General features: G+C 50.2%; 8 protein-coding genes across 17 annotated transcripts; 5 read left to right on the forward strand and 3 right to left on the reverse strand.

Moving 5' to 3' along the window:
• Positions 1-382: 382 nt before the first annotated feature.
• On the reverse strand, positions 383-12,339 carry Armc6 (armadillo repeat containing 6). Of its 2 annotated transcripts, none has more exons than XM_051178066.1 (8): positions 12,071-12,339; positions 9,556-9,685; positions 7,393-7,475; positions 4,481-5,054; positions 3,409-3,554; positions 2,400-2,531; positions 2,037-2,174; positions 383-1,098 (listed from the first exon to the last, which is right to left on the reverse strand). In XM_051178066.1, exons 2-8 carry the CDS (start codon positions 9,674-9,676, stop codon positions 886-888), a joined length of 1,407 nt encoding a protein of 468 aa, XP_051034023.1. In that variant the 5' UTR covers positions 9,677-9,685; positions 12,071-12,339; the 3' UTR covers positions 383-885. The 2 variants fall into 2 exon arrangements, with proteins under 2 accessions (XP_051034023.1, XP_051034024.1); XM_051178067.1 differs by lacking the exon at positions 12,071-12,339 and adding an exon at positions 11,715-11,735.
• Positions 12,340-12,443: 104 nt separating this feature from the next.
• Sugp2 (SURP and G-patch domain containing 2) lies at positions 12,444-42,781 on the forward strand. 6 transcript variants are annotated; one of them, XR_007834078.1, is made up of 12 exons: positions 12,444-12,586; positions 14,481-14,603; positions 18,393-19,958; positions 26,332-26,452; positions 31,115-31,596; positions 33,882-33,993; positions 36,662-37,143; positions 38,517-38,578; positions 39,197-39,333; positions 40,170-40,290; positions 40,968-41,054; positions 42,546-42,781. XR_007834078.1 is itself a non-coding variant. In XM_051178063.1 (11 exons), the coding sequence occupies exons 2-10, from the start codon at positions 14,492-14,494 to the stop codon at positions 40,288-40,290; spliced, it is 3,195 nt and encodes a 1,064-aa protein (XP_051034020.1). In that variant the 5' UTR covers positions 12,444-12,586; positions 14,481-14,491; the 3' UTR covers positions 42,546-42,781. The 6 variants fall into 6 exon arrangements, 3 of the variants coding, with proteins under 3 accessions (XP_051034020.1, XP_051034019.1, XP_051034021.1); XR_007834079.1 differs by having other exon boundaries at positions 33,885-33,993; XM_051178063.1 differs by lacking the exon at positions 40,968-41,054.
• A 29,985-nt stretch (positions 42,782-72,766) lies between these two features.
• Homer3 (homer scaffold protein 3) lies at positions 72,767-81,589 on the forward strand. The gene is made up of 11 exons (XM_051178069.1): positions 72,767-72,815; positions 73,043-73,200; positions 74,235-74,316; positions 74,396-74,552; positions 74,929-75,060; positions 77,977-78,084; positions 78,631-78,752; positions 79,430-79,586; positions 79,719-79,826; positions 79,925-80,011; positions 81,385-81,589. Exons 3-11 carry the CDS (start codon positions 74,303-74,305, stop codon positions 81,574-81,576), a joined length of 1,077 nt encoding a protein of 358 aa, XP_051034026.1. The 5' UTR covers positions 72,767-72,815; positions 73,043-73,200; positions 74,235-74,302; the 3' UTR covers positions 81,577-81,589.
• A 191-nt stretch (positions 81,590-81,780) lies between these two features.
• On the reverse strand, positions 81,781-89,240 carry Ddx49 (DEAD-box helicase 49). The gene is made up of 13 exons (XM_051178068.1): positions 89,118-89,240; positions 88,006-88,129; positions 86,205-86,290; positions 86,001-86,122; positions 85,151-85,338; positions 84,913-85,053; positions 84,365-84,440; positions 83,905-83,981; positions 83,663-83,760; positions 83,105-83,179; positions 82,393-82,481; positions 82,234-82,305; positions 81,781-82,112 (listed from the first exon to the last, which is right to left on the reverse strand). Exons 1-13 carry the CDS (start codon positions 89,230-89,232, stop codon positions 81,948-81,950), a joined length of 1,428 nt encoding a protein of 475 aa, XP_051034025.1. The 5' UTR covers positions 89,233-89,240; the 3' UTR covers positions 81,781-81,947.
• Positions 89,241-89,485: 245 nt separating this feature from the next.
• On the forward strand, positions 89,486-99,113 carry Cope (COPI coat complex subunit epsilon). The gene is made up of 10 exons (XM_051178070.1): positions 89,486-89,646; positions 91,729-91,791; positions 92,800-92,900; positions 93,640-93,792; positions 94,996-95,049; positions 95,519-95,600; positions 97,137-97,292; positions 98,055-98,123; positions 98,824-98,898; positions 98,983-99,113. Exons 1-10 carry the CDS (start codon positions 89,521-89,523, stop codon positions 99,028-99,030), a joined length of 927 nt encoding a protein of 308 aa, XP_051034027.1. The 5' UTR covers positions 89,486-89,520; the 3' UTR covers positions 99,031-99,113.
• Positions 99,114-101,068: 1,955 nt separating this feature from the next.
• Positions 101,069-113,939, forward strand: Cers1 (ceramide synthase 1). Its single transcript, XM_051178071.1, has 7 exons — positions 101,069-101,320; positions 103,231-103,390; positions 106,203-106,383; positions 107,576-107,737; positions 108,198-108,345; positions 108,454-108,563; positions 113,853-113,939. Exons 1-7 carry the CDS (start codon positions 101,072-101,074, stop codon positions 113,893-113,895), a joined length of 1,053 nt encoding a protein of 350 aa, XP_051034028.1. The 5' UTR covers positions 101,069-101,071; the 3' UTR covers positions 113,896-113,939.
• Positions 113,940-114,290: 351 nt separating this feature from the next.
• Positions 114,291-116,010, forward strand: Gdf1 (growth differentiation factor 1). Its single transcript, XM_051178077.1, has 2 exons — positions 114,291-114,608; positions 115,027-116,010. Exons 1-2 carry the CDS (start codon positions 114,314-114,316, stop codon positions 115,797-115,799), a joined length of 1,068 nt encoding a protein of 355 aa, XP_051034034.1. The 5' UTR covers positions 114,291-114,313; the 3' UTR covers positions 115,800-116,010.
• Upf1 (UPF1 RNA helicase and ATPase) lies at positions 115,846-137,047 on the reverse strand. 4 transcript variants are annotated; one of them, XM_051178075.1, is made up of 24 exons: positions 136,579-137,047; positions 129,510-129,649; positions 128,568-128,657; positions 127,160-127,327; positions 126,621-126,801; positions 125,751-125,912; positions 125,235-125,319; positions 124,963-125,061; positions 124,503-124,629; positions 124,247-124,406; positions 124,051-124,169; positions 123,555-123,719; positions 123,367-123,481; positions 122,634-122,777; positions 122,205-122,418; positions 120,138-120,255; positions 119,803-119,959; positions 118,888-119,030; positions 118,287-118,461; positions 118,102-118,183; positions 117,493-117,654; positions 117,192-117,409; positions 116,880-117,002; positions 115,846-116,767 (listed from the first exon to the last, which is right to left on the reverse strand). In XM_051178075.1, exons 1-23 carry the CDS (start codon positions 136,792-136,794, stop codon positions 116,883-116,885), a joined length of 3,360 nt encoding a protein of 1,119 aa, XP_051034032.1. In that variant the 5' UTR covers positions 136,795-137,047; the 3' UTR covers positions 115,846-116,767; positions 116,880-116,882. The 4 variants fall into 4 exon arrangements, with proteins under 4 accessions (XP_051034032.1, XP_051034031.1, XP_051034029.1 ...); XM_051178074.1 differs by having other exon boundaries at positions 124,503-124,611; positions 125,202-125,319; XM_051178072.1 differs by having other exon boundaries at positions 125,202-125,319.
• Positions 137,048-138,576: the final 1,529 nt, after the last annotated feature.

A 138,576-nucleotide genomic window follows, 5' to 3' on the forward strand; every position in this document is an offset into this window, starting at 1 on the left:
CAACACACCCCAAAGTGTAAAAACACAGCAAGCCTCTGACAAGTCAGACTATCTGCTCACAGCCACAAAGCTCATCAGGGACTGTGCTGTCTCTGATCCCCCTGTGCAGACAGTTACCCTGACCCCAGCCTCAATGGCCTATGTAGTCCAGGCTATGCCCCAAGCACCTCTAGTGCCTATAGCAACTTGAGGGGTCCACTGCTCTGTTCTCTCTTAAGCCATAGTCATGGCCCCACAGAGCTATGAGTAGCCCCCCTAAGGCTGCATCTGCTGGATGCAGTATCGGGGACCTGGGCAGAGTATGATAGGTGAGTCCAAAATCCCTCACTCTGCCAGGAGTTCTGGGCCCATTTTACAGTTAAGAAAAATGAGGAGTAGAGTAGTTAAAATCACATTTACTATGTGCACATGTGAGCATCACAGCATACATTCGGAGTTCAGACAACAGTTTGCAGGAGTCTGTTCCCTGCCCCCATATGGACCCATGTAGATCTTGGGGAAGCAACTCAGGGGAAGCACCTCTGCCATAGTGCCTGCTGAAGGAGCAGGGTTACCAACAGCTTAGAGCATTGCCTGGACTTCAGCCCAGTGCTGACCCTGTCGGGACATTGGCTTGCAGGGGCCCCAAACTCCAACATAGTGCTGCAGTTCATATGCCCTTTGCCCTGGAACAGCCGAGAAAAACTGTGGGCGGGATAGGGGCACTAGAAGGGATGGGTCACTAGGTCATCACTGCTGCCTGTGGGGATACAGGCCCCAAGGGCTGCTCCTGCCCTTTCCCCACCACTGATCTGCTGAACACTTTTTCTCTGGGTGGCATGGATGCAGACAGAGTGGCAGGGCACAGAGCTCCCATGTTCTGGAGTCAGAGCTCACTACCCAGGGTCATGGTGCCAGGTCACCCCTCTTTCCTGTCCACAGTTCTCGAAGCTCCACGCGGCAGCCCAGGTCTCGCAATGCAGCCTTGGCCACATCCTCACAGTCTGGGTGGGCAGCTCGGGCTTGTGAAATGAGCTCCTCTGCCCCCAGGTCAAGGATGGGCTTGGAGAAGGCCTGGCTTCGGGACACCAAGTTTCGGATCAGCATGCAGGCCTGTTTCTGGAAAAGAGATGTGTTGTGAATGGGGAAGTATGGGGTTTGCCTGGGGTCCACTCTGCCCTCAGTGTACTCTTTAGAACGTGAGACAGACTTTCAATAGATAGTTATGCTGGGCCAGGCTAGCCCCATGTTCTCAGCCTTCTCACCTTCTCAGCCTCACCTACTGCATCTCCTAGATGAGCACTCAGGAAAGTACCTGGGACAGAGACTGATTTCAGCTACTCATAGTCTCCTGAAGCAGGCCCTGGACACGCTACAGTGAGGCCATGGGTAAAGGAGTGCCAAAGTTCGCTTCTCAATGAGCCACTCATTAGGGTTGGTTTCAGGAACCTTCATGGATCTTAAAATCCTGAATGCACAGGTACCATCTGCCACAGCTGGGTCTGCAGAGAACTGGTTTACATGGGGATGTCATGTGCATGGTGACAATGCTTATCAGCGACTGTCAGACATGATGGCATAGACTGATGATCCAGCACTGAGGACATAGGACATAGGACCACGATGGCCAGGCCTAATGCATCTATAGAGCTATATACCCTGTTTCAAAGGAAAAGCAGGGTGGGGATCAGTTGGTAGAATGTTTGCCTAGCATGTGGTCTGTCCTCATCATGAGTATGGTGGCACAGGCATGTCACTGTAGCACTCAGCAGGGGAAGGCAGGAAGATCAGGAGTTGAAGGTCACTCTTATAGCCAAAAAAAATGTTGGAGGCTAATCTGGGCTACATTAGACCATGTTTCAAAAAAGACAGAAAAGAGATAAATATAAACCTCAGGCACTGGAATTCATTCTGTAAGGCAGGCAAGTCTTGAATTTGTGGCAAGCTTGCCTCTTGAGGACTGGGATCATAGCTACCACACCTGGCTCAACACACTTAGACAACGAGGAGAGGGAGCCTTCAGTCTCAGGCTATGGTGAGCACAACCCTTCACTCACCTGGACACCAGCCTCCTGCGGATGTGCTTTCATGGCCTGCAATGCAGCCAGCGCTCCACCGCTCTCCACAATGACCCGGCTGTTCTCAGGCTTGCGTAAGGCGAGAACACAGAGTGCCGCACAGCTTTGCTCACAAACCTGATTGTGGAAGGACAACTGAGACAGATGAACAGATTCCCACCTCCCTGTGTCAGCATGACTGGCCACCCCACCCTGGATATTCTGCAACTCTCCTCAGAGGGCCTCTGCTGGCTGGATGCTTAGGGGTGGTGAGGGCACTGACCCCATGAGAACCTGATGGGGTGCAGCCTACCAGGAACACTGCAGGCCTTCACCTAGTTTTGTTGATAGTGAGGTGGGTACCTGGGGGCTGGCCAAGTGTCGGGTCATGGCAGCCACAATGGATTCGGAACCACCTGCCTGGACAATGGCATCCTTCACATCGTCGTTGCCTGCAATAGCTCTCAGGGCACTGAGCACTTGTTTCACAAGGTCCTGTATAGAGGGCAAGGTTAGATCACCCTGGCTTGTGTGCCAGCTGCAAGCCTCCTGCTTGCTGGATGGAGGGAAGGGGTCTTGAAAAAATCTCTATGGCTGTTTCTGATTGAATACATGTGGCCATCCCAGGCCTGTGACAACAGGATAGTGACCCACCATGCAGAGAAAGGAAGATTGGAGGACAACAGGCTGGGTCTTGTGGGTGATCTGCCTGACATACCTGACATGGGTAGGGATGGAATGTGGCCCAGGGAGAGGACTGAGAGCCTGAACTGAGGATGTCATTTCCATTGCCTCACTCCTGCCCACTGTAGAAAATGTGCAAGAGGGACCTGGGCAGTGGCTCAGCTGGCTGTGTGTTTGCCCCCATGCACAAGGCCCTGAGTTCTAGCACCCATATCAAGGCACATTGAGCCCGGGCAAGATACCACACACAGATCAAATTCAAGGCCACATGAGACCCTGTGTCTCTGCCTCACTTTGTCTTTCTCTCTCTCACACACACATGCAAACACGTGCTCATGCATGCACACGCACAGCCTGTTTTTGGAAGTAAGTAGGATTACAATATCAAACCAGCTTGGGCTCCGCAGAACAAGACCAGTCTCAAAGATAGTAAAAAGCGCTACAGTGTGATTTGGTGGCAGAGGGCTAGCATGCAGGGGGCTTTAAAGTCTCACCACTGTAGGGAAACAAGAAAAAAAAAAAAAAAAAAAAAAAAAAAAAGGCAGAATTGAACCAGAACCTCAGAGTATGTATGGATGGGCGTTCTGAACCCAAAATAATATGTCACCCTTGCCCTCTCCTCAGTGGGATCTGGCCAGCTATGGCCTTAGGGGCAAGAGCCCTGGGGAAAGAAGATGTTGGGCTCCACCTGGTGGTCACTGCAGTCAGCCAGCAGAGTCACAAGGATGCCAAGGCCTCCAAGGTCGATGACCTCCTGGCAGAACTCATTCCGCACAGCCAGGCGAGACAGGGTGCTGCAGAGTTCGCTCAGGACTCCCGGGTTGTCAGGGAACGCTGTGCAGAGGCATAAGTGAGAGTTGGAGTTGGAAGGGACTAGGGACAAACAAATGTTAGTCTTGGGCAAACTCCCCACTTCACAAGCTGGCTGGGGCCATCCAACAGGCACAGGGAGAATTATCCCCTGGCTGGTCCTGCCATGCCCCCTGGCAGCAGCTATAGAAACTGCTCCATCACAGTGAGGTAACTAACTACAGAGCTGCTTCTGGCAACCCCTAAGCAAAGAAGTCTAGCCTGCACATGGCACACACATGAATCCTGGCACTCAAGGGAGAAGCAGAGGGATCGCTGTGAGTTCCAGGATAGCCTGGTCACATAGCAAGTACCAAGACTACATAGTGAAAGTCTTGAAGGAAGGAAGGACATCAAACTACCAGAATAAGTTTTTCAACATGACCTTGAAGTTCCTAGCTGGGAATGACACTTGCTCTGTAGACCAGACTGGCCTTGACTCACAGGGATCCATCTGCCTCTGCCTTCAGAGTGCTGGGACTAAAGGTGTGTGTCACCACAACACCACAACAGCCAGCTCTTTCAGACATTTCAAATAAATGGACAGATTGGAAGATAGAAGATTTAAGATATGAAGTTCAACATGACTGCCCACAGCTGACTCATAGCAGCCACCTGAAGCAGGACACATGTACTTGCCAAAATACTTATACATGACAAAAGTGTAGGGCTGCTTTGTTAGATTTATAGTCCTGGGAAGAACAGGCAGGTCTCTGAACCACACCCTCAGCCCCTCACTGGGAGGATTCTAGCAGGGGCTCCACTCTGAGCTTTGCTCCCAGCCCCTCACTGGGGGATTTTAGGCAGGGGCACCACCAGGAGTCACACTCCAAGTCCCTCACTAGGTAGGGGCATATGGTTGGGTCACCCTGTTGGCCTACCCACTGCATTCTTACCAATGCTGCTCCTACCTCTGGCAGCCTCAATGAGCACCTTCAGGCCTCTGTTCTCCTGAACAATCATCTTGGCATGCTCATGGGCATGGCCAAAGGGCACTCGGATGTCATCATCAAAGGTCATGATACGCAGGGCCCAGCAAGCCTCCCTGACCACATCAGCATGTTGGCCATGCTGTGTGATAGCAGCAGTTAGCAGGGGCAATACTCCGGCTTTCACCAGGTTCTGCCGATTCTGTTCATGTTTCAGGCAGGCATGGCGCACACAGCGGATCCCACAGCAGGTGAGTTTAGTGTTGGTGGCATTCTGTGCCAGCGTGGCCACGAGCAGCTGCAGGCCCTGGGCATCCAGGAGGTCAGGCTGGCCATCAGTCAGCACTGCCAAGGCATTGAGAGCCTGGAGCAAAAGGCCCTGGTCGCTTGTGGCAGCAAGTTGCCAGGCGGCCAAGAGGATTGGGTAGGCTCCCTTCTGGGCTGCCAGGTACCGGCTGGCCTTTTGCTGCTTGCACTGGTCACAGAAGCGGGCAAGGTGGGTAGACATTTCCTGGGGCCGAAACTCAGTCACAGCCTCCTGCAGATCATTAAGAGCCTACAGAGAATGTCAAGATGTTAGCTGGGGCTGCTAGGCTCTGAACCGTGCATGAGAAAGCCTCACCCCAGAATCTGGGCACAAGATGGCTAGATCCATCTGGAATTTTCTATGCCTATATTGCTATTTTTTGTTTTTGTTTTTTGAGACAGGGTTTCTCTGTGGTTTTGGAGCCTGTCCTGGAATTAGCTTTTGTAGACCAGGCTGGCCTCGAACTCACAGAGATCCACCTGCCTCTGCCTCCAGAGTGCTGGGATTAAAGGCATGCGCCACCACTGCCTGGCTGCCTATACTGCTATTTTAAGACAGGATCTTTCTTTCTTTCTTTCTTTCTTTCTTTCTTTCTTTCTTTCTTTCTTTCTTTCTTTCTTTCTTTCAAATGTGCATGTGCTCAATATTCTCAGAGACCAGAACAGGAAGTAGGATCCCTTGGAGCTGGAGTTATAGGCTGTTGTGGGTGCTGGGAATTAAACCTGTGTCCTCTGTAAGAGCACCAAGTACTCTTAACTGCTGAGCCATCTCTTCAGTGCCAAGACAGTGCCTTGATACATAGCTCAGGCTGGCCTTGAATTCATAGGAAACCTCCTGCAACAGCTCCCTGCAACAGTTGGGATCCCAAGTATGAGCCGCCATATAATCACTTTACTAAAAAGAACAACTTTTATTATATTTTATTATGGGTGTCACATCCCTTGAACTGGAGTTACAGATGGTTGTAAACTGCCATGTAGGTGCTGGAAACTGAGTCCTGTGTAAGAGCAGCCAGTCTCTTAACCACAGAACCAGCTCTTCAGCCCTTCTCTGCTGGGGATTAAGAACTGGGGATTGAACCTAGGGCTTCATGCAGTGGAAAGTGCTCTACCACTGAGTTACAAACATCCTCAGCCCTCAACTATTTTTTATTTTAAAAAAATTACCTATATATCATACATAGCCATACATATCCCACAACATACATGCAGAGAGCTGAGGACAACTTATGGGAATAAGATTCCTGGGGATCAAACTCAGGTCATCAGACTTGATGACAAACGCCTTTTCCTGTTGAGCCCTATTGACAGCAATAGAACTGAGGATAGAACCCAGGACCTGCATGTTAGACGTTGCTCTATTACTGCTCCACACTAGTGGTTTTAGAATCCTGTGTACCAAGGTCACACAGAGAAGTGCCAGCCACCTCAGTAATTCTGCTAAGCAGTTGCACATGTGAGTAGAAACACACTGGTCTGACGCTAAAGTCACCAAGCAGCGCCCAACAAGAGCAGTAGATAAAAGTCATTAGAATCTCTCAAATGATTGCTGCAAGGACTTGATGTAGAGTAACTGACCACAGAGTGCTTCTGAAAAGAGAACCTGCCCATCTGGACAGCTCCTTCTCATCCAGTCTCCAGATATTTACCCAGCCCAGTGAAGCTGCATCACACACATCGGCAGCTCTAAGCTATCTGGAGAATTACAAGAAAAATAAACACACTCTGGGTGGCAACTGGCATGACCTCAGGATGTGCCACAATGTACACCAAGGCTAAGCTGAGGTTGCTGGCAACACACCCATGAAAGGGAGGCTCAGCTGAAACTAGCAGACTAGGCGATTTGGCTTGAACTTAGCTAACAAGTCAGGTAGAGATGTCTGTTTGCAGCCCTGCCCAAGCCAAACTTAGGAACCTTGGCAGAGCATGTTACAAGGAATAGAAGATTAAAACAGTAAGTCAAGGAGGTAAAGGTGCTTCCTATGAAAGGATGCACAAAGGGGAAGGACACAACAAATTGTTGAAAGTTGTTCTCTGACCTTTATATGTACATCTCAGTATATGTGCCCTGTGCCCTTGCCCCCAACCAGGTGTGGTAGTGCACGCCTTTAATCCCAGTACTCAGGAGGCAGAGGCAGGTGGTGGATCTCTGAGTTTGAGGCCAGCCTGGTCTACAGCAAGTTTTCCAGTACAACAGAGAAACTGGTTTTAAAAAACAAAACAAACAAACAAAAAAGATTTTGCTGCTGTTATTGCTGTGTAAGCACAAAAATATGAGTTCAGATCCCCAGAACCCACGCAAAGCTGGCCAGAGACCCTTGCTATATTGTGTGCCCTTGACCCCAGAACTTGGGCAGTGAGATCACACCTGTACTGTGTGTCTCCAACATGTCCTCCAAGAGGTTCAGCTGTCCTCAGAGGCTGGGTGCTTGCTCTCACACTGGACTTGGGACACATGACTGTGGACCTCTACTGGCCACAAGATGTACTGACAATCAGATCCTGATTTCAGCCACATGGGGCATATGGAGAAGAGACCCTCCAGACCATTCTTTCCAGTGATGAGGGAGACAGACAGCTGCTCCTACCTGCAGGACATCATGTGTGGACTCCTGGAGACTGTCCCAGGACGCTTTCGGTATTGTCTTCACAATGTTACTGAGATCAACTCCTGCAGAGGGAAGGTGGGGCTGGTGGAGACAGGGAGACAGGTGACACCTGCCCCTCAAATACCTCAGGTTAGGAGATTCCCAACAAAGGCCCACTTTCAGGGTTCTTCCCAATGGTCCCTCCAGGTGCACAGGCCAGCCACAGGCTGCATAGCATGAGTGTGCCACCACTGCCAAGTAAGGCCATGCCACACATGCTGTCTCAGGGTAGTGAGGTGGCTGATTCTGCCTGACAGACAGATGAGGAGGGGACCCTCAGAGCCTCTCCCTTTGAACTTGAAGCCTTTCTGGTCCCATCTACTTCTCAGCCTTCTGAAGCCCCAAAGGCATCCCTGCTGTGGCGCATGCATATGTGCGTGCATGTATGTGTGGTTAGGAGGTTTTTTATTTGCTTGTTTTTGAGATAGTCTCACTATGTAGACCAGGGTGGCCTTGAACCACTATGCAAACTAGGAAGGATAGCCTCAAACCCATAGATGTCTATGTTTTTTTTTTGTTTTTTTTTTTTTTTTTTTAGTTTTTTTGAGGCAGGGTTTCTCTGTGTAGCTTTAGGTGTCCTGGAACTCACTCTGTAGACCAGGCTGGCCTCGATCTCACAGAGTAAAGTTGTGTGCCACCATTGCCTGGCAGAGATCTACACTCTTCTATCTCTCAAATACTGGGGTTAAGAGTTTTTGAGATAGTATCTTGTTATGTAGCCTAGGCTGACCTCAAATTCAAAGTAATCTTCCTGCCTCAGCTTCCCGAGGAGTGAGAGCAGCTGCACGGTTGTTATCCCAGAATTGGGGAATGGAGGCAGGAGGACCAGGGTTCAAGTAGCCTTAGCTACATAATGAGTTAGGAAGCTAGCCTAGACTATATGAATCAGTCTTAAAAAAACAAAGCAAAAAAAAAAAAAAAAGTAATAATAAGAAAGGAAGAGTGGGAATCACAGGCATGTACCACCATGCTGTGTTTTGTTGGATACTGTATTCATGACTATGTTTGTGTATGTGCATGTGTTGGTGTATGCAGGTGTTCATGAGTGTATGGATGGTAATGTGGGCAGGTGTTCATGTGTGTGGAGAGGATCAGGTGGAGGGTATTCATGTGTGTGCAGATGGTCATGTGGGGGGTTTTGTGTGTGTGGATAGTCATGTGGCAGGGGGGTATTCCTGAGCAAGGGTCATAGAGGCCTAAGGTCAAACTCAGGTATCATTTCTCAGGAGCTGTAATCCTTTTTGAGACTGGGAGGATCTCACTGGAACTTGGAGCTCACCAATTAGGCTAAACTGGCTGGCCAGCAAGCCCCAGCAATCCACCTGTCTCTACCTCTCAGTGCTGGGATTACAAACACATGCCACTGTGAGTGTGGGGGTATGGACTTAAATCCCAGCACTCAAGAGGTAGATCTTTGTGCATTTGAGGCCAGCCTAGTCTATAGAATGAGTTCCAGGATAGCTAGAGCTACACAGAGAAGTCCTGTCTCAAACACTCCCTCCAAAGCCACCCCCAAACCCCAAACCAAAAACAAAAAATAAACCCAAACAAATAAACAAACAACCCTCCAAGAAAACAAAAACAAACACACCCTATCACGGCTAGCTTTTATTGTAGGTTCTGGGGACCAACTCAAGGCAAACTCGGCAAGTATTTTATCGTTGAGTTACCTCTCCAGTCACGCTCCCCATTTCTGTGTCCTGGAGGCAGACCTTCTCTTTTACCTTCTAGCTGACTTCACTGGTCTAATATAGAGCTAGACTAAGACCAATAACAAGAGGGAATGAGTGAGGTCATGCCTATCTAGCACCTGGCCTCCACCAACAGCCTGGAACACACTCGGCTACACTCATCTTGAGCTTCTGCTCCTTGCCATGTGGCACAAGATCTCCAAACCCTACCAGCGCCACCACTGTCACCCAGTAGCCGTACCACCTACTCTCCTCCATGAATCACACTGATTCCAGGACGTGTCGTATTAAAGGTGAGGTGGAGTGCTGGTGATGCATGGAGACAGGCAGGAATGGAGTCAGTAGCATCCCACTTTTATGTCAGACTGAGGGCTGTGGCCTCTAAGAGCCAGTATTTAGTCCACCACCCTACCTTGTGATTCAAACTGCTCCACAGCCTCTCGAACGGCCTCCTCAGCACCCATCTCAAACTCCTCAATATTCTCCTTCACTGCAGCATCAAAGGTTTCCTGTGTGATGCGCTTGGAAGCCATCTCTGCATGCTAAATGGAAAGGAACACTTGGTCAGGGGACAGCAGGCAACTGATGGTCTGGCTACCCTAGTGGTGAAAATGCCATTTATGTACACCTGTGATCACAGCACTAGGGAGGCAGAGACGCAAGGGTCCTGGCCATGGGAGGCCAACCTGGACTACAAAGCAAAATGGAGAAAGAAAAGGGCTGCTGGTGAGATGGCTCAGTGGGTAAAGGTCCTTGCTACCAAGTCTGAAGACCTAAGCTCAGTCCTAAGAACCAATACAGTAAAGAGAATGGACTCCCAAAAGCTGTCTTCTGACTTTTTTTTCAGGTCATGGTATTGCATGCCCACACATAGAAAACAAAATGAATAAAACTAAAGGAGAAGCCAGGCATTGGTGGCACAAGCCTTTAATCTCAGCACTCGGGAGGCAGAGGCAGGTGGATCTCTGTTAGTTCGAGGCCAGCCTGGTCTACAAGAGCTAATTCCAGGACAGGCTCCAAAACAATACAGAAAAACCCTGTCTCAAAAAACCAAAACAATAACAAACAAACAAACAAAACAAAACAACAACAACAAAAATCAAAAGGAGAAAGAAGATAAGGCCACTTCTACTTATGTGGTCTACCAGGCCACGATAATGACAACCATGAGAACACTCTTCTCACCTAGATCACCCTGGCCTCTCCTCAGAGCTTCCAAGAGTGCAGAAGGGTCCAGGGTGCTGCCCCAGCACTTAGGTTTGGCAGTTAAGTACTTTAACACAATAGCCATCTCACTGGCCTGAATACTGTTTTCTAATACACAGTCCATAATCAATGCTATCATGCTCTCCTGATACTGTTCTTTATAACAATTTAAAACCATGAACCAGTCAGTGTAGCAGCACAGAAGAGGTTGAGGCAGGAAGGTCAGCAGCTCAGGCTCAGCCTGGGCTACAAGCTGCCTCAGAAAAAAACAAAAGCTCATCCCTGTACCCCACACAGTGAAAGGAGAGAGCTGATTCCACAAGAGCTCTATGTGTGGGCCATGGTACATATGACACACATAGTAAGTAAATGTGTGAAAATAAAATCTAAAATCCACACACACACTGGTATGTGTGGTTAGCTAGGCCTCATGATACAAGCCTGTGGTCCAAGCATTGAGGTTGAAGCAGGAGGACCACAAGCTCCAGGCCAGTCTGAGCTACAGAGTGAGACTATCTAGAAGAAAGAGTGTGGAAGTTGAGATGCTGCAGAGAAGGCTCAAGGCTAAGAAGGCACGTTGCTCTATCATGAGGACTGGAGTTCAGTTTAGCACTCACATCTGGCAGTTCACAGGCACCTGTAACCCCAGCACAGGATACATGACACCTTCTCATAGCATGCACACACACACACACACACACACACACACACTACAAATAATAACAATATTAAAGACAATTCAAAAGTTTATTATTATTATTATTACTACTATTATTAAAAAGCATGAGTAAACCAGAAGCAGGCTAATCTCTGAGTTCAAGGCCAGCCTGGTCTACAAAGCAAATTCCAGGACAGGGCTACAGAGAAACCCTGTCTTGAAAATCAACAACAAAAAACAAACAAACCTAATCCCAGCACACTGTAGACATAAGTGGTAGACTGCTGTGAATTCCAGACCAGCCTGCTCTACATAGTGAGACCCTGTCTCAAAGAAAAAAAAAAAAAAAAAAGGTGAAACAAAAACAACCTTGTTCAAGCATCCCTACTCTCCCATTCAATTATTTCCTCCGTTTTCGTTTTTTTATAAGATAGGACTTCATGCAGACCTGACTGTCTTCTAACTGGCTTTGCAGCTAAAGCTGTACATGAACTCCTGATTCTCCAGACTCTTCCAACAAACCCCTGGTTATTTGTTGTTTTTGAGGCAGGGTCAGGCTCGGTAGCCCAAACTGGTATGGAACACGCAGCAATCTTCCTGCTTCCGCTTCTCGAACTCAACACAACGCCTGTTCTTGCTGTTTTGTTCGATTATTTTTATTCTGAAACAGGGTCTGGCTAGGTAGCCGAGGCAGGTCTCGAACTCACAGCAGTCCTTCTGCCTCTGCCTCCCGTGAGCAGACATGACAGATGAAGCAATCACCATTATATTCACAGCAGGACCGGCTTCCCCTGAACCCAGAGACACACTGACTGTCGTGTACGTCCTGTCCTCCTTGCCCCACTGCCTAGAATGCAAGGTGCACAGTACACAGCTGCAGCACAAATGAATAAAATGAACGTGCACCCCAGAGAGGCGAGGTGGTTCCCAACAATCTTTGGTACGGTTCTCTCCTTCCACCAAACCAAGTCCCTAAGGGTCACGCAGAGACCACCAGCCCGAGCCCAAGAGACCAGCTCCCAGCTGCGCCCACCACAGGGCCAGGGTGGCCGGCGTTGCTCACCGGGTCTACGCAGTCACGAGGGTGGGGTTCGCAGTCGTCGCCCGAGGCTCCGCCTTTGGCTCCTTTCGGCCACTGTATGCGCGCAAGCGCAGAGACGCCGCTTAGCCTTGACGTCCCTCCCTCAGCCGAGAAGCTCCCTCCCTGGGTAGCAGGGGAGACCGTGAGCACAGGTAAAGCGAAGGGAGACAAGAGTACGCGTGCCTCTGGAGCCCTCGCCGAATTTTCCGAGTGTCTTCTAGTTATCGCTATCCCCTCAAAAGAGAGAGTTTTCACCTCGGTAGACTCCGCCCTGAGAAGCGAGCAGCGCGCTTGCGCGAGAGAACCAAGGTGGCTGCTGTCGACGTCTGCGCGTGAGGATCTAGGCGGTGGCAGCTAGCGCTTACGCACCTACGCGAGGCGGTGGCCTGCGCCTGCGCAACTCGGCGCTGCGGAAACCGTTGGCTCATTTGCATCTCCCCGCCTTGCGAGGCGGTGGGTAAGGAGCCTGAAGCGGCTGCGGGGGCGGCACCGCTCGGGGTGAGGCCTGGGCCCTGGCGACCAGGGAGGGCGGGCCCCGGGATGGGGAGGACTCCGGGTGGGCCCCGAGCGAGCGCGTTTCTTGGCCCGGGCTCGCGTCCATTCATTCCGCTGGAGCTCACAGCTGTCCGGGCAAGCTGGGCGTAATGGTGGACAGGCTTTGCATCAGGCCTCCAGCTGCTGGGAACTGCTGCCCCTGTAGCTGGGTGGGGAAATGGAGGTGCAGACAGATTAGATACCTTGATTAGATCTCAGTATCACCTGACCCGGAGACTCTGCCCTTTACCGACCCAAGGGCTGCCCACTTGTTTTCCCAGGGCCTGGGGAAACTGGGTGATGATTATAGAAATGACCAGAAGGCAGGTTTGTCTCTTGAATTTGGAAGTGTCATGAGGCAGGCTGTCACTGATAGAAATGCTGCCTAGTTTTTTTCCTACTTAGAGAATCTACCCAGTTGGTCGGGTTCAAGACCAAGGTACCTGTCTTTTGTTGGTTCACTTCTTCAAGTCTGCTTTTTCTCCCAATGTCTTTTCCTTTCTTGCCTTAAAAAAAAAAAAAAAAAAAAGGGCAGGGTCTCATACACCTTACACCTGTAATTCCAGTGCTGAGGAGGCAGAGAGAAGAGGAACACTGCACTTTTTCGATGCCAGCCTAGTGTACATGTTAAGTTTCAAGCCATATGTGTTTGGAGTAGAATCCCTTCTACTCTACCCTGAAACAAAAAAAAAAAAAAAAAAAAAAAAAAAAGAAAGAAAGAAAGAAAGAAAGAAAGAAAGAAAGAAAGTAAATAAAATAAAAGGACAGGGTCTCCATAGACCCAGGAATCCTAGTACTCAGAAGGGGGAAGCAGGAGGAGCACAGTTCAGGGCCTGTGCCAGCAAGGACTGCTCTCATATGTAATAACAAAAGAACAAAACATGCACACACAAAACTGGGTTTTGCTGTGTAGTGTAGTCTGGCCTGAACAGGCAGCCCACACAGGCTTTAAGCTGTTGCTCAGCCCCTTAAATAGCAGTGGTTACATGTGCATACCATTAGGTCCTATCTTGGGGGGCAGCAGAAATTGATGTCTGGTTATGGATTGGCTAGTTTGGCTGGCCACCAACTCCAAGGATCCTCCTTTCTCCTTTTCATCAGCACTGAGATTATAGGCACATGTGTCCTTGTGCCCCACTTTTGTCTTCTTAATTTTGTGTATTTCTAGTTACATATTTACCAGAGCACATGGGAAATTAGAAGACAATTTGGCAGATGCCAGATTGCACTCAAGTCATTGGAGCCCCCCACTTTTGAAGATTTTATTTATTGGGCTAGGTAGGGGCAAGTAGGTACAGGTACCAGTGGAAGCCAAAAGAGTTGTAGGTAATTGTTAGCTGCCCAATGTGTGTACTGGGGACTGAACTCAGACTCTTCAAGAGCAGCAAACACTCCTAACCACTGAGCCACTTCTCCAGTCCCTCAGCCCTTTTCCAAATTCTCATATAGTCTTGGCTGAGCTGGAAGTGAAAATCCCATTGCATCAGATTCCTAAGTGCTGGCATCACTGGCCTGCAGCATTCACACCCAGTTCCTCCTCTGCTGCTCAGCTCTGTGCTAAAAAGATGCTGCTCTTTGGTGTGTTATTGAAAGAAGCGATTGATCTCTTCCACTGAGACTAGCTCAGACTGTACAGTTATTAGCTTATTGTCCCCTTGTGAGAATATTCACTCATCCAGAGAGTTCTCAGGGTGAAGTGAGCTCTGGGAAGCCCTTCTCCAAACTGAAGTCAAGGTGGTCACCCCTTCCCCAAATACCTTTTTCTAGGTCATTCTTCCAGTTCTGTTTACCCTTTATTTGGTAATGATTTTTACCCTGAAGCAAGCTGTCTTGATTAGTGTGGCTTCTCTCGCTGTAGGAGACGGAAACATGGCAGCACGGCGGATGGCACAGGAATCTTTGGACACTGTATTACAGGAGAAATCTAAAAGGTACGGGGATTCTGAGGCTGTCAGCGAAGCTCTCCAGCTTAAAGCTCAAGGTAAGTTAAGATTCTCAGGAGGGTGCCAGCCAAGCTACTCTAATCCTTGCTAGATTTGTCAGGAGATCACATTTTCTTGTAGCCTGTCTGCCAACTAAATCAGTGTGCAGAAGGTGCTGTTGTCAATATGTAAAAGAATTTGAGGGTGTTTGGTGTTGGGGATAAAGCACACAGTCAGCCACTGACTACACCCTAGCCTCTACAGAAGGTTCCTTTATGTGTGTATGTGTGTGCACATGCAGTCACACACAGAGGTCAGAGGACAGCTCACAGAAGTTGATTCTCTCCTTCCACTATGTGGGTTCCAGGAATCGAACTCAGTTGTCAGTCAGGCTTGTGGTAAGTGCCTTTACTCACTGAGCCATCTCAACACCTGTCCCTCTTTTAAGACACTGCCTCAGCCTCCAGCAAACTGGCTGGGACTGAAATATAGTGTAAACTTTGTAGACTTTAAGACTGCCTCCCTTTTATAACCCTGCCTGTCAGTGTTTGGGTTACAAAATGCCCGGCTTTTTGTGGATGAAGGAACTTGAACTTGGGGCCTCATTGCTTGCATAGCAAGCATTCTTACCCATTGAACCATGTCCTCAGCCTCCACACATCCATCTTAATTTCCTCCAGAAGACCCACTGGGGCATTGTGTTACATATTGAGGAACCTGAGGCAGAAGGATTCCTGTGAGTTTGAGGCCAGCTTGGGCTTTATAGTGAGAACCTGCCTCAAAAGAAACAGAGAGAAAGAAAAACTGATTGGCAGAGAAACAGTAATCTTAGAGTAAGTGAGCTGGAAGGTACTGGAACAAAGCTGTGTGGTCTCTCACCCTTCCTTTCTTTAGGCTTCTGCTCTATACTGGACATTTTTTTCCACCTTGACTGCACCAAGACTACAACAGTCAGGGCCTGAGGGATTTCTGAGGGAAATCAGTTTGTATCCTGTTGGTGGAACTTCTTATCTATGCTGAGCCTCCCACCCCACAATAGCCCTTAACACCAGGTGCTGCCACTTCACACATGGTGAGAGTGCCTGAGGATGCCACTTCTCACTGTGTTCCTGCCCATTGGATCACCCTTCTTAGACCCACATTCCCCCAGTGTGTGAATATACGTGCATGGCGGTGAGGTAGTAGTGGGTGGGTATGTATGCGGTGTTTTCACTTAGGGTGAAACCCAGGGCTAGAAACTTGCTAAACAAGGGCTCTGCCACTGATCCATCTCCTTCTCTTCAATAACGGCAGTGCCTAGTATATACATAGTAAGTGCTTGCTGAAGAGCGAAATTTGTATTTCCCCAGGAGTGTGGATTTTTGTGTTTTCTTCCATTATTGTGCTTCTTGGTACCTGTCCCTTTTCTTGATTTTTTTTGGGGGGTGTATACATGTGTTCATATTTGTGTTTATGTGGGGGGTGCACAAGCATGTGTGTGTCTGGTGACCAAAAGTTGACATCTGGTGTTTTCCTTCATCACTTTCCACTCTGTTTTGCTTTTTAAATATTTATTTTTAGATCACACATTTGTGTGTCTGTGTGGATAAGTACACCTGAGGTACAACTGAGTGCCGAAGAAGAGTCAGCTTTCCTTCTTTTGGGGGGGGGTAGGGTGGGTTGTTTGAGACAGGTTTCTCTGTGCAGCCCTGGCTATCCTGGAATTCACTCTGTGGACCAAACTTGCAGGCCTCAAACTTGCGGGCATTCACCTCCTCTTTCTCCCGAGTGCTGGGGTTAAAGGTGTGTACTACCCACCACTGCCTGGCAGCATCAGCTTTCTTGAACTGCAGTTGCAGGCAGTTGTGAGCTGTATAATGTGGGTTGGGAACAAAACCCATGTCCTTTGTAAATGTGAGTACTCTTACCATCTCTTTGGTGTCACCTTGCTTTTTGAGACATTTGGAGCTTGCTGATGTGGCTAGATTAGCTGGCCCAGTTGGCCCTGAGATCTTTGCCTCCCCGGCCCTTCTCCTTTTTTATTTTTTTTTTTTTTTGGGGGGGGGTGCTCTTCAAGACAGGGTTTCTCTGTATTGTTTTTGGAGGCTGTCCTGGAACTTGCTCTGTGGACCAGTCTGGCCTCCAACTCATAGAGATCTGCATGCCTCTGCCTCCGGAGTGCTGGGATTAAAGGCATATACCACCAATGCCTGGCTCAATTCTTCTTTTTTGTAAGTGTAAGTAACAAGCACTTACATCTCCCTAGTTCCTCTCCACCAAAGCCTCATTCTATAATCCAGATTGGCCTCCAACTTACTGTGTAGCCCAGCTACCCCTGAACTCTCAGTCCTCCTCTTCCTGTCTCCTAAATGCTGGCCTTTGGGTATTTGCTACCAGACCTGGGTCCCTTTTTGTCAGATTTTTTTTTTTCCCCTTTATTGTAGATTCTGTTTAAAATTTTAACTGTGAGAAAGCTGTCTGAGGCCTGCTACTGCCATAGATGGCTTCTGTAGGCAACTTCTCAGTGTTTCTGTGTGCACAAGTAAGTACAACAATGTCTATGCACTCCCTCCCATCCTGGTTGACACTCCACTGTCCGTCATAGCCCCATTTAGTATGCTCCTTCTATTCTTACCTGCTCTGTCTCTGGTTCAGCCCCAGAGACAGGGTTAATGACCTTTCTACCAAACTGGGGTAAGATGTCAGGTTGTTGCTGTTATGGATGTAACATGGGTCAAGGCTGCTGCCTTCCAATGGCAGTGTGGAACATGAAGTCCCCTAGGAGGCAGTGAGAGTGGCAGCCTCTATAAAACTTATAGGATTGAAATGGAACCCCTCAAGTGGACTGGGTATGGCAAAAGATGCAGGCTGTATAGAATGCAAGCCCCTTCTCTAAAATGGAATGATGATGGAGGTGATGGCTGGTGGTGAGGTTGAGAGCCTCTGTCTGATGCTAATGTGTGCCTGTGGGGTTACCCACTGTGCTGCCTTGGCTGATGTCCACAAGGGCAAGCACAAGCCTGGTGCTTACAGACCTGACTTGGTAAGTATGATCACTCCTCAGTGCCCATAGGACATGGGTTCCCCAGCACATACATAGTGCAAGCTTGGAAGATGCTTCCCCCTTTCAATGTAATAGCATGGTGGTATCTGCATAGCTTGGAAATGTGCATGTCTTCCTTACATTTTGAATCCCCCCCCAAATGCAGCTAAATGCACTGTGGCAATAGTGATCCACATTGTTGTATAAGGAGAATGCTGAAAAGCCACCCAGGGAATGCAGGTGCATGTTTTCCAGGTACTTTTTCTCTTGGTTGAATGTGTGGCTGCAGTTCTCAGTGGGCTAGAGATGGCACCACTCACATTTTCTTTATTGTTCTCTCTCCCTCTCCTCTCTCTCTTTGCTCTCTGTCTCACTCTGTGTGGGGTGTGTGTGTGTGTGTGGTACCTGTGTACCTCTTTGTGCTCAGTGTGTGCAGATGTCTTCCCTAGGCACTCACTCTCCACTTTCATTATTGAAACTGGGTCTCTTGCTCAGAACCCAAAGTCACCAATTTTGGCCTTTTAGCTGACAAGCTTGCCTTGGGTATCCCATATCTCTGCCTCCTGAGCATGGGGGATTACAGGCAACTACACCTGCTTGGTGTTACTGTGGGTTCTGGGGATCTGGTCTCATGTCCTCATACTTGCATGACAAGTACATACTTGCACTTTATTCACTAAGCCATCCAGATGCCTTTACCAATTTTAAACAATGTTTGCACTTCACACTTGGAATATAAAGAACTTGTGTTGGCTAGTGTATGGGCCATTCCCTTGCAGCCCATGCTCTAAAGTGTCTTCTGACTGTCTGTTGCCATCTATTTCAGATCTCTTAAGAACAGGCTCAAGAGCTAGAGCAGATGTCTACGAGGATGTTCATGGTGATAGCAGGTACTCTGCCAGTGGATCTGGCGTATACTCACTAGACTTGGGGAGAGAGGGCCTGAGAGGTGACATGTTCGTGGGACCCTCCTTCAGATCGAGTAGTCAGTCCATCGTTGAGGACAGCTATCTTCACAAAGAATGTGGCCGGGATCTGGAAGCAACCCATACAGACTCCCGGGACCAGAATTTTGGCCACCGGAAACTGGGACATTTTCCTTCTCAGGACTGGAATCTTGCACTTCGTGGATCTTGGGAGCAAGACTTGGGCCACCCAATTTCTCAAGAATCCTCCTGGTCACAGGAGTATAGTTTTGGGTCTTCAGTGTTGGGGGACTTGGCCTCCTCTAGGAGGTTGGAGAAGGAGAGTCGGGATTATGACCTGGGTCATCGTGGGGATGTGGACTCTGTGTCTAGAGGCAGTGGGCAAGTCCTGGCCAGAGGCTGGTCTCTAAATATGGCTGACCAGGAAGGCACTTTCCTAGGAAAGGGGGACACTCAGGGCCTGCTCACAGCAAAGGGTGTTGGGAAGCTCATCACACTGAAAAGCATGACCACAAAGAAAATGCCTGTTGTTGGTCGTATTTCTTCAAAACCTCAGGGCACTAACCAAATCCAGAAAGCCACCCCAAGTCCTGATGTGACCCTTGGAACAAACCCGGGGCTAGATGAAATCCAGTTCGCTGCTCTGAAGATCCCCTTGGGGCTGGACCTGAGGATGTTTGGCTTCCCCAGAAGGAAGCTGGGCTTTGATGCCATGGACAAGGCAGATGTGTTTTCAAGGTTTGGCATAGAGATCATCAAGTGGGCGGGTTTCCACACCATTAAGGATGACCTCAAGTTCTCCCAGCTTTTCCAGACTCTCTTTGAACTGGAAACTGAGACCTGTGCCAAGATGCTGGCCTCCTTCAAATGCTCCTTAAAACCAGAGCACAGAGATTTCTGCTTTTTTACTATCAAGTTTTTAAAGCACTCTGCTCTGAAAACACCCCGAGTTGATAATGAGTTTTTAAATATGCTTTTAGACAAAGGTGCTGTGAAGACCAAAAACTGCTTCTTTGAGATCATCAAGCCCTTTGACAAGTACATCATGCGGCTCCAGGACAGGCTGCTGAAGGGTGTCACTCCCCTCCTCATGGCCTGTAATGCCTACGAGCTAAGCATCAAGATGAAGACCCTCACTAGCCCTCTGGACCTGGCCGTGGCCCTGGAGACCACTAACTCCTTGTGTAGGAAGTCCCTGGCACTCTTAGGCCAGACTTTCTCCTTGGCCTCCTCTTTCAGGCAGGAGAAGATCCTAGAGGCTGTGGGCCTCCAGGACATCGCTCCATCTCCTGCTTCCTTCCCAAACTTTGAGGACTCCACTTTGTTTGGAAGGGAATACATAGACCACCTGAAGGCCTGGCTTATGGCCAGTGGCTATCCCCTCCAGGTGAAGAGGGCTGTGCCTGCAGAGCCCCGAGAACAGAGAACCACATCTCAGCCCTGGACTACAAGCACTCTGAGCCAAGGTAAAGATTTATTTTGTTTAAACAATGTCATTGCTACCAATGTTACAGGATTTTGTCTGATTGGTTGGTTGGTTGGTTTTTCAAGACAGGGTTTCTCTGTATAGCTTTGGAGCCTTTCCTGGAACTCACTCTGTAGACCAAGCTGATCTTGAACTCAGAGATCTGCCTGCCTCTGCCTCCCAAGTACTGGGATTAAAGGCGGGTGCTACCAATGCCTGGCCCAGTGTTGTCATAATTTTATTCATTGTGTGTAGGTGGATGGATGGATGGATGGACGGACAGACGGATGGATACATGAATGCCAGGGCACATGTTTAGAGGTCATCAAAGGACAGTTGTGGGAATCAGTTCTTCTACCACATGGGTACCAGGAATGGAACTTTAGTCACCAGGCCTGGCTTTAAGCACTTTGACCCACTGAACCATCTTGCTGTCATGAGGTTTTTAAAAATAGGTGTGCACATAAGTGTGTGTAGATACGTGTGTATGTATGAAAACTAGAAGACAGAGTCCCTTAGGTGTTGTTCAAAAAGACTGTCCTCCACCTTTGAGACAGGGCCTCTCACTGAACCCGAAGCTCACTAATAGGTTAGACAAGCTGGCCACCTTCCTGGTTCTGGCATATGCGTGCTTCACTGCTCAGGGCATTTACTATCAGACCTGAGATCAAACACGGGTCCTCATTGTTGTAAGGTAACAGAGGTTGCTCTAGACCCTCTTTGAGATGTAAAAAAAAGAAAGAAATGTGTGTGTGTGTGTATGCGTGTGTGTGTGTGTGTGTTTATATATATTTTTAATATTTATATGTACAGGAACTGGTAGAAGGCAGAAGAAGGTGCCAGATTCCTTGGAGCTGGAGTTACAGGCAGTTGTGTGCTGCACAACATGGGTGCTGGGAACAGAACTTGGGTCCTTTGCAAGAGCAGCATGTGTTCTTCACTGCTGAGCCATCGATTGCTTAGCCCCTCTCTTTGAGGTTTTTATACACCTTTTTACCCTTGGTTTTGAGGCAGTCTCATGTAGCCACCTTGCACTTGTGCTCTTTGTGCCTCTACTTCTGAGATGACAGGAGTGTACTGCCTCCTGGGCTTTCTGTGATCCTGGGGATGGAGCCCAGGGCTTTATGCACACTAGATGAGTGCTGCACCCACTGAGCCCCAGTTCCCCAGCCTTAAGGTTCTTTGGTAAGGGACCCATTTGGGAACCAAATGGAAAACTGACTGGCCCTCACTAGGAATAATGCATGACCCCCTTTCACCATAGATCAAGGTTAGGGTGCCATGTCCTGAAGTATCTTGTCACTACATATCACCCAAGGCAGAGAAAATTACACCAAAACCTAGTCAATCCCATGCCCAGGGGTAGGAGGAGTAATAGAATACTGAGGGTATCAAGGACCAGCTCAGTCATTCCAAGAGGTTCTGGTGCCTTTCACCTGATCAGTCAGCAGGAGCTCTGGCACTGGTCAGAGGTAGGGATGGGAAGCTGCTGGGTCTCCCTCTCCCTCCTGTGCTCCCTGAATGTATGCTATCACACCCAGCCTTCCCAGGCACCAGAGAACATGGTACCCATCTTTTCTCTCCTGTGACATTACCTCTAGGCCAGGGGATGTCACTTTTACCCCTGTCCTCTCCTTCATGGAACCGTTATTGCATCAAGCATCAGATGTCCCAACACAGATTGAGTGGCTACAACTATTTCTAAGAAGGGGTTCTTCCAGAAGCAAGCTGAATGCATTTCCCTCCCTAGTCCTTAGTTTTGGAGGGGAGATGAGGATAGCAAGTACCAGGTGCTAGGGGTAGAGGAGGAAGGGCCTAAGGCCTTGGGCTCCCCTCTCCAGGTGAAGGACCCAGGCACTACAGCACTGACCTGAGAGTTCATCTGCCTGCTGTGCTCTCTTTTTAGGTTAGGTTTTTTTTTTTTTTTTTCCAAGATAGGGTTTCTCTGTGTAGTCTTAACTGTCGTAGAATTCTTTTGTACACCACTTTGTACACCAGGCTGGCCTGGAGCTCAGATATGTACCTGCCTCTGCCTCCACTCTGATTAAAGTCATCTTTTTGTTGTTTTGTTTTTAAGAATCCTTTTATATGGACCCATCTGGCTTGGAACTCATTGTGTAACTAGGCTGATCTCAAATTTAGAGAGATTTACCTGCCTCTGTCTTTGTGCTGGGTTCAAAGATATGCACAACCCCACCCATAGTGATTTAATTTTTTGTGTGTCTCCATATGTCTGAGTATATGAGATCAGAAGCCAGAAAAGGGTATCAGATCATTGAACTGAGGTTACAAATGTGCAAGGTGCTTGGGTGCTAGGATCTAAACTCTGGTCCTTCTGCGTACCAGCAAGCTCTATTAATTTCTGTAGCCCCTTGTTCGTCTTTTTCTTTTTCTTTCTTTCTTCCTTCTTTCCTTCCTTTCTTTTTAAAGGGTCTTGATATGGCCTAGGCTAGCTAGCCTCAAGCTTCCAATCCCTTATCTCAACTACCCCATATGCAGGGAGGCATGGTGTCTCAGTTTATCTATGAGTTTCTGTAGCATTCCACTCCATTATGTCACCCACCATGTGTAAATCACTCTGCTTTGCCCTTAAGGCTTTCACTGTCTTGTAGTGGAGGCTTCTGAAGTAGAGCTGGGCATGTCCTTGGCAGCCTCTGTTCTGAGTGCACAGCTGTATGGTCAGCCATAGACCATGACCTACCAGAATTGCTCAGTTGCTTTAGTTACTGTCACCCATCCCTACAACAAATGCTCAGTGCTCATTGACGTAGGCCTTTCACCCTATCATGGGAGGCTAAGAGAGACAGGATTGCTACAAGCTTGAGGCTGGCCTGTGCACTGCATAGCAACAGCTTGACTCAGTAAACAAGGGAATAGACTGAAGAGCTGGCTCAGCAGTTAAGAGCACTGGCTGCTCTTCCAGAAGACCCACATGGTAGCTCACAACTGTAACTCCAGTTCAGGGCGCCCAACATCTGGGTCTCCATGGGTATCATGTACACAAGTAGTTACACACACACACACACACACACACACACACAGCACACATATACATAAAATAAAAAACAAAAACAAAAGAGGAGCTGGCAAGATGGACACTTGCCATCTAGTATGACAGCCTAAATTCAGTCTCGATGACTCACATGGTAGAGGGAGATAATGAACTCTCTCAAGTTGTCTTCGACTGCCACTTGCTCATGATATGCATATGCATTGGGGGTTTTTGTTTTGTTTTTTTGAGACAGGGTTTCTCAATGTAGCCCTGGCTGTCCTGGAACTTGCTTTGTAAATCAGGCTGGCCTCAAACTCACAGAGGTCTTCCCACTGCTGCCTCTCGAGTTAATTATTTAAAAAGAAGAAGGAGGAGGATTGGGGAAATGGCTCAGTGTGATAAGAGTACTTACTTGAGGATCTAGAGAATTAACTTAAGGACCTGAATTCAGATCCCAACAACCACCTAAAACCTGTGACCATACTGATAACACCAGTTCTGTGAGGCCAGAGGGCAGATAGATGGCTGTGGCTTGCTAGCTGCTAGCCCAGGTGACCCTTCTACACCAGTGCAGGGTTCAAAGGGGATCCACAGAATTGGCTTAATAAGACTTTTTTATCTGAGGGGGTAAGGGAAAAGACACACACATTCTCTTGATGGTTTCTTCCTAAATTTTCTTTTTTCTTCTTCTATTTCAGTTCATTATTTCTTTTCTTATCTCTATCCAGAAATGTCCTTTCTGTCTCTCTTGATGTTTTCCTTCTAACATTTTTTTTCTGTTATAGCTTACATACCCTAATAGAATCTTTCAAGCAATATAGACATTACAATGTGATTACATTCTATTTTTCAAGTGAATGATTACAATAAATACAAGTTTAAAAACAAACAAACATGTTTTCCATATCCCTTACTTGATTAAATAAGTTATTTAGGTTATTATAAGTGAAAAACAAGTTGTCTCAAGAACCCATATACATTCATGTCCAAGCAACTTGTTATAGATTAACAGATTGTCACCCAGTTCTTTTGCTAGCAAGCTGCATTTTGCGATTACAAAAAAAGGACCAATCATTTTATTATTTATCTCAAAAGATAATCTTGTAAGAAATACAAACCTAAACTTTTATATATGAAAAATAATTAGTTAAATCAGTTAGCTCTACTTTAAATATTTAGGGCATCAACATTTTTTTTTTTTAAGATTGTTTATTATGTATACAGTGTTCTGCCTGTAGGCTAGAAGAGGGCACCAGATCTCATATAGATGGTTGTGAGCCACCATGTGGTTGCTGGGAATTGAACTCAGGACCTCTGAAAGAGTGGCCAGTGCTCTTAAAGCCTGAGCCATCTCTCCAACCCTCAACAATTTTTTATATCAGGAGATTGAGGGCAGAGATGGGTATAAGGAATTAATCACCAAGAAAGGCATATCAGCTAGTAACAATTGGACTGCTTTGTTTTTGATCCCTGGCCTTAATGAGCCCCTCAGCTATATGACCTTGTGAATTTTAGATTGTTGTCTAGGGTTTTTCATCTCAAAGCTAATCCAACCTGAAGTCATTCTAAAGCTTTGTTTCAGCTGTGATGCACTCTGAAACCTATGAAAACATCTCCCAACATTAAGATTAAAAGAATATAAAGTAGCTGAGCTACTGGCATGCAATTGTTTTTCTTTTTAATATTTATTTTTATTTCATTTCAATACAAAAACAATACGTGTTTTTGCCTGCATGTATATGTGTGTGAGAGCATTGGCTACCTTGGAACTGGAGTTGCAGACAGTTGTGAGCTGCCATGTGGGTGTTGGGAATTAAACCTGTATACTCTGGCAGAGCAGTCAGTGCTCTTAACCACTGAGCCATCTCTCCAGCCCCTCAATTGTTTTTCTTAATCATTAACCTAAGACACAGTCTGTATGAATTCTCAATAAAAACTCATGTATTTTAGCTGTGTGACACTTCTTTGTGTTTTATCCTCTGCAGCCTCTGTTATCCTATATTTATTTAAAACCCTCAGTCATCAAAATTCTATTAAAAGTCATTGTGTCAGTTAAGCAGTACAGCTTAAGAGGAAATCATCTTCATAATAATTCACAGATAAAAATGCCCAGTAGATAGGGATATTTCCAAGAGATGATCACACTGCATTAAGGGCAGTAGGGATCTTCCCAGACCCTTTCACACCATGCAGAGAAAAATGGCAGTGGCAAACATGCAAAGACACAGTAGCAGCAAGAATTATTCTGGGACTGAGGCTCTCTGGGACCTTGCCTATCCTAGATTCACCATTAGGTTTTGTTTGCTAGTAAGCTGATCCCCTGGACTCCTCTGACATGGCCAATAGCACTGGCCTAGTTCTAGATTCAATGAATGACTCCTTCTCAAGGAAAAAGGTGAATAGTGCAGAACAGGACAGCCAGCATCCTCTGGCCTCCACATTTAGGCACATGTGCACACTCACAACAGATGGCCCTGGTGGCAAGTATGTATGCACAATAACACACTCAACTTATCCATGGGTGCTGGGACCCTCATGGCTGTGCAGGAAACACTCTCCAAATACTGAGCCATCTCTTTGGCCCCATCAGTGGTGCTTTTATATTTTATGTTTGGGGGTATTCTGATGCATTGTTTGCTTGTTTGGGTTTGGGTGTTTTGTATGTGTGTTTATATATGTGTGAGTGTGGGGTATATGTGTGAATGTACAGGCCAGTACTCTCCATCTTACTACCTTGAGACAGGGTCTTTCACTGAACCTGGAATTAGGCTGGTGGCCAGCAAGGTCCAAACATCCTTCAGTCACCACTTCCCACAGCACTACTGTTATAGGCACTCACTGTCACATCCAGCATTTTTAATTGGGTGTTGGGAATTTGAACTTGAGTCCTCATGCATACACAGCCATTGAGCCATCTCTCAGATTTTTGTTTGTTTATTGTCCAGGCTATTTAGAAACTCTTGGGGTCAGACAGCCCTCCTACTTAACCTCCTGAGAAGCTGTGGCCACAGGGACACAGAGCCACCTGTGCCTCTAGCTGCATGTCACATGCATCTGTCTTCTGGGTTAGGACTCAGGCAGTCAAGCTGTACGCAGTGTATGCAGTGGTGGTGAACCAATGCTTACCAGCTCCTTTCCAGAGCCCACACCTAGCTCTGCGCAGCTGAGTGACTCTCATTGCTCACAGCTAAGGTGGGACATCTTTCAGACAGACATTTTCTGTCTGAAACCAGGTTTCCCTCTTTTCAGCACCAGTGCTCTGTGATTGATGGTTCCAGTTGCTGATGGCCATGGGGTTTTATGCTGCCCTCCAGTTCACTGGCCTAGTCTCCAGGCTTTTGTGGTCCACTGGTTTTCACAGCATCCATTCTGTGTATTGCAGCAGTCCCCCAGCGGGCGGATCACAGGGTGGTGGACACCATTGACCAGCTTGTCATGCGTGTCATCCAAGGCAGGCTGACTCCCAGAGAAAGAACACTACTCCTGCAGGACCCTGCTTACTGGTAGGCATGCTTATTTTGTCTTTTCCTTTTTAAAATGACGTTTTTATTTTAAAAATAATTCTGTTATGTGTATGAATGTTTTGCCTACATGTGTATCTGTATATCATGTTCATGCAGTGTCTGAGAAGCCAGAGGGGGTGTCAGATACCTGGGAACTGGAGTTTGAAACAGTTTTCAACTGCCATTTGGGTGCTGGGAATCAAAGCTGGGTCCTCTAGAAGAACAAAGAACAGCAAGTACAGCTGAGCTATCTCTCTCTCCAGCCTTTTTTTTTTTTTTTTTTGGCAAGAGCTGTTGACCACCACTTATCTTCCTGTACTATCCTAGGGTGCAAAGAGGCAGGCAGGTGCTCCAAGGGCATATGGTAATTGAAAGAAGTATCACAGCCCTGGGAGGCAGGAAGATCAGAACTGGCAGCCAGCCTGAACTACAGAACTCCCTGTAAAAACAAAATAAGAGGCTAAAAAGTGTTTTGCCTGTATGCATGTCTATGTACCACATACTTGATACCTGGAAAGGTCAGAAAGCAGCATTGGATCCCTGGAAATTGGAGTCATAGATTATTGTGAGCCACTCTTTGGTTGCTGGGAATCTGGATCTACTGCAAGAACAAGTGCTCTTAACCATCTATCTAGCCCTCCTTGATTTTGTTTGTTATTTATTTTTTAATTACAAGAGATGGGGTCTTACGTTATGGCCCAATCTCTGCCCAGACTCCTGCCCCAGCCATGGCTATCATCTGTATGCTCAGTATCTTGAGCATACTGTTGACTCCATGCTGACTGCCTGTGAGCAGTCCTTGACATATAGAAGCATTGTGCTTGCAGGATGCACAGCTGAAATGAGTTGGAGCAGAGATCAGATGGCCATGTTCCAGTCAATGATCTTAGATTGGTGAGGGAAGTTCAGACCACTGGGTAAGAAAGCACCCGAGTATAGGGGCCTTGGTGTGACTTCACTGATGGTATACTTCTGCCACGTGAACACTGGGCATAGCCTAGCATGCAGATGGTCACCACTAGAAATGAGATAGAAGCTGTTATTGTTGGTGTGTGTGTGGTAGAGGACAGGGTCAGATGGAAGATCAGAAATAGTCATTGATTGAGAAAGCTAAGATTTAAGGGGAACCACTGTGAAGGAGAGGTGCCTATCTCAATAAACAGGATAATGAGAGAGGAGGTTTAGTGTAGGAATGTACATGCACAATGGCTGCTCTAAAGTGGAGAAAGCACCAGAACCATGAGACAGGAACTGCTGCTAATGGCCCAGAACCTAGTTAGAGTACAGGTCACTCAGTGACCTTTCTAGGTCTACACCTGACACATGCCTGGCCTCAGTGGCTTTCCCTAGCCATGGAGGGAGATTCCACAATCTCTTTCTTGTATCCTTGACTCTAAAGCCAGAACCATGTGACTGAAGCTACCAAGTTCTTCGGTTTGCTGAAACTGATACATGCTGGTTCAATTACATTTTCATCAGCTTTCTGTTTTCAGTGGTATCCCTCCATTGCTTAAATTGTTCTTTAATTCCTTCTCATAACTTGGTTTCCTTCACTGTCTAAATGTAGCTGTCCTGGAACTCAATCTGTACACTAGGCTGGCCTCAAACTCAGGAGAGATTCTCCTCTGCCTCCCTAGTGCTGGGATTAAAGATGAGCAATATTACAATTAACCCTGAACTATTTCTGTCTCACAATTTGGAAGTTTAGCTGGGCAGGGTTTTGTCCTGAAGTCACTACTCCATTTAAACTTCTTATCTCCTTGAGCACAGGACTTAGCTCCATTATACTTCCTGGTATTCCTTTTCTCCTCAAACTGTACAATTTGCATTTTTTCTTGCTCAGATTGCTCGTTTTCCTTACAGATCTGCATAAGAGTGACCACACAACACAGTTAATGATAGGCTGTCTTGAAATCTCTGCCAATGTCATTAACCCAGAACTTCAGAATTTAGCCTCAGGCAGATTTTTTGACAACGGCAGAAAGCAGCCACGTTCTTCACCAAAATATAGGCCCCTTACCAGTGATAATCTCCTCTGAAATCTCTTGAGCTGGACTATCACAATCTACATTGCTATCAGCACCACCATCTTCTACAGTTCCCTTAGCATGGCTCATTAAGTCCCACTTAAAACATTCAGTTGCTTTTCTAATCCAAAGTCCCTGTTCCACCAACAAGCAGCATGGCCAGGCTGTCACAGCATTTCCCTACTTCTAGTACCAACTTCTGTTTTCAGGGTTCTATCGTTGTGAAGACACACCATGACTGTGCCACCTCTTATAAAAGAAAACATTTAATTGGAGCTGGCTTATAGTTTCAGGGGTTTAGTTCATTGCTATCATGGCAGGAAGAAGCATGGCGTCATTTGGGCAGATATGGTACTGGAGAAGGAACTAAGAATTCTGAATCTTGATCTGCAGGCAACAGAAAGGGACAGCCACTGGATCTGGCTTGGGATTTTGAAACCTCAAAGCTCACCCCTGGTGACACGCTTCCTCCAATAATCCTTCTCAAGCAGTGTCCTTTCCTGCTGACTAAGCATTCAAATTTATTAGCCTTTGGGAATCAGTCTTTTTTGGTTTTTTTAAGACAGGGTTTCTCTGTGTAGCTTTGGAGCCTGTCCTGCCTGAAACTAGCTCTTAGACCAGGCTGGCCTCTAACTCACATAGATCCACCCACCTCTGCCTCCTCAGTGCTGGGATTAAAGATGTGTACCACCAACGCCAGGCTGGGAGCTGTTCTTACTTGAGCCACCATCACACAGCGCTTATGACAGTGACCAAATATTTCTGTAGTATAACACTGGGATAGGACTCATGGTGGCCTCATACTGGGCAAATGATTACTCCTGAGCCACACTCAAACTCAATTTTGTTGCAGACTCTCACTCTTCTCAAGGCTGGCTCAGACTTACAATGTAGCCAGTGCTGACCTTGCACTCTGGCTGTTGTCCTGCTTTAGCCTCCCTAGTGCAGAAGTGGCAGGTGAGAGGCACACACAGGTGTCTAGCCCATGCTTCTCTTTCTTGCTGGCTCTCATGTCATTTCTAACTTGTAAAGGGAAGTAAGGCATCGCCAACTGTTCCCTTGGCATTTGAAAAACTCACTGTTCTAGGGCTCTTAAGTTCTCACCTCCAGTATCAACAAAGGGCCAGTCCAAAACCCCTAGATACTAAAATCTGAGTGTTCAGTGCCCCATGCAGAGTAGTGTATATCTTCATGAAGCACATCACTTCCAGCACATGATTTGCTTTGATTTTTTAAAGTCTCTGTGTAGTCTGGGCTGATCTGGAACTTGAGATCCTCCTACCTCAGCCTTCCCAGTGCTGGAGTTGTATGTGTATGCCTCTTCATCTACCCTCTTGGGTGCTTTACATAGTTTCCAGATTACTCAAAACACTGGAGACAAGGTGACTGTGTCCATAGCTGTTGGGCTGCATTGATAAGGAGCAGGGTCCCTTCTCTTTCTGTTACATCTAGGCGCAGTTGACTGCCAAGCAGCAAACCTGGGTGTGGAAGGCCAACTGTGACAGCTAGTTGTTTGTATGTTTTTGTTGTTTTGTTTTTGTTTTATGAGCTGGTGAATGTCAGGTGTTCTGTGTTGTGTGGGACAATCAAAGGAAAAGAGTCACCAGAATGTAATGGAGGCTCTGTGGTAGCAGGAGGAACAGTTTCAATAAACTGAACCTTGAACAGCTATGCAGAAGCATACTTATTGTTACACAAAGGTTGTTTTATGGTAGTTCCTCATGCCAAAGCCCTGATGTAATATGTTTTCTGAAGCAGACCATCACACTCCTGCAGTTTTAGTCCTTATTATGTATGTACTGTGTGCAGTGCCCAATAATGCAAGGTGTTCCAGGTGTGCTAGGACAGTCATGCAAAGGCTATTAAACTCCTTTAGAAAAACTACTTTATACATCACAGAAAAGAGTCATCATTTTCTGCAATGATTTCTTCAGTGGCTCAGTACTTGTAGAAAATAACTGTTTCATTCTAATGTTTACCCTAGATACAGTGATTCTACTAGAATCCCTACAAATGCCAGGGTCAGATGGGAAGATACAGCTCCCTTCCTTCTGTTGTTTCACATCCAGCAAAGATTTGTCACCCCTGTACCTGAGGGTATGTTCAGCTGTCCCTAGTGCATCAGGAAGTGTCTCAGACTCCCCTCCGCCTTGCCACACCTGCCTTAGTGGCACAGAGAAAGCTCATGAAGCACTGGACACCTAGCCATGTGAAGGGTGCCCCTCTGTCTGCCAGGGTGCTACAGGGTACTGTGAACCTGCAGCACCTGCTCTGAGCTGACCAAAGTCAAGAAGAAACCAACCAATTCTCAATTGTACACCTTTAATCCCAGCACTCTGAAGCCAGAGGATGGTAGATGTCTGTGAGTTTGAGGCCAACTTTGTCTGCATAGTGAGTTCCAGGACAGCCAGGACTATAAACAAAAGATAATGGCTCCTTTTGTAGTCCATACTGGCCTCAAATTCTCTACAGTCCTCCTGCTTCAGCATCACCAGTGTTAGGATTAAGAATAAGCATCATATAAATAATTTAAACTGGACAGCAGAAGGCAGGAGGACATCACTTGCGGCAGAAGCTACGCCTTGCTGAGCATAGTGCTGCTCTCACAGTGCCCTGTCTTGTTTCTGCTTGGCAGGTTTCTGTCTGATGAGAGCAGCCTGGAGTATAAGTACTACAAGCTGAAGCTGGCAGAGTCACAGCGGCTGAACCACAGCTGGCCTGTCGTAGAACGGAGGCCAACACCAGCACAGTGTGCGGTGCGTGCCATGCTATATGCACAAGCTGTGCAAAGCCTCAAGCGCAGACTTCTCCCGTGGCAGCGCAGGCGGCTGCTTCGCTCCCAGGGTCCTCGAGGCCGAAAGGCCAAGAAAGCTGCCACTGCCCAGCATGCATTCCTGTCCTCAGGCACTCGGCAGAGACACCATGGCCGCCAGGCTGTAGGCTCCTTGCAGGTGAAACCACCACCACGGGACTCAAGTGATGCTGCCCAGGACTGTCTACCAGAGCCTGCCAAACCCCACCCTCAGCCCTCCAGCTATGGAGCCTTGGGCCCATCTCGGCCAATAGGGGATGACTCAGAAGCTTTGCTGGCCTCTTCTCCCTGCCCCTCTGCTGATGGTAGGTGCCCATCCCACCCCACCTGTCCCCATGCTCATATGCATCCCTTGGGATGGTGGGAGTCGGGGAGCCAGGTGCTTAGCAGTCTAGACTAGGTGGCAAGCTGGAATGGCCAAAAGAACTTGAACAGGATGGCACATGACCACACTGTCCTTCATGTTCCTCCTGAGCCTTTCTGGGCCTACATCACACCACCATTCACCATTAAAGGCGGGTTTAGGAAGTCCACGAATGTCTGAATAAAGAATAACAAATATTTATTTGGGTAGCACTCACACACAGTGAAGATAAATAGCTGTGGTCTTCTGCCCCTGGAGGTGCAGGATACTCAGACCATCACCCAAGAGAGACAGAATGATGAGGCCCCTCCTCTTCCTTATTAAGGGATCACATCTGCACACCAAAGCCACATGCTAAGGCCGGTACCTCAAATCTATTGGCAGAACAAGATACCACTACACCTTCCCTTTTTCTCTAAATAACAGAGTTTTAAACCTGATATAAAAACTATATACTATGATAGCAAATATCAAGTATAGTCCAGGAGAAAGAAAGGTAAACACACACACAAATTTAGACCTACAGCCAGCAAGAGCAACATTAAGCAAGAAACACATATTGAATGCCCATATTACAGAGTAAATGCCATATTACAGAGATTATTCAAATAACTGTCCTATCTTGGAAAGTCTGAATCTTGTACCTAATGTGCTCTAGTTAAGATAAGAGAGGATATTAGCTATGCCTATATAGTCTTCAATCCCATCAAAGACCTGAGAAAGAAAATAACATTACTTGGTTGAGCAGGAAGTACAAGCAGGTGACTTTCTAAAGAGGCAATGAATGACAGAAACAGTTGGCTAACCTGGACAGTCACTCAGGGTCTCACAGTAATGTCAGGGCAACCAACTTTGGCTAAGGCCTAGAGTATCTGACAGACAATTATCAGAAGCAGGAAAATTCAAAAGATTGTTCCACCATGTCTTGGCAAGGCTTAACGGTCTCTTTGCTCATATTCTACTTATCCAGTTAGGACAGTGTGTCCACTGACAGCAGTCGAAGAAAGGGCAGTTCTTCCACATGTGCCAGAGTCTACTGAGGTGAAAGTCTTCTGAAGAAGGACGCAGTTTTCAAAAAATCTGCTCAGCTTTGCTTGTTTTTTGGATTTGTTTGTGAGAAATTTGAGGCAGGGTTTCTCCATATAAGTCTGGACCTTACTGTGTAGACCAGTCTGGCCTCGTACTCACAGAGGTCTGTCTGCCTCTGCTTTCAAGTGCTGTTAAGAGCTTATTTTGTTTGAGATAGGGTCTCACTCTCTAGCCCTGGTTACCCTGGCACATACTATGTAGCTGGGATTGGGCTGGAACTCATAGCCACTGACCTGCTACATCCTTGTCACCATGCCTGGCCTCTACTACATATTCATCTTGTCTGGGTTACTTACAGCATCTAACACAATACCTGCACTACATGAAGCTGGCTGAGGTACACCTGTCATCCCAGCACTTGGAAGGTAGACGCAGGAGGATCCAGACTGTCTCACCTAAGTGAGGCCTTGTTTCTAATAATAATAAAAAAAAGTCTGCAGAAATATTTATTCCTATATTATTTAAGGGGGTTGAGAATAAAGCAAGGACAGAGGCAATTGCTTTCTAAGTGACTTCATTGGTCTGGGTTCAGCAGTACTGCGTTCAGCCATTGAATTCAGGGCCTCAAGCCTGCTAGGCAAACACTCTCAAGCTGTACTCTGAGTCCATTGCAGGTATTTTCAGCCTAGCCTGGTCAAATCTACAGATGCAGTGGCCATGCAGCTCAAGCCCCACATGGTGTTTCCTTGAATGCCTTCTGTATCACTCAGCCTGTGCCAAGGTTTGAGGCTACTGATGTAACATGTTTGATCACCACCAGCTTACCTTTACTGTGCCCAGTACTCCTATCTAGCTTGCAGTGGGAACGTGTGCAGACTACACAATGCCCAAGCCATGTTTCTCTGCTCCTGGATGGCTCCAGCAGTATCCTGATCTGCTAGTAGGATGGCTTCTAACCTGAGCTTCCAGAGTAAGCAGCAGGTTGGTAGCCTGTTGGCTGATGTGATAAGAGTGGCAGCCATGTGCCTGTTTCCCTGGCAGCCAGCCCAGGTGTCCATGCTGGTGCTTCTGCCACAGGCTGCCTATTGACTAATTGGAACTGAGAGAGAGCTCCAGAGTTACACAGTGCAGGGAAGGATCAAGGGTAAGTGTCTAGAGTCAGTTAAAGAGCCACAAGTGCTGTCTTCTGTTCTGTAGTAGATCCAAAGACCATGGAGACCGCTGAGAAGCTGGCCAGACTTGTGGCTCAGGTGGGCCCCGAAATTGAGCAGTTCAGCATAGAGAGCAGCACCGACAACCCTGACCTGTGGTACGTGCCTTGGGACACCCCACACCCTACAGCCACACATTGAGCAGGCAAGATGGTTTCCATCTTCAGCTGAGCCTGGCCTAGAGCTGGCATGTGTGTTGAATCAACCTTCACCTAGACCATCAGGAAAGGCCTCATCCTCTTTTCCTTCCCCCTCACACAAAGACTGGGTATTCCAGCAGCTTTTGTGCATATGCCTCACATGTTGTCTGAGAAAAATCCAGAAACCAGCCCTGAAGAGCCCCAGCTGCTGAGGGAACTCTAGGCTGTGGTGGAGGTACTCTTGGGCCCTTCCAGAGGCCATTTGAGATCTCCCAACCTCCACTGTACTCATGTGTTCCTAGAACCAAGCCTGGCACCATTGGGTTTCCTCCTACTTTCTGGAGAGCTGTGTCATGGTCTGACTGAAATGCACTTGAATGTTTGCTGAGTGCAGGAGGCCTGGGTCTGTCCTTGATACTACAGTTGAGTACAGTTGGAAACGTACAAGTTTGGACCAGTTGGTAGACTTCTTACCCAGTATACACAGAGTCCTCATGTCTTTCTCCAACACTGCATAAGCTGTGTGTGTGTGTGTGTGTGTGTGTGTGTGTGTGTGTGTGTGTGTGTGTGTTTTGTTTCTTTCTGCTCACATGTACTGGCCTGGACCTACACTGGCAGATGCTTTGTATCAGGCCTGTGCTTGGGCCTTCTTTTTAATTCATTGAAGTGACAGTTTGAAAAGAAAGCTTGCTGTTCTGGCACTTGTCCTGCACAGCAAACACTCCTATCCACTGAGCCATATACCCAGGCCCAAGTGGGATTTGTTTAATTTGACATTATTTGTCATGGATGTGTGCTTGCCACAGTGTAAGTGTAGAGGTCAGAGGACAGCTTGCAGCAGTTCCTCTCTCCTTCCATCATTCATGTAGGTCTGGAGATCAAATTCAGGTTGTCAGGCTTAGAGGCAAGCAGTGCTTTTATCAACAGAGCCATCTTGCTGGCCCCCATATTTGAATTTGTAGGGGAGCAGTAGGGAGGAGAAGTTTGAGTTTTGCTTTTGAGACAGAGTTTTATTGTGCAATCCTGGCTGGCTTGGAACTCACAGGCTGGCCTCTGCCTCCTGAGTACTTGAATAATGGCATGCAACATCATGCCCAGCAGGAATATTTGTTTTTTGTTGTTGTTTGTTTGTTTGTTTTGTTTTTTTCTATACAGGGTTTCTGTGTGAAACAATCCTGGCTATCCTGGAACTCACTTGTAGACCAAGCTGGCCTTGAACTCACAAAAATCCACATGTCTCTGCTGACCATGTGCCAGCTGCAATTTTTAATCCATTTTGTTCTAAAGTCAAAATTACTTAGAGGAGTCTGGCTTTCCCACTTATGCTTTTTAGGAGTCAGAAGCCACCTGTGTGTGTGTACCTCTCTCCTTGTGTTCTTTGCCTAGCCCAGTGCTGAGCACTTGCACAGCTGCCTTTCCCTGCACTACAGTGTTCCCAGGCCTCTCTTTCCCTCCTGTGCATCTGTCCTGACGGGCTTTGAGTTTGCTACCAGTCTGCAGTGTCATTTATGATAACTCCTTTAGCAAGGTTGCTCAACGACTATGTGTCATTGAGGAAACCTCAGGACCTCTGTTAGGTCCTGCCCTCCCCCATGTCAGAAAACTGCACAAACAACATAAAAGAGGGATGGTTGATTTGAGCTCATGGCTTCTGAGGTCTCAATTTGTGATCAGTCTGGATTCGATTCTCCCAGTTTAAAGACAAGGCCAAGAGGCACAGCAGGCTTCTGGAGGCTAGGGAACAGAGCAGCCTGTGTGTGCTATCGGTGGGCTTCCTTCTCCCCTCTGCTCCATCTGAGTCCCCCATTGGGTGGTAGTGCATGCATACTGCAGCAGGCCTTTACCCCACCTGCTTCCCCACAGCCATTCAGCTCTGCCCTCCAAGCTCCCTTGTGTAAAAGGAGTTCTTAATTGATCTAGATAATAAAAGGCCAAAGACAAGCTGATCATGACTTTGTGTGCCTTCCCACTGCTACCTGCCATCTCTCACATCCCCAGGCAGCCATTTGTCACTGTCACTATCAATCACTTTGTACTTGCTAGAACTTTTGTGTATGTGTGTGCCAGTGTAGTTCACCATGAATGATGGTGTACTTGCCTATATGGAGACACAAGGAAGCTGGAGGTTGACACTCTAGGATGTCCTTCCCTGATTGCCTTTTCACCTTAGTTTTTGTTGGATTTTTAAGATTTATCTTTTTTTAAGTGAGTGAGAGAGAAAGAGAGAGAGAGAGAGAGAGAGTGTGTGTGTGTGTGTGTGTGTGTGTGTGTGTGTGTGTGTGTGTGTGTAAACAGTCTGAGCAGATTGGCTCTGGGGACCGAAGTCAGCTCTTAGGCATGTGCAGCAAGTGTTTTAATGGGCTGAGCTGCCTCAAGGATTCTTTTTAAGGTGCTAGGGATGGAATTGGGGGGGGGGTGGCTTATACATGTTGCATGAGCATCCTGTCTTAATGAACTTCAAGGTCATCTTGTCCCATCTAGGGAAGATTATTAGATTGAGCCAGTCCTGGTTCTGAATGGTATGTCTGTAGTTGGGCTGTGAAGCCATAGCAGGGCCATGTCCTGCTACTGCCTCTATCTTGAGCTAGGCCAGGAGCTGTAGCTCAGCAGCGCATTTCATCCTCAGGTTCCTGCATGATCAGAGCAGCTCAGCTTTCAAGTTCTACCGAGAGAAGGTACTGGAACTGTGCCCATCCATCTCCTTCCAGTCCACTGGTGAGACAGGGGACTCGGTGCAAAGCCCCACAGCCCTAAAGGAGGGTGAGGGTGAGCCAGAGGAGGGGCGTCCCCAGCAGGAGGCTGCACTGGAGGACCCTGAGGTGCTGCCTGAGGAGGAGGAAGATGATGAGGATGAGGAGGATGAGGGCAGAGAGGAGACCTGTGCCCTCAGGCCACAGGCAGGAGCTGCCAAGTGTCCATGCTCCGAGGGCAGCTCCCCCACTGACAGCATGCCTGGAGAGGGGTCCAGGGAGGACCAGGCTGGCATCCCTGGCCTGTCACAGGCCTCCTCTGGCAGCTGTTTCCCCAGGAAGAGAATCAGCAGCAAGTCGCTGAAAGTTGGCATGATCCCTGCCCCCAAGAGGGTGTGTCTCATCCAGGAGTCAAAGGGTGAGTGCCCCCCAGAGTCCTGGGGGTGGTGGGAGATGGTACACTCAATGGCCATTCCAGATGTGCCAGCGACAGCCAGTCACACTGCCTTCTGTTAGCACCTGCTTTCTTTGTGTGTGCAGATGGGCCCCAAGTGCCTGGCACAGTGCACAGGATTCTCTGCTCTCAGGACTTAGGTTTTGAGTCTTTTTTGGGTTTTGTGGTAGTTTTCTTTGAGACAGAACACACCTATATGGCTTGTGCTGGCCTTTTATAGTAATCCTCCTGCCCATCCCACAGGGTGAGACTGCAGGTGTGCCATCACAACCAGGTTCTTTCTCCTAGGTGTGTGTTGGTGGCTGGGGAGCCCAGCCAAGCCTGTGCTGTGTAACCCTGGGCCTGTGCTTTGGCCCAAAAGTATTTTTAACCATTGACCACTACACTCCCAGTGTTAGCACATGTCTAGTAAGGGTAGCTGCCACCTTACAAGGGGCCTCTTCCATCTGCTCATCCCACCACTTTTCACCCTTGATTTTGAGGCACACCCAGCTTCTGAATCCCCAAAGGTTTCTTTTTTTCTTTTTTTTTTTCCCCCTCTGGTTTTTCGAGACAGGGTTTCTCTGTGGCTTTGGAGGCTGTCCTGGAACTAGCTCTTGTAGACCAGTCTGGCCTTGAACCCACAAAGATTTGCCTGCCTCTACCTCCCAAGTGCTGGGATTAAAGGTGTGTGCCACCACCGCCCAGCTTGTTCCCAAAGGTTTCTATACCTGTAGTGAAGATGTGAGGACAGCAGACTTTGGGCCTTGCAGGCTCTGTGTGACACTGTCACCTTACAGTCCTCGGGTATGTGTCCTTAGCACTGTAGTGGGTGGCCATTGGCTCAACTGTGACCCTTGTGTCCTGTATCTCGGGCACAGGGGAGCTGAGCAGGGCTTCCTGCAGGGAGGCACAGATCTCCTAAGGTGATGCCTTGGGCACCAGGGGGACAGACCTGCCACTGTCTTCATTGACTTCAGGAGCCCTTGGTGCCCTCCTGAGTTTTGACTTTCTGACTGATGGTTAGGATTCCAGACCTGTCCCTCTGGAGCCCTCTTGGTGGAAGTAGGAGGGTACAGTACTGCTGTGGCTTGCCTGCAGCAAGAGAGTGTTCCTGTGACTACAAGCAGCAGGTCCCTGTGCGGGCCAGTGCTCTTAGGTTGATGCCCTTAGCTGGCTCCATCACAGCCATTCAGAGCCCAACTCAGCAGACATAGAATATTGGAGAGCTGGAAAGGGGAAAGGAGCCAGCAGCTGCCAGGTGTGAGCTGTGTCTTCACCAGGCAGCATTTTTGTCTGTCTCTAGGGACATGGGGCAAGTGTGCAGTGTGAACAGATCTCTCCCTTTTGTCTTGCAGTCCATGAACCAGTTCGAATTGCTTACGACAGGCCTCGGGGTCGTCCCATAGCCAAAAAGAAGGTGTGTGTGACTGCGTAGTGACACCAGCTCCTGGAGGTGCAAGATTGGAGTGCTACACTTGATGCTGTGATGAGGCTTCAGGCACTTTGCAAAGCTGGGTGTAAAGCATGCACCTGTGTCCCAGGTGTTCAGGAAAGCTGAGGCAGGATGGTTACTTATGCACAGGAGTTCCAGGCTAGTCCAGGCATCACAGCAAGCCCCATCCCCAAGACAGTAGCCAGGCACAGGCATACATATGTTCCTGCCTTCAGAAGACTGGGCTGGAGACTGCATCCATCCCCTACAATATAAACTGCAGTGTACAGGAGAGCAGTGATTGGTCCACTTACAGAAGAGGCTACTGGTCTTTACAGGTCTCTTGCTCAAACATTCCTGCTGAGCCTTTGTCCTAGGCCCCACTGTCCTCACAGGGTTTCCCTCATAAGCTCAGCACAGGTGCCCATTCTGACCCTGGAATAAGGGACCTGGCCTCAAGAAGTCTCACCCCCAAGGATGTTACAAGGAAGCTGGAGATGAGTGGGACTCACCATTCTCAGCATCTGGGGATAGGACAGTACTTGGGGATCCAGGGCACACTATCACAGACTGGTCCACCCACCCCTGCCTCTCTCTCCTCAGAAACCCAAGGACCTGGAGTTTGCCCAGCAGAAGCTGACAGACAAGAACCTAGGCTTCCAGATGTTGCAGAAGATGGGCTGGAAGGAAGGCCACGGCCTGGGCTCCCTTGGGAAGGGCATCCGTGAGCCTGTCAGCGTGTATGGCATGGCCAGGGGCTCTTGGGTGCTTTGTGTTGGAGCTAAATGATAGTGTACAGCTGGGTCATTATTTTATTAGCTACTCATTTGGGTGCACAGACGTGGCCAGCTCCTTCCTCTATAGACCTCTGGACAGCTTCTTGACCCTGATGCTCATGGCCCTGGAATATAAGCAGCATGTATAGGTAGTTACAGGACAGGTATTTCTAGAAGTCATTAGAGGCTGCCAGGGTGGGGACACAGATCCTCAGCCTCTGTTCATGTATCCAGAGGGCATGCCCCTCAGTGCCAACACATCTTGGTGTGAGGCACCTTCTTGTGCTTAGGCAACAGACCCACAGAAGGCTCCAGTCAGGCCTGGTGCTTGCTTATCTGTGATATCAACCTTGGGAGGCTGAGACAGGAGTACTGTAAGTTCTAGGACAACTTGGGCTACATAAAAGACTGTGTCTTGCCAGGTGGTGGTGGCACACATTTTTAATTCCAGCACCTGGGAGGCAGAGTCAGGCGAATCTCGTGAGTTCTAAGCCAACCTGATCTACAAAGCGAGTTCTAAGACAGCGTGTACTTGTACACTGGGTCTCAAGCACAAAAGCCATGCTCCCATGAGCTAGTAGCCTTAGTTTTCTTTTCCACTGTGACTTGTGGCTTGTCTTCTCCTTGTTTGATTTGCTGTGCTAAGGTGAGAGCCCTGGGCCTCACCATGCATGGCAAGCACTCTGTCATTGAGGCATGCCCCAGTCCTGTGACTGTTTCCTGTCTGGATGTCTGTGTCCCGTCTTCCTGTGTACCCTGGCTTACCTCTGACCCTGGCTTTTGTTGTGTCTGCTCTGCAGGGGGACGCTCTCAGAAGGAGAGGGCCTGGGGGCTGATGGGCCCGAGCAGAAAGAAGATACGTTTGACGCCTTCCGCCAGCGCATGACACAGATGTACAGACACAAGCGGGCCAGCAAATAGGTGCGTGCCAGGGCCAAGACCAGCACCTGATGCCATCAGACGGAAAATCTGAATGAGCAGAGCGCTTTCTTGCCATGTGCCCCTCTTCCTGTCCAGTCATGCAGAGGCGCCAAAAGGGGGGCCACCTGTTGGTCCCAGGCTTCCCATCTCACCTCTAGTGCCTCTACAAAGCTTTGAGCATGCTGTCATGGGAGCAGGCCATCCTTGGCTCTGCCTGCTCTTGCTCAGGGTTTCTCTCAAAGATGATAGTCCCTGCAGGATCAAGCAGCCAGGACAGACTTGATGATGAGTGGCCTTGCCCAGCCTGCTGCACATTCCATCTTGTGGGCCTCCAGTGCTGGTTCTTGTGGAGGCCTTGGGCCTACAGGCCTCATCCTTCCCACTCTTGGTTATTTTTTTTACATTACTCTGTGTGTGTGTGTGTGTGTGTGTGTGTGTGTGTGTGTGTGTGTGTGTAAGCAGGTGTGTTGAGGTTCCCATGTGGAGGGCAGAGGACAACTTGTGAGTCAGTTTTCCTTCTACCATGTGGGACCCTGGGATTGAACTCAGGTCCTTAGGTTTGGTAGCAAGTACCCTTATCCACTGAGCCCTATCGATGGCCCTCATTCTTGGTTCTTGACCTTCTCTCCCACAATGTTCCATGCTCAGTTCTGAACAGCCATTCTCTTCCTGACTAGATCAGAGCCACTGGCGACAGAGATAAGCCTCGAAGCAGCCTTGCCCTTCCCGTCACCCTGCCCCGGACGCCTGCAGCCTAAGCTTCGGTGTGTACTCAGCCAGCTCCACATCCCCGGGTCAGGCTCCACCACCAGGCCTTGCCACTGCACACTGTAGCAGCCACTCCCAGGCACCCTTGCCTTCCTGCTTCTGACTCTGCTTCATCTTGTTCCTCTTTTGTAGGGTGGCTTCTCAGCCTTAGTGCCCAGGGCCAGGCTCCCCTGCAAGTTCTCCACATAGCCAGCCCTGCTTTCCGGAGCTCCGCCTTCTTCTGTCCCTAGAGCTTATCTAGGGTCATAGAGGCTCTGGTGGGGAGGGAGCAGTGCAGATTCTTGCTTTTGAGCAATGGCATCTCAGCTCCTACAGACTTCTAAGAGCTCTGCAGGCTGAGGCAAGGGAATAAGGGCAAGTTTAAGTCTAGCCTGGCTGTGTAGCAGGGCCCTGTCTTGGGAGACTTCTCCAAATCTTAGCTCCAATTTAATACAGCTGAGCTTACATGGCCCGCACATACCTGTCTGTCCTTGGGGAATGTATCCTTAGGATACATTCTCTGACCCCAGTGTGGCTCCCACAGAGCAGCGCTGTACACTGCTGTGCTGTCTCCATAGACTGTCTTTCTGGAGCCTCGGGAAGGACGATGCACTGCTCAGTTGCAATGCATGGCTGTCTCAGAGCCTGCCTTGTGCCCAGCACTGCCTATGCCTGCTGCCCCTGATCTGTGCACACTCTCTCGCTGGAGTGCCAGCTTCCCCACCACAGGTGGGCATCTGCAATGCCTATAGACTTCTGGAAAGTCTGGTGTCAGGGCTGGAAACGTGGTGGCCAGGTGTCAGCCATGAGCATAGCTGGATGATCTTATGTAGTAATGATCGGCTTCTGTTATGCCACTGTGCCCCTTCTTCATAGTTGGTGCAGCCCCAGGCCCACCTGACTGTCTTCTGTTGTCTTGGCAACCCACAGGTCTTTGAAGCTATGGGGATGCTGCACTGCATCTGGGTCACAGTCTTATCCTTAAGCCAGTCTGTAGGTTGGAAAATGATAGGTCAGGGACCCCAGGCTGCAGCTTCATCCTCTGGTCTTTTCTTTCACTTTTCTAGCAGCTTCCATGCTGGCTATGGGTTGGAGCAGGACCCTGGTCTATGGTGGGCTCCGCAAATGGAGTTCACAGTCACCTCTCCAGCTTTTCTCCAGGGATCTGCATTTTGTGCTGGTCCATTGGGTCTTCAAGATGATTTAAGGAATTGTGGGTATATGGCCCTGGTGCCAAGTCTCCTGTCATTCTTGGAACTGAGACCATCAGGAGTTGCTTCCCAAGCCGAGAATGACCTTCTTGGGCACTACAGGGCGGGAGGTGGGAAGAGGGAGCATATACCTCACACCGATGGATGCAAGCTGTGTGACCCTCCTGACACGCACCCTGCCGTCCTTGCCCTTCTGAGGCTACTTTGCTCTCCAGCCAGGCTGCTCTGTGGGCAGGGCTATGGAGGGCACATTCATGGGGCCTTGTCCCTGTCACAGTATTTCTCCTGTCATTCTAGTTCCAGGGACACTTCCACAAGGGCCATGGATTCCAAAAGCTGTGCTGCCCTGGCCTGCTGTGGCTCTAGCACACTCCTGTTCGTGGAAGTACTTGGTGAAGGTTGGTTCTGGTCTCTGGTAAATCACGGAAGAACACTGATGATGTCACACTTGGACGTTGTTGTGTTTGTGAGGATCGAGATGTCATGGTGTTGTCGTGTCAAGTGCTCAGAATAAATGAGGAGCAGACCCGCCATCCAGCCCGCACTGCAGTCACTGAGGCCCCTGGGGGGAGGTGTTGGGCATCAGAGGGCACACACTGTGTGGAGGAATAGGACATGAGTTGGGTATAGTGACTCATGTCTGTAATCTCAGCACTAAGGAAACCATGGCAGGAGGATATGCTGAGTCACAGAATGAAACTGTCTCAAAAAGTCAGCCCTGTCAAGAGGGCAGGAAAGGTAACATTGCATAACTAGGCCTGACAACATTAGGTTTTTGTAGCCCTGATGACAGGTGGCCCTAGATCCAGGCCTCACTAAAGACATTCAGAGGCCTGACAACACACATCTCCAGGCCCTGGCTACAGTCTGTCAACCCAGACCCAGTACCAAGTGTCCCTAGATACTTGTGTCTCCAGCCCTCATGGTGAGTGCCCCCATCCCTGATAACAGTGTTAGCAGTCCCTAGAATAGGTGTCTTCCAGCCCAGTGATCCTATCCCCTGGACTTCATGGCATCTACCCCAGGTTGATAATGTAGTCCCCAGGCCAGGCAATGGCTGCTTCCCAGGCCCCATGTGCTCTACAGGTCTCTCTTAAAATCTGAAAGCTTCTGGGGGCCTGAGGGATGGCTCAAAGATTAAGAAGAGCATTGGGTGCTCTTCTGGAGGTTTCTGGAGTGTCAATTCCCAGCATTCACATGGCAATTCACAACTCCCAGTTCCAGGGGATGTGACACCCACAACACAGACATCCATGCAAGCAAAACACCAATGAACAAAAAAATAAAAAGGAATCATCCCAAAAAATGAGTCTCAGTGGTAAAATAGATATTTTCTTGAAGAGGGAAGAAGCAGAGCACAGTCACAGTTAAAGCAAAGCAAAACTGAACTCCCACCTGTGTTGACACATTGCCTACGTCTGGGTTCCACTCGTGATCTTCTGGGCTCCTCCAGACTCTAGCTGACCTCACTCCATAGCTACTGGCATCTCCAAAATGCTGAGGTCTAATGCAGCAACAGGGCTGCACCTTCACCAATAATCTCTCATAGGCTTTCACAGTGCCAGGTTTCAGCTGCTTTCCATGACCCCTTCATGTCTTCAAAACTAGTACAACCTAGGTCTCTCTTACACTACCAAGTTACATCAGCCACCTCTGGAACACAGCTGAAGTGTGCTATCAGAAAATACTTTCCAGAAGATACCACCTCAACAATGTTGATCTCTTTTTTTTTTTTTAATTTTTATTTATTTTTCTGCATTTTTGTTTGTTTTGAGAGACAGAGGTGAAGCCCTGGCTGTCCTGAAACTCACTCTATAGACCAGGTTGGCCTTGAACTCAGAGAGATCTATCTACTGCCTCTGAGTGCTGGAGTGTCACCACACCCAGCTCAATGGCCTTTTCTATCTCAAAAGTTTCAGAGTCCTCCCAAAAACATGGTTAGGTCTGTCACAGCAACATGATACCAACTGCTGCGATGAAACACTATCACCAGAAAGCAAGTTGGGGAGAAAAGGGTTTATTTGGGTTACACTTCCACACTACTGTTCATGGAAGGCACTCAGCACAGGAACTCACACAGGACAGGAACCTGGAGGCAGGAGCTGATACAGAGGCCATGGAGGGTGCTGCTTACTGAATTGCTCAGCTGCTTTCTTACAGAACCCAGGACCACCAGGCCAGGGATGGCACTTCCTACAGTGGGCTGGACCCTCCCCCATCGATCACTAATTAAGAAAATGTCTTAAAGTCCTGCCTACGATCCACTTATGAAGGCATTTTCTTAATTGTGGTTCCCTGCTCTCAGATGACCCCAGCTTGTGATAAGTTGACATAACCATCCAGCACACCCTGTGACTTTGAATGTAGGGCCATGTGATGGTGAAATGCGTTTGTTCATACAGGAGATTGCTCCTCATTCAGCTTCCATGGTCCAGGGAGGCTTGAAGCTGTGTCTAAACAATAAAGTGAAACATGGAAAACAAAACCCAGATAGCAAGGTGTGTGTACTGGCCACACATGGTCATGACTGCTCGGGACACAGGCCCTGACTCAACACAAACCAGGTGCAATCAGAATAGAGCAGGAGGGTCCCCTCCTCCCATACCTACATAGTCAAATGACAGGCACATGTGAACCCCAGCAACATGAAACCACCAGAAGCTCCTGACTGTGTTTCCTTGGGAATATTTGGCCACTGTAGAGCAGAACAGAGACCTGTCCTTTCCAAGGGTGCTCTGCACGTAGTTTCCACTTAAAATGCTGTATTTTAAAAATTATTTAATTTTATGTATGGCTGTTTTGCCTACATGTATATATGTACCACATGCATGCCTGGTTCCTTTGGAGGCCAGAAGAGGGCATCAAATCTCCTGGAACTGGGGTTATAGATGGTTGAGTAACCATTGATTGTTAGGAACCAAACCCTGGCTTCTGAAGAGCAGCCAGTGCTCTTAATCATCCAGTCTCTTAGTTTACTTTGCTTTTAAAGGCAGGGTTCACCACACAGCTCTGCTGGCCTGGAAGTTTCTGTGTAGACTAGACCTGCATCAATTTGGCAAACTTGGACCTTCACACAGAGTGACTTAAAAGTACACATGCACACACAGGTTGTCATGAAACATGCCCCTTGTAACCATCCAGCTCCACTTGCAGGTTCAGGGGCATCCTCCCTGATGTCCAGCTCCCTGCCCCACTGTTCTGAAGTGAGGCTTTGGGGAAGGGGAAGGAAGGGGGAAGCAGAAGCTAGCTACTCCTTCCATACAGTCCTGTGCTGAGACCACTGTCCTGTGGTTCAGGAACCAGCATCTGTCCCTGTTGGATCTTGAGGCCTGGTGGAGTTATCAGTGACTACACTGTTTGCCAGTGGAGAGACTGACCAAGGTTATGGAGTGACCCAGGCCTGAACTCCTGGTCACTGTCCCCCCACTTTGGGGTCCACTGCCCTGCCAGCTGTTCACTACGTTCACAGGCAGGGAAACTGACCTAGGAGGAAGAGCTGGGTTCCTCGGTTCTTCAGAGCATATTTTCCTATCTAGTTACGACTGCAGGCAGCTGTGCATCTGGGTCAGTGTGGGTTTACGTCCTGGCCCAGAGGTCAGAACCTTCTGGATGTGAAAATGAAGTAGGGACAGTGCAGGTCCCTGCACCCCAGCCACCTTGCCAGGGTTCAGTCTCCACCAGCTCTCCCACATACCCAGCTCCTGCCTTTGATTGGTATGAAAACAGAGCTCTCAAACCCAGGCTGCCTGGAATCTGATCTCCTGCCTCAGCTTGGCACATGCCCCTGCCTCTACATTATCATTGTATTTATATCAAGTGGGAATTCAGCACCAGATATTTAAAGTGAGGACATAACCATTCTGGTCTAAGCAGTGTGCAGCCAGAAGCACCTGAGAGTCCAGAGCAGGGAGAGAGTAGTCTGTAAACAAGTCCAGCAGAAGGAATTGAATAGTGAGAGGAGAGAGGCAAGAGGAGTGTGGACAAAGAAGACCCAGAGAGGGACCAAGGAGAAGGGAAGCCCATGAGCTGGAGAAGTTTAGGGTTAGGGGCTGGGGGGAGAAGAGCTGAAGGAGCCAGGATGCTAATGGGCTGAGTTTCTTTTGGACCTGACAGTATTGCAGCTATAGAAATGAGCAGGCTGAGGCCAGAAGTTCAGCTAGCCCTTGTGACACTCCAACTCTGGGAAGTTGGGTGGTTGCACACATCATTCAGTCTTAGTGTGTGAGTCCAGCCTAAGCTACACACTGATATTCTCCCCACTCCCCACCCCTTCCCAAAGAAGTGGAGAGAAGTAGGAGGAAAATCACACACAAGTTCTTTTCCAGTGCTTGGGGCTCAGATGGGGTTGAGCCCTCCTATGGTTCTGTAGGATTTGCTGATTTGTCCCTTGGCTAGTATGACGACACTAAGTAGGGGTCTAGGAAACAAGGCTGAGATACTTGGCCTTGGAATGGTTCTGACAAAGGAGTTCCGGGTCGATTAACACACCCATGTCCTGGGACTAGGTCTCTGATTGGATGGTTTGGGGGGGGGGGGCGCTGGGCGAGGTCTCTCACGCAAAAGGGAAGCACTATCCACGGAGGGCTTGAGCAGCTCCTGTATGTGCACACTTTGAACCCCAACCCTGCCTCTGCTGGGATAGCAGGTGTGCACCCCCACCAAAGACGCACACTGAGGAAGAGCAAGGTCCTGGTGAGAAAGAGCAGGATGCGGAGGTGCCATTCTCTCCCTAGACCATGTCGGAAGGGGAGTGCCCGCCCGCGCAGCTCCCAAAAGAACCAGCGATGAAGGCAAACAGAAAGCTAGCTGTTCTTTGGGAAGTAGCTGGTCCACTGAGAAAAGGATGTGTTCTGTGCCCTCACTCAGCATGGCAGGTGAAGGGAGCCGTCCTGTGCAGAAAATAATGGTGGCTGTCAGGAATAAAATGAGCATGAGTTTCTTCTCACTACTGTGACAACACCTGAGAGAGCTTTTTAAAGATATTTTAAAAATATATTTGTGTCATTGTGTGGGGAGAGTGTAAGTGCCCAAGGAGGGCAAAGAAGAGGGTGTCAGGGCCCCTGGAGCTAGAATTACAGGTGGCTGTGGGCTCAGATATGGCCCTCTGCAAGATCAGCCGGTTCTCTAACCACTGGATTTCCCGCCCCCAAAGAAATGGAAGAATTTGGCTTGAACTGTTCCACACACACTTGTAGGTTGAACAGTTGGTCCCCAGTGGACGGTGATTTTAAAAGGGTCGGTAACCGAGAATGGGGACAGCTTCCAAATGGGACCACACTGGACTTCCGGACAGAGTGGAGCAAGAGCTTTGTGTGTTGTTTTTGTTTATGTGTGTGTTGGGGGTGGGGTGGGTGGTACTTGACATGTGTGTGTCGGGGGTGGTGATAGAAACCCAACATGAGTCAAATTTTTCCACTGTCTGTGGTGGGAGTGAAGGAGTGCCCTTATAGGCCACAGGAGTGTCACATACCCTAGAGTTTCAAGTTGCTGTGGGTGCTGGAAACCAAGCTCTCTCTGGTCCTCTGCAAGAGCAGCAGATACTTTGAACCTCTGGACTCTGCAGCACTTCACACAATGTGTGTTTGTGTAAGACTCGGAAGATGCTAGGTGGTGGTGGCACACTCTTTTAATCCCAGCACTCAGGAGGCAGAGACAGGTGATGTCTGTGAATTTTGAGACCAGTCTGGTATACAGGGTGAGTTTTGGGACAGCCAGGGCTCCACAAAGAAACCCTGTCTGGAAAAACAAAAACAAATGAACAAAAAAAAAAAAAAAAAAAAAAGAAGATATTACATTTTTACATTTGCTTTTTTTTTTTTTTTTTTTTTTGAGACAGGGTTTCTTTGTAGGTTTGGAGACTGTCCTGGAACTCTCTTTGAAGACCAGGCTGACCTCAAACTCACAGAGATCCTCCTGCCTCTGCCTTTCGAGTGCTAGGATTAAAGGTGTGCGCCACCACAGGATGGCTTGACATTTGCTATGTTTAAGCTGAGCATAGTTTGCACACCTGTCATCCCAGCACTATGAAGGTATAGGCAAGAGGGTCCGGAGTTCAAGCCCAGCTGGAGCCTCAGAGATGTCGGGCCTGAACACAGCCCCAAGGATGCTGACTGCATCCCCCTCTTTCCTATGCCAGAGGAGACTGTCTTATCCATGGACATAAACAGCTTCAGGCAAGAGTTAACCTCATGAGCCCCATGTCCTTCAGACTGGCTCCAGGTACCCAAATAGGAGCAGCCTGTTCATTTTGAAAATTAGGCTTACTTAATTCTATAGATTTACTGAGGTCAGGGTCAGGGAATTTCTGACTTAGCAAACTTATATTCATCATTCAAAATCCTTCACCTACACACTCTTCCTTCACATGTGCACACAAATGCCTTGCCTGTCAACTTCGTGGCAGGAAAGAGGGATCTCTAGGTACCAAGTGTCTTGGGGTGGGGCAGGCATGTCATGTGTCTTGGGGTCACAGGATAACTTAGAGGACTACTCTGTGACTCCCAGGCATCAAACCCAAGTCTCCAGGCTTGGCAGCAAGCACCTTTATATGCTGAACCATCTCACCAGCCTGGATTGTAGCTGGACTTTTCTTTCATGCCTGCCAATTTCCAAATAGCTGATACAGACTCTCAATATTAATTATGAACACTCAGCTTATAACTCAGGCGTATTGCTATCTCTTACATTTTATATTAACCTACATTCTGCCATGTGGTGTTACCTCTCTTTCTTCTTGCACCTCCTGTTTCCTCCGTGTCTTGCTGGTGACTCCTGACTCTGCCCTTCTTCCTAGTGTCCTTTGTCTGGTTTTCCTGCCTAACCTTATTCTGTCTAGCTATTGGTCAGTCAGTTTCTTTATCAAATCAATCACAGCACAATTTACAGTGTGTACAGAAGGGTTATTCCACTGCATTTGATCATCTCTGGGTAGCTCTGATTCCAACTCTGTGGTCATGTTGTGTACCTGGTATTCAGTGGGACCTCAGTAAAATATCCAGCCATCTGTGTCCATGGCTTTAATCCCAGCACTTGGGAGGCAGAGGCAGGCAGATCTGCGTGAGTTCAAGGCCAGCCTGGTTGGTCTACATATAAAATCCCAGGGCTGCATAATGAAGAAGACCCTGCCCCAAAACAAGTTTATGGGCTGGAGAGAGCCTGGCGAAGTGCTGTGTGTGCATTAGAGTCTGATTTGAAGCCAGAGCCAATGGTGCACACTTGTAATCCCAGTGCCTGGGAGGAGCATACAGGTAGATACACCCCTTGGGATTGCTGCCCTACTAGTCTAGCCTAATCCCTGAGCCCCAGATCTAGCAAGAGATGCTGCCTCAAAAAGAAGGTGGGCAGCTTCTGAGGTTATTCTCTGGCTTTCATGTGCACGCAAATACAAATCCATGGAGAACATCAAAAGCTTCCCAAGTACCAGGACTGCATCTGTACCACAATGTCAGCCCATTTCCATCCCCAAGAGCAGCCCCACCCAAGCAGCAGTCTCTCCCACACCTTCTCAACCCCTGGAAGACACTAAAATGACACATCCTATCCCTGGACCACCGTGTTCTGGGCATGGGTGCGGATGGGGTCACACACCACGAAGACTTTTGTGTCTGGCTGCTGTGTGTCATGTTTGTCCATTTGCCCACATTATAGCTTTTGTTGAAATTCCACTCATGTTCTTGGGTGAGTAATTTTCTATTTTATGGATAGACAACAGTTTGTATCCATCTTGACAGACGTTTGAACACTTCAATCCTCTTGACTGCTGTGTACTGTGTTTATTGTTCTTTCCCTACAGTTATAAGAATAAAAACTGGAGAAGGGGTGGGGGTGAGTGGTCCCAGGCAAGAGTCCCAAGTGAGTGGGATCCCAAGGTAAGGGACCAGGTTCCATAGCAAGGAGGGAATAACACACCAGGCAGATAGAGCTTAAATGAGGAAATTATTTAGAAAGGGAGGGAGAAGGGAAGAGGCACCGGGAACAGAAGAGGAGAGAGGGGGAGAGAGAGAGAGGAAGAGAAGAACGGGTACCTGATCCTGATGGCCAACCAAAAGCAGGAGAGAGAGAAGAAGAAAAAGAAAGAGGGGGCGCACTTGCCTTAAAAGGGAAACTGAGTCCCCTAGGCAGCCAGTTAATGGGTCTGACATAGCAATGACATGGCCATGAGCAACCCGCCCATTGTTAGGGGGCGGGGTCATCAGACTGCTGATTTCCAGCAGTGCTGCTGTGAACTTGGGCATACATGTGATTATAGGTCTGTAGACTATATGTCTCTGAGACACACACCTAGCCAAATAGTCACCCAGTCATGTAGAATGCAGCATGTGACATCTGTCCCCTTCCTGTGCAGTGGCCTGCACACCCTTAAAATGGCACCCTTTGTCCCATGGGTGAGCAGATGAAAACTTAGGAGTAAATTCCAATGTTAACACTCCTTCAAAGTGTTCTTTATTTTAGTGTGTTTGTTTTAGAGACAGAGTCTCATGTATCCCCGACTGGCCTCAGATTCGGTGAGTAGCTGAGGTTGCCCTTGAATTCTTGATGCTCCTGTTGTTTCCACCTCCCAAGTGATGGAATAAAAAATCCACCATGCCTACATCCCTTTTACAACTTAGAACATGGTGCAGCACCTGCATGGACTCTGCAGAATCCTCCCAGGACTTAAAATCCTCTCTAGACAGCCTAAAGCCCCGGTTCTCAACCCTCCTGATGCTCTGACCCTTTAATACAACTCCTTATGCTGTAGTGACCCCCCAATTGTAAAATTATTTTCCTTGCTACTTCATAACTGTAATTTTACTACTGTTAGAAATCCTAATGTAAATATCTGTGTTTTCCAATGGTTTGGGGGTCACAACCCACAGGTTGAGAACTACTGGCCTAGAACATCCAGGAGTTAGGGAGTTAGCATGAGTGAGTGAGTGAGTGAATGAGTGAGCAAGCAAGGGAGTGAGCCAGCCATGAACAGGCAGAAGGGAGCTGCAAGAAGCCAGACCCTCTATGTTCAGGCTCTATGAGAACCACATAGTTCTGGGCCAAACACAGACAGCTTAGGCCTGTGGGTGCAGAGGCTCTCATGAGGGGATAATTACACTGACTGTTGAAGGGTAAATAGGAGTCATTTGGATTCAGAGAGCAGCCCCATCCAGTGCCTGAAGTGGAGCTGGAGCTTCAGGAAGGCTCTGAATGGGGTTTGCAACTTCTGCTGGAGGCTCTTGCTTCAGGGGTGGAACCCAAAATTCATCTTGACCCTGTGTTTCCCAGACCAGAGTCCAGTTGGCTTCATTCAGTTACATAGTGTGAATGGAACCTAACCAGGGGTTCCCAGCACAAGATCTTTGGGGGTTGGCTGTGAGTGGACTTGCTGTGTAAATGGTCCCTAAAGGGAGTGGCACTGTTAGGAGCTGTGGCCTTGTTGAAGGAACTGTGTCATTGGGAGGGTGGCTTTAGGATGCTATATATGCTCAAGCTACACTGAGTGAGCAAACCACTTCCTGTTGCCTATGGGATCAAGATGTAACTCCTTGGCTCTCAGCCCCTTCTCAGCCCACATCTGCCTGCACACCAACATGTCCCACCATGGTGATATGGACTAAACCTAAGAAACTGTAAGCCACCCAATTAAATGTTTTCCTTTATAAGAGTTGCTGATGCCTCTTCACAACAATAGAAATCCTAAGTTACTTGCCCCCTAGCACTAGGGAGGAACAATCAGGAGTTCAAGGTGTCTTAGTGTGCTATTGCTGTGAAGACACATCATGACCATGCCAATTCACAAAGGGTTTAATTGGGGGCTGGCTTACAGTTTCAGAGGCTTTTTAGTCTGCTGGTATCATGGTGGTGCACATGGCATTGGAGAGAGAGAGAGAGAGAGAGATATGAAGAGGCGAGAGGCTCTGGACCAGGCCTGGGCTTTTGGAACCTCAAAGCCCACCCCCACTGACACACTTCTTCCAAAGAGGCCACATCTACTAATCCTTTTAACCCTTTCAAGTACTGCATAATCCTGTGGAGCTGTTCTTATTCAAACCACCGTACCTGGCTCCCATAATGAGTTGGAGGCCAGCCTGGACTACATGAAACCCTGACCAGAAAAGAAAGGGTAGTGTTCTGAAACTCCTGCTGTGCCAGGGATGCACCCTGAATGGGCTGATACTCTTTCTGTACCTTGACTGCATCTCCTCACCCAGTTTTTCAGTAGTTGATTTGAAACACAAAAACAAAAGCATTGAAGCTGGGGCCCAGTTGGCAAAATACTGTATTAGCACCATAGGCCCTCAGTAAAACAAACCTCCCCTGTCTTCTGCCTCCACACTGTGACCTGGGAAGCATTTCCTAGGGATATCTCAGTGTGTCTGGATGTGTACAGGAGGAGATAGGGGCCCAATCCAGGGTCACTGGGTCCCAGGTGGTGTCCAATTGACCTGGACACAGTCCTTGCCTCTATTCTATCGAGGTTTAATAAGGATCAGGATAAACAATTAGGCCGAACAGATGTTTATTCAGGGAAAAATAACTCACAACATAGACAGGTGAACATCAACAGGTTCCTGCTTCCAAGAATTCCTATGGAAGTGCTCCTGTCCCCATGCAGCTTGCAAGAGAGCTCTCTCCCTCTCCTCCTCTTAGTTCCCCAGGTCACTTCCACCCCTGGCTCCACCCCCAATGGGTGTGGTCAGTGCCACAGAAGGAGACAAAGTGAATATACCACTTTTAGTCTAAAGAATTCCCCTTTTAGTCTAAAGAAAAGATTTAGGCTTTATACAAAACTATACAAAACAGTGAATAACAAGGATGCTCTAAGAAAAGGAAAATCGGGAACAAAACGACCTACATATCTAGTCCTAGGGTGAAGGCATAATGGAGTTTACAATAGAGTTGTCCTAAGCTGGAAAACTTAAGTCTAGTACCTAATATAGCTAACTAGAAAGAGAGAATAATAGTTGTGATAGTTTAATCTCCAACCTCATCAAGACCTGAGAAGGAAAATAACGATACTAGGGTAGACAGGAAGTGCGGATGGGCAACTTCCAAAAGGTGCAGCGAGGACAGAAACAGCAGGTACCTGGACAGTCGCCTAAGGTCTCACAGCAACATTTGTACAGCCAGTTTTGGCTAAGGCCAAGAGAACTTGACAGACCACAACAACAGCAGGGAGGTAGAAAGTCTGTCTTAGCCTGACTTGGCAAGGTTCAGCAGTCTTCTATATTTGTCTCCTGCAAGCACATAGGACTGCATGTCCAAATCAGTGGTCAATGTGGGGGCAGTTCTTTGCCCAACGGCCATTAGCTGAAGCGAGGATGAACTCCAGAAGGAGCAACAACAGTGTCCAACATATTTTCGGGAAAGTGCACAGTGCTGTCAGGAGCAACAGTGTCTCATGTCAACAGAGTACTAATATTAAAACATTTAAATGCCATGTTCTGCATGTCTATGAAGTAATTGAAGATTAAGCATCTATGTCTGACTAATCTCATAGGTAAAGGAAACATGAGTGAACATAATCTGTACTACTCAGGAACTTAGCTAAAAAACTGAATGAAACTTCCCTGAGTAAAGCAGTGACAAATACCTAAACAATATAACTATGTACATATACATACATATAAATCCCTAAAATAGAGGTAGAGTAGAAATGTCTAGACAAGAAGTAGAACTATAAAGGGCAGCATGATAAATATCCCAAATTGTATCAATATACAAAATGTCTTGAATACAAGAAAAGTATACATACATAGAATATGGCAAGAACAAAGTTGTATCAATATACGAAATGTCTTGAACATAAGTAAAAGTATACATACATAGACTATGGTAAGAATAAAACATCATAAGTGGAAATATTTCACACAATATAACAAAATATAATATACAACTCTTCCGGGAAGTGAATATAAACTTAATTTTACATAGCTTACCACAAATAAGAATCTATAACAATGTAAACTGTACAATACTATTATCTCACTCTTACTCAATAATTCACAAGAAGACAGGCTAATCTACCTATATCCCATCTAAACCATATCTTTCCAAACCATACCCTATTTATGTCTAAAAAATAAACCAGAGTCTAAGCATTACCTTCCATACCCAACCCTAAGTAACTAAAATCAACCCAAAGAAGATGAATATTATCCCCAAATTCCAAGAGTAGGGAAAGGGGGCATCATTATCTTAAGGTTACTTCCTGCTGAAATGGGACGATGATTGCTCCATGGGTTCCTGTGGGAAGAAAATTTTTAGCAACCAAATTTCTCAACAGAACTGGCTGTGACATATGTAGCTAGTCACTGTGTGGCAGAAAATGCTTGACTGTAGTTCTATTTGAAACTCTGGCCAGGGTGTAATAAGAATGTGCACCATTACAGCTAGCTAGTCCTGAGTTGTCTCGAGCAAAACTGTGTCAAACAGGTTTTAGGATGATGTTTGTAGTCCAGATGCATCAGGTTGAGTCAAGTGGAAACGATGATGTGGGGCCCCATCTTCTTTCCAGAGAGTTCAAAGACTGCTGTTAGGAATTGTTATTATTCCTTGTGGAAAACTTAAACATCAATATTAAAGTAAAATTTTTAAGTTTTTAAGGTATGCATTAGGGAAAGGCAACAATAAGCATTAAAACGAATATGAGAAAATTAGGATTTCAGAGAGAAAATTGCGTATTAGCGAATGAGTCCCCAGATTTTGTTTTCTTCTGCCTTACACCAACTGGCTTCTTGATATAAGGCAGAAACCGTGAATTTAATCTTAACAACATGCTTGAATTTAGAGAAGGAAAGCTAAATCCAACTCCAAACCAGCATTGGTTTACATGAATTGGGACTACAGGAATACTAGATAGTAAAAAGAAATAGAGTTCTGTATAGAAATAGTTTACTAGAATTAAATATTTTTACCATTAATCAGATTCCTCTTCATTAAGTGATTGTTTCTGGGAGCTGACTTCTCTCTGTATGTAACTAAATGTTTAGTGTCTTTTGGCTGTTTGAAGATAGGTTTTCTCTGTTTTTCTGTAAGAACAAGAAGAGAACACTTCCCCTACTTTGAGAGGTCTCCGCACATCTCATGGGACCTAATTTGTTGGATGACTTGTCATTTCTCTTCATTAAGATGTTTCTCTTGTTCAACTCGGATCTTGATTAACTTAGATGGTATCCATAGTTTTTCTTCTCCTGTCAATACAAATGCGAAACCCCTATCCCAACATAACACATATCCTGGTTTCCATTCTGAGGTCAATACATCCTTGAAGTACACTGGGCTGATTTAGTTCAGAAGTTTTTTCTATTGTCCAATGTCTTTCTGCAGCTGTTTTTCATCAGCATTAAGATAATTTAATGTTAAAAGAGCATTATGTAATCTGTGTTTGGGTGTCTTGGTTCCTCCTGCCTGTTTATGGAGCATTTCTTTTAAAGTATGATTGGATCTCTCAACTACTGTTTGTCCTGTAGGATTGTGTGGTATACCTGTTATGTGCTTTATGTTATAATACTCAAAAGACTGTTTCAATTTGTTGGAGACATATGCTGGAGCATTGTCAGTTTTTATTTGTGCAGGTATGCCCATAATGGTCATTACCTCTAATAGGTGTGTGATAACAGAATTAGCCTTTTCAGAGCTCAGAGCAGTAGCCCACTGAAACCCTGAAAATGTATCTATAGTATGATGCACATATTTTAATTTTCCAAATTCTGCAAAGATGTGTTTCATCCATTTGCCATATTTCATTTCTATGTATATCTTTAGGGTTACTGCCTTTTGGTAACGGAGCTTGGTTATAGAATGAGCAAGTAGGACATTTCCTTACTATTTCCTTAGCTTGTTGCCAAGTGATAGAAAAATCCTTTTTTAAACCTTTGCTGTTCACATGGTGTTTCTTATGAAACTCCGAGTCTTCTAGCACACTTCCTATTAATAACCGATCAATTTCATCATTGCCTTGTGCTAGAGGACCTGGCAGACCCGTATGGGATCTGATGTGTGTTTTATATATAGGATGAGTCCTCTTTCTGATAGTATCTTGTAGCTGTATAAACAGTGAAGTTAATTCCGTATTGTCTGGAATAAATTCTGCAGTCTCAATGTATAAAACGACTCTCTCTGCGTATTGAGAGTCAGTAACTATATTGATGTAAAATCCATAAGTACCATGAGAATGGCATAATATTCTGCCTTTTGTACAGAATTATAAGGGCTTTGAACCACTTTACTTATTTTTTTCTGATTTATATCCTGCCTTACCTGATTTGTTTGCATCAGTGTAGAATGTAGGAACTCCAGAGATAGGTGTTTTTCTTACAATGCGTGGAAGGATCCAAATCGTTTTCTTTATGAATTTGATTCTCTCACTTTTGGGATAATTGTTGCTAATCATTCCCAAAAAATTACTGCATGCTCTCTGCCAATATTCATTATCTTTCCATAAGGAGGAAATTTCCTCATTAGTTAAAGGTACTATAATTTCTGCTGGGTCCCTTCCTGTTAGCTGATGAAGTCTTAATTTGCCTTTTATAATCAAGTCAGAAATCTTTTCTATATATGTTTTTAGTTTTTTATTCTGTTTATATGGTAGGAATATCCATTCTAATATGATATCTTCTCTCTGCATCAAAATCCCTGAAGAATATTCTCTAGATGGTAATATAACCAGAATACAGTCTAGGTTTGGATCCACATGGTCCACATGTGCTTCTAGTATCCTCTTTTCTACCCATTCTAATTCCTTTTCAGCTTCAGCTGATAGTATTTGTGGGCTGCGTGCATTCAAATCCCACTCCTGACACCAGATATTGCAGTTTAATAAGGATCAGGATAAACAATTAGGCCGAACAGATGTTTATTCAGGGAGAAATAACTCACAACATAGACAGGTGAACACCAACAGGTTCCTGCTTCCAAGAATTCCTCTGGATGTCCTCCTGTCCCTGTGTGGCTTGCAAGAGAGCTCTCTCCCGCTCCTCCCCTGAGCTAGTTCCCCAGGTCACTTCCACACCTGGCTCCACCCCCAATGGGTGTGGTCAGTGCCACAGAAGGAGACAAAGTGAATATCCCACTACACTATTCAGAAACAGCCAGAATTTTTGTTTGTTTGTTTGTTTGTTTTCTCAAGATCAGGTTTCTCTGTGGCTTTGGAGCCGGTCCTAGAATTAGCTCTATAGACCAGGCTGGCCTGGAATTCACAGAGATCCTCCTGCTTCTGCCTCCTGAATACTGGAATTAAAGGTGTGCGCAGGTGCAGCCTCTTCCAGAACCTTTCGTCACAGATTTCAGCCCATGTCCTCCCAGCTCAGCCCATGACTCTACAGGCCCCCATGGTACTTCAAGGCTGTTGAGGGGGTTTTACTTAGTCAGCAAAAGTGAGCATGGCTGCCCTTACCTGAGTTGGCACTGTGGCACGGGACATAAGCTGTTTGTCCAGCTGGAATGTTCCAGAGAGAAGGGTCAGCTGGGCTGAGGAGTGCAGCCAAGTTCCCAGACCACATGCTAACTGTTCCCATCCCTCAAATCTTCCAGTTTAGCACTCAGAAAATCCAGTTCTCTAGAACATCCTTCCATTTGACCTACTTCCCATACCTGCCCTCCAACAAGCCATCTCTCTCCCCAAATACTGCTCCAGCTCACTCTTGGCATCCCTGACAACACAGGCTACCTTCTTCCTGTAGCACCTGCAAGAAACATTCCAAAATGTTCAAGCCCATCTGTCCTAGTTACTGTTCTATTGTGAAGAGACCCCATGACCACAGCAACTTATAAAAGAAAGCATCTACAGTCATGGTGGTGAGGGTCCTGGGTTCGCTGCCTGAAGCCAGGCTGCTGGTGCTGTTCTGGAAGCTACAGGTGAATTTGGAGGGTGTGGTGTTTTTTAAATGAGAATGGCCCCCACAGGCTCATATATTTGAGTGCTTCCTCTCCAGTTGGTGGAACTCTTTGGGCAGTATTAGGAGGCATGGTTTGTTGGAGGAGGTATGGGGTTTCAAAAGCCTAGGCCAGGCCCAATCTCCCCAACTGCTGCCTCCAACTTGCCAGTAAGGAATTGATGTAAACTCTCAGCTACTGCTCCAGTACCATGCCTACCTCACCTGGGCTCCAACTCCATCTCCTCATTACTCTTGAGCACACAAAGCATTTTCCTGCATCAGGACCTTTGCACACAGTGTGCCCTCCTAGTGAGTGCTTGGTTCCTGTGTACCTGGCTTTTCCTCTGCCTCTCTCAGCTCGAATGTCACTCCAGTGTCCATGCTCATGCCAGGCACAGTAGCTCCCCACGCTACACCCACTTCTTGTTTCGATTCCTTCTCTAACAGACCATGAAACCTCTCCTAATTTTAAATTTTTAAATTTACAGGTGTGTGTAGGTGTGTGCTGAGGTCTTCATCAATCAATCACTTTCCACCTTGTTTTTTCCCTTTATTTTTATCTTGTGTGTGTGTGTATGTTTTGTTAGCATGTACAGCACATGCATACGGTGCCCACAGCAGCCAGGAGGGGGCGTTGGATCTCCCTGGGACTGGAGCTAGGATGCTTGGAAATTGCCTGTGGGTACTGGGATCTGAGCTCAGCTTCTCTTCAGGAATAGCCCCTGCTCTTAACTGCTGAGCTGTCTCTCCAACCCTGAAACCCTAATTTCTGGGGTCTTTAGGATATGACAGGCTTGAGCCCTAACACTGTCTATCAGCCTGAGACCTGGAGATTCTCATGGGTCCGTTTGCTGCTGGGCCAGGCCCACACCTCACACCCAGCCTCAGTTTCCCCAGAAGCTCCACCTTATGGCAGGTTTCTGAACTTCATTTTTAGTATTTGGATGGCAATTTACTCTTGTTTTATTTTGGTTTGGTTTGGTCTTGGTTTTTGAGACAGGGTTTCTCTGTGTAGCCCTGGATATCCTAGAACTTGCTCTGTAAACCAGGCTGGCCACAAACTCAGAGATCTGCCTGCTTCTGCAGCCAGAGTGCTGGGACTAAAGAAGTGCTCTGCCACTGCCTGGCTGGCAATTTACTGTAAATATTCTTTTCTGTTTGGTGTTGGAGGGAACACCACTTGAGTATTATCACCAAACCCAAGGTCCAGTGGCACCCCCTCCTGGGAAGATATCCAGCTGCGAGAACACAGCCTCCCCCACCAGTCAACCCAGGCACCTGGAGACATGGGTATTTCCTTGTGCAAGCAGGAGGCACTAATGTGGGGTCACTCTCTCCTTCTCAGTGCCTCGCTGCTGCCACACAGGACTGGCACCCTTAGTCTGGAGTGTTGCCTCTTCTCCCGGAAACAGGTGTTTTTCCTGCGACTGTGGCTGGGACTCGGTGATAAGACCCAAGGGCCCCTTGGATAGAGGAAGGCAGAGGACAGGAAGAGGGCTCCAGGGATGGGCTTCCTTCCCCGGGTGGAAGGAAAGTGAGCTCCAGGGCCCATCCGTGAAGAAGCAAGCACCGAGGGTCAGCCCTCATGTCCTATGCCACAGGCTGTTCATTCCCAGTTATGGAAACAAAGGAGGGAAGTGGGGTGTGGTGGGCCCTGTTGCTCTACTAAGGGATGCTGGACTCAGGAGGATCAGTTCAGGGCCAGCCTGGGCTACATGAGTCTCTGTCTCCAAACAACCTTCCAGGAAAGGGATATATCTTCCTCAGGCACGTGCAGTGTGGCCTTCACAGGGCTCTGCTCTGACCATGGAAAGGTTGCCCTCAGGCAGGGCCAGTGTCTTCAAGGCTCCCCCAGGGCCTCTGGATCCATATGGGTCTGGCACTCACTCTGCTCTGCTGAGCAACATCCTCAGCTCCTGTGCCGAAGCAGCTCCCACCTCACCTGCACACCACACACACGCATACACACCATACACACACTCATACACCATACACACACACAGACACACAAACACCATACACACACTCACCACACAAGCACACACCATACACACACACACACCAGACACACACACACACCATACACACACAGACACACACACAGACACACACACGCATACCATACACACACACACACACACACACCATACACACACACCATACACACACATATACACCATACACACATCAAACAGACTTGGGGACACACACACACACACACACACACACACGTAGCGCCCGCACTACCATCATCTCTTCCACGAATCAGGCGAAGGCCTAGAGATTGAAATAAAGACAAGACAGGGGGTCATTCGTTCAAAGGCAAAGTCGGAACGCCAAATGCCGAATGCCGTTTATTGAGGGGGCAAGAACGGGCTTAAATACCGACTTATAGCACAGTGGAAAATTACAGGAATTTTTTGGCTTAGCTCCTCCCTGTGTTGTCACAAGATGTGTTGTCACGGGAAGAGTACCAACAAAAGCCTTGGGGCAAAGAGTTCTGGCCAACAGCTTCAGGCTAGCTCAAGGCGCCTCAGGGGTCCATGCAGGGCCCTACAGGTCCCCCTTTCTTTTAATATAAACTAACACCTGCCTTAGATGGCAGAGCACGTCAGCATAATTCCTTACCCACCATTGGAGAGGTCACCCAGGCCCATAACCTTCCTGTCTTAGGTTGGATATTTGCCCCCTCTGCCTTACCCGTCACTGGTGAATTGTTTGTCAGCCACATGTGGGCAGAGGCATTTGTTCTTGAGCCAAAGACAGTAGACTCTGTCTTGTTAGAAAGTTGGCCTGGGCCTGTCTAATGCTGTGGCAAAGTAGCACCAAGTGCAAGGGCTACAAACCCCAATGTTCTGCCCACAGGTTGAAGTCCTTGTAAAAGGCCTTCTGCATTGGCAAGTGGCACTCAGGTCTCATAGATGTTAATGATCTGCATGGCTAAAGCATGTGTATATCTTAAAAACTGATCACTCCAGGATTTCTGGAGAAAAATGATGCATTAACACAGATATGTGTAAAAGACAGAGAACAAGAAGCCATATGAGCTTCTCACAAAAATTCAAGTGTTCCTATAGGAGGTTAGTTTGTAAATTTAGTTTAAAAATGCCAATTTGTACTAGATAATCAAGTGTGCTTTGGGTAGCTAAGGCTTAAGCCAAATCACCTGCTAGTTGATCCACTGTGCTTGCAGTATTTACAGATTGGGAGAGGGCTATGGTAGAAACTGTTACTTCAGTGGTGAAGGCGGCACTGGCAGCCGTGATCCTGGAATCTCCTTTCCTCTCTGCTACACACCCGGGGTACATGGCCCACGACAGCTGTTACAGTCGGCAGACCTGCTGAGAACAATTGAAACTTTCTCCAAAATTAGTAGCATTGGTTACAACAAAAGAATGGAACCAGAATACAGTGCCTAAGATGAAGGTGAAATTCTTGTCCTTTGGATCAGAGTGTAAATTTATAGCCGCTTGATCCAAACTATAATTAGTGGTCAGGAAAAAAGGCCACATATGGCTACTCAGACGCACAGGCATCGGGATGGGTAGATTCTTGAAGACCCATCGACCTTCTTTCTGGCTGTTACAATCACCGTCCCTCCGCATATGGCAAATCAGCCACTCAGGCACCCAAACAGGGTTATCTGCGTCTTGTGGAAAGACACAAACTGACCCTCAGGACCATACTAGAACTGGGTCAGGGCGGCACCATTTTCCAGTAGTGACATTCTTCCACATAACTGAGCCATAGTCAGATGACCGTGGGCGCCAATGCCTGTCGGCCACAGATCAAGCAGCACCATTAATAGTTAAAAAAATTTAAAATGTATACAAGAGAAAGGTGATTATGAGGAGATCCTGTAAACTCCCACTTTTTTGTTTTATGAAGATAGGCTTTAATTGTGCGATGTGCACATTCCACCATGGCCTGACCTTGAGGATTATAAGGGATACCCGTCTTATGTGAGGTTAAAAAAAAATTTGCAAAAAGAATTAAAACCCTGACTAGTATAAGCAGGGCCATTATCAGTTTTTAATTGTCTGGACATTCCCATATAAGCAAAGGCTTGTAAACAATGGCTCTTAACATCCTTAAGCCTTTCTCCAGTATGAGCAGAGGCAAATATGAGGTGAGAATGGGTATCCACAGATACATGAACAAATTGTAGTCGACCAAAGGAAGGAACATGGGTAACATCCTTCTGACAGATATCATTAGGTGTGACACCACGGGGGTTAACTCCAAGGTGTGGAAGAGGTAAGAACTCTGCACACAGGGGACAATTCTTAACTATATTAATATCTTGGTCTCTAGTAATTTAAAATGGAATTTAAATGACCCTGCATTAAGGAGGAAGGTTGTATGAGCTTTGCAGGCTGCTTCATAACCAGACTCTCTCATCATCATGATGGAACTCTCTGTTTTAGTATTAAAATCAGCAATGGCATTTCCTTCACTTAAAGGGCCGGGCAAATCTGAATGCGCTCGGAGATGTCCTACAAAAATTGGATGAGAGCGCCTCCATAGTAGGCTTTGTACGGCTAGTAAATGTTCTTGTACACGAGACAATGGAGCTATATAAGCAGCAGTTTCTAAGGGAGCCAATATATGATACACATATTTACTGTCTGTGTATAAGTTAAATGGCTCATCAGAAAAATGTTGAAGGGCTAATTGTACTGCAGCTAGTTCCGCAAATTGTGCAGACTTCACTTTAAGTATAGAGCGTTTGATAATGGGAAAAGAAACAACTACTGCACAACCATTTGAAGAGCCATCTGTAAATACATTGCAGGGCCCCTGTAGTGAGATAGTCCTTCTGTGGCACTGACCACGCCCATTGGGGGGATGGAGCCATGGGCGGAAGTGATCTGTGGAAGGAGGTCGGAGGAAGAGCCAGAAAAACCTCTCTTGCTGGCGGGAGGCGGCTGGCGGTTCTATTCTCTCCAGATTCTCCATCTTGACTCCTCCTTCCTATTTCCTATTTCCTCCTTATCTCCTAGTCCCTCCTATCTTCCTTTCCTATTGGCCAACAGTGCTTTATTCATTAACCAGTATGAGAAACATATACAGAATGACATCTCCCATCAGGCCCCCTTCAGAGGATTTTGGGAAATAACCTTGGGGAAACACACAGGATGATTTTTAAAAAATGAGCTAACTTACTGTAAGGAAAATGACTATCAAAGCGGCAGGGTGTGGAACACAAGGAATGTGCCCACTCCTCATCAAACTGTTGAAGCCATTGTATCTGTTGTTGAGTATAGGGAGTAATAATTACATCCGGCATCTTGCCAAAAACTTGAATACTCATTTTGTATGCCTTTTGAATAATAGAAAGCATTGCCTGAGGATAAGATCTAACTGTCTTTTTTGGGGATACATGTTCATGCACCCATAATATAGAACCAGTTTTCCAAAATACGCTGAAGCAAAGACTAATAACATCAAGTTCTGAGAATAGTCAATATAATTTAAGTGTGCAGATTGGAGGCATTTTTGCACAAGCTGTATACATTCTCGCGCAGCAGGCATTAAGGTGCGCGGAGAAGTGGGATCAGAATCTCTGTGTAAAATATCAAATAATGGTCTAAGCTGCCCAGTGGTTAGGGCCAAACTAGATTGAACCCAATTTATGTCTCCCAATAATTTTTGAAAATCATTAAGGGTGGTCAGATTATCCAGCCTTAAAGTAATCTTTTGAGGACGGATACCAGAAAATAACAATTGATGACCCAGGTATTGATAGGGAAATTCTTGTTGCATCTTTTCTGGGGCTATTCTTAAGTCTGCTAGTTGAAGATTATGTTGCAATTCCCCAAAAGCCTCATTCACTTCCTTAGAATCCGGGCTGGCTAAAAGACTATCATATGTATAATATATAGGGATTGAAATTTCTCTCTAATGGGGGCAATGGCCAATGACACATAAATTTGACAAATAGTGGGACTATTGGCCATTCTTGAGGCAACACCACCCATTGATATCTCTTATAGGGTTCTTTAAAGTTAATAGAAGGAATGCTAAATGCAAATCGCTCACTATCCTGAGGATGCAAAGGAATGCTAAAAAATCAATCTTTTAGGTCTATAACTAATAAATGATAGCCTTGAGGAATACCCACAGGGGAAGGCAAGCCAGGTTGTGTTGCTCCCATAATTTCCATACAATCATTAACAGCTCGGAGATCTTGTAGGAGTCTCCATTTTCCCGATTTTTTTCTTTATAACAAAGATTGGAGTATTCCATGGGGAAGTGGAAGGAACAATATGTCCTGCCTCTAATTGTTCCTTTACAAGTTGATGTGCAGCCTGTAACTTCTCAATAGATAAGGGCCATTGCTCCACACATACTGGGTTATCAGTTTTCCAGATAATAGGAATGGGAACAGGCTGCATAGCAATAGCCCCTAGGGAAAATTTCCCAGCCCAGAGCGATCTCCGGCTCTTTTGATAATTAAATTTTTAGATGCAACAGACAGGGTCTCCTTGTAGTAATTTACTCAGTCCTTTTCCTTGTACATAACCTTGGTCAGCCAGCATATTTTTAACAAGCTCAGTAGTAAGGACTGCTCCCATGGCCTGAAGCACATCTCTCCCCCAAAGATTAACAGAGATATATGACTTAACACAAAAGGCTGAAAAAGTCCTGTATGTCCTTCATCATCTGACCATTTAAGAAACTGAGTACTACGTTCTGGAGCCACAGCAGTTCCCACTCTTTGTAAATGAGTGGAGGCTGGCTGAAGAGGCCATGCTTGTGGCCAATGTTTTCTTGCTATTACTGAGGAGTCCGCCCCCGTGTCCCCAAGTCCAGAAAATTGTCTACCTTGTATGGTAAGGGTGAGCATGGGCGCTGTTAAAGAGTTGATACCCAAAAGGCGCCCATGGAGCCTTGGACCCAAATCCAGCATACCCCCTGATGGCCTTTAAAAAGGGATTGTTGGTTTTGAACATAGGGAGAAGAACCAATTGCGCTATCCGAGTGCCCTGTGGTATCATTAATACCCCCATTTCTGCCCTAACCATGATTTTTATTTCTCCTTGAAAGTCTGGATCTACTATTCCTGGAATAACTCTAATTCCTTTCAACAAGGCACTACTGCGTCCTAACAATAGCCCTATTGCTCCTGGGGGAAGAGGCCCAAAGACTCCTGTTCTCAAGGCTTGAGTGCCCATTTGTGGTGTTAATATTGCTCGGGTGGCAGAACAGAGGTCCAATCCTGCACTTCCTGGGTACCTCTGATAAGGTCCTGGACATAAAGGGGTTTCTCTGAGGGATCATCTGTATTGGGCGGGTTATAGATGTATCCATTGCCCCGTACACCTGGGCTTGAGGGGCCTGAGGCTGGCCCCGCTTCCAGTTTTCCTGAGCCGGTAAAGGATTACCAAGGGCATCTATCTTTGACCTACATTCCTTGCTCCAATGATGACCCTTACTGCAACGTGGGCAAAGCCCTGGCCTAGGGCTCATTTGCGTTGCCACACTCTGGGGGGCAGTTCCTTTTGTAATGTCCTGGCTGTCCACATCCAAAGCAAGTCTTTGGTCTGGCTCCTCCATTGTTCTCCCCTCTTTTCATGACTGAAACTATAACCTGGCCTATAATGTGATGACCATCTATGTCCCGACATATGCGTATATAGTCATTAAGACTTTTGGCCTTATGGGGACGTAAAGCCTCTTTACAATACTTGTTTGCATTTTTGAATGCCAATTGTTTAACTATGGGCATGGCATTTTCAACATCACCAAAAATGCGGCCTGCCAGCTGTAGGAGGCAGTCTGCAAATTCTGAATAGGGCTCAGACAGTCCCTGCAATACCTTAGATATTTGATCTCCTGCAGCCTCATTAGGCAGGGCTTTCCAAGCTCTAGTAGCAGCAGCAGCAATTTGTGCATAGACCACTGGGTCAAAAAGAATTTGAGCTGCAAGGGTACCATATTGACCTCCACTTGTAGCGCTCGTGAGCATATCTAAATTCCTAGCAGGAAATCCGGCAGCAGCATTACTTTGGGCGGTTTCCTTGCAAAATTCTTGAAATTCGCCTCTCCAGAGCAAATAGTCACCCCCACTCAGCACGGCTCTACAGAGCTGCATCCAATCACTAGGGGTGCAATTTAACGCTGTGAAAGACTCAAAAATTGTCTGAGTAAAAGGAGCATGGGCCCATAAGCAGTGACAGCCTCTTTAAGCTGTTTTATATCCTTAAAACTTAATGGGCTGTGTTCCCTAACCCTGTTATCTGAGGATCCACTGTCTCAATCACTGGAAACACCTGTCTTTCCTTTTCTAATGCTTCTACCTTGTTCTAAATCTTGTACTTCCTCAAAAGTCCTATTCATCTATACCATTTCTTTTACTTTATTGCAATGAATTCTTTAGCTGTCTTGTTTTAATCCGGGTGCCCTGCCTTTTCAATAGGGCCACTAATTGCCTGCTGAGCTTTTCCTTACAGTTACTGGCACCCATCCTTCAATACACCCTCATTCACTTACTTTTGCTGGCCGGCCTTCGAGGGTGATCTCTTAGGTGATCCTTTCTTTCCCGATCTCAGCGGGACCTCCACTTGTAGCGCCTGCGCTACCATCTCTTCCACGAATCGGGCGAAGGCCTAGAGATTGAAATAAAGACAAGACAGGGGGTCATTCGTTCAATGGCAAAGTCGGAACGCCAAATGCCGAATGCCGTTTATTGAGGGGCAAGAACGGGCTTAAATACCGACTTATAGCATGGTGGAAGATTACAGGAATTTTTTGGCTTAGCTCCTCCCTGTATTGTCACGAGATGTGTTGTCACGGGAAGAGAACCAACAAAAGCCTTGGGGCAAAGAGTTCTGGCTAACAGCTTCAGGCTAGCTCAAGGCGCCTCAGGGGTCCATGCAGGGCCCTACACACACACACACACACACACACACACACACACACACACACACACACACTTTTCCTCTACTCCATTTTTCTCCTCCTCTTTCTGCCTTAGAAATCAACTTCAAGCCTCATGGTGGTGGCACATGCCTAGGAGGCAGAGGCAGGTAGATCTTTGTGAGTTCGAGGACAGCCTATTCTACAGAGGGAGTGCCAGCAAAGGCTCCAAAGCTACACAGAGAAACACTGACTCGACAAAACAAATAAACAAACAAAACAACTCAGCCATGCCTGGTGACATACATTGTCAGCCCTGAGTGATTGAGATAGGAGGATCATAAGATGCAGGCGGCCTGGGCTACAAACTGAGATTTTAACAAATACCAGCCCTTGGAGCTAGGGAGGTGTCCAGCGATACAGGCGCTTGCTGCTAAGCCTGACACCCTGAGAACCCTGAATTCTCGGTGGAAAGAGAGAACTGACCCTGTGTCCATTGTCCTCTGCCCTTCACAGACCCTGTGCCTGTCAACAGTGCACACACCACCCTCCAATCCAATAAATACTTTAAAATCTTTTTAGAAACAATGAAAACCAACCACAACAACAAATGGTCAGGAGAGATGGCTGAAGGTCGGGCTCTGGGACGTGGGGATACTCAGTGGGGGACTTAGGGTGGCCTTCTAGTCTTGCTTGGACCACAGGCAAACAGCTTGGCCACCTCTTTGAGGCCCCGGGAAGCCTTGGAAAGTTCTGGAGGAGAACTGGAAGAGTGGTCCTCTTGGAGGGACTGCTCTGGGGAAGACCCTGAAGGCTGCAGGTCACCAGCCCTGCTTGGGGGGCAGAGAGGAGCTGGGCTGACCTCCTTCTGAAGACTGAAGCAGGAGGCTGCACGGCTGAGTCACCAGGCTGCTGGAGCGTGGGCTGTCACGCAAAGGAACGCGGCCCCCAGAGCCCTCCAAGCCACTGTTCCCACAGCTGCTCTGCAGAAGGGTCGTGGGCGGGAGGGGGGGAGGCAGGCGAGAGCCGAGGGCCCGGGTTTCCAGCCAAGTGCAGCCTCTGTGCATCAGGGGAACTCTGCCCAGAATGGGGAAACTGAGGCTGTGGGAAAGGCAGGGTCTGTTCTCATTCTTTGCATGCAGACTTGGAATCCTGCCTCGCTTGCAGTAACATCTCGTCTTCCTCTGGCTCCAAAGTCTCCCATGGCTCCCTGGGACCCGCAGAACAAACCCACCACCTCATATCCCCCAAGGCCCTGCTCAGCTCCTGCAACATCGCATCAGAGTTCACCCCTACCTCGTGGTTCTCTAGCCACCCCAGCTTCCACATTGTTCTAGTAAAACCAGTCCCTCACAACCTCAGGGCCTTTGTACGTGACGTATCCCCTTCTGCTCCTATTCAATCTCTCAAAGTGACAATTTTAGAAATCATGGATGGTCATGCAGAGCCACCTATGAGTCAGAATTCGAACCCAGGCCCATCTGAGACTCTTCCCCTTTCCAAAGAGTCCTGCGAGGCAATGTCATGTTTTAAGTTTGTTGTAATTTTTTTTTTTTCATTTATTTCTTTTCCTGAGACAGGGTCTCTCTATGTAGCTCAGACTGGCCCTGAATTCATAGTAATCCGCTCAGGAGTGCTAGGATGAGGGGCATGAATAAAGCCACACTTGATGTTTTCTTTCAGGTCCCCTGCTCAATGAAGCTGTTTGACCCCTAGACTCTGAGGTTGCCTTGCCTAGATGCCAAAGACCCCTGGGTCTCCTCTCCCCAACCCCTTCTCCTATCCCTGCTCTGATACATCCCCACAGTCCCTCCCAATGTGGCCGAAATTTCTCTGGCCCACTTTCTGCCCTTCACAGGCATAGATGTCAGAGCCTACAAGGACATATTAGCCAAAAATAATCCTTCGACCTACCTCCTGAAAATGGGCCGGCCCCACCCGGCCACCTGGCACTCAGGAGGCAATTAGCACATGTGGTAAATGAGGGTAATTAGATCTGTGGGAACGCACTGCCATCCATGTCCCAGAACCATCTCCTCCAGTTCTGCTGCACAGCAGGGTGCTTCAGCTCCCTCTGGCCCCTTATGTGAGGCACCTGAGCTCCCTGCTGCCCCACCTTACCCTTGTCTTCACCTGTGTTCTTATTATTGATCTACACTCAGACTGTGGGAGTCAAGTTCTGACTGTTCTGGAACTCTGTTGACCAGGCTGGCCTCAAACTCACAGAAATCCACCTGCCTCTGCCTCCCAAGTGCTGAAATTAAAGGTGTGAGCCACTGCCTCCTAGATAATAATTTTTTTTTTAATTTAAAAATGTAATTATGGCCAGGCAGAGGTGGTGCACACCTTTAATCTCAGTACTCAGGAGGCAGAAGCAGTCAGCTTTCCGAATTCATGGCCAGCCTGGTCTACAGAGCAAGTCTGGGAACAGGAGACCTGGAAAGGGGGCTTGTTCTAGGTGCTGGGACAAAGCCTTGTAAGAAGGAATGGTGACTAACCACCCATTAAATGGCTCTAAGGTCACCAAAGCCTGTCCTGGAGGCTGGATGGGAGAGAGGGAGAGAGGGACTGAGCCCCCAGAGACAGTTTTGCTCTGGTCCAGCAGCTAAGCTGAGAGAGCCTGACTAATGGCCATTGCTCACATGCAGCCGCTCTGGTACTCAGTGACCTGACCTGGCATCTGCTTGGTCCCTCCTGTGGACCCAAGGCTCATCCCTTCACTGTTGCTCACACAGGGACAGGAGCCACACTCGGTGGAGCTCCAAGGGGAAGAAAGTTTTTAGGGGTCCCTGTAGCTTCTTACTTGTCACTCAGGGGACAGAAGGGAGGGCTCATTGGGCCTCCAGCCCCTCGACTTGCCCCAGTCCATACTCCAGGTGAAAAAGAAAAACTTGCCGTGTGGAAGAAGCCATACCCATGCCTAGCCCCATTCTAGCCCAGGCTGAACCCTTGTTTGTTTGATTGGTTTTGGTTTTTTGAGACAGGATTTCTCTGGCTTTGGAGCCTGTCCTAGAACCCGCTCTGTAGACCAGACTGGCCTCAAACTCACAGAGATCTGCCTGCTTCTGCCTCCTGAGTGCTGGGATCAATGTGCCACCACTGCCTGGCCTTTTGTTTGTTTTTTGAGACATGGTCTCTTTGAAGGTCTGGAATTTGCTGTGTAGACCAGGACTTGAATAAACAGAGATCCACCTGCTTCTGCCTCCTGAATATCCATCTCTGTTTGTTTTTGAGTAGTATCTCAGGCTGGGTTTGAACTCACATTGTAGCTAAGAATGAACTTAAGCTCCTATCTCCATCTTCTTTCTCAGAAGACAGACACCTACCACGCCTGGTTCCAGGAGAACTCTCAACTTTTGAATTCTTTCCTGTGCCCACACAGCACAAAGTCTGCCTGGGCCCTTGGCCACTGTGCCCTACCCCCTCTGCCGAATAACCACATGTCTGGGCTCTGCAGCCAGTCAGTGCCTGATGGACCACGAGGGACTTCCAGCCTGCTGCCCTGAGCTCAGATGCTTAAAAAAATGTCATTGGTAATAAGGTAAAAGTCACTCTGAACATAGCAGACGGTATTTTTTTTTTTTTTTTTTTTTTTTTGTTCCCAGTGTTCACATTTGTGGTTCCAGGACTGAGAATGAAGCCAAATACTTTGCCTGTACATATGCCTCTCAAAGTCAGTGCAGCTAGAAGATCCTGTTCTCCCCAGCTGGGAATACTTGCTCTGTCAAGGGGGATGGGAGCTCAGTAGGGGCCCTACACCTGCCTGTGACTCAGAAATGAATGGAAATATGTCCATATATACTAAATATATCCAAGCACCAGTGGCCAGCGGGCCAGGCCCATGTGCTCCTTGTTTGGTCTGTCAGAGACTTTAGGAAGGAGGTACCACACGGCCTGGAAGGGCAGGGAGTGACAGATGCCCTTGCAGAGGGCATTCCTGGGAGGACACACAGAGAGAAACTCACTTCCTGGCCAGAGAATGTGACCACTGACAGCTAACCACCTGCTTGATGCCCGCTGGAGGGAGCAGGGACACCTGCTAGGACTTAGAAAGAAGGAATGTCTGACGTGGGGAGCTCCAGGGCTGACCACTTGAACCCAGAGCACTGGAGCCCTTGTAGAATTTTCTAGAAATGGCAGGCAGGAATTTGCAAAGGGGACCTCCACGGGGGTAGGGACCCTACAGGCAGATAGGGATCCTTGGCTGGCTGCTGTGGGCAGACAGGCTCCCAGGGCTGAGTGACAGGGGAGATGACAGCTGCAGGGGACTGGCCACCCCCTGAGAAGGAGACACTTGGATCCTAAGACTCTGAAACAATTAATAACCCAGTTACTCCCAGCACTCTTTTTTTTTTTGAAAGTCAGGGTCTCACTCTGCAGCCCTGGATGGTCTAGACTCACACTATACAGACCAGGAGAGCCCAGAACTCAGAGTTCTGCCTGATTGTTCCTCTCAAGTGCTGGGATTAAAAGTGCTTGGCAAGGGCTCTCCTCACTGAGTTGCAGCCCCACCACCACCTGTATTGGGGAGCAGGAATCAAGCTGTTTCCCTGCCTCAGTCGCTGAGGGTTCAAGAATTTTTTATTTCTTCCCGTTTGGGGGGACAAGGTCTCACTGTGTGACCCAGTCTGGTCTCAGCCCCCGGGGGGGGGGCTGGGATGTCACAATGAGACAATCTGTCCAGCTAGGTCTAGAACCTGCTTTCAGACTCTGGCAATACCCATTGAGCACTTACTGTATACAGCCTACGAGCAGCCACACACTTTCCTCCTCAGCCTCATCTCCCAACCCTACACCATCAGCGGCCAGACCCCAGTTGGCCAAGAAGCCACCTGAAAGCTCCAGGGCCACCCCTGGCAAGAGGCAAGAAGGCAATGCATCATTGTCCACTCATTTCCTGTGTCTCTCGCTATCTCAGGGTCTCTGGCTCATCCAGGATGTTCGCTTCTGTCCACACTCCCAGGCCCGATACACCCACCCTGTCTTCTCAGCCTGCAGCCCATCATCACCTTGGGCTCAGCCCCATGGCCCTTCCGGAAAGGCTCTTGTGCCCCTACCCCACCACGCCTTTCTCCACCCCTCCGCCCTTACCCCCTGCCACCTTCTGCCTCTCCCTGCCCTTATAGGCTCCTCCCCTCTATACCAGAAGCTCTCGGACCCTGCCTCTAATCCCTTCTGCTCCAACCCCCGGATTTCATAGGTCCCTCCCGCTCCTCCAAAGGCCAGCCCTCCCAAAGCCTTCGGCTCCCTCCCGCGGGGCTTCCTCGCTCGGTTGCACTCTCCTGGTTCTAGACTTTCTGGCTCCTCCCTCTCTACCCTACCCAACTTAGCCCTCCTTGTCCGTCCCCGTCTTCTCGGCCCAGCAGTCCCCCTCACCTTGCCTTCCATCCCCCCGACTCCTTCCTAGCGCCCCCCCGCCCCCCCCGCTCCTCCCCCGTCCCTCGCCAGTCCCCTGCCTCTCATCACCGCTTCTTCTGTTCCCTCCCTTTGCTCCCAGGAGTCCCTCCTCCTGACCTCCTGGTGCCCTCCCCTTCTTCTGCCCCTTCACTCCACCCCTCCCCCCTCTTCCCCCTCTGCTCCATTCCCCAGCGGTTCTTGTCCCCCTCCCCCAACCTCCTCCGCAGTCTCCCACTGGAGCCCCCTCCCACCCACCAGTCCGCCCTCCCCTTCTTCCTTCTCTGGGTCTCCTCCCTCCTCCCCGCCCTCAGACGCTTGCCGGCAGGGGGCGCTGGGCAGAGGCGGGGCGGCGAGGGGACTGGCCGCGATGGGACGGGGAGGCGGCGCAGACAAAGGCGCGGGTGGCGCGGGGCGCGCGGAGGAAGCGGGCCGAAGACAGCGGTGGCGGCGACTCTGGGTGAGCCGGATTGACCCCAGCTTCCGAAGCACGATAGGGGCGCGGGGGCGTAGAGGGCTCAGGAGGGCAGACTGTTTCCAAAGTTGCGGACTGTGCGACGGGACCCGGGTGCTGAGGGGTGCAGGCTGAAGGGTGGGGTGCAGGCTGGGGTCCTGGGACGCGGGGCGCAGCTACACTGGGTCCCCCAGCCCCGGGCCTGGGTGATGAAGGCTCTGCTGCTTACAAAGTTGTAGGTCGACGGCTTCAGGAGTTGGGGCGCACGGGCTGCCTCGGCGCCGGTGGGGACTGGTCCCAAGTGGGATTCCGGCGCGGGGCTTCTGTCAGGAGCCCCATCGCACGCGGCTGTGATCCCCTGCTCCGCCGCTCCGAGGCGCGTGACTACTTGGTGAGTAACTTTTCCCGATCTCAGCAAGTCCCGGCAGGAGCGGCCCGACCGGGTTCGGGGACCCTTTTTGCCCAATCTCCGTCAATCCTAGTCGCGTCTCCAACTCGACTCGAGCCGCCCCTCCCCCGCATGGGGGGCTCTGGTTTCAGACTCCGTGACCACACAACAGCCGCTGCCCAGGACAGCACGGGGGAACCCTGACCTCCGGATCCTGGCCTAGCTTTGGCAGGACTCTCCTCCAGTACCCTCTGGTGCAGTTTCGGGAGTTCAGGAGGGTATCCAAAACTTCAGGTGATGGATGCTGGCATCCACCTGAGGCCGGGAAGCCCTCTTCTCTCAGTCTTGTTCTTTGTTCACATAGTGGGAACTGGAATAAGTCGATTGCCTACTGCCTCCCCATTGCTGGGTTGACCACATGTGCCACCATGACAAACTTTCATTTTTTCCTTTTAAATAGGCTGGGCTTACTGGAGACTCGACTTGGCCTTGCCCTTGGGGTGTATGCTAAGCTGTCCATTGGTGGGAGCAGAGGGTCCTGAGTTCCCTGGTAGGACCCTGCAAGTACTCCACTTTTATTCTCAGAGATGGGGTTTGGGCGGTGATGTCCAGGGGTGGCCTTGAACTCCGAGGATGTATGCTCTAACTGCCTTGACCTCCTGAGTAGATGGAACCACTGGCTGTCACCACTGATCCAGCTTTGTCCCGTTTTTTGATGCAAGACCCTCTGGGGGCTGTTGGATGGGAAAGGGTGAATAAAATGTCCTGGTCATTGATCTTGGTCTCATGCCCAGTTCCTGTGGGAGGAGACTTTCCCGGTGGCTGGTTACCTGGACAGTGAGTATGATATTGGTTACATAGTGATTTCAAAACCAGCTTGAGGCAAGTCTGGAGTGGGTGTAGGAAATACTACTGCTCTGATTGCCCAATACTGTCACTTTCCTTCCTTGCTGCTTTTGAGAAGGAAGTCACCTGGAGGACCTACTTAGCCTGAACACCCCTAGATCCTTTCTCACAAAAGCACCTTCTCTCCCCAGAGACCAAACAAGTGGCTCCTATCACCTCTCTGAGTACTCCTTAGAGGCCACCCCTCCCAGCCTGACCAATGTCCACAACCAGGTGAGCACCCACCCACTCTGGTCAGGCTTAGCCCTCTAGGTGGCCAGCCCCCTGCAGAGCTTCTGTCTTCCCCCTGCAGGGAACAGCCAATCTTCAGCACCAGGGCGCATGTGTTCCAGATTGACCCCACTACCAAACGGAACTGGATCCCTGCTGGCAAGCACGCACTTACTGTGTCCTATTTCTACGATGCCACTCGAAATGTGTACCGCATCATCAGCATTGGGGGTGCCAAGGTCTGAGCAGGGCCCGGCGGGGGCACCAGGACATGAAGCCACAGGGCCAGGCTGGGTGACTTGTAGAATGGGGATCAATGAGCCTTCCTGGGACCTGGCTCATTCCAGAAATAGCTCAGTGCTGGGATCTCAGAGAGGGGCTAGTGTATTCAGACTTTCATCATTATTGTCAAGATGGGGATGCTAGTCCTCAGTGAGCTAAGAATTCTACTCTAGCCTCTCACTGGGGGAATCCTAGGCAGGGATCTGTCCATAAGCTATGCCTCTGGGGGATTCTGGCTAGGGATCTTCTACTGAGACAGGTGTCAGGCTGGCTGCTCATGGTGGTGGTTATCACTCCTGCTGACCTTGAATCTTGCTTTCCCTACCCCCCCAGGCCATCATCAATAGCACAGTCACCCCCAACATGACCTTCACCAAAACCTCGCAGAAGTTCGGGCAGTGGGCAGACAGTCGAGCCAACACTGTCTATGGCCTAGGCTTTGCCTCTGAACAGCAGCTGACCCAGGTGGGCGGGGACATGGGTAGTGATTGACATTATGTCCCTTGGGGTAGTTCACAGATTGCAAGATCCCTTGGGTGCTCTGGGTAGTGTGCTCATTTGCCATCCTTCTCCAACTTTGCACACTCCTTGTGCCTCTCAGGGGCATCAAATGGACTAGGCACATCCCCATGCCCTAGCAGCACCTCGAGTACCTCTCTCTCCAGCTTCTGCCGTCACTACTTTTAGGATTTATTTTTGCTTGTGTTTGTGTGTATTTGTGTGCTGATGCCTGCAGAGGTAAGAGGATGGCACTCGATCCCTGGAGCTGAAGCTACAGGCTGAGAACCCTGATATAAGTGCAGGGAACTGAACTCCTCTTTTGGAGCACTCGTTATTGCTGGGCCATCTCTCTAGCCCCCTTAATTTTTTCAATAAACATATATTACTTTCTTATTTGTTTTGGGTGTGAATGTGTGTGGACACACCCGAAGAAGGCAGAAAATTCTCCGGGATTAGTTCTCTTCGTCCATCATGTGGGTTCTGGGAACCATCATCAGGCCTGGACAGCAACCACTTTTGCTTTCATTGAACCATATTGGTTTTGTTTTGGTTTGATTTGGTTTGGTTTGGTGTTTTTTGACACAAGACAGACTGTCCTGGAACTCATTCTGGAACCAGGCTGGCCTTGAATTAATTGAAATCTGTCTATCTCTGCCTCTCAAATCCTGGGATTAAAGGTGTGTACCCACACTACCTGGTCATTGAGCCATATTGCAACCCCCAAATTTTGTTTTCTTTTGTTGTTTTTTGAGACAGGGTTTCTCTGTGTAGTCCTGCCTTTTATGGAATTCTCTCTGTAGACCAGGCTACCCTTGAATTCAGAGATCCATCTGCCTCCCAGTGCTGGGACTAAAAGCATGAGCCACCACTCTCAGCTTTTGATTTTCTGTTTATTTAATATTTTATGTGTATAAGTGGTTTGCTTGCATGTGTTGACACCATGCCTGCAGAGACCAGTATTGGGCGCTGGGTCCCCTGGAGCCAGTTCCAGGTGGCTGTGAGTCATCGTGGGTGTTGGGGAAGAGCAACCTTGGGCTTCACCTTTTAACCCCTGGGCCTTGGTCCGCACCACCCCATTACTTTTTTTTTTTCTTTTTTTTTTTGAGATAGGGTTTTTCTGTGTAGCTCTTATAGAACAGGCTGGCCTCAAACTCACAGAAATCCTTTACCTGCCTCTGCCTCCCTCATTCTGGGATTAAAGGTATGTGCCTCCACTGCTTGGCTTTTGAATGATTTTCTTCCTTTATTTTTCTATTTTGTTGGCAGTGGGTTCTCACTATATGTATGTAGCCCTAGCTGATCTGGAACTTGCTATGTAGACAAAGCTGGTCTCAAACTTACATTATAGCTAAGGCTAACCTTGAATTCCTAATCTGCCTGCCTGCACCTATCAAGTGCTTAGACAGCAGGAGTGCATCTCAGGGCAGGAGAGGCCTCAGTTATGAGCACTGGCTGCTCTGGCACAGGACTGAGTTAGTTCTCAGCACCTACCTGGGCTCACAACCTTCTGTAAGTCCAGGAGGGGAATTTGAGTTCTCCTGTTTCTAAGGGCACTTGCATGTATGTACATACAATTAAAAGCAATAAAAACAAATGAAAAGTTTTCTTTTAAAAGTTTTTATTACATTTATTTATTATTTTTGTGTTATGTGGGAGGATGCAGGTGTGCTGTGGAAATCAAAGGACTACCTGTGGGAGTCAGTTCCCTCATGCCATGCAGGTCTTATGGATTCCAGGCTTACTGAGCCATGTCACTAGCCTCACAGAGATCCACCTGCCTCTGCCTCCCCGGTGCTGGGATTAAAGGTGTATGCCACCACTGCCTGGCTTGGCTTTTTATTTTTTAAGAAAGTTATGTGTTTGTGCCTATGTGTGGATGCCCCAAGAGGCCAGCAGAGGGCACTGGATCCCCTGGAATCGTGGCAGTTGTGGTTTGGTTGCTTCAGGTGGTATTTGACCTGGTGCAGTTTCTCAAAATATTCAATTATTTATTTGGTTTTTTATTTTTTGAGGCAGGCTGTCCCTTAACTCACAGGGATCCACCTGTCTCTGCCTCCCAAGTGCTGGGATTATAGGCATGCACCAACACTGCCAGGCCAGAAATTATTTCTAATACATGAAAATTAATTTAATTTTGTGTGCATTGGTGTTTTGTCTGCATTGGTGTCTGTGTGAGGGTTTCGGATCCCCTACAACTGGAGTCACAGACAGCTATGAGCTACCACATGGTGCTTTGAATGAACTGGGTCCTCTGGAAGACCTGCTGAGCCATCTCTCCAGCCCCTAAGAAAACTATTTTAAAGCCAGGTATTGGTGGTGCATGCCTTTAATCCCAGCACTTGGAAGGCAGAGGCAGGTGGATCTCTGAATATGAGGCCAGCCTGGTGTATAGAGTGAGTTCCAGGACAGGCTCCAAAGCTACACAGAGAAACCCTATCTCGAAAAAAAAAAAAAACAAAAACAAAAAAAACAAACCTATTTTATAGTAAAAAGAAAATGCATTATCATAACCACAGAACCAGCACTAGTTGTCAGATGACCCCTTTAAGAGAAGGTATGCAGGAGCCCACACTCTCAACTGGCTGGGGAAGCCCTTTCCTGTGTTATGAGGTGTGAAGGGCAGATGGACACCAGCCTGAGGCTGTCCACTCCAAGCCAGCCTGACAGGAACAGGGAGTCCCTTTCTGTGTGGCTCATAACCTTAATGTCACCACTGGAACACACCATACACTCCCACTCTGTCACCCCTGACATGAAAGATGGTCACGGGTTGACCTTTTCCAACCTCTCCCTGAAGGCAGAGTGACAGGGCAGGTGGAAGATGGGGATGGTGTGGCAGGTGGGGGAATGCTTTCTGACTGTCCCATGTCTCACCCTCAGTTTGCTGAGAAGTTTCAGGAGGTGAAGGAAGCTGCCAGGCTGGCGCGGGAGAAATCTCAAGATGGTGGAGAATTCACTAGTCCTGCCCTGGCCCTTGCATCCCACCAGGTCTGCTGGACCCCATGCCCACCACACTCCCGAGGCAGCTGTATATGCTTGTGATATCAGGGTCATGGCATTGTGCTGGTGTCTAAGGCTGGCTGATGTCCTTCCTACACTTATGCATGTGTGTGCACACATCTGAGAACAATTTGTGGAGTCAGTCCTCTCCTTTCAGCAGGGCATCAGGCTTGGTGACCTACCAAGCCATATACTCCAGCCCATGCCTCAATTTTATGTGGAATGTTTGAAGTCTCTGTGCCCAGGAGAAATAGTTCTGAGTGTTCAGATCCCTGTTTCTGTAGGTTGTTCAGGTCTTGAGGGTTTAGTGAAGACTCAATCAGGTGAGGGGGTGGGGGTTCCTCCATCCAGGGGCCTGGGGAGCTATGGAAGGTGAGGAAGGAAGACACACTATGCTTCATAGTCAGTTAAGACTCCCTGATCTCAATTAATGCCCCAGTGACCCCAGTCCTTAACTCAATCAACCTTAGCTCCTACTGTATCCTTGACTGAAACAAGTGCCCACCTTGACTCAGTCCTGGCTCCCATACACAGGTTCCCCCGAGCCCCTTGGTCAGCACCAATGGTCCAGGAGAGGAGAAGCTGTTCCGCAGCCAAAGTGCTGATGCCCCTGGACCCACAGAGCGTGAGCGGTTGAAGAAGATGCTGTCGGAAGGGTGAGCGGTGGGGTTTGCAGGTCAGGTGTGATGGGGGAACCTGCTTAATGGGCATGGTAGAAGCCTGAGGGGTGTATTGTGACTACAACTGAGCTTTAGAGTGGCAGGGGTAGTGTTTCTGGGTGCAGGGTCTTGGCTGGCATCTTATAAGGGGCATGGCTAGCACCAGGGTTGCGCCAAGTAATTCCCAGGACAGACCTCTAGGATGCAAGGGACATGGTATTGCTGGGGTCAGGACTGTAGTTAAGGGGTGTAGGTATGGGATGGGGCCTTGGATGGCCGTGGGGTGCAGCAGATTCAGTTGGCAGGGGTGTGGGGTAGGAATCTGGGCTGCAGACTTGGGAAGGAGGAGGCGATTGGGTCCTGCCTCATCTGGAAAGGAGGCTGCCCCTCTGGCAACATTTGCACTCCATTCCATGAGTCTCCTGGACTATCACGTGGCAGGGATAAGTTCCCAAAATTTTTGGAGGCAGGGTCTCGCTGTATAGCCCTGGAATTCATTATGTAGCCTAGACTGACATCGAACTTATGGGGACCCTCCTGTATCAGCTCCACATGCCATGGTCCCCACTCTCTAGCTTAGTGTTGTTTTGACCCTGCTCCTAGCCCAGGAGGCCCTCCACCAGATGCCACCTTCTCTGACCACGCATGTCCCCAGCCCAGTGTCTTCCCCGCAGCTCCGTGGGCGAGGTCCAGTGGGAAGCTGAGTTCTTTGCGCTACAGGACAGCAACCAGAGGCTGGCAGGGGCCCTTCGCGAGGCCAACGCCGCGGCTGCACAATGGAGGCAGCAGCTGGAGGTCCAGCGTGCAGAAGCCGATCGCCTGAGACAGCGGGTAAGAACCCCCACATCCCTTCTGACCTGTCAGTCTCCAAAGTCATTTCTTGCTGTAAAATGACTTGAGACCATGAGAGACTCACATGGGTCAGAGGATGGTAGGACCACTGAGGTACCTGTATACATAAAGGTGGCGGAGCTGGAGGCCCAGGCTGCTGCAGAGTCAGTCCCGGTGGGCGAGGAGGCAACCAGCCCATCGGTGGAGCAGCTGGAGGCTAGGGTGCAGACCAAGGACCAGGTGAGCCAGAGGCAAGCAAGCTCCAGGGTCTTGCCCTTACCCACGTCTCCCTGGGAATCCAGGGCATTCTGAGCAGACCTGGGACCTTTCCTCTCTAGGAGATCCAGACTTTGAAGAACCAGAGCTCTGGGACACCAGAAACACCTGACACCACTGAGCGGGAGGAGACACAGCAGAAGGTTCAGGTTGGCTGTGGCCCCTGAGGTAGAATGGGAGTATCTACCCAAAGCTGTGAAGCCTTAGAAACTAGCCTCAATCCTCATCTCTCCACACTTGAGCAGTCTGAGGCCCAGGGGAGCTTTCAGAGACCTCACCCAAGAAAGCACGCAGATCATCCCCTAGAGATTCCTGGGGGGAAATGTCCCTGTTGTCTTTGCTGTGGGTTAGGCTTGTACAATGGTTTAGAGGCCAGGAACCCAGAACTGGTGCCCCACCTGGCAGACAGTATTGCATTCCCAATGAGAAGACCTGCAGGGGGGTTGTTCTGTGTCCATACTGGGTTTTTATGAGTGTGTACATACAGGCGTTCCCATGTGGATACAGGTTTGTCTGCATGCACATGAGGCCAGAGGCTGGAGCCCAGCAGCTTCAATTTTGCCCTATCTCATCCTTTGAGATAACCATCTGAGCATGGAGCTCAAATTGCCTGGGCTGGGTGCTGAGAGCCTGCTCTCCTACCCTTGGGGTTACTGCAACTGGCTGTACCTGGAGCCCCCAATTTCACATGGAAGAGAACTGGAATTCAGGACCCTCAGGTTATAGTAGGCACTTTACTACCTCTTTAATTACAAACTACTCATTTTGTTAAAAATCTTTCTGTCTTTGGTATTTTTTCCTGAGGTCATGAGGTTAGGAGTCTGTTCTTCTACCATGTGGGTACTGGGGTTTAAACCTTCAGCTTGGGTATTTTCTTGTTGTTGGTTATTCGAGACAGGGTTTCTCTATAACTTTGGAGGTTGTCCTGGTACTCAATCTGTAGACCAGGCTGGCCTCAAACTCACACAGATCTGCCTGCCTCTGCCTCCCAGGGTGCTGGCATTAAAGGCCTAAGCCACCAACATCAGGCTGGGGTGTTTTTGACAGTGTTTCTCTCATGAGACCTAACTGGGATCAAAGGTGTGCACCACCACATTTGGCACTGGCGCAACTTTTAAAATTTAATTCTCTGTGTATGTTTGTACACTCATGCAGATTCCCTCAGAGGTCAGAGTTGGATCCCCTAGGGAGTTATGTATGGTTAAGTGGTTTCACACGAGAACCAAGATCCCCTGGAGTTCATACTCTGAACCACCAGCCCTTCATCTTACTTTTAGAAAGGGTCTTATGAGCTGGGGAAGGCGGAGGCCAGCCAGTCTCCCGAGTGCTGCGATTACAAATGCATGCCAACCATGCTCAGCTTTTTATGTGGCTGTTGGGCTCTGAACTCACGCTGGGCACCTCAAGCTTTTAAGACTGTTGTCATCTCCTAGCCCATGGGAGCCATGGGCCAGACACAGCAGGGCAGGCAACCAGAATCTTCACAGGTTGTCGGACTCCATGACCCTTCCTTCCCCTGTAGGACCTGGAGACTCGGAATGCAGAATTGAAGCAGCAGCTGCGAGCCATGGAGTGCAACCTGGAGGAGGCGCGAGCAGAGCGGGAACGTGCACGGGTGGAAGTGGGCCGGGCCGCGCAGCTGCTGGATGTGCGGCTGTTTGAGCTGAGCGAATTGCGTGAGGGCCTGGCACGCCTGGCAGAGGCGGCACCCTAGTTGGCCCGGGGGGGGGGGGGTAGGTCTGAGGTCCCCAGGTGCCCTGGTAGGAGACCACCACTGCCTCTGAGCTTTGCACTGTGTAGAGTTTCCATGGATGGCGCTGATACCCAGATTACACTTATATGTGGCTATACAAGCACGTGGCATTGCTGGCACCTCTGTTGCTGGCTGCTGCCGCCCTACATCCCAGGAATCTAAGGGAGGGTCACAGCGGTCATCCCCAAGGGCAACAGAGAGAGGCTTTGGAAACCAGAGACCCACAGCCCTGCACCCATTCTGCCCCATTCTCAACTCAGACTGACAGGTTCAGAGTGTTTACTGAGGTCTTCTGCAGCCCACCCAGGAGACTAGCAGTGACAGGATCACACTCAGGTCTGTGCCTCGGCCTGGGTCTGTGCTGGAGGCCGAGGCCTTCGACCCACTGTACTCGCTTTCTGTCGCCGAAGTGTCTGCCCCACCTTCTCCTTGAAATGCTTGTTCTGTTGCTTGATCTTGGCCAGCTCCGCCTTGCGCTTGGCCTCCAGGTCAGGGTCCTGAGGAAGGAAGTGGCTGAGGTGGGAGCCTGCAGCTTCCTAGGGAACTGCTCCCATCCCCCAAGCCCAGCCCACCCATCCCCCAAGTCCAGCCCTCCCCCTCCAGGCCCCCTCTCTCCACCTTCCCCTCCAGGATCAGCTGCTTCCGCTTGTTGATCTCCTTCTTTTCATCGAAATGCGAAGCCTCCAGTTTCTACCAGAGAGGGCACAGGTCAGGGCAGGACTGCAAAGAGTCCTGCTTTATAGCCAGCCCTGTGCACACCCCAGTGGCCACACTCACGATTTCACACTGTCTTCGCACCACATTGACCTGCGTGAGGATGTTCAGGACCTCAGCCTCCTCTACCACCAGTTCCTGCAGCGGCTTCTCTGCGGAACAGGGTGGGAGAGCCAGATGGGCAACACTGACTTGGGCTGTGCCACTGGCTTTTTGCACCCCCAGTTCTGGATGTCTGGGTCCAACCATATTTGGACCAATGACATTTAAAAGAAGCAAAATTAAGCCAAACTTGGTGGCACATGCCTGTCAAAGCACTGGGGAGACAGAGGCAGGGGGATCACTGTGAGTTCCAGGCCAGCTCTGTGGAGCAAGATCTGTCTCAAATAAATGAATGAATAAACAGAATGAGCAAGTGACTGGGCTGAGATGGGTGCCTATGAGCCCAGCGCCCTGGGAGGCTGATGCAGAACTTCTAGCCACTGCAGCCTAAACCCAGGGAGCTCAGGGAGTGTGTTTCAGGGTCCAGATGGTTGTCTCAGTGGCTGTTAACATGTGGGGAGGGCTACTAGCCATGCCTGAGACCTCAAGTCCTGGCTTCCCTCCCATCTACATATGCACTTCAGGGCTGGTGGGCCTGTGTGCAGGTTTTGTTGTAGTTCTGGCTGGGCGCCAGTAACAGTACTCTACACTGTTTAAAGTTCTTAAGGTGGCCCAGGCAGGGAAGCGATCTCCCAGCCTTGGGCAGTTCCACCCGTGGACCCTACCCACTTACTGATCTGCTCCTCGATGGCATGCAACAGGTGGATGTCATACTGTGTCACCAGTGTGATGGCCTGTCCCTGTCGCCCTGCGAGGATATGCATATTATAGGACCTGGGCCCCACGAAGGGGCTCATCCCAGCTGGTCACCTCCAGGATCCTCAGACACTCAGAACAAGAATGTGGTGGGGAGGGACCAGTTCAGAGGACTAGGGCTCCACCCATGGTGGGGTCTGTATGTGGGAACTGGAGTACAGATCTGCTAAGATGGCCTCCCATGAGGCTTTCTCTTTTTAGCTCTGCTGCCCTAGCTGACAGGCCTGTGAACCTCAGACAGGCTTCTCCACAGAATTCCCTAAGGCCACAGAGGACCCACCCAGCTCAGCAATCCTGTCTCTCTGGGTTATAGCATCAGGAAATAGCAAAGCAGATTGGTCCCTGGGCCACACCCCAGTGAGGTGCCAGGCTGGAGATAGGTGGGAAGACCCCCCACTGAGTCTGCTCAAGGACAGACCTGAGCTCTCCATGTCTTTTGCTGCAGCTAGAGCCTCCCATACCTGGCTCTGCTCACCTGCACGGGCTGTTCGACCAACTCGGTGGATGTAGATCTTGGGGAGCCCAGGGGTGTTGTGGTTGATGACAACCTGCACAGTGGGGATATCCAGGCCCCTGGAGGTATGAAGCACTCAGCTGGGGAGTCCAAGTAGGGAGACCAATGCTGACCCTCATCCTTCCCCATGTCCAGCTCTGCTCCCTGTCCTCACTGTGGTTCAGGCCACAGGAGGACAGGCATGCTATACTAGGCCTGCTCACCTCGAGGCCACATCAGTGGCAATAAGAATCCGGTACATGCTGGACTTGAACTTGGCCAGGGCTGCAAAGCGTTCTTTCTGTGCCATAAGTAGGGGAAGGTTTATGAGCAGATGGAAGGAGATAGGACAAGGCAGAGACCAGGGAAGAGGTAGTCCCAAAGCCAAATGGGACAACAGGGTGACATGGGAAGAGGGTGCAGCACCACTTAGCTGTGATATCTTTTTTTTTTTTTTTTAAAGACAGGGTCAAGCTGGGCAGTGGTGGTGCATTCCCAGGACTTGGGAAGCAGAGGCAGGCAGATCTCTGTGATCTCCATTAGCCTAAGATGGCGAGGAGTCCAGGTATAGCTACAATAAGCATATAAAGTATGTGGTCTATGTGGTTGGGGATGGAACCCAGGGTCTCCACCAACTGAGCCCTATGCCCAGCCTGAGTGGTGGCATGTGAGACTAGGGATCACCTGCTTCATCATGGAGTGCAGTGCCACTGTAGGGAAACTGAGCTTCCGAAGCATCATACAAAGGATCTGACAGGTCCTGGTGGGAAAAGAATGGTTGTGAATGTCCTGTCACTGGGACCCACTGGGACATCACTCAGGTGGCCTAGGGGTTGAAGAAACAATAGGTCTGCTGTGCTTCTCAAAACTAAAACCAACGAGGACCAGCCCCAACAGTAGTACTGACTTCCAGAATAGTGCTCAAAGCTGAGCCTGATGGCCACTCAGCTCCGCTCCGCAGATAACACTTCCTCTTCTGTGCACAGACACAGACCCTCCCATCTCTGCCCTTCTAATTGACTCAAGCTAACACAGCCAACAGCTATTTTGAGATTTTTGTTTGGTTTGAGTCAAGGGCTCACTGTGTTGCTCTGGCTGGCCTGGAACTCAGACTAGATTGGCCTCTAACTCACAGATCTGCGTGCTTCCGGGTGTTGGAATTATGCACCAGCAGCAGCAGCAGGCCAGGCCTGGTCTAGCTTCACCTTCACATGAGGGAGCTTCGCACTTACTTGCAGGTATTGGTGAAGATGATGATGGAGCAGTCCTCCAGCTGGTCTTGGAAGGTCTGGACTAAGTGCACCAGGTAGGCATCCTTCACCTTCTCTGGCACCAGCAGGTATCTCTGGTCAAGCTGCTCCACTGTGCGCACCCTGGAGGTGGAAGAGCAGACCAGCACAGCCTCAGTTTCTCCTTCTGTCTGAACTCTCTGGTCTGATCCTCACCCACCCACCCAGCTTTAGGACTCACGGGGCCTGTGCCTCCCAGAAGAAGGGCTGGTTGGTGGCCAGGCCCTGCAGCTCCTTGAGTGTGTCAGTCAGTGTGGCACTGAAGAGCAGCGTCTGCCTGTGTGCTGGAATGGCTGCCAGGATGGTCTCCAGGTCTGCAGTGAAGTCAGTGCAACCTTGCTCCAGTAACCGGTCAGCCTCATCCATCACCTGCACCAGAGGGGTGGGAGATGGGGCTGGAGCAGTTCAAGAGCTGCAGATACAACCCAGGACCTGCCCTAAGCCCAGCACACCTGACTTTCAAGGACTATGCATTGTGTTCCAGAACACTGTCCCAGGCCTCAGGTCCATGTCACCTACTCTGCAAGCCCTCTAGGGAGCCCCCTTTCTATATGCCTTGTCTCTATTGGGCTTTTTGTTGTATGAAGCAGGGCCTCAATGGGTAGCTCTGGCTGTCCTGGAACTTACTATGTAGACCAGCCTGGCCTCAAACTCATAAAGACCCTTCTGCCTCCACCTCCTGAGTATTGGGATAAGAGCCAATATGCCTAGGTGGCCCCTGTCTTTATTTCTAGCCCTTTGCCCAGTGAACTGTGAAGAATAAATGTCAGCAGAGCACAGATGCCCACATCTATACAGAGAGTTCCAGGACAGCTGGGACTACATAGAGAGACCCTGCCTCAAACAAAAGGGGAGGGAAGGGGAAAGGAGAAGAGGAAAAGGAAGGGGATGGAAGGGGAGGGGAAGAGAGGACAGGACAGGAAAAGGAGGGAAAGGGGAAAGGGAAATGGAAAAGGAAAGAAAAGAGGATGGATACGGTGTGTTTCCCAGTGGTTTCGGCTCCAGGCCCAAGGGGAGCACCAGTGGCTTACCAGGAATCGGATCTTTTTCATGTTCAACATATTGGAGCTGCGCAGATGATCAGCCAGGCGCCCAGGAGTGGCAATCACTACATGTGGCTTCCGAGACAGCTCCAGGGCCTGTGCCACCATGTCTGGAATGGAGGGAGAGGTGAGGCTGGGTGGGTGGGATCAGAAGGGACCCCATGGCCAGCCCCATCTTCTCAGCCCCTATACCCATGCCGCCGACGATGATGCAGTCCTTCAGGCCGAGGGGCTTCCCCAGCACCCGGAACTGCTCAGCAATCTGGTAGGCCAGCTCCCTGTGGATGAGAAGGACCAGTTGGGTTAGTGTGTTGTAGGATTTTAATCAGTTTAGCCAATGCCTTTTGGGACAAGGAGCAAGTCATGCTTTGGGGCTTGCCTGCCTCCATGACAACCTGAAGGCGGAAGGACAGGGCTGTGTGCAGATCAGATCACATCTTCCAATGCCTTTGGGCAGAAGCCGAGGGCTCTCTGCCTTTACATTGTTAAGTGTTCCCCAAATAAATATTTGCTATTCCTTTATTTCGGGCTTGTGGACTCCCTTATTCTGCCCACATCAGTGAGCACCTGTGCCGGTCCCCATCCTTTCTCCTTCCCCAGGCTCCTCAAAATCAGTTCAAGGGGGATTGGCACCACAGCTCAGCGGGTAAGATACAAGCTAACATCCCAAATCCCATCCCCAGGACCCACATGGTGGAGGGTAAGAACTGATTCCTGCAGGCGGTCCTCTGACTTCCATGTGTGCATGGCATGTGCTTACAAACACATAAGGGCAAGGACCTGAGTTCAGATAAGCAGAGCCCCTGTAAAAGCTCAGCATGAGGCCATATCTCTCACCTCAGTGAGGTGAGGAAGGACAATGAGACAGGAGGATGGCTGGGGCTTTCTGGCCAGCCAGCCTAGCCAATTAATGAGCCCTAGTTTCAGTGAGAGAAACCCTGTCTCAAAAAAATAAGATGGAAGTGGAGAAAAGGCTCAGTAGTTAAGGGTAAGGGCAAAGGCCAGTCTTCTGGAGGCCCTGAGTTCAATCCCCAGCACTCATATGGTGGCTCACAAGTGTCTATATGGTGGGATTTGATGCCCTCTTCCGGTGCACAGATAAAGCACAAACCCAATAACTCTTTGGCTGGATATAATGGCATACACCTTTAATCCCAGCACTTGGGAGGCCCAGGTGGGAGGGTTTCTTTTGAGTTCAGCGTCATCCTGGTCTACACAATGAGTTCTAGGACAGCCAGGATTACACAGTGAGGCCCTGTGGGGGTGGGATGGAAAGGAGTTCAAAAGACGACCCAATGGTTCAGAGCAAGTTACTGCTCTTGAAGAGGACTTGAGTTCAGTTCCCAGTACCCGCATTAGGAAGCTTACAACAGCATGTAATTCCAAGGGATCTGACACCCTCTCCTGACCACTGTGAATACTACACTCACAAAAACAAAAAAGAAGGCTGGGCAGTGGTGGCCTCCCAGAACCTGGAGGCAGAGGTCTACAGAGGGAGTTCCAGAGATCTGGGGTTAAAGGTGTGCACCACCATTGCCCAGCTGTAAAAAGGAGCAATTCTTATCCCATTTCATACAAATGTTATGGGATATTTGTATAGCATGTGAAGATATATTGCTGTGATTAGTATAATTAAAAAGCTGAACGACCAATAGCAAGGCAGGTGGTATAGGCGGGATTTCTGGGGAGAGAACAGAAGAGGAGAATCTAGAAGAAACAAGGAGACAGGAAACAAAAGGTGCAAGATGTAAGAGAGATGGTGGCACGTAATAGAATACAGGTAATACAAATGGGTTAATTTAAGTTATAAGAGCCAGTTGGAAACAAGCCTAAGTTATAGGCTGAGCTTTCATAATAAGTCTCTGTGTCATTATCTGGGAGATGGCTGGAGGGACAGAAAGACTCCTTACAAGGAAAGCAGCTCAAGGTCAAGGTGCTTGCTTCAAGAAAGCCGCCAGATTAGTCACATTCAAGGGGTGTGCTGGGGGCTCACCTGGTAGGTGTCAGGACCAGGCAGAAGATGCCATAAGGGTCCTCAGACAGCTTCTGCAAGATGGGAAGTACAAAGGCAGCCGTCTTGCCACTTCCTGTCTTTGCACAGCCCAAGCAATCTCTACCTGGGCAGACAGCAAAGCAGTTATCAATGTGAAGCAGGGGCCACAATTGGTTCATTGGTCATTCACTCACTATTGTAAGGAACAGATGGTTATGGTCTCTTTTCAGTATGAGTTCCTCAAAGGCACAGATGAGCAGGAGGTGCTGGGCCCCTCTTCCCCCCTAGTTGGTCGCTGATTAACTTAGAATTCTAAGTGATGGAGAATTACAGGTGTTTGTGTCAGAAAAGGGCGGCAGCCTCAAGCTCCAAACTATTCATTAGATAAGGTTTGGGATAAACCAATGGGATGGGAAATCTGGGAAGAGGACAAGTCCTGCTGGCTTATGGAAGAAAAGGTTATGAATTTCTCCAGATGTGGGGAAAAGCTTCAAAAACTTGCTGAAAATCAGCACACCAGCCATTTTTGTCTTTTCTGTATGCTGGCACCCTTTCTGCAGAATGCGATGATATTAAAAACTGTTCCATTTTCACTAGTTTCTTGAGTTTGTTACTGTTTAATTTCCAATAATTATTATGATTACTTCTTTGAAACAAGGTTTGAAGTAGCCCAGGCTGGTCTGGAACTTGCTACATCACTGAGAAATATCCTACTTCCACCGGTTACCACACCTGGCTCCAAGGATGTCTCTTTAATGGCAAAAGTGAACTGGGACGAAGAGCACTGACACAAACCCGGCGCCCTGAGTTTTACCTGGAGTTTGACGGCTCCCGTTTCTTTGTACTAAGTCAAAAAGACCACCAGGTCTACCCTATTTTTGCAGTGACCTGGACTAATTCACCCAAAATCTTCCTGTGCTTGGGCACTACGAAAATTCCATTGCCTATATGACAATGGACAGGAGTTAGTAGCAGCCTAAACGTCAATGCTGTGTGTGTGTGGGGGGGGGGGGGAGGTCCCTGAAACAACCAAAGCCGACTCTGACACGTGGGACCCAAGTGAGGGCTAAGGAAGAGAAGACAAAGGCACTAGAAGAGAGGAGAGTACTCACCTTCCAGAATGGCTGGGATACAACCGAGCTGCACCGGCGTGGGCTGCTTCAACCCCAGCTGCCGACATTGTTCCATGAGCCACGATGACAGCCCGAGACCAGCGAACCCCGCCATATTCAAGACCGGCGCAGAAAAGACTACATCCGGCGCGCTGATAAAAAGCGTCACGTCCACCGAGTCCCTCAGCCAATCGACCGCTTTATGGGCGTTTTCTGCTTGCGCCTTCTCGCCTCCTGACTGGATCTGAACTACAATTCCCAGGAGGATTTGAATCACGCGGCTTCAGTTTCCACACCGCCGATTGGTTCAGTAGGATTATGTTCCCCACAATTCCTGGCGGCGGGGCCCTGCTTCCGGCCTACGTGTCTCCCAGAAAGAGGAAGTGTGTACAGTGGTGGTGACATGGCTCCTCCGGCTCCCGGCGCGTCCTCTGGCGGCTCCGGAGAGGTAGACGAGCTGTTCGATGTGAAGAACGCTTTCTACATCGGCAGCTATCAGCAGTGCATCAACGAGGCACAGCGAGTGAAGGTGGGCGGCGGGCGTGGCTGCTTCCGGCTCTGGGCGGACGCGCTTTCTCTTATAGCAAAGGCTTGTTTTGAACTTACTGTCTGAATTTATCCACCTGTTTCTGCCTCCCGAGTGCTGGGATTGAAGGCGTGCGCCACCACCGTCCGGCCAGCTGAGTGTTGTTGATAAGTTACCCAGTCACACATTCATCACTCTGCGCTCCTGCTGGGTTCAGTGGGAGATAAAGTTGGCAGAGAACCAAGCTTTCTAGGAACATTAGCCTGGGCAACAGAGGCAGAGCAGGCAGTAAAAAAATGACAGGAGGATGAGTTATGGAAAGTAGTGGTCTTAGGCTTGGCCGTTTTGAGTGTAAAAACAGCCTGGCGTTCCAGGGCAGTGAGGGGCTGGGGCCTTGGATCCGGTGGAATGCTTGCAGCATTGTTCTTACTTAGCTAATATATCAGAGTTTGTGGACTCTGCCTTGTTCAGGTTCTCCACTTCTTAGCCTCCCCAGTAATTATGCATTGGCTGATGACTCCCTAAGCTTCTAGAAGGTTCTCTCTACCTCGTGGCTTTCCTTCCATCTCAGAACAGCAGATGTGGGGTCCAGTCATGCTTAGAAGCCCTGTGTTTGCTGTCAGTTTCCTCTGTGTCTCTGCTCTTTAGGACTTATGTGGTTAAGTTCCTGATTCTGGACTCTGAACTCTAGGAATGTGGTACAATACATGTTTAGTATGTGAAGTCACCAGTCACTGGCCCAGCAAGCCACCTCAGCGACCCTCTGGATACTGGCATCTTCCTTCCTTTCCTTATTTCTTCCTCTGTGTGTCCGTGCCCAGTACTGATCGTCGCTTCCTCTCTTATCTCCTCCCTTTTACACCTACCATCAGCCAGCCCCTCCACAGCCCTGTCTCAGACACCAGCCATCCTAGTTCCCATCTGGGAACTTACCCATCAGGGTGTCTTGTAGTTCATCCACATTCTTCAGCTGAGTTCCCAGAACACCTTTCAGCAGCCCTTCTAGAACCTTCAGACCACATGTGGCCACATCACACATCTGTTCCTTTCTAGTAAGGAGGCACTAGGATTGTGGTGGCTCAGGCCAGGGTCTCTCCCTGCTTCAGCTTCAGGCCCTATGAGAGCTGCTAGTTGCTAGACTGCTGGACACTCTGTGGTGACTAGGACCCCTCAGGGTGTGTGGTCTCAGCTACTCCAGAGGCTGGGGCACGAGGATCGGTAGAGCCATCCTGGGCTCTCTGTCTAAAATTAATGTATGTATCCACTTACCACAGAATGGCCTGGCCTGTGTGTCAAACACTTCAGTGCATCTAGCCTTTTGCCTTTGCTTCTGTCTGTCTTTTCCTCTGTTTCTTGAAATGCTGGGGATAGAATCTAAGACCTGCACATACTCAACATCTCTGCTATCTTGTGGCTCCGCAGCCTATGTCTCTGGGGTTCATTCAGGCACTCCCTTCTGCAAAATATACAGGCCTTCAGCTTCAGAAAAGTCAGCCACTCTCAGTTGCCTCCCTCCTTCCAAAGCCTCCTGTCTCCTTCACAACAGGCTCTACAAGCCTTGACTCTTTATTCCCAGAAAATTCCTTCACTAAGTTAGAGTCCAGGCTGACCTTGAACTAATTAGAATCCTTCTGCCTCAGCCTCCTGGGTGCTGGAACCCCAGGCATGGTAATGCATACCTGTCATCCCAGCGTGCAAGATGCAGAAGCAGGAAGATATAATGTTCAAAGTTGTTCTTGGCTACATAGGAAGTTTGAGGCCAGCCTGGTTTACATGAAACCTTAAAGCTCCCCAAATAATAAAATAATAAAATGAAAAAAAGCCCAGCTGAGCTGTGTGTGGGGCTTTTCTACATGCAGAGGGGTTGGAACATGCAATGTGGCTAGTGCAATTGTAGCCTTGCTGCGCACTGTGGTACTTGGAATGGTAGTATAGCTTCCAACTCACATGGGTTGAGATAACAAGTTTTTCATACCGTGTGCCCTCTGGAGGCTTCCTTGGGGCTTGTGGGTCTCCTGGATTCCAGCTGAGACCCAGAGTTAGTTAGACTGGGTACCCCAGCTTACTCTATCCATCTCCCCACAGCTGTCCAGTTCCGAGAGGGAAGTGGAGAGGGATGTCTTCCTGTATAGAGCATACATCGCACAGGTTAGTGTGGGCTGGCCTGGGGAGGGGCACAGAGCACTCTGCAGGAAAACTGTGGGCAGCCAGGCAAGGGGCCTGTGTCAGGGTTCCTCCTCATGAGGAAGGGTAGGTATGTGTGGTCAGAAGACAACTTGCTGCACTCCATTCTCTCCTTCCATTGTGTGGGTCCTGAGGCTGAAACTCGGATCATTTGGCTTGGCAGTCATCTCACATAGTGCAGGCTGGCCTTTCACTATGTAGCCCAGGGTAACCTCTGGGCCCTCTACCTCCCCTGTGCCACTATGTCTGACTTCATCATTACCCACATAAAACAGTGAGGTTTATTTTCACATTCAAAAAGCAACCCCAGGCTATGTAGGGTGGCACAGACCTGTCACCCAGCGCTTGGGAGACAGAGGCAGGAGGAGCTCAGGTTTGAGGGTAGCCTGGGCTACCCATGTGAGTTGGAGTCTATACTACCATCCCAAGTACCACAACACACAGCAAGACCCTGCTCAGAGTACTTATTTCTCGTGACCTCTGAAAAGCTCTCTTCTTCACTCTGGCCCAGGGCAGGGCTCAGATGCCTAGGAGTGGTATTTGACATATAGAACTCCCCCTGCCTCAGCACATGATGTGGCCACCAGCCCCATCCTATCCTACACTCCTCTGTGTGTGTTAGAGAAAAGCCAGGTATGACTCCAACAGAGTGTGGTGACACATCCCTAGCACTTGGAAGGCTGAGGCAGGGAAATTTCTGCAAGTCTGCCAGTAGCCTGAGTAAGAAAAGGACAGGCTGGTTGCAGAAGTAGCCATAGGTATCAGGAGCAGGCCCTTCCAGGTGAGGGGAAGGTGGAGATACCCTGCTGTCCCCATTCTGCCAACATCATGTTCCCAGCTGGGTATGACAGGCGAAGGCACACCTGGCAATGTTGCTGCCTGCTGCTGGTGCAAGTGACACTGCTGGCGTGGGCAGTGTGTTGGTAGTGCTGGTGGTGGGTGGGGAGAGCTGATGTGTACCTGTGACCATAGAGGAAGTATGGTGTGGTCCTGGACGAGATCAAGACCTCCTCGGCCCCAGAGCTCCAGGCTGTGCGCATGTTTGCTGACTACCTTGCCACTGAGAACCGGAGGTAAGGCCTGGCTAGGGTAGGGTCTGCTCCACCAGCAGAGGGAGGGTGAGGTGTCCTTCTACCCCTTCACTTCCTGGGGTCTCCATTTCCCCAACCTGTCAGTGAAGGTAGTGACAGAGCTGCTGCATGTCACTTTGCAGGGCTAGGGGTGTAGCTGAGTATTGACTGTTCAACCTGCATGTGGCCTTGGCTTTCATTACTAGCACAGAAAAGGATGTGGGGGCTTTGGGAACAGTCCATCAAGCCCTGTCCCAGAACCTCAGACCCCCACCCATGAGAGGACCCAAGAACAATGTCCCTTCCTAGCTGCCTGGTTGGCTACACCCAGATTCCAGTCTGTTCTCCCTGCTTCAGCAGCAACCAGGCCTGCCTGTGCTCTGTACAAGACCCTGGCACGGAGGCCTTTGGGCTTCCTATCCCCCCAGAGGTTGACATGTTGTGATCAGTTTCTCAGCTGTCACATACAGACTTACCAGCGGGCCTGGAGTACCTACTCCCACCTCTCAATCTGTTTTGCCATCTGCATGAGAATGTGTGACTCAATGCATCAGAGGCTAGGCACTGACGTGGCATGTTAAGGTAGCCTGGCACTCTGTAGGGATGGCTGGGCCACTGCTGCACTGCTGCGCATTGGCATGCTGACATACCTGCTCTGTACTCTTGAAGAATGGGGTCCCTCACAGTCACAGGGCTGAGGCTGACTCCTGCCTTAGCCTCACTGATTAGCCATATCTCACAGGGATGCCATTGTGGTGGAGCTGGACCGTGAGATGAGCAAGAGTGTGGATGTGACCAATACCACTTTCCTGCTCATGGCTGCCTCCGTCTACTTCCATGACCAGAATCCGGATGCAGCCCTGCGCACCCTGCACCAGGGTGACAGCCTCGAGTGGTGAGTGGCCTGGAGTCTGTTCCCTTCTAGTTTTTCTGAGACAGGGTCTCACTGGGGCCCAGTGTAGCCATGACTCCTACAGGTTGTTTTCTGATTACATACATACACACATATACACGCAAAACACAGAAAAGAGAACTAGGAGGTGGCTGAGCTAAAGGACCACAGAGGGATGAGTTAGAGAGGAATATAATCAAAATATGTTATATCATGTATAAATTATCTGAGAACAAATTTAAAATTATTAAAAAATGAAAATTAAAAAAAGAAAAAGAAATAGGGACAAGGAGTCCAGGCATATAACCAACACCCCAGCTCCTAGAAAGCTGAGGGAGGCGGAGCAAGGCTTTTATCTGTGTGTGTGTGTGTGTGTGTGTGTGTGTGTGTGTGTGTGTGTGTGTACATATATATATATATATATATATATTTTATTTGGGAACAGGTTACATGTACCAGTGTATGTGTGTGTTGTAGACCAGTGGATAATATGTGGGAGTTGTTTTTTTTTACCCCATATGGGTCCTAGGGATCAAACTTATCAGATTTATCTCACAGATGCATTGGCATTTGGAGGCTAGCCTGAACAACATAGTGAGAGAGTTTGTTCAGGCATTTGGCTCTTATCCCAGCACTTGGAGGTAGAGGAAGGAGCATCTGAAATTCAAAGTCAACCCCAGCTAATCTCATATTTGAGTCTAGTTTAGGCTACATGGAGTCCTGTCTTAAAGAAAACAAGGGTAGGATGATCACAGGTTCCATCTTGGAACTGGAGGAAAAGTAGGAGAATAGAGACAGACGTAGGGCTGGACCCTTTCTACCAGAAAACAAGGGACAAGTGGCCACATGAGTCACCTGTCTCCCCAGGAGCTAAGATAGGCTGATGAGGGACAGGTGAAGGTGCTCTGGGGCCAGCATCAGCAGTGCTATGTGCAGTTGCCCTGCACAGAGGCAGGGGAAGGTCTGGGCCCCTCTGCTTGCCTTGGAAGTGCAGTCAGCAGGGTTTCTAATTACAAGTCTGGCCTCTACAGAGCTGCAGGGAGACCTCAGGCCTCATGAGCTCACTGGAAAGTGGGAGTGTTTCCTTTGGGAACAGTTCATCAAGCCCTGTCCCAAAACCTCAGACCCCACCCATGAGAGGACCCAAGATCACTGTCCCTTCCTAGCTGTCACCTGCTGACCACTCTGTCTTTGCTCTGTCCACAGCATGGCCATGACGATTCAGATCCTCCTCAAGCTGGACAGGCTGGACCTAGCTCGGTGAGCCACAGCCAGGACCAGCTTCCCTGCAGCCTCTCCTTGTTTCTGCTCCATACAAATGACACACTGTCCTTTACATATCCTCTCCCTGGAGTCCTTTGCTAGGGACAAGGGCCTAGGTGCTCTGCCTGTTTCTGTCTGCAAAGCTAGGGGTGGAAGCTATCTTGCAGGGTACTGGGAGGCTCTGCACAGAACATGTGACATCCTGTCACAGTTCTTGATGCTTTTTAGGGGAGGGATTTGTTGCTGGGAGTGGAGTAGCAGCTCCCAAGTGTGCAGGAAGCCTGGAACTTACCCTGGCACAGCACAGCTGAGCTCTTCCCCAGGAAGCATCTTTCTGGATTCCTCACCATGTGGGGCAACAGGTGGGCCAGCCATATCTACTCCATGTCAGCTGGACACAGACTGGCAGGAAAGCATGCCAAGATCTGTCCCCAGGCTGCTCAGCACCTTGTCTCCTGTGTCCTAGGAAAGAGCTAAAGAAGATGCAGGATCAAGATGAGGACGCCACTCTCACCCAGCTAGCCACTGCCTGGGTCAGCCTGGCTGTGGTAAGTCTGCAGGCATTGGGAGCTGGGGAATAAGAAGTGTGGCTGCATCCCTCTATTCATCCCTGCCTCACCTGCAGCCTAGTGACAGAGCCTTGCAGACACTGGAGGAAGTGGTCCCAGCTGGGCAGCTGGCCTGCTCTCCAGGATGCCTAGGTTTGGGGCAGCTTCACCCTGCTCACAGGGTTCCTTTAACTGAGCTGGTGCCAAGCTGGCCATCCTCAGCCCATACTGCCCTGCCTCCTGGCAGCTGCCCTGTTCTGGTTCCTGGGCTTGGCCTCCTTTCCTGAGCTTTTGTCCATAGCCCTTTACAAGGGAGCCTCATGCAGCCCTCCTCAGGGGTGGAAGTGAGCCTCTGGGAGTTCACTTTCCTTATTTTCAGTTGGGTTTGTTTGGTTGGGATTGGCATGAAACCCAGGGCCTTACTCAATTACTCATGCTTGGCAAGTGCTGTACCACTGTGCTGATTTATTTTTATTTAAATTTACCTTTGAGGGATTCTGTGTTTTGCAATAGGTTTTTTGTTTTGTTTTGGTTTTGGTTTTTCAAGACAGGTTTTCTTTGTGTAACTATGGAGGCTATTCTGGAACTTGCTCTGTAGATCAAGCTAGCCATGAGCTCTCTCCCAAGTGCTGGGATTAAAGGCGTGCACCACCACCTGGCTGTTTTGCTGTGTTTTAAACATAGGTCTCATATAGTCCAGGCTGGCATCAAATTGGCCATATTGAAGATGGTTTCGAACTCCTGAACTCCCTGCCTCCATCACCCTTATATTGGTCCCCATGCTTGGTCCATCTCCTTGCCCCTTTGTTGTTATCTATGTATGGGCATATACATGTAGTACCCAAAGAGGCCAGAAGAGGGTGTCAAATCCCTCACAGCTGGAGTTATAAGTAGTTGTGAGGTGCCCAGTGGGTGCTGGAAATGGGTCCTTTTAAAGAGTAGTAGCAAGTGCCTCTATGAGTTCCAGGCCAGCCTGGTCTACAGAGTGAGTTCCAGGACAACCAGGACTACACAGAGAAACCCTGTCTTGAAAAAAAGGGAAAAAAAAAGAAAAGCAAAAATAAAAATTTTTGTTTTTAGACAGGGCATCATAGGGTGCATGTGGTGGGCCTGAGTTGACCCTATAGGTAGGCAGGGTTTGGGCTGTATTCATACATATATATTTGTTGTGTTCACAAGTCCACAAATGTGTATTTGGGGTGGGGATGTACACAGGGAGATCAGACTCTGGTCTTTATGTCTGAACAAGGGGCCAACTCTGACAGTAATCACATGGCAGATACCACCTCTGATAAGTCCTGTGTCCCTGTGGTCCCATCACATACACCACATCCCTGGAGCCCCTTTCCCATAGGATCCAGCAGTGGTTGGACCCTTAAGGTGCCCATGTATGCTCCACGCCCCTCTACATGGGGCTGTCTGCAGGGAGGGAGGAGGGGGTCTGAGCCTGAGCTGGTCTCAGAGTGACTCACCCTGAGCTATGTTGAACATTCAGGGCCAAGGAGATGACCAGTAGTGACATAGGTGTCCCCACAGGGTGGTGAGAAGCTACAGGAGGCCTACTACATCTTCCAGGAGCTGGCTGACAAGTGCTCACCCACGCTGCTGCTGCTCAATGGCCAGGCAGCCTGCCACTCAGCACAGGGCCGCTGGGAGACTGCTGAGGGTGTGCTGCAGGAGGCACTGGACAAGGTGGGTGGGGCATGCCAGAACCAGCACGGGTATACCAGCACCCTGTCACCTACTCTACCCTAAACAAGTGGAAAACCCCAGCGATAGCAAGTTACAAGACTGAAACTGTGGGTTACCTGATTCATCTCTAGACCTACTGCCCCCTCTGCTGCCTACTGTGAGGTCTCCAAAGTGATCCTTCACCCAACTCACTTGGGAGCATTCCAGACCCTGGCAATCCTTGTTTCTTGGTGTCCAGATGCTGGGGAGACATGCCTTACTTGAAATGAAAGAGCACAACTGGGCTGTGGTGGCACACAGCTTTAGTCCCAGCACTCATGAGGCTGGCACTCAGGTGTAGACCAGGCTGGCCTCAAACTCAGATCACCTGTTTCTGCCAAGAGCTGGAATTAAAGGTGTGTGCCACCACCACCTGGCTGGCTTTGAGGATTTTTAAGCACAGCTGCAGTATTGTGGGACTTGACAGCATCCCCGCAGTTCCTCCTGGAGCTGGCCTCCCATCCCTGCCTGGATGGTAAAGGCTGGTGATAGAACTGTGGAAGGAGGGTCATCACATTTAACCAGCGGCTTCATGGGGTGGCCCCCTCAAGCTGGGAGGGTAGATTCAGGCTAGGCTGAGCAGGAATGTAAAGAAAGGACTCTGGACAGCTTGACCCCACTCCCACCTTCTCTACAGTGGCTCAGGCTGGTTGCTTTCTGGCCCTAGACAGATGTTGGCCAGGGCGTGGGTTTGCTGACCACCTATCCCCCATCTGTTTCCAGGACAGTGGCCACCCCGAGACCCTCATCAACCTCATTGTACTGTCACAGCACCTAGGCAAGCCACCTGAGGTATGTTGTAGCATGACACAGGCCTAAGCCCCTTCAGGGTGGTGGTAGGGACAGCAAGGACAGGCCTCTAGAGGTCAGGGAGGCAGCGTCCAGTGGCTTCATTTGGGGGGGAAAGAGGAAGTTGGGCAGTTTTCTTAGAGGTCCTACTAAGCCCTGAGCCATCTGCATCTATTTGCTGTCCCAACTGAGGACAAATGGCAGTCCTCAGTGTTGAGTGGTCAGGGCTGGAGCCATCTTGGGTCTAGATCCTAAAGCATTGGTTCTGAACCTGTGTGGGTTGGGATCCCTTGGTGGCTAAGCAACCCTTTTACAGGGGTTACATATCAGATACTTTCATTATGACTCATAACAGTAGTAAAATTACAGTTATGGAGTAGCAAAGCAATGAGGTCACCACAACATGAGGAACCATATTAAAGGGTCACAGCTTTAGGGTTGAGAACTGCTCTAGAATGTAGGCCATGTTAGCTCACAAAGCTTTATCACCCCATCTCTCCAGTGTGTCCCACTCCATCCTGGTCACTCCATCCCTGGGGCCTCTGCTCTATACCTGAGACTAGCCCAGCAGTGTGTACTATGTGCTGCCTAGCTCTGGGTTGAGAGTGGTGGGTTCCCTCCCTTGCCCCCACCCTGCTCTGCAGGACAGAGTGGCTTTTGGATCCCCATATCTGGCTAACTCATCTCACCCCACACTCCTCAGGTGACAAACCGATACCTGTCACAGCTGAAGGATGCACACAGGACCCATCCCTTCATCAAGGAGTACCAGGCCAAGGTGAGCAGTCACTCCTGGGATGGGAGATGTCCTGCGGGGTACGGCTGTGCTCCCTCACACATGGCATCTGATCTCCCACTGCAGGAGAATGATTTTGATCGCCTTGCACTGCAGTATGCGCCAAGCGCCTGAGGTGGAGATGCCCCTGGTGACCCCAGCGCTGTGCCAGATGTCATCCTCACTCCTTTATCTGTCAATAAAGTCTGTCTATCTTCTCTCTGCCTGATACCTACAAGGCATTCACTCCAGCCACTCAGAGTGTGGGACCAGGATTTGGAGGAAGGAATTCCAGGGTCCCACCTCACTCTGGGCTGTAGGATACTCCCAACCCCTATCTCCATGTCCCATGGCCATCAGTCCTCACACCAGCCCTACAAGCACCCACAGGTAGCCTCAGTCAGCATGCAGGGAAATGGGTGCAGGCCCACAGAGCCTGCCTCCAAAAATAGAGAGGGGGGACTGGAGAGGCAGGTCAGTGGTTAAGAGCACATTCTGCTCTTAAAGAGGACCTAAGTTCGGTTCCCAACCTAGGGATCCAGGGGATCTGATGCCCTCCCTCTTCTGGCTTCTGGGCACCAGGCTGGTAAAACACACAAAATGACTAAATCTTTTAAAATAAAATAATAGCAGAGGCTGGAGAAGTGGGTTGTTGGTTAAGAGTGCACACTGCTCTTATAGAGGACTGGAGTTCTGATCCCACAGCAATGTCCATCCAGCCCACAACATCCTGAAACTTCATCTCCAGGGAACTGCACACCTTCAGACCCATGGGCACCTAGACTCCTGTGGCAGATGTGTACACAGACATATACACATCAGAGTTTTTAAATGGAAGGTAGTAGACATCTATCTCTGGCCTCCATGCACTTGGCGTGCGTGAGTTCACATACCACATATGTGCACATGTACAAGGCTGGGGCCGTGGCTGCATTGGTGGAGTGCTTACTTTGTATGCCCAGAGCCCCAGTTCCATCACCAATAGTGGAAAAACCAAGCATGGTGGTGCATAACTGTTCAGTGAGTTCAATGCCGTCAGCAGCTACACAGTGAGACAGAGCCCGAGGCAGTGCTCAGTTGGAAGATCAGTGCAGGAGGCCTTGTTGGAATAATCAGCAGAGTAGAGGAAACCAACCAGGCATCTTGGTGGTTTTGACTCTAGAAGGTGGAACACAGGGAGCCTGGCCTTTTGACTGCCCCTAGCCCTACTCCAGGTAAGCCCTTCCTAGTAACTGCACCCTCCCAGTAGTGAGCCTCTAGGTGGCTGGAACAATAGAACCAGGCACTGTGTATCCCAGGAGCCCAGTGGATACAGGGTGGGTCCCCACTCAAGTATGGGCAGATTTTTTGTTTGTTTGTTTAATTGTATTTATTTGTGAAAATGGGCGCATAAATAGATGGAGGTGAGAAGATAATTTGCTAGAGTCCGGTGATACATTGCTTATGAATCTAATAAAGCTTGCCTGGAGATCAGAATGCAAAGCTAGCTACAGCCATAGAGGCCAGGCCATGGTGGCCCACACCTTTAATCCCAGGACTCAATAGACAGAGGCAGAGATCTCTTTTGAGTTCAAGGCCACCAAGGACTACATGAGAGTGAATCGGTCTAAAAGAGAAACAGCTCACTCACACCTTTAATCCCAAACTAGAGAGGTATATAAGACAGGAGCAGGGTCTCAAGCTTGGCAATTCGTCTCCAACCGTGAAAATTAGTCTCCAGCCACCTTGAGGTGATGATAGCCCTAGCCTTGGTAGAGGTAAGAGCTCTCTGCTGGCTTGACTGCTTTGCTTTTCTGATCTTCAGCTTGAACCTCACTATTTGTCTCTGGGTCTATATTATTAGTGCTACAAGAGTCAGTCCTCACCTTCAGGATGTTAATTTGGTAGCAAGGTACTCATCTGCTGAGCCATCTTGACATCAGAAGAGCCCCAGGGTAGTCGCAGAATGAGCAGAAGACCACCCAGAGCCTGGGGACCACTTGGTTTCACAGCAACACCACAGGAGGGCAGGAGAGGTGGCGCCTGGCATCTTGAGGGGCGGGGCATGGGCCAGCCAAGTCCCCGTTTTGCTTTGGTGGGGGCCTGCGCGCCCCCGGCCTGGCTGCAGCACGTGACGCGGGGGCGCGCAGTGGCTTTGGCTTGCAGGCAGCAGCAGGACGGCGGGCAAGCGGGTAGCATGGCGGCCGCCGCAAGGACCACCGGGCTCGAGGAGCCAGAGCCCATGCCTAGCTACGCGCAGATGTTGCAGCGAAGCTGGGCCTCTGCTCTGGCGGCGGCACGCGGCTGCGGGGACTGCGGCTGGGGACTGGCACGCCGCGGCCTGGCGGAGCACGCGCACCTGGCTGCGCCCGAGCTGCTGCTGGCTGCGCTGTGCGCCCTGGGCTGGACCTTGCTGCGCTCGGCGGCCACCACGCGCCTCTTTCGGGTCAGTGCGACCTGGGGGCCCCTATGAACTGCATGCAAGAGAGTGAGTGGGGCACTGCTCATGTATCCCTGTGTCCGTGGTGGCCGCTGGAAAGTAGGGGGCTCGGGGCTGGAGATGCCCAAGATGTTGGGACCTCAGACACTGTCTGTCCTAAGACCCTCTGCAATAGGGCGGGGTAGGTGCAGGGGTGTGGCTGAACTGGGGTGACAGATGATGGATTGGGGGGTCTCATGTGGCATGGGGTGTTCTGGGTGCAAGGAAACTAGATTCACACTCTATCCTGGACAGTTTCAATAGAATCTAGGGCGATCCGCTCAGTACAGCCGGACCCTAGGGCCGACCTGGTTACCGACTTGGGGACCAGGGAGCCCAGTTCTTGCGCCAGGAGGCCTCGAGGTGCATAGAGGTCACCTGTACCCTTCGTCATTGAGAGTTGCTGTGTCTACGCCCGGTCTGTACAGTCGAGGCCCCGCCCCTGTCTAGGGTCTTCACCACCCCCCAACCAGGGATAGCACAGATCTGCATGTAAAGGGCAACGCCGAGGGGCTCAACCTTGGAAATTACCCTGTTCGTGTCTTCAGGGTTGGATTCTGCCGCCCACATAGGGCGATGGTCAAAATGCTGTTTTTGGAGACTAAGAAGGCCATCGCCCCGGTCTGAAGAGTGACCCTGGTAATGATACTGGCATCTGACACTATTCTTCACCTCTCCTGGGGGGGTAGTCTCCGTGGCATTTGGGACAGTACCATGATGGGTAGTCTCCAGTGGACTAGCTGGAGACATCTCGTCCTCATCTAACTGGAAGTGGCAGAGGGTGCGGGGACAGAGCGTTGTGCCAACAAAGGGGCCTTTCTTTGTTGGCCTGAAGAGGCTGTTCCTTGTTAGGTCCAGCTCCAGAGCCCACCCTGTCTGTTGTCACCCACTGGAGGGAGCAGCCTCAGCCCCCAGCTGCCGGAGAGAGGGGGAAGCAAAAGGGAAGAGGGCCAACTCACGGGGTAGCTCTGGTTCTCATCTGCCTTGGCCAGCATGCCCTCCCGGCGCAGCCGGACACCGCCCCACTTCTACCCTTCCCCTCCCCTAGAAGCAAGCCAAGGAAGGGGCTGCCCAATCCTCCAAGCTCAACTTGACAGCAGCCTGGTTGCTAGGGATTACAGGAGCTGGGTTCTGGTTGTCTCCATGACAACTGCTGGGTGCTCTGGGCTCCTCTGGCCCCCTCAGCCTTGGGAGGAAGGGGGCAGGGTTTGGCCTCCAGCTCTGGAGCTCCGCCCCCAGGGTACTGGAGCCTTCCTGAACTCTAGCTGCCCATTCCAACCATTTTTTGTAGTTTTTAAGACAGTGTCTCACTCTGAATCTCAGGCTGGTCAAATTTACAGCAGTCCTGCCTCAGCTTCCCACATGCTGTGATGGTAGGCATACACCACTGATCTTCTAATTCAGGGCACACTATCCTGTGATGTCTCCAAAGTCAGCCTGCCTCCCCATCACATGACCCCCTTTTCTCCCTTAAACACTATCTCTCTCCCTTCTCGTGGCCCCTAGCTTCACCTCTCAGGTGCCCCCTTCTTCCTCCCAAGGGGTGGGTGGGGGAAGTGTCATTGTGTTTTCAAGTTCCCCTGCCCCCAAGGTATTTTCCTCCAATCATCATCCTCCTTTTCTCCCTCCCCAAGACACCCTCATTTCCTGCTAGAACCCAAGCACCCCCCTCCCAGGCCACACAAGACAGCTGGGTGCTAAGTTTAGTCCTTCCCTTCATGGCCACACACTTGGGCTCTGGTTACCCCAGATGATATGGGTACAGAGGCCTATCCTTCTCAGTGCCACTGAGCCTGGCGAGTCCCTGGGCCTTGCTTTTCCCACTGGAGAAGCCTCAGGCTCCCCAACAATAATCATTACCTACCATGTTCCCACAGCCCCTGGCCACACGGTGTCGTCTGCAGCCTAGAGATGCTGCCAGGTTACCTGAGAGCGCCTGGAAACTTGTTTTCTACTTGGGCTGTTGGAGCTATTGTGCCTACCTGCTCCTGGGTACCCGTTACCCTTTCTTCCATGACCCACCCTCCGTCTTCTATGGTAGGAATCCTGTGGGACCAGTGCAAAGGACTCTGCTAAAGCAATAAAAAGGGGGCTTGGCTTGCAAGATGACTCAGGGAGTAAAGGTGGTTGCAGTCAGGCCTGACAATACAAGTTCTATCTTGGGAATCCACATGGTGGAAATTGAGAACTCTTTAAAAGTCATCCTTTGACCTGCACATGCACACTGTGGCACATGTGCGCACACACACACACACACACACACACACACACACACACACGTTCTGGAATGGACCTAATGAGATATCACTATAGGAGTCCTGATATCCAGCCAGCCCCAAGATAAGAGTGGTCATGGAACCCTGGGAGTGGGGTGGTCAAATGTGGGCTCCTTCTAGAGGCGGTGCCATAGAGACATGTCAATGGCCCTGGGGTAACATAAGATGGTCCCATGAGGACTCTACTCCAGGCTGGAGTTTGAGTTTCATAAGAGATTCATAGGATGGGGATTTGTGGGTATAAAAATGTCCAGAGTGGGGAGGGGCTCCTTGCTGGGGACCATGGTCAGAAACCCTGGGAGGTGCAGAGACAGGGAAAGGCTGAGGGGATTCTGGGGGGGACACAGCTAGGCACTGTGGGGACTTTCCCCTCACGGAAAGCATCACACATTTCTTTCCTATGTAGTCCAGATTTGTCTAAAATTGGGATGCCTCTACTCAGCTTCCTGAGTGCTAGGACACAGGTGTGCATTGAGCCACCGGGTTTGAATTTCAAAAGGGTGCTAGATGCCATTCATTTTGTCTTTATGTAAATAACTCAGGGTTCCCCCCCCCAATAGGTTTCTCTGTGTAGCCTGGCTGTCCTTGAACTCACAGAGATCCTCGTGTCTCTGCCTCCCAAGTACTGGGATCAAAGACGTGCATTGTCATGACCAGCAGACAACCCAACCCATGATTGGGTTCATGGTTGGGCCAGAGTGTTATGCATTTATTGAGTACCCACATGTTTTTTTGTATTTTTTCTGGAGATGGAAGCAAAGCAAACTAATATGTACTGAACATTGTGCAACAGCTGGCCAAGGCCTCCCCCTTCACTGGGGGATTCTAGGATGTCACTGTACTCTTTATTCCTGAGCCATGCCCACAGCCACTCATTTGCAATTTTAGGCAGGGGCTCTATCCCTGAGCCCCAGCCCCAGGCTTAAGCAAGTGCTAGGTTAGCTTGTGCTAGGGACAGCCAGGAGGAGGCCCCCAAACCCTCAAGGGACCAGCCAGTCTGATCATAGCCAGAAGTGGCAAGAGAAAACATAAGGGAGGGAGGCAGGGGCCAGGGAGGGAAAGCGTGTCAACTGGGACAAACCTTACTGGAGGTGACGGCTGAAGTGTGCTAAGGGGCAGTGCAGGTAGACATTCTGTTAGGGTTAGGGGCTTGCTAGTGGGTGAGGAGAAATGTGTGTGGGGGTTGGTTTCTTCTCTTTTAAAACCCATTTATATCAGTGTGGGATGGAACACCTGTGTGGCACAGCTTGTGTAAGTGTGTGAGGGTCAGAGAGCACCTGGGAGTCATATCGTCTTTCCGGAATGTGGGGTCTGAGGATCAAACTCAGGCCATCAGCTTGGTGGCAATGGCCTTTACCCACTGAGCCGTCCTGCTGGGTCTTTTTGGGATTTTGTACAGGGTCTCATGTAGCCTGGGTGGTCTCAAACTTAGCATCTTCCTGCCCCAGCCTCCAGAATGCTGGGTTGAAGCCGGAGGACATCATTGGAGTTACTTTAGTCCTGCTTTTTGTGGGTTCTGTGTAAGGATTCAGGTTTCCAGGCATTTGTGGCAAACATCTCTGCCTGCAGAGCCATCTCACTAGCCCCACAGTCCCTCTTTGGCTTTCTGCTGAGTGGCGGCCACTAAGCTGGGGCTGATGCAGCTGGGTACATGTGTGTTAATAAGGCTCAGAGCCAGAGGATTTTACAGGCAGAGCATCAAGGAGCCCTTGAACTTAGCATAGGGTGGCAAGGGAGAGGAGCAGTGGGCAGTGGGGGGCTTCACCTGGGAAGAGAGACTGCTGCCTGAATGAGCATAGATATGCTTGGAGGCTGTGAAGTCTGGAGGGGAGGATGTAGGCATCAATAGAGTCCTCCATGGGAGATCCACCCAGCGCAAATATCCTGAGCCGGATAGTGGCACAAGAACCATCTCCATCTATAAGGTGGGGGTCCAGGCATGATGTACATACTTGTTATGTCATCACTGAGGAGGAGGAGGCTGAGGCAGAGCAATTACTATGAATTCTCAGGCCAGCCTGGGTTCTGTAAGAGACTAAAAAACTAAACAAACAAACAAAAACAAGCAAGCAAAATGGGGTTGGGGAGTAATCAGTAGAGAGCTTGCCTAGAAGCATGGAGTTCCCAGTTCTGTCCATTTTAAACAGGCATGGTGTCTGCACACACTGGGTGTCCTGCACTCAGGAGTGGGGTGTAGGGGGAGCTTGTGAGCTCAAGGTCATTGCTTGCTACATAGAGATTTTGAGGTGAGCCTGGCCTATATGAGACCATGACTCAAAAATAAAACAAGGCTGGTGAGGTGGCTCAGCCTGTAAAAGTGCTGGCTGCCAAGCCTGGGAACCTGGGCTGATCCTTGGGACCCACAGAGTGGAAGGAGAAGACTGGCTTCTAGAAACTGTCCTCTGACCTCCACAGGATGGCAAGTACCCACACACATTCACACAGAAAATAGACAATCTTTAAACAACAAGACTTCCACTCACCCCACATTCAGGGGGCACATGCTTGTGAGGCTGTGTCAGGGGGTCTTGGGGACAGGCCCTGAACATGACCATGAACATGGCTCTTCCCAGACTGGAGGTCCGGCATGGCGGTGCCCTGGGACATAGCCACTGCATACCTGCTGCAGGGGAGTTTCTATTGCCATTCCATTTATGCCACCGTGTACATGGACGCCTGGCGCAAGGACTCTGTGGTCATGCTGGCGCATCACGTGGTCACCCTGCTTCTCATTGCCTCTTCCTACGCCTTCCGGTGAGATCTTCGAGAGTGGGTGGGCAGTCTGTACAGAGGATCTGGGGCTGGATGGGACCAGGTCATGGAGTGGGTGTGTAAGGCCTACAGGAAGACCCCTGTCTACTGCCTTGAACCTATGTTGTGTGACACTCCCTTTTAAAATTCCTTTTACATTATTTATTTTGGAGGGTGGTATGGGTGTTGCAGCTTGTGTGGGGAAATGGTTCTCCTCATACCATGTAAGTTCTGAGAGGTGAACTCAGCTTATCAGGCTTGATGGCAAGTGCCTTTACCTACTGAGCCATCTTGCTGACCACTGTATGACAGACACCTTTGGCCCAGACACAGCAAGGATTTACTCAGAGGGGATCCAGAAACAGATCTGGTGTTCAAGAGCCCACATGTGTTCCCACCTTCTCAGGGGGCTCTGAGGCAGGAGGATCACTTGAACCAGAATTCCAGGCCTGAGCTACAGTACGGCCCTGTCTCTAACCATAGAAAGTAAACTAGGCTTCAGAGGCTGACCGTGGGTTGGGGAGGGTTCTTTGAGTTACAGGCCAGCTAGTGAAACCTGACTCAGTGAAATAAAGGGGGGTAAGAGAAATGGCTCAAGCTAATAACACTGGCTGCTCTCCCTGAAGACACATGTTCAGGGGCTACATCCACACCTCAGGACATCTGAGTCACTGTCCCCCACAGGCACTAGCATGCACCCACCACCCAGAGACACAGTATATGGGGGCTGAGGCCACATCTCAGTGTTAATAGCTTGTAAACTATTCTCTCTCTCTCTCTCTCCCTCCCTCCCTCCCTCCCTCCCTCTCTCTCTCTCTCTCTCTCTCTCTCTCTCTCTGTGTGTGTGTGTGTGTGTGTGTGTGTGTGTGTGTGTGTGTGTGTTTTCTTCACAGAATGGGATCTCCTGGAACTGGAGTAACAGGTGGTTGCGAGCCACTATGTGGGTGCTGGGACCTGAACTCGAGTCTCCTGGCAGAGCAGGCTCAGTGTATGTGCTACTTTTACAACTGACCTAGGTTTAGTTCCTGCCACCATGTCAGATTGCTTCTGTTTCCAGCAGATCTGACACCCTCTCTTTAGCTCCACAGGCTCTGCACACACATGCACACAATTAAACAGTAATAAAAACCTACTGTGTGGCTGGGACAGATGGTCCTGGCTCTGCAGTCATGGTGTGATTGTCTCTACCCAACAGGTACCACAATGTAGGTCTCCTGGTATTCTTCCTGCACGATGTTAACGATGTACAACTGGAATTCACCAAGCTCAACATTTACTTCAAGGCCAGGGGTGGCACCTACCACCGCTTGCATGGGCTGGTGGCCAACCTGGGATGCCTTAGCTTCTGCTTCTGCTGGTGAGAGGGGTGGAGCCAGGCAGAGGGGTGGGGCTCAGTGGGTGGGTAGGGTCAGGTGGGAGGGGCATGACTTGTTGGGGTCATGGGCAGGGCCATGGAAGAGAGGGGTGTGGCTTACTAGGGTAGAGACATGCATGGGTGTACCCTGTTTAGATGGGGTTAGTAGGGTGATAGATAGGGGCCTAGAATAGTCTATCTAGCCCAGAGCCAAGGCAGGCTGAGGAGGGTCTGATGCTTGGTGAGGTGGGTGAAGTCAGAAAAGGTGGGGCCTGGAAATAAATACAAGGTTGGTAAGCAGGGAAGCGGCAGGACGCGGCAGCAGTGGTTGTGGATTGGGAAGGGATGGGGCTGCCAGGCCAAGCGGATCCTGGTGGATAAGTCGGGGGGGGGGGAGGGGTTTGGCGGAGTCAGGGAAAGTGAGAAGGAGAGGGGAGTCTCCCTGACCGGCCCCGCCCTCCAGGTTCTGGTTTCGCCTCTACTGGTTCCCGCTGAAGGTTCTGTATGCCACCTGCCACTCCAGCCTGCGGTCGGTGCCGGACATTCCATACTATTTCTTCTTCAACACACTGTTGCTGATCCTCACGGTCATGAACATCTATTGGTTCCTGGTGAGTCAGCCCTACGGGTTCCCCTCAGGCCCATGAGGGGCCTATGTGCAGGTAGGTACAAAGGGCCTGACACCCACAAGGTCTCACCCTTGCTTTCTTCTCCCATAGTACATCGTGGCTTTTGCAGCCAAGGTGCTAACGGGCCAGATGCGTGAACTGGAGGACTTGAGGGAATACAACACTCTGGAAGCTCAGACCACCAAGATCTGCAAAGCTGAGTGAGTGAGGCTGTGTCGCGGCTTCAGCTCCTTCCTTTAGGAACAGATGTGGGACCCAGAGAAATCAGGGACCCCACAGTGAAGCTGCCTGAGGCAGAGGCCTGGATATGTAGCCAGTAATGCAGCATCTGAGGCTGAGACAGCAGAAGAGGCCTGCGGGGCTGGGAGCTGCTAGCTGGAAGGGATCCGCAGGAGAATGCACTAGGCTGCACTGTGACCTCCAGCCCAAAGGAGAGGGCCAAGGTTCTGTCTACCTGCCCTGTTGGCTTGGGAATCTAGGGTCGGCTGAGCAGACGGTTAAAGGCTGCAACCATGATGGGGTCTCTGGGGTCCTCACCGGCCCCTAGGCTGTGTATACAGGCAGGATTCAGGACATGCAGTACCCCTGAGACAATGTGAAGAACACTGAGCAACAGCAAGGTAGAGCAGGAGATTGTAGAAGGTTTCAGAAGGCGCAGACCAGCCAGACCCTGGGATGTGGTGGAGGCATCAGCTCAGACCCCATGAGGTGACGAAGGAAGAGGTATGATTTAATAATTTGTGTTTTATTTATTAGTTTTTTGAGACAGGGTTTCTGTTGCCAATGCCTAGATATAATTTGTGGGTTTTTTGCTGGGTGGTGGTCATGTCTTTAATTCCAGCACTTGGGAGGCAGAGGTAGGTGGATCTCTGTGAGTTTGAGGCCAGCCTGGGCTGCAGAGTGAGTGCCAGGACAGGCTCCAAAACTACACAGAGAAACCCTGTCTCGAAAAAAACAAAAGACAAAACAAATAATAATTTGTGTTTTTTAAGAAATGAAGGAGTAGGGCATCTTTTTAAATTATTTATTCTGTGGTAGGGATGGGGCATTTGTCACAGTAGGTGTGTGGAGGTCAGAGGACAGCCTTGGGAAGTTGTCTCTCCACATGTGGGTCCCAGGGATCAATCTCAGGTCACCATGCTTGACTGCAAGTACCTTTCCCCACTGAGCTGTCTTGGTGACACTAGATTCTTTTGTTTTGTTTTTAGCTGTTTAAATTATTATTTTTATTTTATGTGTGTGAGTGTTTCGTCTGCGTATATGTATATGCACCATGTGTGTGAAGTACCCAAGATGTCCAGAAGAGGTCACTGTATCCCTTGGAAGGAGTTAAAAATAGATGAGAACTTTAATGTGGTTGCTGGAAACTGAAACCAGGTTCTTTGAAAGAGCTATCAGTGTAACTAACCACTGACCCATCTCACCCTTCCTAATGGTGCAATCCTCTAATACAGTGACCCCCCCAACCATAAAGTTATTTTTGTTGCTACTTCATATCTGTAATTTTTCTACTGTTATGAATCATAAAGTAGGGTAGATGGATGGCTCAGAGGTTAGGAGCACTGACTGATCTTCTAGAGGTCCTGGGTTCAATCACCAGCAACCACATGGTGGCTCACAACAATCTATAATGAGATCTGCTGCCCTCTGCTGGCCTGCAGGCATGCAGAACACTATATACATAATAAATAAATCTTTAAAATAATAAATCATAAAGTAAATATCTGGCATGTAACCCCTGTGAAAGGGACATTTGACCCACATGTTGAGAACTGCTGCTCTAGCCCTAAGTTGTTGAGTTGTTGGTTTGTTTTTTTTTGGGGGGGGGTAGAGACAGAGTTTCTCTGTAGTTTTGGAGCCTGTCCTGGAACTCACTGTGTAGACCAGGCTGGCCTCGAACTCACAGAGCTCCACCTGCCTCTGCCTCCCAAGTGCTGGGATCAAAGGTGTGTGCCACCATCCGGCCAGTTGTTCTTTTAAAAAATTATTTGTGCATTTGTTTTGTTTGGAAGGACATTTTTCTGAAGGCTTACTGCCTTCACCTAAGTCCCACAGGGTGAGAGGAGGGCGTCCAATCCCCTGGAATTGGAGTTACAGACAGTTGTGAGCTTCCTTGTAGGTGCTGGGACTTAAACCTGGGACCTCTGGAAGTGCAGCTCTTAACCATGGCATGGACCTAAATTCTGGAGTAAGGGAGTTGAGCCTGAAGGCTTCCACCTGCTGATTAATCCTAGCACTCAAGAGGCTGAGGGAGATATGTTCCCTGCAGTTCTAGGACAGCTTCAACTACAGAGAGACTGTTTAAAGAAAAGACCTAGACAAATAAGTAGACACATTTTAGTTCTGAACACATCTGTGTGTTGAAGCTAGGGTTAGTGAGCACTCACCAGGGCATAGTGAGTGCTCTAGTTTGCTTGCTGTTGCTGTGATGATAGACCTCGCACATCAGCCATCAATGAGAAGATGCTCCACAGACACACCTGTAGGCCTGCTCTCAGGTGATGGTCTCTTCCCAGTGACTCCGGTTTGTGTTAATGACAAAAGCACATCAGTATTAAACCATAACCTCTCCTTTATTTTTATCCCCAAGATCTCATGTGAATGTTACAGTTTAAAACACAGTCTAACTTTCAGAAACCCCACAGTCTCATCGCTTGCTAAGCATGATGGCTGCTCTTGCAGAGGACCCGGGTTCAGTTCCCAGCACCCACATAGTAGCTCACAACTGTCTGTCACTCTAGTTCCAGGGGATCTGGAATCCTCACACCAATGCACATAAAATAAAATTAAATAAATTAGTTTTTTAAAAATGTTCAACCACTCTTTAAATTATCCAAATCTCTCAACTGTGGCTCCTGTAAAACTAAAAATAAATGAAACATTACCTACTCCAAACACAATCAAAGTAGAGCAGAACCAAATTCCATTAGTATAAATTAAATCTGTACTCAGTGTCCCAAATCTGGGATTCACTCAGGATCTTCTGGGCTTCATAGGACTTGCCATACAAAGCATGTCACACTTCATATCAGCTGCTGCCATGTTCCTGTGATGACCCTGCATCTCAAACATGGCAGACTCTCTGCCTTCACCTGTGGCCTCTCAGGGTGCCGAGCCTCAGCTGCTCTCCATGGTCCCTTCATGTCTTCAAAACCAGCACCACACAGGAGAATTTTACACCTTACAAGCAAGGTGCCCTCCTCTAGACCACAGCTCCAGTGCGCTGGCCCTGAGGAAACACTTGCAGGAAGACTTCAGTCACAGCTCACCAAAAACCGTTAATTGTACCAGGCAAGAATGAAACCGCTACCACAATTTTGGAGCCAAATCTGAAGAAAGCTTTATTAAATACTGGCCAGGATGATGGACAATGGCCAGGCCCATACCCAGGATTCCCAGAGAATGGCCACAAATTACATTAGTCAGATGCTTATAAAGGCAAAACCCACAAGGCTACGCACTTCCTGCCTTTGTCCAATGGGGGCAAGCATACATCCTGGCATGCTTCCTGCCTATGTACCTCTCTCCTGTGTGGGATCAAGCACATCCTGTGCAGCTGGGCAACCAACAGCTCCCAGCAGTCCAGAAAGCTATCTGCCTCTGGGCAAGTGGGGTCTACAGGTTAGAGGCATTTGTTTTATAGTTTTATAGATCTCTTGAATAATTAAAACATAACTTTAGCCCTCACAAAATCACATAGCTGTAGTTCAAAAAATTTCATTCACAGCCCTGATGGAGTCATTGTGCCCTACCTTGTCTGTCATGGTGGGGACGATGGCAGTAAGCTCCCTAGCAGCCAGAGCAGAAAGCTGAGGGCTCACAAGACCACAAGCAGTAAGCAAAGAGAAAAACTTTATGTTGAGTGAGACTAAAAATCCCTTCAGAAAAGATGTGTGTGTGTGTGTGTAACAGCCCTAGCTGTCCTGGAACTTGATTCATAGACCAGGCTGGTCTCAAACTCACAGAGAAGATCTGCCTGCCTCTGCCTCCCAAGTGCTGGGATTAAAGGCATGCACTGACACCACAAGCTTCACATTTTAATCCTCCCCATACAACGCCATCGAGGACCAAGTGTATAATCTACCAGCCTATGGGCACTCTCTTTCCAAGCACGTCATGGAGGACTGGGGCTGGTGTGTGAAGCCTCTCCCAGGTCTGAGTTCAGCTAGAGAACGAGGTCTGACTGAGCCCACAGCAGGACAGCTAGTCTGTCTTGTTCTGATGTAGGCAAAACCTTAAAAATAAAAATGGGAGCAGCCACTAAAACAGCTTGCCTGTGAGAGTGTTAGACCAAGAATTAACCAACTTCAGGCTAATGGCTCAAACTGCTGTTTGTCTAGATGGGGTTCAGGGTAGGATTGCATTTGCTGAGACACAAGAAGTCTATTGGGAGTCTCATTTAGGATGTGTTGGATTGAAGTGGTATGTTTAATGTGGGCCATGAGGTCTGTGAAGACATGGGAGGGCATGTTGAAGCTTCTAGAACATTCCAGAGGCTTCTACAAGGCTTAAGAAAACAGGGTAGGGAGATCAAACAAATCTGAAAACAGGAAGGACCCTCTTGCTACAAAACTTACATAGAGAGAAATGTTTGGAAATGCAGCACCCAGGGCTCCAAAAGCAGGACCTCCACCCATCCCTGGGGGCAACTGCTTTGTCTCAGTTGAGAAAGTCCATATGTCCCAAGATCACAAACTGTGGAAAGGGATCACTAGCGCCCCCCCCCCCACAGCCACAGCCCCTCCCTCAGGAGCTGACTATTGGGGGCGGGGGCAGAAACCACTGGGCTTGTCCCTTCTTGAGGAACCCTCAGTCTGGCAAGAACTCTCTGAGAATCATAGAGAATGAAACTGTATTAATTAAAAGCTCTAGATCATCCCAGTCCGGAGGAAAAAGAGGCAGAGGCAGGTGAGTCAGGGACCAACCTGCTCTACAAAGGGAGTTCCAGGCTAGTCAGGGCCACAAAGAGGGACCCTATCTCAATAAAGACAGTTTAAGTTTTCCTGCTGTTCTCTTGGGGCAGATAGGGCTTTTCCTGTCTCCTTTTCTCTTCTGTCCTCTCTCTGTCTCTGTGTCTCTCTTTTCTCTTTCCTTCCCTCCCTTCCTTTTCTAATAAAACTTCTCACACACACAAAAAAAAATTTTTAAAACGCTCCATAGCTGGAACTTGGGGTGCAGTTTGGCTGTAGAGCATGTGTCTAGAGTTTCTGAGGTCTGCCTTCCATCCCCAGCACTGAGGGACCCTCCAAACTTCCCCAAAGATTCTGAATATTCTAAAGGGAGTTTAGGGGCCGGGCAGGCGCACAGGACCACAGCAGGAAGGGTCTGGGTGGGAGTCAGGGGGCAAGCCTAGTAAGCAATGCTAGTTAGGCATGGACCCTGGCCAGTTCTACCTGCCTGGGAGGTGGAAAAGGGGAACGGAAGATATTCAACAGGGAGAGGAAAGCATGTGGTTCCCAAACTAATCTGTCCTGACTTCTGGTCCCCAGGAAGCCGCTGAGGAACGGGCTGGTGAAGGACAAGCTCTTCTGAGTCCCTGTTCTCAACGCCGCCATCCAGGATTCCCTCTCATACTACTTGAGAGACCACCCCCTTTCCTGGAGACTAGGCCCAGACCGGCCCAGTCCCTGGAGGTCTGCTCCCACCCCTTAAGTACCTGGCCCCGCCTTTGGGGGCATGGCCTTGCTCACACGACGCCCACCCCAGTCTAAGATGCAGGATGCGACTCTTCTCCAGGGACCCCGGCTGCCAGCTGCTCCGCCCTCCAGGTCAACTCTAGACCACCCATCTTGGGACCGACACCCAGCGGTCCTGCCCTCCAGATCAGTAGGGCTCGGACACGCCCCCTCTAGGAACTCAACCCCCACCCCCCAGGACCTGCGGCCACCAGCCCATTGGTTCCCTACGCAGTGGACCCCGCAGACTCTCTTGGACACCATCTGGGAGGAAAATGCTCCCTGTCCGTTGCAGTCCTGGCCACTTCTTTCTGCTTCTGCTCCTATTGCCCTCAATGCCCCTGGCCCTCGAACCAGCACCCTCGGGCCCCACCGCCGCCCTGCTCCAGGCTCTCAGGCTGCACGAAGCACCCCGGGCCGTCCCCACGCTCCGGCCTGTGCCTCCTGTCATGTGGCGTCTGTTTCGCCGCCGCGACCCCCAGGCAGCCAGAGCGGGGTACCCTCTGCGACCATGCCACGTGGAGGAACTGGGGGTCGCCGGAAACATCGTGCGCCACATCCCGGACAGCGGTGAGTGGGGGTTTGTGGTTAGACAAGGACTCATGAGGCCGAGGGTCCCCCACGCGTCGGTCCAGCCTGCTAGCAATCTGGGACCCTGATTTCTTAGTGCTCTGGACGCAAGCTTACATGCCTGGGGCTTCCCAGGACCAGGCCCCAACCTTAGCCCTGCCTCCACCCCACAACCTCACACTCTTTGATGCCTTCCTTCAGGTCATTTTTCAGGGCCCCAGGTGCTGGCTGGCCCATCTCCAAGTGTAGGCACAGTGTGTCTTTCTTGCTTCTGGCGCCCTGCCCCCACCCTTCCGTCAGCAATGCCCTACAGATGTACTCCTGCTTCCCGCTTCCCTTCCTCCTGGTCCCAGCCCAGCCCAGCCCAGCCCGTTTGCTAGGTCGGCACACCATGTCCACACTCTTTTCTCCCTTCCAGGTCTGTTCTCCAGGTCCCCAGAGCCCACCAGGACCAGGGGGCTGCGCCCCAAGTGGACCGTCACTTTCGACCTGTCCGGCGTGGACCCTGTGGAGCGCCCGACACGTGCGCGTCTGGAGTTACGGCTGGAGGCTGAGAATAGGGACAGGCACGGGTGGGAGCTAAGCGTGGCACTGTGGGCCGAGAGTCCTGGAACTGAGCTGCTACGCGTCCCTGTACCACCCGGGCTGCCACTACGCGCCGATCTACTGGGGGCCGTGGTAGCTGCCAACATGTCGGTGCCGCGTACACTGCGCCTGGCGCTATCGCTGCACTGTGGAGCCACCACTGCCCGTGCGCACCTGGCAGAGGCCTCGCTGCTGCTGGTGACACTAGACCCGCGGCTATGTCCCCCGCCGCGGTCAAGGCGCCACACAGAACCTGGGGTGGGAGGTAGTCCCTGGGGTGCGTGTCGCATGCGACGGTTGCACGTGAGCTTTCGAGAGGTGGGGTGGCACCACTGGGTGATCGCACCCCGCGGCTTCCTGGCCAACTTCTGCCAGGGTACATGCACGCTTCCCGAAGTGCTGCCCAGATCTGGCGGGCCACCTGCACTCAACCACGCTGTGCTGCGCACACTCATGCACGCGGCTACCCCCACTCCTGGCGCAGGCCTGCCCTGCTGCGTGCCCGCGCGCCTGTCGCCCATCTCCGTGCTCTTCTTCGACAATAGCGATAATGTGGTGCTGCGACACTATGAGGACATGGTGGTGGATGAGTGTGGCTGCCGCTGACCAGCCGAGACATGCTTGCAGGGACAGCCCCATGCGAAAGCAAGGACCATTTGTTCATGTTTTATTGGTGACAAAAAGCTTAAAACAAATTTGACCAAAAATTAAGTTCCATTGCGTTGGCGCAGGTGTGCCTGGATAAGGGTCGGGTGGCCACTGCGGGAGGTTGGGGGCCGGGGCTGAGCGCCCAGCAATGAAGCCTCCACCCACGATGGGGGAAGAACCCGCGGGCCATCAGGCATCGTCACATTCAGGAGTTCGCCTGCAGCTTCTGAAGCTCAAACTCAAAAATCCTCTGGCCATGGTGCAGGCGGTGATCCCAGGCTGCAGGGCTCAGGCTTCTCAGCGCTGTCTCTCTGGAAGCTTCTTGCATCTCCCAGGTCCACCACTAAAGTCTTAGAGACAAACTGATCAAAGTACTTCCCATACTCCTTTCAAAGAATCTTTGGGAGAAGAAGAAAAAAAAAAAAACAAACAAACAAACAAAAAAAACCCAAAACAACAGCCCCCCACCCCCAAACACCGTGTTTTCTTTAAATGAAACCCATTAGCGCTGGGACAGCGCGATGACGCTCCTGGCCGCCCGCTCCGGTACAGAAACGCGAAGTTCGTCCTGCTAAAACGTAGCCCCTCAATCTCGATAAACAAAGAAAAAGAACAGCGGGCTGGTCCTGGCGAGGCCTCTCCCTCTGGCGGGCGCGGCGCCGGGCCGGCCTCGCAGCGGTGCGGGCCTCTCTCCTCTCACCGCCCGCAGGGGGCGCCCGCTCCTCGGCGCTCAGCTCCTCTCCGTCGTCCTCCCTGGCCGCTCTCCGCTCGCTCTCGCTCCTCTCTCATCTCCTCTCCTCGGCTGCTCACACAGTGGTGCTTCAGTTTTAGCAGTGGAAAACAGGTATCCATTTATTTTTATTTTTTATTACCCAGAATAAGATGCTGATAGACTAAGCCACATAGCTTAGCTCTTCTGCCGCCACCTGTGATCAAGGACAGGGTGAGAGGTGTCAGGGCTAAGTGGAGGCAGAACCTGCCCACATCCCACATCACATTTGTATACAGGGACATAGATGGGCCGACTAGGGCACTTACCTTCTAGTACTGGGACAGCCCAGTGACCCCGCCATGCTGGTATGCCCGCTCTCCCTGGTATGTGGAGTCTTGAGAGAGTGCCACATCAATCTGTGATTTAAACTCATCACCCAGGTAGCTGTCCTGGAAGGCAAAGCCAGAGTGAGCAAGGCAGGGCACCTACCAGACCACACCTTGTATAGCCTTAGTGGCGAGGTGACATGCCCAGGTCCCACAGGGTCACTCACCCTTCAGAAAGGTGCCACAATGGTTTCATGTGTGCCCCATTACCCCCCCCCCCACCCCTCTGCCAGTGTGCTGGTGAGGGCCCACCTGGGACAGTTCTGGCTGGGAAAGGCCAGGCTGGCTCATCTGAGAGGGCTGGCTCATGGACACATAGCCCTGTGTGAGGGCACCCTGTGAAAAGGGTTGTGAGGCCACGTCCTGGCTGGCCTGGCTGTTGGGAAGGGTAGTCTGGCTGGGCCCAGGAAGCCCAAAGCGGTTCTTCTGGCGTCCTCCACGGCCAGTCTTGCTTTTTGGGGTACCCCGGCCTGAAAGATAGCAGTGAAAGTCAGCAAGCTCCACCTAACCCTGTCAGATGAGGACCCAGCATGGTGGTGATAAAGCCATTTACCAGCAGCCGGCCCGTTGGCCTGTCCAAAGTACCCAGGTGGTGGCATGGGAGGCATGACCAAGTTGAAGGGAATGGGGATGTTCATGGCAGCCACATGGCTGGGACCGGCACTGATCATGCCAATCTGGTCGTGGGTCTGGAAGTACATGTTTGACGGCCGGCCTGCAAGACACCTGAAGTCAGAAGTAGGGCCCCAGCAGACAATGCTATGGTGAACTAGCTGCTAGGCCAGCCACCAAGCAGACAAGCAGGAGATCCAGTGTGTCTCCCATACAGGGTGCTGCTAGTGGAGGGCAGAGAGGGATCGGTGAAATGCTGGCCACATTGGTGCTTTCTAGGCAACTCAGAAGAAGCTTCCAGAAAGCAGAGGCCAGCCTGGCTGAGGTGAACACAGGCTTGCCTCAGAGGCACCAGAGGGACCAGAGCAGAGGCTAGAGCAGCCCTGGGAGCCTACAAGGGGTCCAAGGACCTGGTTGGAGAAGCCACCAAAACCTATGGGGCAAGCTCCAGATGGAGGCCAAGGCCAGCTTGGGAGGCCACCCATGGGGTGTCAGACCCAGACTGGGATGTGGGAAAATCAACATACTTGTGGTTGCCAGGAAGACTTACCCTGGCTGCTGCGGTCATAGACAGATCCCGGGATAATGGCCTCTCGGGCATCATACATGGCTGTAGTCATGAAGCGGGCCCCCTGCAGGGTGGCACAAGAGTGAGGAATGTGTCAGTAAACAGCAGCAGGGGCTAAAAGCTCCCAGTTTCCCCAGGTCCCAGGGCCAGCCCGTTGGCCCACCCACCGGGTTGACAGTGTTGACAAGCTTTCGAGGCTTGCTGAACTGCATGAGGCTCTCACGCAGGTTGTTGAGTGGCCCTTCCACCAGCGCCTTCTGCTCCTTGTAGTAGCTCAGCAGGTGGTTCCACAGGGGCTGCTTTGACAGCGCCTTTGGGTTACCCACAATGATCACGCCATACCTGCAGGGCAACCAACATACCAAGAGAGAGCTCATAGTCATACCCACTTGACTCCAGTGTCTAGGGTTAGTACCCTGAATGTCAAGAGCTGGGTGCCAAGAACCAAACAACACTGGTCAACCCTTGAGGTGGCACCTTAAAAAGAGGATTAACTGAAACCAGCCATGGCTCAAGCATAGAAGGAAGTCAGTCTCCAAATGTCTGCAGTGGGCTGGCTGGCTGTGGAGCAGGCAGTGGTTTCCTGGAGTCTGTTAGAGTCAGGGGAGTTGTGGCTGTACTGAAGTAAGGCCAAAATAACCAGCTCTTGGACAGGGATGCCAGAGGCACAGTGCCATATCAAGCCTGAGTGCACTTCCAGGACAGACTTGTTGCTGTAGGGGTGGGGTGGGGTGGGTGGAAGGAAGATGACAACGGGCAGCTGCCCACCTTGCTCTGGTGAGGGCCACATTGAGACGACGGGGATCATTCAGGAACCCAATGCCCTGGTGCTCATTGGCGCGCACGCAGGACAGGATGATGAAGTCCTTCTCCCGGCCCTGGAAGGCGTCCACACTAGCAATCTCCACTTCCTGAAGGAGACAATGTCCCATCAGCCACAGCCCTCCCTGCATCACTGAGCAGGGTAAAGCTGGACAATACAAGTCCACAGTGATGGGGACACCACAAGCCTGTCACAGAGAAGCAGAGACTGTGTGGGCTGCATGGTGCCAACCCTTGGCCATGGTACAACCCAACATAAAGCCACCAGAACGTGGCATCTATCACATGCTCAGGACACTGAGCTTAGCTTCCATTAGGGTACAAGTACCATGTCCCCCAGGTGGCACCAGCTATCCTGTCCATTTAACCCTGAACTGCTCTCTTTTTGAGACAGTCTTACTGTGTAGCCCTGGCTGTCTTAACACTCATAGGCCAGGCTGACTTCAAATTCACAAAGATCCACCTGTTTGTACCACCAGAGTGCTGACATTAAAGGTACAACTGTCACCACAACCTTTCTACTTTATAGAGCAGTCTGAAAGCTACTCTAATGCACTTACTGTGGCTGAAGGCACTGACCTACAGCGTATCAGGCAGCTTTGAACATGATGCAGGCAATGTGCAGTCACGTGCTCTCTCCTCACTGTTCAACATGTCAAGGCACATTTTAAAATGTATTATCTGCTGGGTGCCCTTGCATATAGCCCACAGCATGCATGTGACAATGGAGTACTTGCAGCAGCCCTCCTCTTCTATGTGGGTCCCGTGGAGACATTCCAGTCATCAGGAAGGCTGCACTAAGCCTTGGCCCTCAGGGTACCTTTTGATAGCCTAAGGCCAGAAGCAAGGCATGGGGAGTACCTGGTAGAGCTTGGTGTGCAGGGAGCCGCTGAACTGCATATATTGTACCAGGTAGGAACGCTGGCCCTCGTAGGGTGTGATGATGCCAATCTGGTCAGGCTTGGCACCTGCCTTCAGCAGCTTTGTAGTTATCTTCTCCACGTTGGCTGCCTCCGTCCTGAGAACATCTGTCAGTAACAGGCTCGCCACAGCCTGTCCCCAACCTGATAGGTCTCCCAGCAACCAAGGGGGCACTGGAGGACCCACAATAGTCTCCCACCCATGCCCTTTACTGAGGCTCCTCATATACTGTGACAGGTGGCAGCTCCACACACAGGCTGCCCGTAGCTGTATACCTGTTGAGGTAGGACGTGCCAGAGCTGGCAATCTCCTCCTGGCCCTGTGTCACGTAGAAGAACATGGGCTTGTCAGGCTGTGGCCACTGGAAATCAAAGCCCTTCTTGACACGATCCGCTGTGTCAGGGAAGACAGAAGAATCACTGAGAAGCCCCAGGGGCTCCAAGTGCACACCCAGACTGAGAGTAGCAACATCACTGTGCCAGTGGCACGGTGTCTAGGGCTCCTGAGCCAGACAGGCCTGGGAGAGAACAGGGCAGCCAAGGGGTCAGGCCAACACTGTTTAAGGCATCACTAGGGAACACGAGACAGTCTCAGTGCCCCTAGAAGCTGCACTACTGTACCTTAGAGTACCCACAGCCCCCATGACAGTAGGACCAGTGAGCCACACCTGTCCTCAGACCAAGGCCTGTCTGATGTGCCACACTGCACCCCTTCCTGTTTGGCTAGCACCATTCTAGGTTTCTTCAGTCGGTTCATTGTGTGGATCCTCACACCCTAGATGCTGAACCTACTCACACCAGCTTATCTCTTACAGGGAAAGCTTCCTCCCAAGGGTCACATGTATCACAGCCTATCACTAGTGAAGGAAGCTGGCACTGGAGGGCACTTTGCCCTAGGAAACACAGCATGGGCCTTTAAACTTGTTTTGAGCACCCACAGAAATACATGCAGCCTAGAGGGGGCAGGCCATGTTATCTGTGTCCACCAGGCAGGGTCTGTCCTGGCATAGCTTAGCCAGGGCTATGCAGGCCTGTCCCAGGATTTCACTTGAGTGGCACAAACAGCAGAGAACGTGGACCACCCAGGGAACTCACCCCACACTCAGGCAGTCATACAACCAGAACAGGTCCAGTCTGGCCAGCTGAGTAGTGCCATCCACCTATGGCTGCCAGGGTCCACATGGCAGGCCACACAGCACAGCTCTGAGCAGTTCCTTGCCTGTCAGAGCTCATCAAACACAGGCATTCAAATCCACACTGACCCACTGAGAAATGAACCCCTGCTGAAGCTCTGTGTGCGCCTGAGAAGGGCTCTCACTATAGAGCCCTGTCTAGCCTTGACCTCAGATCCTGCTTCTGTCTGCTTCCCAAGTAGTGAGTGCTGGGGCAAAAGCTGTGAGCCACCATGTTATACATTTTTATGAAAAATAACTTTATGCTGCAAAAAAAGACAGTGGCCTTGTCTTCTTTGTGGCCAAATCCCTCCACTTCACTGTCAGACTTCATGGAGGGCTGTGCCCAGGTTGGTTTCTGCATTAGTCTCCTGAGACAGGTCTAAGTCATGGGAAAAGTTAGCTTCCACTCACAAGCAGCCCGGAGTGGAGGGTGGAGTGGGGGGGATGACTGTGTCTAAGGTTTTCTGGTAACTATTGCTCATCTGATACCATAGTAAGTCACAGGCTGCTCTGTCCACTGCCCAGGGGTCCCGTCTTCCCTGAATGGGTTACCATCATGGACAGAATCAGGGAGGGGCCAGAACCACACCCCAGTGTCCTAAAATTCTGTTCAGAGCCTCAGATTACTGTAGGTGACAGGCTCACTCAGCTCACCTGCCTGTCATGTTGTGATGACCCTCTGAGGGCCTTGTCACCTGCCAGGTCTCATCATACTGACTTTACAAAAAAAAAAAAAAAAAAAAAAAAACCCAAAAAACAAAACAATCCCCCCCAAAACAAACAAAATAACCCAATGACTTCTTCTGGGCACCTTAGTATGTTATATGGTATCACCTCAATCAGTCACCCACCACAAAGGAAAGGGCTATGAAGCTGTTGCCAGGGTGGGTTCAGTTCTAACTATAGGATACCACAGCCTGGGATTTGTCCAGGGCCTCCGTGAAGCAGTTAGCATGAAACAACAGCCACCAGGTTAGAGCTAGTACACATCCTGGCCATTGTAGAAGAGAGGACTCCAGGCAGGGAACCCATTTACAGACCAGGTCTGGTCACTGTGGAGAAACCACACACTCCAGAGCACTGGTCCAGAAATACTGCCCACGGTGCTGATGTGAGCAGCACCATCAAGGCCTTAGGGAGAGGCTGATAGGCCATGGTCCAACGTTACCTGCAGTGACACCATTCTGCAATGATCCCTCGTAGAAGATATTGGACGGGAAGGCGCTGAGTGCGGGGTGCATGCGGTACTGCACCTGCAGGCGGATCGGCCGGATGCCCAGCACCACCAGGCGCTCAAAGAGCGACTGTGACAGTCCAGCCTTGGCTGCCTTCTTGCACATCACCACTGGGCCCAGCTGACAGTGGTCACCCACGAGGATCAGCTATGGCAAGAATTCCCTCAGTCAACAATACTTCAGGCTCCAGGCAGCTTAAGTGACCCCCACCACCACCATCACAAGAGATGGGTTCATCTCCACCATCCAAAAACAGGAAGAAAATTGCTCAGTGCAGACTGTGCAGGCACACCAAGAGGTGCCAGGAGTGGAGCACTGCTACCAGACAGGGCATCAGGGCCACACCAGTGGCAGGTACCCACCTGCTTGGCCCCAAGGACCACAGGCACCATGCACTCAGGCTCAGTGGCCTGGGTGCTCTCATCAATGAGGATGGAACGGAACTGCATCTTGGCCAGTCTTGGGTCACCAGCACCCACACAGGTACAGCAGATGACATCTGCGTTCTGGGGAAGGCATACGCATCAGGGCACATACATTCTACCTCACTATGGCAGTTGGCTTAGATGGGGGACCTGGAGTGCCCTGCTCTACACCTGCTCAGCAATTGTGTGTGTGTGTGTGTGTGTGTGTGTGTGTAGGCACACCTGTGTGCATATGTACATTTTTTTCTGACCGGGTCTTGCTGTGTTGCCTGTTTGGCTTTCCAGACTCAAGATCCCCAACAACTAAACAAGCCACTCATTCTGCTACTCAAGCATCTGCACCACAGGCTATCATGAGCATAAACATTCAAGGTGATACAGTCCTCTTGGACATACTCCACAGCACAGACACAACTGTGTCTGTCAACAGTTTCCAGGACAATGCCAAGCTGGTGGAACCTAAAGGCTGAGACTCCCGTTCTGGTAGCCTGGTTTGTAAGAACTGGGAGGCTGACAGAAGTGGCAGCTGTGTGTCCCTGACTGTGGGAACAGATGTGGAGACCAGGGGCCGCCAAGTGCACTCAGAATCCTGACTCAGAAAAGTCACAAGAGCCCCTCTACCTACATACAGGAAATAGCCCCCAAGGCTCCTGGGCAGTACTGTGCTCACCATGAGCAGCTCTCTCTCGGCTGTGCGTTTGAGCGCCCGGTACCGCTTCTCATCTGCAGATGACAGTTCTCCCGTCTCATCCTTCAGCTGCTGCAGTTTCTGCAGCTCGGGCATGCTACAAAACACGTGGTAGTCAGTGCCAGTGCCAGGGTGCAGCCTGTACTAAGCCCCCAGCTGCAGATATTCACCTGTCCATGTTCCTGATCTGGTTGTGCAGAGCCAAGAAGGACACGGGAGAATCAATGGCCTCTCGGCTTTTGGCACAGAGACGTACAACCTTCAGTCCTGTCTGGTGGATCTTCTCTGTGAGCTGGTCCACAGCGATGTTACTTGGGGCACATACCAGCACAGGCCTGCAGAGTGGAGTGGGCTGTCAGCATCGCCCAGGGAGGCTTAGCCAAGGTCCAGAGAAGAGCTGCATAGCTCTAAGTCCAACAGGTACAGCCACGCCAAAGCAAAACAAGTAAACTTTCTCCTAGCTTACCCAGTCACCACCAGCTGAATGCTGCTGCCCATACCCTCTCATTCATACAAGGCAAATCGGGGGTTATGGGACATACAAGGCACCTGAACCGTGATACTGCATGTATTTTCTCTGTGGCCCTAGCAGGTGGAAACAACCTACCAGGCCACACAAGACACTGCCACCTCTCACCCACAAGGCTGCTGCTGTTGAGCACCTACCCATTGCCCTGCCGAGCAAGGTGGTAGACGATAGTGGCAGACGTCACAGTCTTGCCTGTGCCTGGAGGGCCCTGGATGAGGCTGAGAGGTCTCTGCAGCACAGTCTTCACAGCGTATACCTGCAAGGGTGTTGCATCAGCAAGGCTGTGACGACTATAGCTCCCCATAGGCCCTGTCCCTGGGGTCCCTGTGGCACCTGAGAGTGGTTGAGGTCGGGAAGCCCCTGAGCCGTGAAGCGCTTTGGCAGCTGGCACTTGATGACCACATCCTCCACCTCATGGCCCAGCAACTTGTGGTAGATGTAGCCTGATACAGAGGTCTCATCCACAGCAAAGGTCTTCAGTGCACTCTGCATCCTGTAAGGAAAGCCAGTGTAGGATCCATGTGGGTCACAGGGACTGAAGGTGGAGGGGTCCCCATGCCCTAGCACCCTGGGGCAAAGGCAGACGAACCTATCAAAAGAGGTTGACTTCCACACAAAATCCACCTGGAAGTTGTGGGTCACCTCCACGGGTGCACCCACGCTGCTTCGGAGCTCAATAGCAATCTCATCACCATAATCTGGCCGCTGAGTTAAGTCTGCTTCCTGTTCAAAGCCGCTACCCTCTACAGGGCCACTGGCTTCTGATCCTCCTGAGTGACACTCCCTCCATCTATCACTACACCAGGTCCCCTTGGTGTCTGCCACGGGGAATGGTATAGTCTGACCCCAGGCGCAAATGCAAGCAAGCAAGCAAGTGCACAGAGAGCATGTGGTAGGGCAGCTTCTAGCCAAGATATATATGGTGGGTGGGTGCCACAGTGTTCATGTCCCCAGAGGAAGACAGGAAGAATCACACAAGTTAAAGCACTGGGGACAGCCAGGAGTCTTGTTATGGCACCCATCCTTCCAGATGATGTGGCAAAGGATACTATCAGGGACCTTGATGACGTGGCCAATCCCCTTCCAAAGGGGCGCTAGGTCTCCTTTGTACCGCAGACAGATCTCATCACCCTGCATGAGCCGCATATCTTGCAGGAAGGAACAGTAAAATTAGCAATTTCCAGAGGGCCGTGGCCTCCACCATGCAGAGTTTACATAAGGACATGATACAAAGGACTAGGAATTTTATGCTACTTATGGTCACAAATATTTTAAAACTTAAAATCACCTCTTAACCAAATTATGACTAAATCCTCATTACCAGAGTCAGTCTTGGGCAAAGTGAAGAAGGCGATTCTCTTCTTATTCAGGCCCAGGTCCCACCTGACCGTGATGTTATCTTGAGTCTGAACATATGAGAAACAGGGGTCTGGTTAGCTTAACACCCACTCACAAGCCGGGCTCCTCACAGGACTGGGCCTCTAAGGCCATGTCTGTGCTGTGCAGCCTTTGGGGTGCAATGCACAGCACCCACAGCCAGGAACTCCAACATCGGGGAACAACCACCCACTGCCTAAGCCGGTCCCAGCAGCAGACTTTGTAGAGCCTCAGGAGACCCTGCACACCAGGCTCTGTGGGAAGAGAAGGTGCTTGGGGGACCAGTGGCACAGGGCCCTCCTCCCACAAATGTTCTTGGAGCTGTAGACACAAGGGGTTCTCTATGGATTCAAAAGCCAAGATTAGGCCTTCTTTCAAAATGCCCATAGCCCTGGCCTGGTTCCAACCCTGACCCACTGGAGGTGGTTAGAGACCCAGTGTACGTTTTGCTCCACATCACCTGTGACTCCTTCAGCTTCTTGTCGTAGTCAGCCTCAAGCTTGACCAGGGGCCCAAAGATGTTTTGGTACTGGTAAGCATCCTCGTACCGCAGGAGCACATGCTGCGGCTCCTCATCCACGCCTGGCTTCTCCAGGTCCTCCAGGGTGGCTGAAGGGTTTTCCTATGGCGGAGAATAGTGCTTGCTTGCCCTGCTTAATCCTTAACCAGTGAGCAAAAGCTCAGAAGGAACCTAAGGCTTGCATAGCCTCTTGTCACAAACCCTTGTGGGTGGAGAGTGGCTATTGTGCTGTGAGCCTGTGCTCTAAACCTACTGCCCTGATGGCTGTTGGGCACGTCCAGTAGCACTCTGACCCAGGAAACCTGGAAAGGGCACCCCAGGGCCCAGAATACCACTCAGGCCTACAACCAAGAGTCCTGGACTTCCCCCAATGAGCCAGGTCCATCTCCTCTATGCTGCACCCAAATGCCTCCCCTGAGACTCACTGCCCTCAATGAGCCTCACTGTGGGAGACAGGACAGAATCTGGGCACACCTAAGTAAGTGGAACCTGCCCATTCAGGTATAAAGCTTACAACATTTTTGTCCCACACTACTTGGGATTCCTGGTCAAAGGGCACTTGATTGCCATCCCTAGCAAGGTATGAACAAGGTCAGAGCCTGAGGAAGGCAGGAGCCAGAGCCCCGACTCATCCTCTGAGATAGGGACAGTGCTCTCTTGAGCAGCCTTCAGCCAGCACAGAAAGACTACTAAGGCCCTGCAGAGCCCCCCGGCCATCTTCTCCCTGGCCAAGTCCCAAAGGCCCCAGTGTCAGGCAGGCTGTGTGCTTTTGTCTCTGCAGCCTCAGGCTAGCATCCCTGGACAGCTCACCTTCCAAAGCTCCTCCAACTTGTTGATCTGCTGTGCGGTGATCTGCCGAGCTCGTAGCTGCTCCTGCTCTGAGGGAATCTTAACTAGCCATGACAGGAAGCACCGGTCCTGGATCAGGGGCTGCCACTGGGAGCTGTCCCAGTTGATGTCCTTGAGGCTGCTCTGGCTGGCACAGGGCTGCCTGTGCAGTGTGGGACAGGAGAATGAGTTGGGACCTGGCCCAGGAGGCCTCTAACAAGCTAGAAGCCAGCAACATCCATACACTTCAGCTCTGGCCCCAGCTCACTTACTTCCTTTTTTTAGGTTTTTGGAGACAGGGACTCACTACATAGCCCTGGCTATCCTGAACTCTCTATTTAGACCAGGCTGGCCTTGAACTCAAGAGATCTTCCCGCGTCTACCTCCCCAGTGCTGGGATTGAAAGCTGGCACCACACCAAGCCAGACTTCATTTTCGAATTTGACCAGAGTATACACAGAAGAGCCACCTGGGTACCAATAGTCCCATGCCCCTTCTCCCCGCCTCCCCAGGCAGCTCACCTGCACAGCAGCACCACCACTGAGTCAGCCTTTGCAGGGATGAAGCCCAGCAGGAAGACATTGCGGCAGCCGCAGTTGTAGCACTCCAGCACTGTCTCGCCCAGTGGTCCATCCTTGTGCAGTGTCACCTCCTTGCATTTAGCCCTCACCAGGTGATTGACAATGTGGCTGGGACCAGGAAACCATTGGCAGTTAACACCCCAAGCTTAGCTTTTCACCACTGCCAAGTTCTGTGGCCCCTATGGAACAATCATGCCTGCACCCCTGGGAGCCACAGCCCTGCCCAACCCCATCTGCCTGCAGGAAACCACTTACATAATCCCTGCAATTTCCTCCATTCCCATTTTCTTTAGCCCCAGTTCGTGGTCCTAATACCTCAAACAGCAGGGTGGGCACAGCATGGCTCCTGCCAGAAGGCCCATTTTTCCCATACCCACCCACAGGTCACTGTAGCAAGGGGCTGTTCTGAGAACCACAGCTCCCATCCCTTCCTTCCATGCTGCCATATAGGACATGGCCTACCTCAAGGGTGGCCCATGTCAGGCTGGCCACCTCATCCCTGAGGGCCCATGGGCTCCTCCAGCTCCTCCTGACTGTCACAGGGGACACTAGTTTCACTAGTCTTGCATGACCGCATGACAACCTTCATCAGAGTTCTGTGGTGGCCATCCAGCCACTCTTGGCTTTGCATGTATGACCCCTTCTTAACAGTGGTCACTGGATGCCCTGCTTCAAGTGACTAATTTCCCCACCCTAATCCAGGACAGCCTTCCTGCCTCCTTTGAGCTTTTAGCCTATTGCTTTTTCTGCACAGGGGGAGCTGATACCAAGGGAGCAACACTTAAACTATCTAAAACCCTCTGAGAATGGGATGTGTTGGCCACTGAAAGTGATTTACAGATGCTGGCCCCTGCCTCGCTGCTCCAGAGCCTTCTGCAGACCTGGCGCCTACAAGCTTCTGTGGTGCTCTCTAAAAACTGTCCTGAGAAACAGACTCCTGCTAGTAACAGGGCACAGGCACACTAGCATGGAGTAGGGCTCAATATGCTCACACTTGGGATCTGGAACCATTTGCCCCAGAGACAATCAAGTGAGGTAGGCCAACTGGATGCCCGCAGCCTCCCAGGAACAAGGACAGGCAGGCCGTGCCAACCTCATCTCATAAGAGACAGGCACAGACTGAGAATAAAATTCAGCCAAACTCCTTGCATAATGAGCAAGCCAGAGAATCAATCAAGGGTAAACATGCCGAGGCGTTCACATGACACCATCTGTTTCAAGTTACACCAGTAGAGGGGGAGTCCAGGTTCGGCAGCGCCATTTTATTTTATGCTTTGCTCCAACTTCATACTAACTCACGGCAGCCTAAGCGCTACTGATTAAACATACATGCATGGCTGTTAGCTACCTGCCAGAAGTATTTCCTCGGCCGTTGCAGAACCATTTTTTGCTGGTATTGCAGTAAACCACGCACGCAGGATCATGGATTCCGCAGTAACTGGAAAAGTTCAAACCACAACAATCAGTGCTGGCCTGCAGCCTCTGGGAGAAGTCCTTCCTCTTACAGAGCTTCTGGTTTCCATTAAACATAAACACAATCCTAGCAAGTAAAAAAGCCACCTCTACTAACACAGGAGGATGAGGGCAATACAACACAGGCAAGGCAGTCCTGGCCTCTCCTCTCCGCCTGTAGGTGGAACAAGGCTGTGGTGAGGGAGTACCTGACTTCAGCAGAAAGCACTGTGAGGCCAGAGACCTTTCAGGCCCAGCTCAGAGCCAGTGGTGTTATGCACCCTAATCACTGGTTCTCCATAGCCCTGCTGGGCACTGGAAAGGTTGGGGCAGGAGCTGTCAAACCAGAATATGCTCTCATTGGCTCCTAGTCTAATATGGCAACAAGGAGGACCTGGGTACCCAGCTCTGTCTGCCTATGGCTCTGGAAAGCACTTGTCAATCAGGAGAGTCATGAGAAAGGAAGGTGCAATTCGCCTGCAGAGGGCAGCAGGCGGCTGCAGAAGCTTCAGTGAAGGCTCCAGTTCTGGCTTTTGGGAGGTGGGCAGCACTAGCAGAGCAGGATATGAGAATCAAGGACATTCCAACTCTTTAAGCCTCCATTCCCTTTGTAACTGATGGAGTTAAGAACTGTACTTGATGAGAACACAGCCCACAAACTGTCCATGTTCCACCTTTCAGAATGGCTCTTCAGGATCCCTGGGTAAGTGGCTGGGGCTATTCTCTACTAACAACCAAGGAGTAAGGGCTCGTGGGGCAGGGGAAGGGGCTACATCAGAGCTACATAGCCCAGGGTCCCAGTAAGCAACTGAGACTCTGGAGCCACCTCTTGGTCTACCTGCAGGCGTGGACTGGGAGGTCCTTGGTGTAGTATGTGTCTTCTTCATCTTCCTCAAAGTTCAGCTCAGCCAGCAGTTGGCTGGTCTTGGCCACACTGTCATCCACAGCCCCATTCTGCAAGATGCCCTCAGGTCCAACCTACAGCAGAACACACAGTGTCACCAAGGTGGGCACCCAAGGATGCTAGAGCTGGCTGACCCCACCTGGCCATAGAGTTCACAGCTAAGCAGTCAAGAAAAATTATCCCCCCCCCCAGCTGAGGTGCATAGGAACAAGACAAGTGCTCCAAACCCATTAAACACACACTCTAGGAATAACTGAGTACCACAAAGGCAGAAGCTGAGTCAAACCACTATGAAGGCACTGCAGGGCAAGGCAGAAGCCAGTCTTCTATGCACAGGTTGTGCCTTATGGCACACAGCCAGGGAGGGCCTCAAAGTCACAACACAGGATATCTACTCTCAAATCCCACTACTGAGACCATGCTGCCTTGGCTGGCCTGAGCACTAGCCCAGAGCACTAGCCCCTCCCCTCAGCACTTAGCCATTAAAAGGCCAGGCAGATGGGTGTCTCCAGGGGACCAGAAGTAGCAAAGCCCCCAGGCCTAGCACCAGGACTTAGACTGAGAGAGAAACAGATGCCTCCTTATCAACCATGGTGAACCTTTGTCACCTGTCAGTTGTATAATTCAGCACCAGGTCCCCACCATAGCTACCTCCCAGCTGATGCTTGTGGATGTGAGCCTGGCGAGCCACATGCAGACATTTACCTGTCACTTCTCAAACCTTAAAGACAGGGCACCATGAGAGGCCAGGATCCCTGAAGCAATTCCCAACACCAACAAGATGGACCTATATGGCTGGGGCACCTGTTCATGTGTGCTCAGCCAGGCCGCAGTCACCCATGTCTACATGGACTCTAGATGCAGTCATGGGGAGTGTGCTTGGTAGTCTAGAGGGATTCTTAGGCAAGGAGAACCCAACCTCTAGACTCATCTTCCTCAGCACCAGGGACAGAGCCAGAGCCTCATGTGCCAGGCAGGAGCTCTGTCAGCACTCTCTCCAGCACTGGCCTCAATTTCTGGATGACAAAATTATGTCATTACAAAGAATCTTGTCCCTGTATCTTAATCTGTGCATCAGAATTCCTTAAAAACTGTGACAAAAACCACAGAGCAAGCCAGGTATGGAGGCAGAATGACTACCACAGGTTCCAGGCTGGGCTGGATCAAGGTTGCTTTTAAATGAACATGTCAGTAGTATTATCTCTCACCTTTTTACATGCCTGTTCCATAATGGCCACTCAACACTTCCTTCTCCAGAGCCACAGCCATTATGAACTTTGTGTGAAAGAATACTAGGGAGCACCTGTTAAGTGGGACTATTCAGAACCTGACTGGCTCACTTCCCTGAGTTTTGTCCTATGAGTCACCAGCTTAGGACCCTCACCTTACTCAAAACCCAGCCTGGCTAGACAGAACCTCATATGAAATTATCACCTGCCTCTGAGCTCCAGGCATTGGCAATGCTAAAGAGCAGTGACCCAGCCACATCAGCTTCCAGGAGGCCAGCCACATCAGCTTCCAGGAGGCCAGCCACACATGCTAAAGTGAGCAACAGGTTTGCTCACGCTCTTTAGCTGGGGTTTGCACCTCAGCACTTTGTGGGCTTCATGGGTTGGCACACAGAAGAGCTCAGAGCCTGCCTGGGACCTGAGCTCTAATAGGGTCTGGCCCTGGGTGGCTCTGGTGGTCCTTAAAGGTGTGAAGAAGTAAAGCAGGGCTAGGAGGCTGTCATGACTACTGTGACTGTAACTACTACAGGGTCCAATTCCTGTCCATACAGCACCACACCTGCTGTGTCTGTGAGCCCCCCTATTCCCCATCCCATGTGGTGCCTGGCCTGAAATTTTTGACAGATTGTCCTCACTGTGGAGGACAGGGCTGGGAAAAAGGATGGTGACTCAGCTTCATTTTCTCCTTTTTAATTTTTTTTTTTTTTTTTACATTTGGTGTTTTGCCTGCATGTATGTCTCCGTGGGAAGTATCAGATCTTGAAGGTACAGATAGGTATGAGCTGCCATGTGGAACTGAACCTGGGTCCTGTGCATGAGCAGTCAGTGCTCTCAACCACAGAGCCATCTCTCCAGCCTCACTCAGCTTCTTATCCCACAGAGCCTAGAATGTCCCTACCCAGTTTATTAGGGAAACTGTCTATTGACTTCTGGAGAACTAGGATGCTGTTCTTATTTGTCCCAGTGGTGCTGAGATGTGAGCACAGGTGAGCACACACCACTGAGCTACATGATAGCCACAGCTTCGGGTCAACAAATAGCCTTCCCAGGCCAACAGTGGTAGTATACCAGGAGTCAGAGAAGCAGATCTCTTCAAGGCCAAGGCTGGCCAGGTCTACAGAGAGTCCAAGGCCAGCCTGATATACAGTGAGTTCCAGGCTAGCCAGGGTGCCACAATGAAATCCTGTCTCAAAAAATAAAGTAAAATTTTAAAAGAGAGGGGAAATATCTTTACTACATGTTGAGTCAGTCGGGTGTGGGGCACCACCAGGGCACCAAGGTCCTAACAGCACTGTGTTTATGTCCCTCATGCATGTTAAGGATGGGAAGCCCTGGTCACACAGAAAGGCAATACAAGACAAATACAAGATCCTCTAGCACCCCACAAAGCCAGACTGGAAAGAAGATTCCAGACTCGCTGCATGGCCTGGCAATGGACTGGCCACCTCTATACAGTCAGTGACTGTTGAGGGCAAGCATCTCACACTCTCAGAGGTGCATCTGGTCCCAGATGGTAACAGAATGAGCTAAGAGCAAGGGACAGCACTTGGCACAGAGCAGGGCCAGAGCCCCACAGAGGTGATGCAGTAGGGCTGCATGGACAATATTGCCTTGGCCGGCACAGGACTGCAAGCCCTTGCCCTATGAGACGGTCCAGAGCACATTTCCAGCTCACCAGACTAAGGCATGCTGCAGGTTCCCCAGTCAACTCAAGGGCCCAGGGCTGGGTATCTCAGGCCCCGCCCCAGGAGAAAGTCTTCTCTTTCTCCTTAGGCCCACCCTGAAGGTGTCAAGTAAATTAAACTTACAAGGGTCACCTACCTGGAGACAATTCCACCAGACACACAGAAGTCAGACTTTGGGACAGAACAGTGCAAAAAGGGAACCTTGTTTCCAGAAGGAACTTGTAGAAAGTCTCCACTGTGTGGTGCTATGACCTCGGACTTGAGGTGTACTGCAGGACTCACGGGCATCACCCCACTTAGTCTGCAGGCGGGCACCCCAGGATCTTGGGTGGCACACAATGCCCTCAGCCTCGACTAAGCTACCTAAATGCCTCGAGGTGTACAGCACCTACCAAGGCAGCCCTTGAATCCATATCTAGCCTCAGGGCCACTATTGGCCTGCTCCTTGCAGGAGCCCCACCCCTGAAGAGAGACTGCAACCCAGGAGGCCCTAAGAGTCTTAGCCAAATCCATATCTGCCCTCCAAAACACAAGTGCTGGGATGTAAAGTAAGTCATCTCTTGTTCTCCCAGGCCCTAAGCAGGAGGAGATGAGTGGGAGCTGCACAGCCTGGGGTAACCCTCTCCCAAACCTACAAAACAGCCACATCCTATCAGCTGGCCTTTCTAGCCTCAGGAGAAAAGGCTCAGTTAGAGTCTAGATCAAGCTCTAGCTGAAGCTGCTCCTGACCTGTATGGCTCCGAACTTCCTTAACCTTAGTTTGGACCAAAGCTGACCTGCAGCCATTTTGACCTACAAAGGTGACCTCACTGGGCCCTGCTCAGCAAGAAGCCCTCATTTTCCATTCTGTGGCCTTGAAGCTTTATTCTGTGTGACATGAGCTCACCTGTCTCTCACAGGGACAAAAGGATGGGACCATGCAGGCAGCAGAAAGTAGCAAGTGCAAATGACCTGACAGGAGCCAGCTACATGGGCAGGCCACCAAAGCCAGAAAGAACCTATCCTAGGAGCAGCATCCTGGGCAGCCACACCCCCCATGGGGAAGCACCCTTGAGTTCTGTGGAAGCAGCAATGCAGCAGGCAAGCTCCCCACCCAGGACAAGGCTGTACAGAGCTGGAGCAGACTGTCCCAAACCACAAAAATCCCACCTCAGTGACTACCAAACTCAACACCCTGGGAACACCAACCACCAACTGACACCTAGGCAATAGGGGCCTCTTCTCTTAGGAGACCAGAGGGGCAAGACTACTCAGCAGCTCCAGTGCCCTGGTCACTCACAGGCTGCTTACACATGTACAGAGGCCATGGAATCCCCTGCTGTACCCTACACCTTCTGCTAGTCCTCCACTTATCCCTATACCTACGGCCTTTCTGCCCCTGCCACTTCCAGGCCATGCTCTGACCCAGCTTAGAGGCCAGTCCCCCCCCCCCCAAGGCACTCAGATCACCCTGACAGCCACCATCCTCACTGTGCTGAGTGGGCACCACGAGCAGCTGGCTAGGCCCTCCCTCACCAGTCCTGCAAGAAGGAGGAAAGAAAGGTGCTGTGGGGTAGAGGGTAGAAGTCGGGCCACTGGCTGCCAAGAGGTCATGTAGGGCACAGAGAAACACCTGAGGTGCAAAGGGGTGCCAGTCCCAGACAGGAGCACAGTGAGCGCCTCAGGGCATATCAAAGTCTCAAATGATGCCCTGCAGCCCCTCAAGCAGTGGGGACAGGGGACCCCAGAACAAATTTCTTCCCCAAGAACTCTACCACAGGCGCTAACCAAAAGCAGAAAGTAAGGATGGCTCTGTGCAGTGCAGCCACTCAAGTCACAAAAAGGACACAACACATGCCAGCACATGGATCACTCTGAGGTCATGACAGGAAGTAAAGAACCAGGCACAGAGCTGAATGTGCCCAGCATAGACAGGGCCACACGTTCCGTCAGTACCCCAAAGGAATGAGCCAGAGATGACAGACACAGGATGACCACACCAAGCCATCCACAGAGGCCACAGGACTAGGGTGGCCCAGGAGAGGCTAGGGAGTGCAGGGACTCAGGACGACAAGATGTTCAGTGTGCTGCCAGCTTTTGGGGGGGGGGGGGTGAATGCAGCTCCATGATCCTGTCTCAATAAAGCTGGGATCATCAACACTGGGCCAACAGGAAGAGCTGGGGGGGAGGGGAGGGACTCCTAGAAGCCCCTGACCAAAGGCTGCAACACATCCACCTTTAAAGATGAGTAAGGAAAAAAAAGTTAATGTTTCTGGTGGCTGAGGCCACTGGCTCTGCAAGGGAGGACTTTCTCCACTCTCCAATTCTGTTTACTTTCTGTCCACAGATGCAAGTCCTCCTAAGACAGGATGGAAGGCACTCCCTTCCTTCCCAGACACGGATTTGATGTTAAGAGAGGCCACAGGTGGGCAGAAGCTCATGGTTCAACTGGCAGAGTTGAGCACACCCATGTGAGCACACCCACAAGTCTGCTGTTGCACACTTCCGCTAGCACTAAAGACCTTGACATGAAGCACCTCCTTAAACATCTGCTATTCACAGCTGTGCCATCACAGCCTGCTGCAAGGTGGGTGACCCCACAGGTCTCTCCCCTCTCCAGGTAGATGAGGCCAAAAGGAAAGGTCTACCCAGGGAGGGAAATAAATTGAGGCTTGGCCTTCAGGGGCTGCCCACTCTTCCAGGTGACCTGCTCTATCCCTACCTCCCTACACCAAAGGTAAACAGCTAGAAACAGCACACACCTGTTGCTGTGGGGCTGAGTCAACCCTCTCCTATTAGGGCTGAAAATGAGCCCAAGTGGGTGGTCTACCCACAGGCATGATTCAGCCAGCTAGCTCAAAGGCCCTCCCTCCCCCAACAACAAGGTCTGAAATCAACATGAAGACTAGTGGTGCCTCCCTAGCCCCAAGCACAGGGACACCTGTGGCTCCAGCCTGCAGCTCCTCCCTGAGAATACAGGAAAACAAAGCCAAGAGGTGCCCAACACCAACCCAGCCATAGAGAAAAAGCCATCTGATTAGAGGTGGTAGCCAGTCCCCAGTCCAAGCTGAAATACCTATGCTACCTGTCATTCAAAACAAAAGTCCTTCCCATAGGCAGTCACCCATGTGATACCCACTGTCAATGCCTCTGAAGAGCAAAACTCAAACCCAACTTTTCCAAGCAGAGCCCGGGAGTTACATAACACTGGTTTCAGCAACATGCAAACCCTAGAGGAAAAACAAACCAGCAATTGCCTCTCCAGCCACCCCAACCAGCCACTGTTGTTGCTACTTCTACCAGAGATGCCAAAACCCTGACTTGGCTCTGCTCCAGGGACCCTCAAACTTGAACTCAAGTGGCCTGGCTGGAGGAGTGGTGGATGGAAATGGCAAGAGGGTGAGATGGGGTGGTTGGACTGGCTAAAAAGGTGACCCAGGAGTGCAAGACAACTGTGGACAGGTCATCTCAAGGCTGAGAGACACCTGGGGTAAGTTACCATAGACACACCCAAAGGGGAAGTTGAGGGCAGCTTTGGATTGAGGCTTGAGCCAGAGCAAATCCTATGCTACAGGACGAAGGACATTTATGCAGGTCAGGTCGCGGCCCAGCCTGGATGGGTGGAGGAAACAGGACAGGTTGTAGAGACTAGGTGCAGGTAGCAAGTAGCTAAGGCAGGAGGCAGGGAATCGAAGAGATGGCAGGTAGCTGGGCCAGAGCAGCAAAACTACAGCAGGTGGCAGTAACTGTGGCAGGTAGGCTGGGTCAGGAATAGGGAGATAGAATGGGTAGCTGAGGGTGCAAGCAGCGAAGGGGCAAGCAAGCAGGAACCAGGGCAAAATAGCAGAGATCTAGGGCAGATTACAGGGACTCAAGTTAGGTGGCGCGTACGTGGGGCAGTTAAACAGGAATCCAGGGTGGGTATCTAGAGCCAGTTAACAGGGACTTTAAGTAACCAGGGTAGGAAGCAGACACCCGTGGCTTGTTAACTGGACCTGGGGCAGGTTCTCAGGGGCCTAGGGCTGGTTAACTGAGACCAGGCGTCGCAGCTCCCGCGCCCGCCCGCCCGCCCGCCCAGCTTCCGGCGCCGCCATGCGCCGCTCCGCTTACTTGCGCGTCGAGCTGGCCGGCCGCGCTGCCTGTGCCCGCTCCGCCCGGGCCTCCCGCGCCACCGGGGCCGCCGGGGGGCGTCTGCGTCTGGCTGGGAAGGGTGAAGTCGGTGAACTCGAACTCGGAACCCTGGGTGTCGGCGCCGAGTAGCTCGGCCTCCTCAGTGTCCAAGAAGGTGAGCGTCTGCGAGCTGGGGCCGTACGCCTCCACGCTCATCCTGCAGCCCGGACGGCGCCCTCCGCCGGCGCCTCGCCGCACTCGAGTCTGAGGCTTCGCCTAGGCCTAGGCCGTAACCCGGAGTCGCCGCCGCCCCGCGAGCCCGGCAGCCTCCGAAAGAGAGCCGAGCCGCCGGCTCCGAGCGCTGAGTCGCTGCCGCCGCCGCCGCCGTGCTCCTCGGCGCCGCCGCTCGCCTCAAAGCCCACCGCCGCTCTCAGCCCCTGGACGGGAACCGCCGCCACCACCGCCGCCGCCTGCTGCGGTGCGCGTGCGCGAGCCCGACGCCGGCACAGGTGCGCGTGCGCGAGCCCGACGCCGGCGCAGTCGCGCGCGCTCCTCCCGGAAAGTTGCCAACTGAGCCCGGGCACTGAAAGCTGAGAGGGAGGGCGGAACTCGCTCTGCGCCTGCGCATATGGGCGGGACTGCAACCGCCTTAAGGACCAGGGCTCGCGAACTTGGCCACGATCCAACCGCTGCTTGGTGATGCGCATGCGCGGCTGCGACCTCCTGGCCCGCAGACCTCAGGGCTGGACGTTCATTAGGTGCTGTTTGAGCGCTCAGGCTTGGGATCAGGGATCAGGGACCGTGCACCTGTACTCATTGAGCCCTGGTTACCCCGTGTGTCACTTGGCTCGTGGCCATCTTCGGTGTTCATCGATTGAATAAATGAGTAGGAATAAATGACTACCTGTTAGATGGTAGTTCTCCTTGCGTTCCTGAAGCCTGTGAAGATAACTGCTGCTTTTTGTTGTCTTGGACCAAGTCATACTGCACAGCCGGGCTAACTTGGGAATCATTGAGAAGAAAGGGTCAGATCCTGTAGAGCTCAACCGGGCCCTCTGCAGGGGCAGTATGCAGTCTTTAGCCTGAGCCATTTCTCCAACCTGTTTTGTTTGATAGAGGGTCTCATACTGTAACCCAGGCTGATTTGGAACTCTGGTCAATTCCTGCCTCATCCCTGGATGACACATGTACACCACCGCTGCATATTGCAGTGCTGGTCACAGAACCCAGGGGTTTGTTCATGCTAGGCAAAGGCTCCCGAATGAAGTACATCCACAGCCATCATGGAGACTTAGAGGAACACATTCCTCCCTGTGCTTGCTTTCCACTCAGCGGAGGAAGCCCTGTGTTCAGAGAGGTGGGTGAAGGGCACAGGAAACATCCTGGATCTCCCAATCCTGGGGCTAGGTGTGATGACATTTTTATTTATTTATTTATTTTTTGAACAGGGTTTCTCTGTGTTTCTTTGGAGCCTGTCTTGGAATAGTTCTTGTAGACCAGGCTCCAAGCTGGTCTCAAACTCACAGAGATCCTCCTGCCTCTGCCTCCCGAGTGCTAGGAATAAAGTCATGCACCGCCACCGACTAGCTGACACACTTCTTTAATCCCAGTATTCGGGAGGCAGAGGTAGAAGGCTCTCTGTGACTCTAGGCCAGCCTGGTCTACATAGTAAGTTCCAGGCTACCCAAAATTGTCTCAACAAAAGAAAGTTTTTAAAAAGATGCTGAATGTGGTGTGACAGCTATTACCCCAGGACTCTGTGGATGAAGGAGGGTCAGGGACTCAAAGCCATCCTAAGTTACATACATGAGAACTTGGCTAAAACAAAATAATAAATAGGTAAATGTTCATGAGGCCAAGGATTAGCCTTGGTCATTGTAGCCTTCTGCCAAAGGACAAGGCACTGCCGGTAGCTGTTATTCAATAAAAGGTTCTCCAAAGCTTTTTTTATTGTGTGGGGTTTTTTGTTTGTTTTGTTTGTTTGTTTTTGAGATAGGG

The sequence above is a fragment of the Phodopus roborovskii genome, unplaced genomic scaffold (genome assembly GCF_943737965.1).
Source record: "Phodopus roborovskii unplaced genomic scaffold, PHOROB, whole genome shotgun sequence".
NCBI classification, from domain to species: Eukaryota; Metazoa; Chordata; class Mammalia; order Rodentia; family Cricetidae; genus Phodopus; species Phodopus roborovskii.

Coding starts and splice junctions, on each gene's coding strand:
- Armc6 (XM_051178066.1), bottom strand. CDS start 9,676: ATGGCTTCCAAGCGCATCACACAGGAAACCTTTGATGCTGCAGTGAAG. Junction 7,476..9,555: donor GGAGCAGTTTGAATCACAAG/GTAGGGTGGTGG, acceptor TTCCCTCTGCAG/GAGTTGATCTCAGTAACATT. Junction 2,532..3,408: donor CTGACTGCAGTGACCACCAG/GTGGAGCCCAAC, acceptor CCCTCTATACAG/GACCTTGTGAAACAAGTGCT.
- Sugp2 (XM_051178063.1), top strand. CDS start 14,492: ATGGCAGCACGGCGGATGGCACAGGAATCTTTGGACACTGTATTACAG. Junction 14,604..18,392: donor TCTCCAGCTTAAAGCTCAAG/GTAAGTTAAGAT, acceptor CATCTATTTCAG/ATCTCTTAAGAACAGGCTCA. Junction 33,994..36,661: donor ACCGACAACCCTGACCTGTG/GTACGTGCCTTG, acceptor TTTCATCCTCAG/GTTCCTGCATGATCAGAGCA.
- Homer3 (XM_051178069.1), top strand. Junction 78,085..78,630: donor TGGCCCTTGCATCCCACCAG/GTCTGCTGGACC, acceptor TCCCATACACAG/GTTCCCCCGAGCCCCTTGGT. Junction 79,587..79,718: donor CCGATCGCCTGAGACAGCGG/GTAAGAACCCCC, acceptor GTATACATAAAG/GTGGCGGAGCTGGAGGCCCA.
- Ddx49 (XM_051178068.1), bottom strand. CDS start 89,232: ATGGCGGGGTTCGCTGGTCTCGGGCTGTCATCGTGGCTCATGGAACAA. Junction 88,130..89,117: donor TATCCCAGCCATTCTGGAAG/GTGAGTACTCTC, acceptor CTGTCTGCCCAG/GTAGAGATTGCTTGGGCTGT. Junction 85,339..86,000: donor TGAAAAAGATCCGATTCCTG/GTAAGCCACTGG, acceptor CCTCTGGTGCAG/GTGATGGATGAGGCTGACCG.
- Cope (XM_051178070.1), top strand. CDS start 89,521: ATGGCTCCTCCGGCTCCCGGCGCGTCCTCTGGCGGCTCCGGAGAGGTA. Junction 95,601..97,136: donor CCTGGGTCAGCCTGGCTGTG/GTAAGTCTGCAG, acceptor GTGTCCCCACAG/GGTGGTGAGAAGCTACAGGA. Junction 98,124..98,823: donor ACCTAGGCAAGCCACCTGAG/GTATGTTGTAGC, acceptor CACACTCCTCAG/GTGACAAACCGATACCTGTC.
- Cers1 (XM_051178071.1), top strand. CDS start 101,072: ATGGCGGCCGCCGCAAGGACCACCGGGCTCGAGGAGCCAGAGCCCATG. Junction 107,738..108,197: donor CTTAGCTTCTGCTTCTGCTG/GTGAGAGGGGTG, acceptor CCCGCCCTCCAG/GTTCTGGTTTCGCCTCTACT. Junction 108,346..108,453: donor TGAACATCTATTGGTTCCTG/GTGAGTCAGCCC, acceptor CTTCTCCCATAG/TACATCGTGGCTTTTGCAGC.
- Gdf1 (XM_051178077.1), top strand. CDS start 114,314: ATGCTCCCTGTCCGTTGCAGTCCTGGCCACTTCTTTCTGCTTCTGCTC. Junction 114,609..115,026: donor GCGCCACATCCCGGACAGCG/GTGAGTGGGGGT, acceptor TCTCCCTTCCAG/GTCTGTTCTCCAGGTCCCCA.
- Upf1 (XM_051178072.1), bottom strand. CDS start 136,794: ATGAGCGTGGAGGCGTACGGCCCCAGCTCGCAGACGCTCACCTTCTTG. Junction 128,658..129,509: donor CTCCCAGTCCACGCCTGCAG/GTAGACCAAGAG, acceptor GAACTTTTCCAG/TTACTGCGGAATCCATGATC. Junction 118,184..118,286: donor TTGTCAACACTGTCAACCCG/GTGGGTGGGCCA, acceptor GCCACCCTGCAG/GGGGCCCGCTTCATGACTAC.